The sequence below is a fragment of the Trachemys scripta genome, chromosome 2, assembly GCF_013100865.1.
Source record: "Trachemys scripta elegans isolate TJP31775 chromosome 2, CAS_Tse_1.0, whole genome shotgun sequence".
NCBI classification, from domain to species: Eukaryota; Metazoa; Chordata; order Testudines; family Emydidae; genus Trachemys; species Trachemys scripta.
Window position 1 is genome coordinate 13,254,095 of NC_048299.1, and position 122,429 is coordinate 13,376,523.

At 44.0% G+C, this 122,429-nt stretch overlaps 1 protein-coding gene across 1 annotated transcript; it reads left to right on the plus strand.

Annotated features, from left to right (window-relative positions):
* Positions 1 to 256: 256 nt before the first annotated feature.
* Positions 257 to 100,131, plus strand: LOC117872004 (sodium channel protein type 5 subunit alpha-like). The gene is made up of 26 exons (XM_034759935.1): positions 257 to 521; positions 3,079 to 3,197; positions 3,853 to 3,975; positions 6,753 to 6,881; positions 13,837 to 13,928; positions 14,841 to 15,062; positions 24,077 to 24,140; positions 26,838 to 26,979; positions 27,917 to 28,114; positions 29,480 to 29,662; positions 31,958 to 32,084; positions 39,172 to 39,401; positions 39,762 to 39,956; positions 42,496 to 42,849; positions 46,384 to 46,830; positions 56,337 to 56,483; positions 62,221 to 62,344; positions 70,471 to 70,625; positions 79,234 to 79,407; positions 79,939 to 80,061; positions 84,689 to 84,967; positions 85,749 to 85,802; positions 94,350 to 94,491; positions 95,147 to 95,247; positions 95,648 to 95,918; positions 97,355 to 100,131. Exons 1-26 carry the CDS (start codon positions 279 to 281, stop codon positions 98,578 to 98,580), a joined length of 5,664 nt encoding a protein of 1,887 aa, XP_034615826.1. The 5' UTR covers positions 257 to 278; the 3' UTR covers positions 98,581 to 100,131.
* Positions 100,132 to 122,429: the final 22,298 nt, after the last annotated feature.

Below are 122,429 nucleotides of genomic sequence, written 5' to 3' on the forward strand. Positions count from 1 at the left end.
CTATAATATATATCTAAATCCTATCAGTTACATGTAATCTAAAAATAAAACCCTGTAATTTATCAATCAGGAATATAGTGCAATTTACCCCCCCCCCCCATTTTTCTCTAAGGCTGACTGCTACAAAAGTGGAAATACTTACAAGACAATTGGAAAGCTAAATGAGGTTGTTTGTCGTTGACAGCTTTCCTTTTTGGTAGTCACTTATCTTGATTCTTCTTTTTAGTTATTTCCACTACTAGGAGTAAAATCTACTGCAGGAGGAAAAGGATGAAAAGATGGCTGACTTTTCACTACCGTGTTCTAACCATTTCCGCCAGTTCACTCGTGAATCTTTAGCTGCTATTGAGAAGCGAATTGCTGCCAACAAGAAATACAAAGACCGCCAACCTAAAGAGAAACCTCGTCCCCAACTTGACCTGCAGGTTTTCCAAAAGCTGCCTACTCTCTATGGGAATCCTCCTCATGAGCTTGTTGGGAAACCACTGGAGGATCTTGACCCTTATTACAATGATCACAAGGTTAGAGACAGCTTATGCCCAGGGATCTGATTTCATCCCGCCTTGATCATTTGTCAATAGGGAGCCTTTTCTGGTTTAGGAGTCAGAGAGCTAAATTTGGCAGTGCTTCCTTTGAATCATATATTAAGACAGTTGTATTCAATCAAGTTATAATAAAAAAAAGAGACATCATACTTTGATCACTATGTGATCATGTAATAAAACCTTAGTTTTAAACTCTACTAATCATAGAGAATGAAATTCATCAGCATGAGGCATGTGCACCATTTACATTAGGGGAGGGCAAATGTTTTGGGTTGAGGGCCACATCAGGATATGGAAATTGTGTGGCGGGCCATGAATGCTCACAAAATTGGGGGTAGGGGTGCAGAAGGGGGTGAGAGTTCCGGCTGGGGATGCGGGCTCTGGGATGAGGCCAGAAATGAGGAGTTCAGGGTATGGGAGGGGGCTCCGGGCTGCGGGGAGGATTGGGGTGTGTGTGTGGGGGGGGGTGAGGGCTTCAGCTGGAGGTCTGGGCTCTGGGGTAGGGGTGGGGATGAAGGGTTTGGGGTATAGGAGGGTGTTCCAGGCTGGAACTGACGGGTTCAGAGGGCGAGAGGGAGATCAGGGCAGGGGATTGGGTCACAGGGGGAGGGGGGATGGTCAGGCATACAGGCTCCAGGCAGCGCTTATCTCAAGCAGCTCCCGGAAGCATGTCCCCCCTCTGGTTCCTATGCGGAGGTACGCCCAGGCGGCTCTGCGCACTGCCCTATCCCGGCCAATGGGAGCTGTGGGGGTGGTGCCTGCGGACAGGGCACAGAGCTGCCTGGCCGTGCCTCCGTGTACTACGTAGGAGTCAGAGGGGGGTCATGCCGGCTGCTTCCCGGGAGCTATGCGGAGCGGGGCAAGCCCCCGATCCCACTCCCCAGCTGGAGCTGAGGGCTGGATTAAAAGGTCTGATGGGCCGGATGTGGCCAGCGGGCCGTAGTTTGCCCATTCCTGAATTACATCCTGCTTAAGCCCTCCAAATAGGGCTTAAGTGGGACTTAGGAGGTATATGTTAGCCCTCTACACAAGGATGAATGTCACTCACACTGAATATAACATAGGACAGAGAATATAAAAATCTGTTACTGCATGATGACTGAAAATGGAGTTACTTTAGATAAAAACCAATATCTTCAAGCCTACTAGACCTATATGTAGGCTGAATCAAAGCCACTACATTATATGCTGCTTCTCACTCTATAGGCTGCTAATAATCAGAACCACTGAATACAGTCTCTTTCCCTATGTTACAAATTTTAATAAGGAAATACACCTCTACCTTGATATAACGCTGTCCTCGGGAGCCAAAAAATCTTACCATGTCATAGATGAAACCGCGTTATATCAAACTTGCTTTGATCCACCGGAGTGCGCAGCCCCGCCCCCTCCAGAGCACTGCTTTACTGCGTTATACCCGAATTTGTGTTATATATCGGGTCGTGTTATATCGAGGTAGCAGTGAACTTGCCTGTAAGTATACATTTTTTCTTCAAACCACCAGTTCTTCCAAGTACAAAATGATTTTTAGAATATATTTTAGCTTTTAAAACATGAACCCAGATCTCTCATATCCTGGGCTATTGGCTAGGATGAGTTCCCTAACCCCCAGGCTATTGGCTATACTAGGATGGCTTGCTCTAATTCTCTTTGTTTAAATAATTAAATATCATTGGCACCGAGACTTGTGTCCACATCTCATGCATTCCAGGTGGGTGCCATGACCACTGGGCAATAAAGTCAGCCTCCCTCTAGCCCAACTACTATTTAATTATTTCTACAAAGTGGAACAGTTCCAACAGGAGGGAATGAGCAAGGACGACAAGCTAACTGTAGACGCATTGTTAGGACATTCTACTCAAAGCTAGAGAGGAGGAGGGGGAAATTCCACCCTGGACCGGAGACACTTTCCTAATTAAAGTTTTGTTGAAACCACTCTTTGCCTGGGAAAAGTTTCAGGTTTGACAAATCCACATTTTTCAATGAAAAAATTGTTTTGTTGAAAAATTCCTGACCAGCTCTGGTCAATATTAATGAATGAGTCAGTGGTTCAGCAAATAAAGACCCTGATCCTGCAAATGCTCTCACATTTTATACATATATAAACTTGACTCACATGAATAATCCCATTTACTTTAATGAGAATGCTGATATGAGTAAAATGACTTCTTCCTTTAGCCCTGATCCCACAAAATGTGCATAGAAGTTTCATAGTGAGAAATTCCAATTCAGTAGTTAATTGCCTAAATTTACCTTTAAAAAGGGACATGAAAAGTGTTCTCCAGAGTACACAATATTCTTTACTGAAACTTTAAAAATGTGTGGTACAAATATATAACGAATCAAAAAAGGTAACAAACAAGAATTACGAGGAATCTTTCAGTATAAACAAACAAACAAAAAGAAAGTCAACCATCAAATTTTTACACATAATTATTTGCAGTTCTGCCAAGAATACAAACCCTCGGTGTCCACAGTTCACTTTCTGGAGAAGTTTAATTAATTAAGATTATCTCTGTTTTTTTTCTTAAAGACATTTATGGTACTGAACAAAAGGAAAACAATCTTCCGATTTACTGCCACACGTGCCTTGTGTATACTTAGCCCTTTTAATCCGATCAGAAGAGCAGTGATTAAAATTTTGGTACATTCATATCCTTTCAGGTGGTTTTACTTATTCTAGTTTTTTTTATAATGGGTATGAAATAATATGGGTGTAATACTGACTGTGTCATATGTAGAACATATCCTGGATCTAGTCTGTTTCTAAAAGCAATAGTGCACCCGTTTCAGATAATTGTGAATTATTTTAGAAATGACTGTTATTGGTATCTGAAACAGGAAGTGTACAGGGATCCACCTACAGGGAGGAAGGATGGAAACCAGGTAACAGAGGGCCTAATTCTGATCTCACTTACACCTGTGATTAATGCCATTAAAGTCCATGGGCTTGGTTCACTGGGGTGTTTCACCAGTTTTATGCTGCAAAATTATGCTGGAGTAAAACTGGAATATCACAGTGGTGAATCAGACCCAAGGGTCTTGATCCAGCCACTGTGGAGATCTAAGTACCACCAGTCACTCAGAGCCCTGCAAGGGTGTCCTGCATATCTTGCAGAGGTGTGTGTGATCTTAAGCTCACTCTTGCTGCAGTAAACAGGCCTCGGTGAAGAGGTGGTGCACATGGCTCTGCAACAGTGCAGGGAGGGTGATTCTGTTGAAGATCATCATGGTTTAAACATTTTTTGTATTAGTGGAATGTTTTGTTTACACTGTAATGTTCTTTACCTTAACTCCTGTTACTTACATTGTTCACTATTTTTATTATGTGCACTATTTTAACCAATTGTGTCTTCATGGCTAAATTTGAGATTCCTAGGAAGTCTAATTCTAAGTCATCTTTACCTTCTTCATGGAACAAGTATGTCGAGTAAGTATTTCTGTAGGAATTTATTTTTCCTAATTCTCTAGTTCTAGTTAATTATTTAATTGGTCTAATCTTGTAGTCCCCACACAAGATAATGTCATGTTGGTGTCATTAGGAATTTTGTTTGTGTAAGAATTTCAGGATTACTGCTTTGTGTATATAGGGCCATCTTCTGCTTTCATTTGCTGTACTAAAATCCAGAGTAACTCTTTGGAGTCGCTCTGGATTTTCAGTGGGGTAAATGAAAGCAGAATCAGCCATTTAGTGCCAAAAAAGTGCTAAGTTCTTTTCATTATCTTTTGTCCACATTTAATTGTTCTAAATCCTAAAGTCCTTCCTTAATTTTTACACATTTTTTTTTACTGAGGCAAGTCTCCAGTCAATGTCATTGTTGACTAAGAGAGGATAAGATCTTGAAATCTTTACTGAATTTGTTTTTGTAATGTTGATTTGTGCACTATTTGCTTTAATAAAATAATCTGTCAGATGCTTCTTGCCTGTGGAACTTTGTTAATAAGGGGCCTTTTCTTCAGCATTGCCCAGATCTCGCAATTTTATCACAAATATCAAAATATTTAGTGTTTTTTTTCTTAAAGCCCCAACTCCTGATGTCATGTGAAAACCTGAGAATCTCAAACTTCATTTAAAGAAAAGTGTAAACTTCTATCCCTCCCAGTTTCAAAGTTTGAAAATGTGAACTCTAACAACCCTAACATTCATGGCAAAGAACCCACAACCTATTACTTTAAACATTTTTTTTAAGCCAATCGCATGACTTGTTGGGGCCTGACTCATGATTTTCAAACACGCTGTGTTGACAATACTGAGTACTCCAATGAGCTCTGTGCAGGAACACATGTTTTCAGGGGCCTGGGACAAAATCTGAAACTGAGCTTCCCTGCCCCCCCCAATCCTTCTAAACCAGTGGTTCCCAAACTGGGGTTTGTGAACCCCTGGGGGTTTAAGAAATGTTACAGGGGGTTCTCAGGAAAAAATTCCCTAATGGTGGACAGAGCTGTCCCTAGGGACCCCGGGCAGCATGGGGCCAGCAGCACGGAGCCCCTATCACACTTCAAGACTCCTTATAAGAAATGGAAAGGGAGGTGGATATTTTTTGCTGTTTTTAAAAAATGAAATAGGCAGCTAGTATTGTTTTTAAAATTATATGAAGAAGAAGTTTAAGCTTTGTTGTAATGTGTGTTGTTTGCCTGGGCTGCTCAAGACCTGAATGCTTGTGTACGAAGAACTCTGAGTTGGCTTCTTAAATCCCTTCCTGCTGTTTCACATCTGATACTCCTTGATGAAACATAGGAGCCTTGTCTTATAACAGGCTTATTCAAAGTGATACAAGCTATGAAAGTGAGATCTTGGAAGAGTGTTGCCATTTTCATAATGTAATAAAAATACTGTAATGATAAATAATAATAGTGTGTAATAAGCATGTCAAAAACAAATTTTATATTTCCAAGATCACTGCTTTTATAATTTATACTCAGGTAAAGGAGAAAATCCCTAGAAATATTCATTTTTAGGAGTGGGTTCGTGAGACTTGACATTTTCGTGAAAGGGGTTCACAGGTTGTTAAAGTTTGGGAACCACTGTTCTAAACAAATACCACTGAGGTGAGGCCCTGGGACATGTTGGAGAGTGAGCCTTCTCTGCAGTCACCCTGCAGCAGTGTCTCCTCTCCCTCTGGGCATTGCAACCTGGCATGCAGGGTCACAATGCCATGCACTCAAGTTTGGAGCACCAGTCAGTTTGGGTACCCTCTCAAACAGAGGGCTTGTGTCAAGCTAGCCCTTTTGCCCCTTTTTGGGCAGCCCTGGCTCTATGGGGTTGGTGCTCTTTGCCTGCATGAATCCCATTAACACCAGTGCATCTCCCTGTGGGTGCAGGGTTCTGCCTTTGTGGAACACGATGCAGGATCAGCATCTAAATTAGTAACTTCACTCTACCAGATCATCCACTTTGCTAACTGTAATATTTGAATAAAACTTTGTGATTTTAATATATATCCCATTTGAAAACTAGTGTACATCAATATGTTTATCTGCAAGGGGGTCAGAATTTAGACAAAGTAATATATGCTATGGTAATTCAAATATTTCCCCCTCCCCAGTAAAAAGGGCTACATTGCTGTCAAATAATTCCTGAAGATATTTTCTGAATACCAAATACCTTTAACATTATCTAAGGAGATCTCAATCTTGCTGAAATAAGTGCACTCAGAAAAGCCAGGAGAGCTTTTACTGCTGGTTTCCATTTTAAAGAAAATGCTGCCTTTAAAATTAAAGTCCTGTAAATTTGTATTTCTGTGAGCTTTTTTTCAACATTCTTTAAAGAAAGTGCTACAGATGCACAAAGTGAACAACATAAAATGCACTGAGCGGCCACTTTGGCATCTTGAACCAGTGAAGATATGGATTATTGTCAAAAAAAACTAAAAGTGGACAGTGATTTGGGGTGGCTAAAATTAGGGATGCCCAACCTGAGTCACTTTAAAATTGTAGCAAACAAAAAATGGTCACACGTAAGCAAGTATACCGCAAACACAGATATTGATAGCCACATGCAGACTGCTGGTAGCTAATATTTCAAGTTGCCTGTAGGAGTTAAGTCCTGATCCAGTACCTGTTGAAATCAATGGGAGCCTTTCCATTAACTTCATTTGGGGGCACTTGGGCAAAGAGACAGCTCAAAGTGAGTAAACTGCATGTGCCACATACCCTCCTCCATTAATTGCTAATGGTCTCACATTTCTTGGACACTTTACTCCCCAGGTACACTTTCACTGGCATTTACACTTTTGAAGTATTGATAAAAATATTGGCAAGAGGATTCTGTCTGAATGAATTCACTTTCCTTCGAGATCCGTGGAATTGGTTTGATATCAGTGTCATTGCTATGGCGTAAGTAAGAACATGTATATTTTAAAAGGCTATTATGAAGTTTAAATTATTTTTGCTTGTGTTTATTTTCTCTAGAACTTTTCACTAAGGTTTTGTACTGTGCCCTTAAGACACAACATTGTAAGGAGTGATAACTGTATCTAGTGCTCTTGTATTCCCTTTGTTGTATGGTATACGGGATATCAACAGCATGCCAATCCCACAAAAAGAGGGTAAGGGGATTGTACAGAGGGTAAAGATAAAAACATATATGATATATTCAGTGCCATCATTTAGCCATCAGTGGCCCCTATTTGTGAAATAGGAAAAGGGTCTGACCTGACAGGAAGTGAGATGTAATATCTATACTGTCATGAAGTATCTGTGTGCCACATATATGCAGACATCAGGGTAGTCAGTGGATTAAATCTGGGATCAGCATCACCAAAAACAGTGTGAGCTTGAACTTTCTGCAATTAGAAAGCAATAAAATCAAATTAATTAAGCCACTGTATTACAGGCTCCTCCTATCACACAAGCTTGCCAAGAAGGTCTGCAATCCACAGGAGTTCAAGACCCATATGGGATGTCAAATTTTTCTGTCACTTTCTTTTACAGCATAAGTAACAAGGGGGAGGCAGAAATTGTTACTCCAGGGTTTGATTACTCCCAACTTGCCTGAGTGATGAGAGTTCCAAAGAAAGTGGGCTAATCAGTCCCTTGTATCTTCATTTCATTTGGTCACAATAAGGCAATAATCAGACAATACTATCATCCATAGTATTTCCAGTTATTTCACTGTAGATAGTATGACGTGTACTCCATACCAACAGTGACAAGAGCTACTCCCTGCAGAGTTCCTCTGAGCTGTCTGCACAGACAGCTTCTCATTCACTGTGCTCCCAGTGACAACACACTGACTGCAGCTCAGTCAGCAGAGGTGAGAAGAGGAACTTCCTACCACACAATGAGACAGCCTCAGGACTTTATAGTTCCATTAAATCCATAGGTCCCTTTTACTAATTCCAGGACACTATTGACAACCATTCTCAGGGAAGTGTCACCAGCCAAGGCCATGGGTCCTGCCACAGTTTCCCCTGTTGGCTATGTAAGTCAGTCCCGAGTCAGACTTCACCTTCAATAACTCCTTGTTCAAGGAAGGACTTTATTCATTAATCACCATTAAATTAAAATACAGTTTTCCGCATCAGAGGATGATCTTTCTCACCGTCTCTAATTTGTCATCAGCCCCTCTTGCTTTCCAGACTTTGCTGCTCCACTCCCATCCACTCTGGAGTACAGTCTCGTGTTCTGCTATTTCTCAATGGAGAGTTAATGTCTTAGATACTTACTTCCTCTTCAGGGTGTCTCTGTCAGCACACTCTTTATCTTCCTGCATCCTTCCAAGGCTCAAAATGTAAACCTCTCTGGTCCAGAGGCAGATACCAACTCTGTGCCTGGACCTTGCTGATTGACTAGCTCCCCAGTGTCTCCCTTCTCCCGTGATTCTGACAGTTCTCTTTGGGCTCTTACTGTCTAAGCTGCCATTCAGGGCTTGTCTCTAAAGCAGCCTATTTCACCTCCTGTTGGTTCTTCCAGCCTGTTACAGTCACAGAGCTTCGCTAGAGAGCTTCCTCTTTTTACTGTTCTAGCAGTCTCTGCCAGTGAAGACGTGACTCATTGTAAAGTCTCCAACTCTACCTCCCACTTGGTTGAAAGAACAACAGGTGTGTGGGTGGGTAGGTGAACGTGTGTGTGTGTGTGTGTGTGTGTGTGTGTGTGTCAGACAGAGAGAGAGCTGAAAAGCAGAGGTAGCAATAGGCAGGGCTGAGAATCATAGAATATCGGGGTTGGAAGGGACCTCAGGAGGTCATCTAGTCCAACCCCCTGCTCAAAGCAGGACCAATCCCCTAAATTATCCCAGCCAGGGCTGCTTCAAGCCTGACCTTAAAAACCTCTAAGGAAGGAGATTCCACTACCTCCCTAGGTAACCCATTCCAATGCTTCACCACCCTCCTAGTGAAAAAGTTTTTCCTAATATCCAACCTAAACCTCCTCCACTGCAACTTGAAACCATTACTCCTTGTTCTGTCATCTGGTACCACTGAGAACAGTCTAGATCAGGGGTTGGCAACCTTTGAGAAGTGGCATGCCAAGTCTTCATTAATTTAAGCTTTTGCGTGCCAGTAATAAATTTTACATTTACAGGGGCCCCCAGATAGAACCCCAGGCTGGCAGTGGGCTGAGCGGGGCCAGCGGCCAGGACTTTGGCTGGCAGGGGGCCGGGTGGCTGGAACCCCAGACCATCAGAGGGGTGGCGGACAGAACCCCAGACCGGCAGCGGCTTACCCGCTGCTGGTCTGGGGTTCTGCCAGTTCCTGCCAGCTGGGGTCCCGTCCGCCGGCCCCGCTCAGTCCGCTGCTGGCCTGGGGTTCCGTTCACCCAGGCCAGCAATGGGCTGAGTGGGGCCAGTGGCCGGGACCCCGGCTGGCAGGAGCCAGCGGAACACCAGACTGGTAGCAGGTGAGCCACTGCCGGTCTGGGGTTCTGTCCGCCACCCCGCTCAGCCTGCCGCCGGTCGGGGGTTCTGTCCACTGGCTCCTGCCAGCCAGGGTGCCGACCGCTGGCCCTGCTCAGATCACGGCCGGCCTGGGGTTCCGTTCACTCAGGCTGGCAGCGCTCTGAGAGGGGCCGGCAGCCTGGACCCCGGCTGGCAGCAGCGTGCCAGTAAAAATCCGTTCGTGTGCCGCCTTTGGCACGCATGCAGCAGGTTGCCGACACCTGGTCTAAATCCATCCTCTTTGGAACCCTCTTTCAGATAGTTGAAAGCAGCTATCAACCCCCCCCCCCCCCCCCTTCTTCTCTAGACTAAACAATCCCAGTTCCCTCAGCCTCGCCTCATAAGTCGTGTGCTCTAGACCCCTAATTATTTTTGTTGTCCTCCACTGGACTCTTTCCAATTTTTCCACATCCTTCTTGTAGTGTGGGGTCCAAAACTGGACACAGTACCCCAGATGAGGCCTCACCAATGCCGAATAGAGGGGAATGATCATGTCCCTCGATCTGCTGGCAATGCCCCTACTTATACAGCCCAAAAATGTCGTTAGCCTTCTTGGCAACAAGGGGAACACTGTTGACTCATTTCCAGCTTCTCATCCACTGTAATCCCTAGGTCCTTTTCTGCAGAACTGCTGCCCAGCCACTCGGTCCCTAGTCTGTAGCAGTGCATGGGATTCTTCCATCCTAAGTGCAGGACTCTGCACTTGTCCTTGTTGAACCTCATCAGATTTCTTTTGGCCCAATCCTCTAATTTGTCCAGATCCCTCTGTATGCTATCCCTACCCTCTAGTGTATCTACCACTCCTCCCAGTTTAGTGTCATCGGCAAACTTGCTGAGGGTGCAGTCCACGCCATCCTCCAGATCATTAATGAAGATATTGAACAAAACCGGCCCCAGGACCGACCCTTAGAGCACTCCGCTTGATACCTACTGCCAACTAGAGATGGAGCCATTGATCACTAGAGATGGAGCCATTGAGCCAGACGATCTAGCCAGCTTTCTATCCACCTTATAGTTCATTCATCCAGCCCATACTTCTTTAACTTGCCAGCAAGAATACTGTTGGAGACTGTATCAAAAGCTTTGCTAAAGACATGGAATAACATGTCCACTGCTTTCCCCTCATCCACAGAGCCAGTTATCTCGTCATAGAAGGCAATTAGGTTAGTCAGGCATGATTATTCCTGATCACTTTCCTCTCCTCTAAGTGCATTAGAATTGATTCCTTGAGGACCTGCTCCATGATTTTTCCAGGGACTGGCCTGTAGTTCCCCAGATCCTCCTCCTTCCCTTTTTTAAAGATGGGCACTACATTAGCCTTTTTCCAGTCATCTGGGACCTCCCCCAATTGCCATGAGTTTTCAACAATAATGGCCAATGGCTCTGCAATCACATCCGCTAACTCCTTTAGCACCCTTGGATGCAGCGCATGCAGCCCCATGGACTTGTACTCATCCAGTTTTTCTAAATAGTTCTGAACCACTTCTTTCTCCACAGAGGGCTGGTCACCTCCTCCCCATGCTGTGCTGCCCAGTGCAGTAGTCTGGGAGCTGACCTTGTTCATGAAGTCAGAGGCAAAAAAAGCATTGAGTACATTAGCTTTTTCCACATCCTCTATCACTAGATTGCCTCCCTCATTCAGTAAGGGGCCCACACTTTCCTTGACTTTATTCTTGTTGCTAACATACCTGAAGAAACCCTTCTTGTTACTCTTAACATCTCTTGCTAGCTGCAACTCCATGTGTGATTTGGCCTTCCTGATTTCAGTCCTGCATGCCTGAGCAATATTTTTATACTCCTCCCTGGTCATTTGTCCAATCTTCCACTTCTTGTAAGCTTCTTTTTAGTGTTTAAGATCAGCAAGGATTTCACTGTTAAGTCAAGCTGGTCACCTGCCATATTTACTATTCTTTCTACACATCGGGATGGATTGTTCCTGCAACCTCAATAAGGATTCTTTAAAATACAGCCAGCTCTCCTGGACTCCTTTTCCCCTCATGTTATTCTCCCAGGGGATCCTGCCCATCAGTTTCCTGAGGGGAGTCAAAGTCTGCTTTTCTGAAGTCTAGGGTCCGAATTCTGCTGCTCTCCTTTCTTCCTTGTGTCAGGATCCTGAACTCGACCATCCCAGGTTCCCATCCACTTTTGCTTCCCCTACTAATTCTTCCCTGTTTGTGAGCAGTAGGTCAAGAAGAGCTCTGCCCGTAGTTGGTTCCTCCAGCACTTGCACCAGGAATTGTCCCCTACACTTTCCAAAAACTTCCTGGATTGTCTGCACCGCTGTATTGCTTTTCCAGCAGATATCAGGGTGATTGAAGTCCCCCATGAGAACCAGGGCCTGTGATCTAGTAACTTCTGTTAATTGCCAGAAGAAAGCCTCGTCCACCTCATCCCCCTGGTCTGGTGGTCTATAGCAGACTCCCACCATATCACCCTTGTTGCTCACACTTCTAAACTTAATCCAGAGGCTTTCAGGTTTTTCTGCAGTTTCATACTGGAGCTCTGAGCAGTCATACTGCTCTCTTACATACAATGCAACTCCTCCACCTTTTCTGCCCTGCCTGTCCTTCCTGAACAGTTTATATCCATCCATGACAGTACTCCAGTCATGTGATTTATCCCACCAGGTCTCTGTTATTCCAATCACATCATAATTCCTTGACTGTGCCAGGACTTCCAGTTCTCCCTGCTTGTTTCCCAGGCTTCTTGCATTTGTGTATAGGCACTTAAGATAACTCGCATTCCACTTCCACACTTACCTCAGGGCTTTGGTCTCCTTTCCCCGGTGAACCTAGTTTAAAGCCCTCCTCACTGGGTTAACCAGCCTGCTTGCGAAGATTCTCTTCCCTCTCTTTGTTAAGTGGAGCCCGTCTCTGCCTAGCACGCCTTCTTTTTGGAACACCATCCCATGGTCAAAGAATCCAAAGCCTTCTCTCCAACACCACCTGTGTAGCCATTCATTGACTTCCACGATTCGAGGTCTCTTCCCGGACCTTTTCCTCCACAGGGAGGATGGACGAGAACACCACTTGCGCCTCAAACTCCTTTATTTTTCTTCCCAGAGCCATGTAGTCTGCAGTGATCTGCTCAAGGTCATTCTTGGCAGTATCATTGGTGCCCACGTGGAGAAGCAGGAAGGGGTAGCAATCCGAGGGCTTGATGAGTCTTGGCAGTCTCTCCATCACATCGTGAATCCTAGCTCCTGGCAAGCAGCACACTTCTCAGTTTTCCCAGTTGGGACAGCAGATAGATGACTCAGTCCCCCTGAGGAGAGAGTCCCCGACCACCACCACCCACCTCCTTTTCTTGGGAGCAGTGGTCGGATATCTCCCATCCCTAGGACAGTGCATCTCATGCCTTCCAATCGGTGGAGTCTCCCTTCCCTCAGATGTATCATCTAGTCCACTCTCTGCATTAGTACCTTTGGAGAGAACATGAAAACGGTTGCTCACCTGTATCTGCATTGTTGGTACATGGACACTCCTCTTTCTTCTTCTGGAGGTCACATGCTTCCAAATTTCTTCACCGTCCTTCTGTCGCCGCTGTGCAGCCTGCTCTGATTCTTCAGAATGTTGTGCCCATAGAAGCATATCCTGACGTCCGTCCAGGAAATCTTCGTTTTCTCTTATGCAACACAGGATTGATACTTGTTTCTCCAGACCTTGAACCTTCTCTTCCAATATGGAGACCAGCTTGCACTTTGTACAGACAAAGTTGCTTCTGTCCTATGGAAGAAAGACAAACATGGCACATCCTGTGCAGGGCACAACAGCTGATCACTCACCATCCATATTACCTTCCTTCTAAGAAAGAAGACCCAAAGGCAGTAACTGAGAGGTACTAGGGACTGTGTGTGTGTGTGTGTGTGTGTGTAAGATTTGTTTTGTGGATTGGACTGTTTGAGCTGTACTCTGGGAATAGAAGAGACTATTACAGGGTGGAATTGATTCATTTTCTTATAGTGAGGAGAACTGAGGGATTTTTTTTGCAGGGAGGAACCGTGATGTAGGAGGAATTGATAGATTTATTGTGACCTAGGGAGGAGGCAAACTTTGAAGTATTACTTGGGAATTTGATCAAAGGTAATTATTTTCTCCTTCCTCTGGCCAAAATATTTTTAATAAATATTTTTAATAATTTCTGTGTTGCTGTTTTTGGCTAAATTTAGAAGTTCATGGTATTGTGGGATTTTGGCATCATTCATAACCAAGCCCTAATTTATAAGTATGTGCTATTTGAAGTAATCAGGAAATTGATCCTTGATACATAATACTCAGGATGAGCCCTTGACATTTGGTTTGTTAATGCTCAAGATATTGTATGCTCAGAAGGGTTAGCAATTAAGAAAAGTTGTATAAAATATTTCCACGGTTCATTCAATTCAGTAGCATATTTTGTCATGTCTTGATTTTACAGATATGCAGGGGAGTTTAGTAATATAGGCAATGTTTCGGTCCTTCGTACATTCAGGGTTCTGAGAGCTTTAAAAACTATTTCAATACTCCCAGGTAAGAAGCCCAGATTTTTGAATATTTTCTGCCAACTGGATTCTCTCCTCCAACCATTTCTTTGGTTTTGCAGGTCTTTTGTCTTTTCTTATCTGAGTGACTTTGTGTTACAGAAACAACTGAATTTGTGGATGTGGGTGGCGTCTCAGGATTGTTGCCCAGTCAGAATAATTTAAGCACTGGAAACAATCTGCCATTTTATTTATTTTGATTGTTCATGTCTTTAAGCATTTTGCTTGATTTTTATAATATCTGTTATACAGAAGGCTGTTCTGATTATTCTTGTTTATCATTGTTTTAACTGTGCAATGTCCTTAAAGACTCAGCAGACTTCTGCTTTATAATTAATATTTATTATTATTGAGTCAAATCCTGTTCAGTTTTTACTCGTTCCTTAATCAGGCAAATCAATTAGGCATTCGCTGGTTAACAGCTATAATCAAATTGAATATGATTGATGGATCTGGTCCATTGGTCTCTTTCTGGTCCCCTTGTATTATTTTTCTGTATGCGTCTAGTGTTTTACAAGTCCTCCCAAGGTAGCATCATTGCAAATTTAATTAGCAAGATATTTATTCCCTTTTCTAGATTATGAATGTCAGATTCTCCCTGGTCCTTGCATGGATGAGGGAACAATTCATGCAGGAAGGACAAAAGGAGCCTTTCCCCCTCCACACACTCCATACTCCCTACGAAAGTGCTAGGGACAATTGCTTAGACTAGATGAAAAACATCTTTTTTTACTTTCATTACTTTTGTTTCATCTGGACTATGTTTGTATTGAAAAGACACATGAACACTGGCCAAGTAACTATGAACTTGTGGCTGCTGTATGTTGTTTTGACTCTCAAAAAGAATGATACATGTGTTTCAGTTTTTTAGTCCTTATACTGCTGAATTTTATCTCTCTAGGACTGAAGGTCATCGTAGGTACACTTATTCAGTCTATTAAGAAACTTGCTGATGTGATGATCCTGACAGCTTTCTGCTTGAGTGTCTTTGCCCTCATAGGCCTCCAGCTCTTTAAAGGCAATTTGAGACATAAGTGTGTCAGAAATTTTAACTCCACCAATGGAACTATTTATTTGGATGACAAAAAATGGGGCTCCTTTGATGAGTTTATTAATGATTCAGGTATGTTGTCCTCTTGTTTCCTTTTAAGATGGTAGATTTTATATATCTTTTGACTCCTGCACTGCAAAATATATTGAAAATACAGATTAATTACTACCACACCGCAGTGTTAGTCTTTGAAATGCCAGAGTGGTTTGCAAAGATCCAGGGATGATTTCTGCTATTGGTGCTACAATTCCTTTCTTTTTTTTCCCCATCAACCCATTATTGGAAACAATAGTCATCTGTGTTTCCCAGTATGATACCATAGTAACTGAAATGCACATTAGCTCATTCTCTGACATAATTTACAGAAGTTCGGCCTTGTACAGTGTACAAAGCAGTTATATACATAGTTTGCTGTACATTTAAGAAGTCTACAGATTTATGTCTTTTGATATGGACTGTGAACAGTTTCAGCTGAACTAAATATTCAGCTAAAATGTGTGTTTTCCTTATAAATAAGTTGTATATCTCTTTATTCCATATGTGTTTCTTGACTACAATTAGTGCTGAAAATATGGATGAATAGAACAGATATCTGAAAACACAACAAAGCACCTTCAGAGGAAAGAAAAAATGTAGATGCATCAAGGGAAGAAAGCTTTCTGAGGAAAAAATCTATCTCAAAATACATGAGAGAAACAACATGAGAAAAATCATCTGCATGTACTGAATCTGGGGAAAGTTTCACCAGTGAGTGAAATCTCCAAATAGCCAGGAAATTTAGACGCAGGAGGAACTATCAATAAGCACTGTGTGTGGAGAAAACTGTACTTGTAAAGGAGAGGTTAAAATACACAAAAGAATCCACCCAGGAGGGATGCCATTTGCATGCACTGAGTGTGAAAGATTTACTGAGATGGGATCTCTCAAAACTCACCAAAGAATTCAGTCAGGAGAAAAATTATTTATATGTACCAGATGTAGGGAAAACATTAATGGTAAGGGAATTCTCAAAACCCACTGGAAAAATCCACACAGGAACCAAGTCATTTACAAGCATGGAATATAGGAAGAGTCTCAATCAGAAGGCAATCTCTAAAAATACTAATGAATTCACACAGGAGAGAGATCTTTTTCATGCAATGGATGTGTAAAAGCTTTGGCTACAAAGAGGAATTTCAAAATACACAAGAGGAATAACATGAAACAGAAACTATCGACCTAGCCCTCATTTTTTTCTTTTAATTTTTAAATGTTACTTTACAAACATTAACTTTGCTGTGTTGGACATAATTTATATTTCATTGTAGGATACACATTTGTGATTCATAGTGTTGCCCCTCTCCTGAGGTGTGGCTCAAGCCTCCCCGGGGATGCTTACTACTTAGAGTGGCTTCTCTCTTCTCCTTGCATGGGCTGGTCCTGGGCTCTTTATTGTGATGTCTGGTGCCTCCACCCAAGGTGACTCTTCACTGTGCCCAGGGCACAAGAGGTGCTGTCTTTTCGAAAAACGACTAATGCTGCTAATGGCAAAGGAGTATAAAATCCACTACATAATGGCAGAATAAAGCACATCTACACAAAGCAGAGCAAAGAAATGACACACCCAGAAATTATAATATAACAGAGGAGGTCTTTATTCAGGGCAGGAAAATGGCATCTGGGAAAGGAAAGCCTTAGGGTTAACTTATAAGTACTAACACATCAACAAATTTCCCACCTCCCAGAACTCACTACTCTTCTCAAACCACAGCTCCCTCCGTGGCATCTTCCCAGCCAGATGACATGCTAAGGTTGAGTCCAGAGACAAGTGCTGCAGTGCTGTGAACATTGGCCAGCATAAACAAACAAAAAAGGATCCTCTTAGAGTGTCTTCACCTCTGGATGGGGCAAGGTCATCTGCTGGCTCTTTAGTCTGGAGTTCTGGGGGGTCTTGGCTGGCCTTTGGTAGACAGTGCTGAGTTGGATCTCTCACACTGTACACACTGCTGTGGATAGGGGTGGAACTGCCTGAAACCATGCACTAGATCCCATGGCAGTTCAATTCCCTTTCCGGGGAGTGGGAGTTAGAGACTTCCTGAGCTGCTGTTCTACTTTTTCAGCTCCTTGTCCTCCCTCCACTGCTTCCCTCCTACTGTATGTTAAACTTGGTCATTTTATGTTATCTTAAAATAAATTGTAATTTTGGGGCGGCAGAGTAGCACAATTTTGGGGGCTAGAGCAGTGCAAAGCAACCAAAGTCTGTTCTAGGTCCAGTACTATTAAATATTTTCATTAACAACTTGGATATTGAAGTGGAGAGTACTTCAGATGACAGAATTAGAATTCAAAATGATCATAGTAAATTGGAGAATTGGTATGAAATCAGTAAGATGAAAGTCAATAAAGTTAAGTGAAAAGTATGACACTTAGGAAGAAAAAAAATGAACAAATACAAAATGGGAAATAACTGGTTAACCAGCAGTACTGCAGAAAAGTAGCTGGGGGGTTGCAGTAGATCACAATTGAATATAAGCCAACAGTGTGATGCTGTTCCAAAAAAGTCAAATGTCATTTGGCGATGTATTAACAAGTATATTGTATGTAAGACATGGGAGGTAATTGTCCCACTCTTCTTGGCACTGGTGAGGCCTGAGTTGGACTACTGTGTCTGATTTTGTACACCACACTTTAAGTAAGATGTGAACAAATTGGAGAGGGTCCAGAGGAGAGCAACAAAAATGATGATAGGTTTGGAAAACATGATCTATGAGGAAAGATCGAAAGAATTGGGTATCAATGGTTGTTAATCAGGATGGGCAGGAATGGTGTCCCTAGCCTCTGTTTGCCAGAAGCCTGGGAATGAGCGACAGGGGATGGATCACTTGATGATTACCTGTTCTTTCATTCCCTGTGGGGCACCTAGCACTGGCCACTGTCGGAAGACAAGATACTGGGCTAGATGGACCTTTGGTCTAACCCAGTAGGGCCCTTCTTATGTTCTTATGTTTTGTCTAGAGAAGAGAAGGCTGAGGGGGTATGTGTGCTAGCAGTCTTCAAATATGTAAAAGATTTTACAGTGAGGATGGTGATCAATTGTTCTCCATGTCCACTGAGCGTAGGACAAGAATTAATCGGATTAGTTTTCAACAATAGAAATTCAGGTTAGATATTATGAAAAGCTTTCTAACTATAAGGATAGTTAAGCAGTGCAGTAGGTTTCTTGAGAAGGTTGTGGAATCCCCATCCTTGGAAACTTATAAGAACAGGTTAGATCAGAGGTTCCCCAACTTTGGGGCATGCCCCCTTGGAGGGTGCAGAGGAATGTTCGGAGGGTGCAATGGGGCCTGGGCTAGCTCCCTCAGGGGGGTGGGGAAGGAGCACCAACTAGTCCCACCTGACCCCTAGCCATGACCTGGCTCCCAGCCCCGCCCCCAGCCTTGGCCCCCGGCCATGGCTCTGTTCCTGGCCTTGGCCCCAGACCCACTCCCAGCTCCAGCCTCAGCCCGCTTACCCCTATTCGTTTTCCTCCTCACCCCTCCCCCCCCGAGCCGTGGCCCTGCTGCTAGCCCCAGCTCCCTGGGATGACGTGACCCTGAAAAGTTTGGGGACCACTGGGTTAGACAAACACATGTCAGGGATAGTCTTGATATATTTTATCCTGCCTCAGCATGGGGAAATGGATTTGATGACCTCTTGAAGTCCCTTCCAGCCTTATATTTCTATGATTCTGTATTGGTGAATCTGTCCCTTAACTTGCAATTGACAAGAGGGCTATATTAGTGAGACTGGTACTGTATGAAGGGGATTAGAAATAGTCCAGTCTCCAAGTCTCAATATCTCTGCACTTTAAGGGCTTCTCCTGAGTTCCTGCCTCAGTTCTCCAGCACTTCTACCTCAAAGTGCCTTTCAAGCACTCATGCTCATGCCAACATCCAAACATAGAATCTTTAAGGAGCAGTGACAATTAAGCCATGTAATCTACCAGTGAGAACTGTTGTGTCCAGTCTCCTTCATATGACTGAGTCATTACAATCAATAGAATTGTTGCATGCAGATTAGCTGCAGATAAAGGGTGGTGATTGATTGAGTGCATCTTGCTACAGGAAAGTATATGGTACTGAAGGACATTCAACTGTTAGGGGAGCTGGAATCTCCTTTACTTTCTGTCGGGCTAAATATTCAGTCCTCAGTATGTTTTCTCAGTACTGAGCTCCTCCGTAGAACTCACTGCTAGACTTACATTAGAACCTATCATTCCACCTTCAGCAGCCCCTTCGTTAGAGGTGAAATGTTCATACTCATCCTGTGAGTCTCAGCACAGGGGGAAGGATTCAATACTGATTCCCCAAGAATCCCTTCTTATGAATTTTATGAATTTGAGAGGGAATCCAGGACTTCATGTAGACCTAGACATCATAAAGTTTGAAGATGCACATATTCTGGTACCTTTTCCCGTGGCCCCCAGTCCTTGTATGACTAATGTACCACCATGGTCATATTGGAACTATTGGGGTCCTTATCGTATAAGGCATAACTCCCATGCAGTAACCTCCAGGAAGATATCCTCCTTCCCTGTTCAGAGGCAAAACCCTATGATGCCTCAGATGACACCATTGACTCTTCAAACAACAGAGGAACTTTCTGAGGAGGAACAACCTCAGACTGAAGATCTACAAGTATCTGACTATTTTGTCCTTGTCTTCAAGTGAGGTAGTGATCCCCTTTATTTTATCTCATCTGAATGACTACAAGAGCTTCCAAGAACTGCTGAAGCAGATAGCTGAGTCCTCCCAGATTCCATTAGCAGAGATGCAGGAGTCCCACAGAAATTGCTGGACATTCTCCATGCCACAGTGCCAAAGTTTGTGGCACTCCCCATTAAGGAGGTTTCATTGGACCATGCCAGAAATATTTGGCAAACGCTTTTGTGTTGATCACTTTCACCTCAAAGAAAGCTGACAAAAGATTTCAGGTGCCATCTGTTGGAGCAAAATATCTTTTCACAAACCTAGTACTTGTCTCTTGGGTGATTGTGGCAGATAATGAGAAAAACAGACAATGCCAACCAAGAATGACTCCTAGTGAAAAGGAACCAAAATGGCTAGATTTCATTGGTCATAAATGTTACTCATCTGCCAGTTTAAAATTCAGAATTTCAAAGTATCAGAAATAGTTAGCATACACCTCTACCCCGCTATAAAGCGACCAGATATAACATGGGTTCGCATATAGCGCGGTAGCAGCGGCAGAGCTCCGGTGGTGCTTTAAAGGGTCCGGGGCTCTGGCTGCTGCGGGGAGCCCCGGGCCCTTTAAATCACCGCCGGAGCCCTGCTGCCGCTATCCCAGGGTTGCGGCAGTGGGGCTCAGCCAGCGATTTAAGGGGCCCAAGCTCCCCACAGCTGCCAGAGACTGGAAGTCTTTAAATCACCACCGGAGCTCTGCCGCTGCTACCCCGGGGTTGCTGCAGCGGGGCTTGCTGGCGATTTAAAGAGCCCGGGGCTCCGGCTGCTGTGGGGAGCCCTGGGCCCTTTAAATCACCGCTGCAGCCCTGCCACCACTACCCTTATATAATGGCATTTCACCTATAATGTGGTCGTGGCTCCCCACGACCACATTATATCGGGGTAGAGGTGTATTATGGTTTTCTCAACTACAACAAATGTATGGATTATGTTTATAAGCTTCCAAAATAAAATAGGGAGGAGTTTAAATCCTTAGTTTTGCAGGATAACTGATTGCTAGAATGTCCTTATAGGCAGCTCTGGAAACTGTTAAGTCTGCTTCATCAACTAGGCAACATCAGTAGTTATGAAGTGGATGTCTTGGCTCCAAAGTTCAGGCATTCCAACAGAGGTTCAATTAACTGTGGAAGATCTTCCCTTTGTGGTTCAGATCTTTTCAACCCTAAAACCAATGACACTCTCCACATGTTGAAAGGTCCCCAAGCCACACTTTGCTCTCTTATAGTGTATACATCTGTAACCAAAAGAAAACCAAGGAGACCTCATAGCTATTCTAAACAGAGAACATCATATGCATTTTCGTTTCCCAGAGAAAAACAACTCCATAAAAAGAAGAAGTGTTTCCAAAGAGAGGAGTTTCTGCATCAGCCACCTCTCAATTCTACCCTGAACCTACAAACATCATTTTGACAGGTTGGTCGAGATTCACACCACAACCATTTTAATAGATCTAGACCCTTCTTCCACTCCATTTGGGAACCATCTACACTTCTTCCCAAAATTATGGGACTCTCTAACAGACTGCAGGAGACTGAAGATTGTCTCAGTACATTAGTCCATACAGTCCAATTCTGCACTTGCCCCTCACCCCTTTCTGATGCCTTTTCAGGGACCCCTTTCATGAGAGACTATTACAGCAGGAACTAGAAACACTTCTGTCTCTCAGAGCAATAGAAGAGGATCTACAGGAATGCAAGAAGAAAAGTTTCTGCTCTAGTTAGTACCTTATAGTAAACAAGAAGGAGAGAATGGAATCCAATTTTGGATTTGAGAGGGCTCAGCATTTTCATACACCATTTTAAATGCAAACTGTCACATTAGTCTTCATAATTCCATCTCTAGATCCACAAGACTGGTTTGCAGCTTGTGACCTTCAGGTTGCCTTCTTCCATATTTCCATTCATCTGGCACACAGAAAATGCTTAAATTTCCAGATGGGACAGTACAATACACTACTGTATCAGCAGAGACCCATTGATCTCTCTTTATAACCAAAGATGCAGTATTCACCAAGGTCTTAACAGTAGTTGCTGCTCATATAAGAAATCAGTGTTAGACAGAGCCTGTCTTCCCCAAGACAAATTTCAAACCATGTCTAGTCTTATTACTCAACTTCAAACAAATCTACAGATAATAGTAAGGACTTGTGTAAGTCTACTCAGACACCTGGTTTCCAGAAGGTTCACTGTGCTGAATGCCAGAGTACACCTAGGCTGCATGCAGTGTTGGCTAAAATCAGTGTATGCGCCAAGTTGCGTCCTCAAGATGTTCTTTCCTCACTGAATTGATGGAAAAATCTTGTGACAGATGCATCACTTCTGGGATGGGGAATACATCTGGATCACATGGCAAGTGGACTCTTGAGAAGACTCTTTTACATATAAACTTATTGGAACTCAATGGTTTACAAGGCATGGAATTCTTACCTCTGATTAAGGATTGTCTACCCAAATTATGACCAACAACATGACTCATGTTTTATTAAAAGAGAGAGATTGGGGGGAAGGAAGCATGATCATCCTGCCTTATGCCAAGAGGTGGTTTGATTATGGATTGATGCATTTGACACCAGATATCTCTAACAGCAGTTCACCTTCCAGGTCTGCTAACACTCTGGCAGACAATTTGAGCAGGCATTTCTCCTCAGATCATGACTAGACAAAGTTCCTTCGATTCCCAGGGTACTCGGAAAGATCAAGCAAGGCACTGCCAGTGTCATCTAGATAGCTCCCACCTGGCTGAGGTAGTTTTGGTACCTGGAGCTGGTTCTATTACTGATCCTTTCTCTAAGACCTTTACTTCAAACAGCAGATGTGATATCCGAAGACAATAGGAACATCCGTCGTCCATCTCATTGCATGGCTAATGGATGTGTGTCAGATATAGAAAGATCTTTTTTTTTTCCAGATGTCCTGAACATTCTGATAAATAGTAGGAAAAATTCCACCAGAGAAATCTACACTCCTAAGCAGAAAAGATTTACAACAGGGTACATATAGTACCAGTTATGCCCTGTTAACACAAAGATACCTATCTTGGGCTATTTACTATCTCTAAGGAACTCTGGACTTTTGATTAGTTCTGATAAAGTACACGTGGCAGCCACCACTGCATATCACCCTCCTATTGAAGACAGTAAAGTCTCTTCCCACCCCTCTGTCTAAATTCCTCAGAGACCTAAGGTTTTTCTACCAGTAAAGAAACCTCCCCTATCTTCCCAGAACCTTAGTGAATTGCTTGTAAGTTTGGTGGACCCTCCATTCCAACCCCAAGCAACATGTAGCGATTACATCAGCTTGTAGAATTGGGGAGATACAGGGACTCATGGCAGGTTTTCCCTACTGATAAGGTGTCTCTTAAGCCAGATCCCAAATTCCTTCCCAAGGTAGTTTTCAGAATTGCATTTAAATCAAATGATTCATCTATCTGTATTCTTCCAAAACCACATTCTAACCAGAGAGAGTCCAGATTACATACCCTGGATGTTAGCAGGTCCCTAGCCTTTTATTTGCAAAGGACAAAATCCTTCAGAGCTTCCCCTAGACAGTTCATATCATTTCCTGACACAATGAAGGCCAACCAATTCCTACCCAGAGATTATATCAATGGGTTTTGGGGTGAATTTGACTTTATTATGTTTTAGGTAGTTTATGCTGCTTGGGCACTGGCAGCCTTTTCTGCATCCTTGCAAAGTATCCCCATTTTGGATCTGTCCAGCAGCTACTTGGGGTTTAGTACATACTTTTATCAAGCATCCTTCCATAGTGGAAGCATCCATGTTGTTCACTTCTTTTGGAAGACGTGCTGAAGTCTCTGTTTAGGTAGACTCTGAATACCCACCTACTCATATCATATCACTGCTGGGAATTGCCAAAAAAGTATATATATAGGGAGAAACACTTAATGAAGAAAGAAGTTTTACTTGTACAGTAACTGGAGTTCTTCAAGATGTGTTGTCCATATAGATATTCTATGACCTGCCGTCCTTTCCCACTACTACAGAATCCTATTACATGTGGATTCTGTGGTTGCAAAGGAACTGTCAGGTGGGCGTACACTGCCCTTGATGCCCCTCATACAGGATCACAAGAACATTCAGGGCACATGTGCAGACCTAATGGCCAAAAGACTCCAATCTCCAGTGCATGGGATGCATGCGAACCAAGAGTGGAAAAATACACACACACCCCTACCTACCTACCTACCATTTATTGTACAGGTAAGTAAACACATGTCAAATTTACCCTTTGTGTCTATGTGCCCTTGTCAATATTTATTTCACTGGATATTTATCATGTCATATTAATCTAGGAGGTACGTGTTAAAAAGTATTTTGAATGTATTATGCTTTCATTTTTCGTGTAGAAAATGTTTTCAAGAAGAATGGCACCAAGGATCCCTTATTGTGTGGCAACAGCTCAGATGCTGGGTAAGTGTAGTTAACTTTTCTTGGTTCTGAACTTTTTTCTTTGCTTCAGTACTTTTGGCTTAGCTCAACCCACCAGTGACTAATGTGAAGAGCACATTTCAAGTTCCTAAAGACAACAGTAATAGGAACAAGGATAATACAAATATAACAAATAATAAGACAGTATAATGAATGACAGGGGATAGAGTTTGAGCCCATGGTTTCTATACTCAAATCTAAATTCTTCCTAGGCCTTCTGGCAGATGTTCTTGCAATTACTTTAACTTTTTTCTCAGAAATGTATTTAATACACTTCCATTTAGTGAATTAAATTTCAAAAGAATGAGAGGTGGAGACGGAAGTAGGGTTCACTTCAGTGTTTTCTAGTAGGGATAGGTGCATCATTTCAGAAAAAAATAAAATTTAACCCAAATCTGTTTCTACCCTAAGGGTATAGAAGGAGAGGACCGACAAATAGGTTGGGGAGGCTCATCTGCACTTCCTCTCCTCTATCCAGGACATCAGACAGGATTTAAAGGGTCAGGGACAAGATTTAGAGATTTTTTTTGTCTCTTGATAATGCAAGAAACTCCAGCCCCCTCACAAATTTCAACCCTGCAGGAAGGAGGCAGAGTCTCTCCCCGTTCACTCACCATAAGAGGAGGAGGAGAAGTGAGGATGCCAGGTGGAAGGGAAGAGCTTGTGAGGGATGTGGGCAGATGTAGGGGCAGAATTGATGGGGTACAGCAGATGTGGGGTTGTGGGGGACACTGATCTAGGGTGTAGGTGTGGACTGTAGGGCTGATCTGATGTTGGCGCTGGGGGACAGGCAGAATTGATGTGTCAATGAGATGTGGGAACTCTGAGGACAGGATTAATTTAATACAGGCATAGAAATGTAAATCTGGACAGGCCTCCATCCCTCCACGCTGAGGCGGTACCAAGTAAACCTTGATTATCCCTGACAGGTGTTTGTCCAGCCTAGTCTTAAAAACCATCAATGACGGGGATTCCACAGCCTCCCTTGGTGTAACCTATTCCAGTACTTTACTATCCTTATAGTTTGAATTTTTTTTCTAATATCTAACCTAAATCTCCCTTGCTGTATTACCCCCAAAATCAGACTCCAGGCACCCTCACAATGGCCTGCCTATATCAGTAACCCACTTGTCAATTTGTCTGTTTTGGTAGGTGGAACGGGGTGGCCTGCCCTAGAGGAATTGCCGGGGTTTTACTAAGGGTTTCTCTCTGACCCTTAGAGAACTCCCCAGGGTAGACTAACTCTGTTGACCCTTGGGAGGACACGGATACAGCCTTCCGATTGAAGGATTGACACTCAGGCAGTAATTCTTCAAAAAACAAAATAATCTTAATTTAATATACCAATATTCCCTGATACAATAAACCTTAAAAGCATATTTCAAGAAACAAAATACAAATCCCATTAGCACATGTATGCATATCAAAGTACCCAATACTGCAATACAATACAGTTGGAAATAGCGTTTAAGTGGTTACATTCTACATGTGGTGATCAATTACATGTAGAATGCTGACAGCAAGTTCTTACCTAAAAAATTAAAATTGTATACATAGTAACAAACATACATACACAACATCCAACTTTATCATCTCTGGCATACACACTCATATGTCTTGGTTACTTAAACTATGGTCATCATGCTTACTTCTCTATAGTTTTTTTTCCCCTCGAATCTGACTACAGTCCTTTTGCTCTGTCATGACTTCTTAGCTGTCACTGCTGCTGCAGCTCTCCATTCTTCAGTGATTTCAGCTCTCTTCTGATCTTCTTTCTTCCTCTTCTGTTTCTCCAGAATCCCCAGTCGACAACACTCAGATGTTAGTAGGTTCTAGTCTCAAAATCAGGCCCAGTGTTGTTAGAATTACTGTTAAATTGGGAACCCTGACATGCATAGTTGCAACACTTACACTTAGAAAAACCTTGTATTTGCAATAGTTTCATTAGCACAGTTAGCAAAATCACAAACACTCCATGGAGCAAGATAGATAGAGAGAATACAGAATGAGATCTGAGCATCCATAAATTCACACCATCCCTCGCAAAAGCACCTGAAGTGTTAGTCATCCTCATCATGATTGTCGTCCTGTCATCTCTCAAGGCACATAGGCTCGGAAACAGCTTTTATAATATGTTACTCTGATGCAATTCTGCCGATTGCATATGCAGTCAGCCTCTGACTAGTTCAGAGTCTAAAGATAACCTTAGTTCACAGTGTAAAAGGCAGAAGGTAGGGATAGGTCCTCCAAACAGTTACTCCAGCATCAATTCTCCCAATGATTTCAATCAGACTATGCACATGTGTAACTCCGCAGAATTGGGGCTGTGTTTAAGACAAGATCCACTAAAAGAAGCAAAGGAAATGTTAACTTAAAATGGGAAATAATACTATCTATATACAAAATAATATTTAACATATTTTTGTGTACGTGTGTTTTTGTATTTCTCTCCCTGTCCTTCCACTCTATGGCCCTCTTTCCCAACAAAATATTGTAGGGGTGTGGAGGATATTTGCTTAGCTTGGGTTAGTGTTTGCAGGTCTCACGGAAGAAGTGAGTCCTTATATCTCAGTTGTAGTATAACTGAGTGTATAATCTGAGTTTTCACAGGAACTGAAGCTATTTGCCTTTAAATTTGGACATTTTAAGTTTTCATCACTTTTTATTATTCATCTGTAGCTCCTGTCCAGATAAATATGTATGTCTCAAAGTTGGGGAAAATCCTGATTTTAACTACACAAGTTTTGATACATTTGGCTGGGCCTTTCTTTCCTTGTTCCGCCTGATGACACAAGATTACTGGGAGCGTCTGTATCAACAGGTATCAGATTTACTTAATTCAAATATTAAATAAAGCAGTAATGTAGTTGGATAAATGTATAAAGTATTTAAAGTAAAAAGAGAGGAAAAGAAGTCTTAAAATGAAATGACGGGCGCAAGTCACAGAATAAGTGACTATACTCTGCACATCCATATGATGAGAGTACTACAGCTAACTCACGATACAAAGCTTCTGCTTTTTTCAATAAAGAATTTTTACAAGGAAATTAAACATCATGAAAAACACTTAATAGCTTGTTATATGATGGGTCAATAAGTACAAAGCAGAAGATTTTACTAGCCTGGAGGAAAGATTCAAAACATGCTACATCTCTATCCCCCAAAAGGGGGACCACAAGGGACTGTGAGCGGTAACATAATACAAAGCTTTGCACCTCTGAATCTGACTAAAACTCTTCCTATTTGATGGCTGATTGGCAAGAGCATAGCCTCTCTGTACTGCGGTGTTTGCCAGACTTCCTGCAAGGGGACAACAAAATGCTTTCACAGCCCTTTAAACCAACCCTAATGTGCTGCAGTCCCAGGGAGTGTAGTGCAGCAGAAAGGGACTGAGATGTCACCATGCACTGCTCCAGTAGCACAACAGAGCCTTCCCCTCAGAGGTGCAGCTCCCTTTCTGTTCACCCAAACTGAGCTCTACTGGCCACTATCAGGAAGGTCATTAGGGCTCATTGAGGGCGGTATAGGAAATGGGAAAGGAAGCCCAAATAGGCTGTGGGGTTTTAAAGGTTTTTTTAAAGCATTTATTCAGGAATATGGAAATGTGACCAAGGTTTTTAAAAATACCTTAAAATAATATTTACTACTTTCATATAGTGCTTTACATCTTCAATATGCTTTACGAGCATTAACTAATCTAATTACACTAGAAGTGTCGTGTCATACTCCTTACTGTAGTGTGTACTTTGTGCTTACAGACTCTCAGAGCTTCTGGGAAGATCTACATACTCTTTTTTGTGCTGGTCATCTTTTTGGGCTCATTTTATCTGATCAACTTGATCCTGGCTGTAGTGACTATGGCATATGAAGAGCAGAACAAAGCTACTATTGCTGAAACTGAGGCAAAGGAAAGGAAGTTTCAGGAAGCCATGGAACTGTTGAAAAAAGAGCAAGAGGTCCATAAACTATTCCCTTGTTAATGTTTGGCACTCTCCATTTACAATATACACCTCTATCCCGATATAACGCTGTCCTCGGGAGCCAAAAAATCTTACCGCGTTATAGATGAAACCGCGTTATATCGAACTTGCTTTGATCCTCTGGAGTGCGCAGCCCTGCCCCCCCCCCCCCCCGGAGCGCTGCTTTACTGCGTTATATCCAAATTCATGTTATATTGGGTCGCATTATATCGGGGTAGAGGTATTTGTAGCGGAATTTATCAGTCCCTCCTTATCTTTGAGTGTGTATAAACAATGACACTGTGATCACTGATGAGAACAGGTGCCAGCTACTATCTTATTCAAAGTTATCAGAGTGCTTTCTAGGGCAAATAGAAACAATTCCTCACGCATAAATAGTATGTGTGAATAGTGAACATAAAAATGCAACATTAGTTCATGGTACTGTAAGCAAAATAGTATTGTAAAGGCTGACGGGTCTAAAATTCCACCAACCTATAGTTTCCATAAGGACACATGAATGTTGTTTTTTATTCCATTGCTCAGCTGGCCCATTCTTGTGGGTAGGCAGGGTATTGAAACATCCAATAATTCTATTCTTTCACTGCTTTAGAGTTTGATCCTAAGCCAATTGGAGACAATGAAAAGACTGCAATTGACTTCAATGGATCAGGCTCCTAGAGAGCAGGATTCTTGTATATTTGAAATATCGCTGAAAACACAGATTGGAGTGATGACAGCAGACCACGGTGTGACACTGATCCTGAAGATTCCCAACAGAGAAGTATCAGAGGGGTAGCCGTGTTAATCTGGATCTGTAAAAGCAGCAGAGAGTCCTGTGGCACCTTATAGACTAACAGACATATTGGATCATGAGCTTTCGTGGGTGAATACCCACTTTGTTGGATGCATGTATCCGATGAAGTGGGTATTCACCCATGAAAACAGAGAAGTTGTGATTTTCAGTGTTTAAGTCCTCATTTTGGGAAGTGGATAGATGTGCTAATACTGATTCAAATTTTAAACTGATTCTGTACAATCTGTAATATGTACCCAGAAAAATAGGAGTTAAGTGGTATGAATGATCCAAAGTTTTATATTTTGCCTCTGACAGGGGGAGTATCTGTTTGCACACAAACACTGCATGTAACCAATTGTTCAATTCTCTATATGGAGTGGGAAATCCTTCCTAATACCTTCAGTGATCAGCTTGCACCAGAAACATTAAGTTAGTATTTTAACCATCTATATGAAATGATAATTGTTAACGAGAATTATAGAGCACAGCAGTACTTTTCCATTACTGATATCCTAACTATGTATCTAGAGTATCAGCTATGTTTTTTGTTTGTTTACTCTTAGGCATTGGCTGCTAAAGGAAATGATACAAAGTCACTTTGCTCCTTTGAAATGTCACCTTTACCCTCCAAAGAAGTCAAAGATAGAAGCAATAGGAGAAATAAAAATATGTCCTTAGGGAGAGAAGATTATGGGGAAGCTCAAAAGGTTCCCAAATCACAGTCCAGTAGCCGTCAACAAAACTTGGTAATTAATTATCTAAATCGTAAATCCTTATAGCTTTGTCAATTTTAGAACAGAAATTGCTCAAAAGCACAAACACAATCCCATTAAGAAATAGAATGCTGTATTTATAGATATAAGCTAGCATCTGCTTCTTTGGTCTTTAAAACTAAATCTCTTTTCAGCTGAGAAAGAAGCAGATAACATTTCAATGCAAAAGGAAAACTTTTGAGAAAGTCATGTGTGAATGAAAACAGAGATGATGTAATGAAAATGAGGCATCGACATGCACTGAAGCATTTTGCTATAACAAATATTTTCATGAACATTTAAAATATATGTAGATTAAAAATATGTTAACATTCTGTGTAATACTGGGAAATTAAAAAAAATACATTGGAACTGGAATTTAATTAACATTCCATAACAGACTTTTGCACTGATGCAGCTGCACCACTGTAGCGCGTCTGGTGAAGATGCTATATGCTGATGGGAGAGCGCTCTCCTGTCAGCATAATTACTCCACCTCCATGAGAGGTGGAAGCTATGTCGGCAGGAAAGCATCTCCCACTGACATAGTGCCGGTGTAGGAAGAGCTTAAATCGCTGTAACTTGCATCGCTCAAGGGGTTGTCTTCACACCCCAAGCAACGTAAGTTAGATTGACTTAAGCAGTAGTGTAGACCTGCCCTAAATTAAATCATTGTATGAGTAACTTTATTTAATGTTGGACTTACAAACCTTCCATGGTTGATTGAGGTACTAAAAATCTTTATCATTCTCAAGAAACATATTGCATGATGCATTTTTCCCTTTTTCGTTTTTTGGGATTTTAGGTTCTCCTTGCACTTACTTGTGGTCCCAGTGCAAACCAAATGAAATGCAGGCTCAGCCATGGAAGCATATTCAATTTCCAGTTAGCTGGCAGAGACATTGGCTCCAAAACTGATTTTGTTGATGATGAGATCTTCAGTGTTTTGGAAAATGAAATCCAGTGCAGGTCACTATTGATGACACCTATGTTGATGACAACCAAGTGTGCAAAGTTAAATGAGCCATAATTATGACTCTGCTACTCCAAATTAGAACTGGCAAAATTTCTAGTTTGTGTGAAATTAGAGATTTCAAAATTTGTTTAGATGTGGACCAAACCCAAATTTTTTGACATTTCCCATTAATTGGAAATTCTGTAAAACGTTTGTTTTGGAAATACCAACACTTGGTATTTCCAAAATGAGATATGTGCCCTGGGACTCTAGCAGCTGCTGACCGAAAATAACATGATTCATGTAAATTTCAGTCAGCAGCTGCCAGGGATCTCATGGTTCCTGGGAAGCCCCACCATGTGAACTGCTCTGGCCAGGGACCCTAAGGCTTCTAGACTCCCAGGCCAGCTGTCTCCCCAGACTGTCTGACTCTCAGGGAAGCTGGCTCACCAGGTTGTCGGATTTGTGCAGCTTGTGAGCTAGTTGGTATGGGAGTCTAGAAGCCCTGGGGTCCCTGCCCCCAGGGCAGTTCACATGGTGAGGCTTCCCAAGAGCTGCAGAATGTGGAAGTCCCGCATCTCTGGCCCTGGGACACTACACATAGTGGAGTTGCGCAGTGTAGATGGAGGAGGCACTGTTTGGGTAGAAAGGTACATACCTGGGTTCAGGCCGTATTTTACTCACCAGAATCCTGGGGTCCCCAGAAGTCCACTAGACGATCTGGCAGGAACCAGCTAGTCTGTGGTTCATTGAGCCTGACATGTTTCAAACTTATTTCTTGAGGAGTAAAAACTTTCTAGGTCTGGTCTCTGCCCCGAGGTGATTTTTTTTTAATATGAAAAATTTGAGAAAAAACAGAGCATCCATTTTTTGAGTATGAAAAAACAACACTACAGATTAGTTCAGGATAGGAAAGGCAAAATATTGTAATCAAAGAGAAGTTTTAGATGGGCAGAATCTCATTAACCAATCTGAAGTTTGTTCAAAATACTGGAAAGCAAATACCCAGGGTGACCAGACAGCAAGTGTGAAAAATCGGTACCGGGGTTGGGGGCTAATTGGAGCCTATATAAGAAAAAGACCCAAAAATCATGACTGTTCCTATAAAATCGGGACATCTGGTCACCCTACATATACCCTGGGAACTGTCATGGCCACAAGGGAGTCAGGCCTTTATTTTTTAACCCATTCTAAATGCTATTATTTCCTATAGAAGAGGCCCATTTATTTCACTGCATGTCATCATTCATATTAATGTCCATGGCTATCCCCGTCTAATTGTTTCCTCACTTTGTACTCTTTATGTTACTAACCATGTTTACTTCTTTAAACAGACTCCTGTATGTGATGAAGTGAGCAAGAAGCATTTGCCTCATCATCTGTCAGTGGACTATTTTAATGAGCCACTACAAAGTCAAAGGACAACTGGGGCAGTCAGTACCATTACCTGTGTCCTGGAGGGTAAGTTATTTCTCATCATTTTTTAATTGAAACCTAAGCATATGTTGATATAAAAGATCAAAATCTTTAAAAAACAAACAAAAAACAGACCGGGGGGGGGGGGGGGGGAAATAGAGCCTTTGCAAATGCTTCAGTTAGGAAATGCCAGAATAAATGTTCTGTGCATCCTTAATTTGGCTCCCTTGTGAATATATATAGTATCATGATTTTATACCTGTCTTTCTAGAGGGGACCTATCTTTAAAAAGGATAACAAAGAAGAGCCAGGGGATTGTAGTCCAGTCAGCCTAACTTGGATACCTGGAAAGATATTGACACAAATTATTAAACATTTTGTAAGCACCTAATGGATAATAAGGTTATAAGGAATAGCCAGCATGGATTTGTTAAGAATAAATCATCCCAAACCAGTCTAATTTCCTCCTTTGATGGGGTTACTGGCCTAGCGGATAGGGGAGAAGCAGAAGATGTGATATATCTTGATTTTTTAGTATGGTTTTTGGCACAGTCCCACATGACATTCTCATAAGCAAACTTGGGAAATGTGTACTAGATGAAATTAGAAGAACAGGAGTACTTGTGGCACCTTAGAGACTAACAAATTTATTAGAGCATAAGCTTTCGTGGACTACAGCCCACTTCTTCGGATGCATATAGATGAAATTACTATAAGGTGGGTGCAAAACTTGTTGAAAGATCATACTCAAAGGCTATGTCTACACTGCACATCACTGGTGGCAGTGTGTAGGGTATGTATAGCTACGCTCCACAGAGAAAAGCATGTTGCGATGTGAAAGGCTCTGGCAGGAGAGGCAGTGGGGAAAAGCTGTGGCAGAGGGGAGCTGCCAGAGTCTTTCTCCGCTGTCTCCTCACACCAGAGCTTTTTCCTGCTGCTGGAGCCTTTCCGTGCAGTTGGAAAAGACTCTGGTAGTGGGTAGGCCGCAGGACACTACACTGATAAAAATAGCAGTGTAGCTGGAGGAGTAGAAAGGTACATACCCGGGTACATACCTGGGTTCAGGCTGTATTTTACTCAAGGTATACTTATAAAGACTGCAATCTTTTGATGGGATATCTCCATTAATTTTTTTAATGGGAGGGGGAGGGATAGCTCAGTGGTTTGAGCATTGGCCTGCTAAACCCAGGGTTGTGAGTTCAATCCTTGTGGGGGCCACTTGGGGATCTGGGGCAAAATCAGTACTGGTCCTGCTAGTGAAGGCAGGGGGCTGGACTCAATGACCTTTCAAGGTCTCTTCCAGTTCTAGGAGATGGGATATCTCCATTAATTATTATGGAATCTCCATCATTGGAAATTTTAAAGAGCAGGTTAGACAAACACCTGTCAGGGATGGTTTAGATAATACTTAGTCCTGCCATGAGTGTAGGGGCCTGGACTATATGATGTCTTGAGGTCCCTTCCAGTCCTATAATTCTATGATTTACTTTTAATACTTCCCAGAAGGGTATAGTAAATAATATTTTTAAAATAATTGCCCCCAAAATGGATGATGGAGCCAAAAATGTTCATACTTAGGAGCCCTGGAAGTGGGAGAATAGGGGATATAGGGCTTCCAACACCATATGGCCAGTTCAATTGACAAAAAGTGGTCAGGACAAAAGGAGGGGTGGTGCAAGTGTTACACTGTTGATTCATATTTAGCTTGTGATCCACTATGACCCCCCAGATCCCTTTTTGCAGTACTCCTTCCTAGGCAATCATTTCCTATTTTGTATATGTGCAACTGGTTGTTCCTTCCTAAGTGGAGTAGTTTGCATTTGTCCTTATTGAATTTCATCTTATTTACTTCAGACCATTTCTCCAGTTTGTTCAGATCATTTGGAGTTTTAATCCTGTCTGCCAAAGCACTTGCAACCCCTCCCAGCTTGGTATCATCCACAAACTTGCTAAGTGTACTCTTATCTAAATAATTAATGAAGATATTGAACAGAACTGGACCGAGAACTGATCCCTGCAATTGATATGCCCTTACAGCTTGACTGTTTACCACTGATAACTATTCTATGGGAACGGTTTTCCAACCAGTTATGCACCCACCTTATGGTGACTCTATCTAGGTTTTATTTCCCTAGTTTGTTTATGAGAAGAGCATGCGAGACAGTATCAAAAGCCTTACTAAGTCACAATATACCACATTTACTGCTTCCCCCATCCACAAGGCTTGTTACCCTGTCGAAGAATGTATACATATAGATTTCACATAGATTACCCTCCTCCAACACACATACATGCTCAGAAAAATGCTGTGTAGCAAGTCCAATAGTGCTCCATGTATGCTATTAATTACCCTGTACTTGTGGATTTATGTTAGCTCTGGAACGATGTTTTCAGTAATGCACATCTTGGTAGCGCATTGTGTGATCATCATACATTCAGTAAGACAGTCAATTAACAGAAATCATATCCATAGCTATAACACGTACCTAATCTATACAGAGACAAATCTATTATCTGAACGGGACCCCATATGCCTGAACATCATGCAGTACATATCACAACGTCAGTATAATATCTGTATTACAACATATATTGCATTTAGTGCCAGGCCATCCTACAAAGTCGGTCAAGAAGCAGTGTTCCCACATTAGTACACCTCTTTCCCGATATAACACTGTCCTCGGGAGCCAAAAAATCTTACCGCATTATAGGTGAAACCGCATTATATCAAACTTGCTTTAATCCAATGGAGCACGCAGCCCCCCCGCCCGCCCCTCCCGGAGCGCTGCTTTACCGCGTTATAGCCGAATTTGTGTTATATCGGGTCACGTTATATCGGGATAGAGGTGTATTTGCTGATGCCAGCCCATGTGCAAATTGGAAAAGAGTTCCTATTCTGCTTTTGGAGGGGAGGACACACTATATCTATATATCTCCTGAAGTGTATGAGATTTAACTGTGGCCACTTTTCTTTTTAGAAAGACAATGTTCTTCTTTGAGTGATTGTTCATGTCCATTCCAAGCAGGTGTGTGCGCGCCGCGTGCACGCCAGCCGGAAGATTTTACTATAGCAGCGTCCATAGGGTCGCCTTCGGTGCTCCCTGGAGTGGCGCCGTCATGGTGCTGTATATAGGGGCCAGCCGACTCAGTTCCACCCCCTCAGTTCCTTCTTACCGCCGGTGACGGCTAGCTGGAACTTCGCTTGCTCTTCAGCAATCGTGGCAGTGTTCCGTCGTTGTTGTAAATAGTTAGTTAGCTTGTTGTTTAGCATTAGTTTAGTTAGATAGTAGTTGGGGGGGGGTTTCCCCAAGTTTTCGTCGCCCCGCTGGGGCATGCCCGGGTCCCCAGGGTTCAGACTCTGCAGGGACTGCGGGAAATTCATGCCGAAGAGTGACCGCACTCTTCGTGCTTAAGATGCCTAGGGGAGAGCCACTGCATCTATCTCTTTGGTATCTGCAGGGGTTTTCGCCCCAGGACTCTCAAAGATAGAGAGCAGAGACTTAAAGTCCTCCTAATGGAGGTGGCCCTGCATCCACAATCAGATCCCGGGCCTACCGAGCTGGCACCCAGCACTTCATCCTCGGTGCGCAGTGCCCCGGCACTGGCGCTAAGTCGTGAAGCCAAGGCCCCCAAACCCCGGCACCGGAGAGAATCGGCGCCCAAGAAATCAGCCTCAATGAGACACCGTTCCCCATCGTCAGTGCCGGTTAAAAAGAAGAGGCCGGTGAGGGAACATTCCCCCCACCGGAACTCTAAGGAGCCATCGCCATCCACGAGTGCTACGGGACAGTCTGCGCCGCAGACCCATTCAGCCATCCCGTTGACTCCCGCCCCGGAGAGGGTACGGACAAGTACGGACAGGCCAAGATCCCCGGATATTATGGAAGAAGTGTGCCTCCCATCGATGCCGGAGGTGTTCAAGGCCGCCTTAGACCTCTTGAGCCTCCCGGTGCTGGCGTCGCCGCACTGGTGCCGAGAACCTCTGGCTACCGTTCGACCCCAGTTTCAATCTAGGGGCAAACCGGCAATGCTCTCGCCGCGCTCCCCGCACCGTGCCACTCTAGCGGCACCGGTGCAAACAGCACCCTCTCCGCTCCGGTGGCACCGGTCCCCGGCGATAGTGGGTACCGTGCCTCCTATGTCCTCATACTCGGAGACCTCGGAGGTGGACTCATACCGCTCTAACAGATAAAGGAGCAAGCGATCGTCCTCACGTACAAGTACCCAACCGTACCTGCCGCAGTGGCAGCAGCAGTGGCAACCGCCCCCCCAGTGGCCATTCTGGACACCATGGGCCTACCACCAGTCAGTGGGTCAGGCGTATGGACCCCGCTCACGAGCCGCATCTGTCTCTTCGACGTTGGCGGCCCCGCCGCTAATGCCACCACCACCGGCACCGCCGTCTGACAGGAGTGTGCCACAAAGGGACACGGCACCGCCTAGCCAGACAACAGCACCGACGGGGACCTTGCTCCCAATGCCGCAGGCACTGTCCAGCACGCCTTGTCTCTCGGTGTCGACCCCGGTACTGGCCGCGGTGCCACATCCTGAGTCCGCACCGGCCGCGCAACCTGAGTATCGTGTGCCGCAGGCCCTTGTAGAGGGAGAGGGGGTAGATGAAGGCCCTCTTCAGGGGATCTCTTCCTTCTCATCTCCGGATGAGGCAGTTGTGGGAACTTCAGCGGCACCGGCCCTAGAGGACAATAGGATCCTCCAACAGCTGCTTACACGAGCAGCCCAGAGCCTCTCGATCCAGACTGAGAAGATTGAAGTGGATACAGATCTGGTGGTGGACATCCTGACCCCGTCTGGCCCATCCAGGATAGCCCTACCTCTCATAAAGATCATTACTGACACAACCCGCACCTTGTGGCAAACTCCAGCCTCAGTGGCCCCTACGGCTAAAAGGACTGAGAGGCGATATTTTGTTCCATCCAAGGGCTATGAACATCTTTATACACACCCTCCCCCGGACTCCCTAGTGGTAGATGCGGACAACCAGAGGGAGCGCCAGTGGTTCCAGGGAGCTACGTCCAAAAATAGAGATGCCAAAAAGTTGGACCTGTTCAGGCGCAAGGTATATTCGACGGGGGATCTGCAGTTGCGCATTGCCAATCTGCAAGCCATAGTGAACCAGTATGGACACAACACGTGCTCGGCTTTGTCTAGGTTTGCGGACCTCCTTCCACAGGAGTCGCGAACCAAGTTTTCAGCCCTGGTTGAAGAAGGAAGATTGATTACCCGGGCTTCCCTCCAGGCGGCCTTGGACGTGGCCGATTCAGCCTCACGCACATTGCCGACTGGTCTGGTCATGAGGCGCGGAGCCTGGCTTCAAGTTTCCGGCCTCCCACATGAGGTCCAACAAACGATCCAAGACCTCCCCTTCGAAGGACCCATGCTCTTCTCGGAGAAGACGGATAAGAGGCTTCATAGCCTAAAGGATTCACGGACCACGCTCCGTTCATTAGGCCTACACACCCCGGTCACCCAGCATAGGCAGTTCAGGCCACCACAGGCCCCACGGCCGTACCAGCCTCAAAATCGAGGGGATGCCTTGCGCAGAAGGGCAAGGACGGGCAGAAGGAGGCAACAACAGCAGCCCTTCGGCCAGTCATCTGCCCAACCAAGGCCTACACAGGGGCCTAGACCACCATTTTGATGGCTTGGTGGAGGACGACCTCCCAGTCAGAACCCTGGATCCATCCAACCTTACCTTCCCGTCACGTCGGTCCCCCTTCTATCGTGCGTGGGCCCGAATCACATCGGACACTTGGGTACTTCGCACGGTAGAGAGGAGATATTCTATCCAGTTCTCCTCCCTCCCGCCCCACCAGCCCCCCTCCCCGTTCCTCTTCAGGGACCCCTCTCACGAGCAACTTCTACTTCAAGAAGCTCAGTCCCTCCTCGCAGCAGGGGCAGTAGAGGAGGTTCCTCAGGAGCTATGTGGCAGGGTTTCTATTCTCGCTATTTCCTAATACCAAAAGCAAAAGGGGGCCTCAGACCTATTCTGGAGTTGCAGCATCTCAACAAGTTTGTAAAGAAGCTCAAGTTCCGCATGGTCTCCCTGTCCTCCATCATTCCTTCCAGGGATCCAGGAGACTGGTATGCTGCCCTCGACTTAAAGGACGCATACTTTCACATTGCGATAATCCCTCAGCAGAGGCATTACCTCAGGATTGTCGTGGGCAATGCTCATCTACAATTTATGGTTCTGCCCTTTGGTCTGTCAACAGCCCCAAGGGTCTTCACGAAGTGCATGGCAGTCGTGGAAGCCTTCCTGCACAGGCAGGAGATTCAGGTGTTTCCCTACCTGGATGATTGGCTCATCAAGGGCAGGACCAAGGCGCAGGTGAACGAGCCCCTCATGGTATGGCTGATGTGATTAGGTCCTATGATGAGACCTAATCACATCAGCCATACCATGAGGGGCTCGTTCACCTGCACATCTACCAATGTGATATATGCCATCATGTGCCAGCAATGCCCCTCTGCCATGTACATTGGCCAAACCGGACAGTCTCTACGCAAAAGAATTAATGGACACAAATCTGACATCAGGAATCATAATACTCAAAAACCAGTGGGAGAACACTTTAACCTGTCTGGTCATTCAATGTCAGACCTGTGGGTGGCTATCTTACAACAGAAAAACTTCAAAAACAGACTCCAACGAGAGACTGCTGAGCTGGAATTGATATGCAAACTAGACACAATCAACTCAGGATTGAATAAGGACTGGGAATGGCTGAGCCATTACAAACATTGAATCTATCTCCCCTTGTAAGTATTCTCACACTTCTTATCAAACTGTCTGTACTGGGCTATCTTGATTATCACTTCAAAAGTTTTTTTTCCTCTTACTTAATTGGCCTCTCATAGTTGATAAGACAACTCCCACCTGTTTATGCTCTCTGTATGTGTGTATATATATATCCTCAATATTTATTCCACTCTATATGCATCCGAAGAAGTGGGCTGAAGTCCACGAAAGCTTATGCTCTAATAAATTTGTTAGTCTCTAAGGTGCCACAAGTACTCCTGCTCTTTTTGCTGATACAGACTAACACGGCTGCTACTCTGAAACTAATTACCTGGTTATTGCTTTGTTTTCTTTGTCATTTGTAACTTGAAGAATCGCAACAGAAATGCCCTCCCTGCTTGAAGAACTTTGCCCTAAAATATCTTATTTGGGACTGTTGTCCTCTGTGGTTGAGAATCAAGAAAAAGGTGACAATTTTAGTAATGGATCCATTTACTGACCTCACTATCACTCTTTGCATCGTGATGAATACTATCTTCATGGCACTGGAGCACTATAAGATGACAAGAAGTTTAAAATTCATGCTTGACGTAGGCAACAAGGTAAGTGAATTCTGACATTCACTATCAAGAATGAATTTATGTATATTTCTACCCAGGATAAAAAGAATGGTAGTAAGAAAGATTCATTTATTCATTCTTTGTCTGTTAATTTCCGGGATATGGGATTCTCAAATGTTACTCTTGTTTCGCAGTTGTTCTAAACATCCTTTAAAATAAGAGCAGACCAGGCTAGGATTTTTGTTGACAATCCGTTATGATATACATGATACAAGTAGGGTTTGCTGTTCACTTCACTGATGTACCTATGTCTATACTACTATATTTGTGGGAGGGTGGTCTAGAGAGATGTGCTCACAGAACCATTTAGGCAAACATGACTTACTGTTTCTTTTGTCACAGGTCTTTACTGGAATTTTTACTGCAGAAGTGATCTTGAAAATCATTGCTCTAGATCCCTACTACTATTTTCAGCAGCGCTGGAATATTTTTGACAGCATAATTGTCACCGTAAGCTTAATTGACCTGAGTGTATACACCAAAGCTAAAGAAAGAAAAGAACGGGGAAACCTGTTAGTTTTACGTTCCTTCAAACTGGTAACGGCTCATATATATTCAGTCTCATAAAACTTTTTGCATGAATACAATAGAGAGGATTTCAGTTCCCCCATTCCGTGCAATTTCTGCACCCTCGTATTAGGAACTGGAAACTCATTTTGTCTAATTTCAAACCCATTTAAAAGTTTGACAAACATATATAGCATTTGTATTTCACTGTGAGATGATTTTAAAACATGGACTGAAAGGAGTAAAAGAAAAATCCAATGTTAAAATGTAGTTAATGTTGGAGCAGAGAATGAAAAACAAATTAAGAGAAACTGAGAAAGAAGAAATGGAGGAGAAAAAATGTAATAAAGACATATTTATACTGTATAATCACCATACACTTGTGCTATCCTGGATTTTAGGGAAGTGGTTGGTTTATCTATTCATACACTATATCACAGTCTTCTTTTTAGTTAGAAACACTTTCTAAAAAAACAAATAAAACAACCTTGGGGAAAGTGTGTTTTTTTTTTAATTTAATGTGAAAATGGTTTGCAAACTCAATTTTTTTTTTTTTTTTGGTAAATCCTACAAACCCCTGAAATAGTATTTCAGGTTCATGAAATCTTCAAAATGCATATTTCGCCATCCTTACCTCATTTCAGTTTGGAATGGAAAGTTGTTGTTCTTCGTATTAAGAGCAACAGCAACTGCTATATCATCTCCAGCAACAATATTTAGTATTGTCAACTAGTTCCTTCTCCTGTGATGTACTTTTGCAAGTTGTTCTTCTGCCTGTCCGAGACCATCACAGCAGGCAGCTTCTGAGGAGAAAATGTTGTCAAAATTAAAGGAATGGCTGAAAAGAAAAGCAAATCATGTGACAAATTCTACATAACTTTTGAAAAGAGAGGCATCTGACCCTGAGAGAGAGAAATGTGTGAGCCTTTCAAATAAATCAGTCTCAGGCTAAGATTATTATTTTATAGTGCCCACATGAAAGAATAAGGATATTTTTCAACACTCAAGCATGTAACTTTACACACATCAAGAGACTTGAAGTTACTCTTGTGTGTAACTATTCACAGGTTTGGGGCCTATGTGATGGATTGGATGGACAAAGGAGGATATAACATGCATTCTCATTTAAATGTTTTTGGGATGTCTCCTAAACACCAATTTAGGACAGGCATCCCTGTTCCAGAAAGCACTTGAGCATGTGTTTAACTGACAAACACATACTTAAGCGCTTTCTTGAATAGGGATGGATTTAAGTGTCAGCTCAAGTGTTTTCCTGAATTGGGATTTTAGCTGTTATTTGTGATTTGTTTGAAGGTATCTCACTTTCTCCCAGTGCACAAACAGAGATGTATTGTGCCTATATGTAAACTATATAGGCACGCATTTTCCCATTTATTTATTTCCCCCTTTGCTCTACCAGTCTACTAAATTAAATTAAATTAAAAATTTTAAAATAAAAAATTACTGTTGCCACTTTGTCAGTCATAGTCGTTACTGGTTCCTCTTTGTGGTAATTTTTTTCTTTTTGATTAATTAGGATTTCTGAGAAAGTTCCCATAAGAATTTTATTCTTCAAGATTGGAGATCTGTCATAACATTTCTCTTTGAAGAAAATTACTTACCTTTTATTATTTTCTGAATGCATTGTACTGTGGTTATAATAGATCCTCATTCACCAGCTCAGAATTATAAGATGTTATTGTTTTTACCATTTTATTTTCAAAATGGCAAGGAACTGACTCTTTAAAAGATTACAGGCTGTGGAACCTGACATTTGCCAGAGGCAGAGATCCCAAGAGTCATGAGATGTTATAACTTCTATAAATACAAAGAACAAGAATTACAGATAAGTAGTTACCTTTCTGCATCAGCACGTAGACCCTGATCGAGCAAAGTCCTTTAAGCACATGCTTAATTTTAAGCATGTAAGAAGAGCCATTGAAGTCACATGCTTAAAATTAAGCATGTACTTTATATGGTTTGCTTGTTTAGTGTCTGTGATACTGTGGTGATGGATGCTATACAAACTTAAGATAGATCCTTGGCCTGATTTACAGAGGTGCTGAACAGCTATGATTCCTATTTAAGTCAATGGGAACTGTGGGTGCTCAGCACCTCTAAAATTCAGGACAGTTGCATGTAAATATTTGGTTATTGAAAATGGAAATAAAGTACAGATTATGATGAATCAGAACTTAAATTCCTGTTTTAGAAGATGTGAAAATGCAGGAAGAAGGAAATGCAACAACTTGCTTGCCTGAGAAACTCACAATGGAAGGTGGTAATAAATTGCTACTGGTGGCATGGTAAACATTTATGTTATGGAATTGTGCAAAGACCACAACCAGGATTGTGGCATCATTGTGCTAAAAGATACAGAGATATAACATATATACAAATCAGTAGTCTGTATTACATTGATCATATACTGACTTAAAATACCCTCCATTTCATTGTGTTTGAGTAGTTTGAAATGTCTGCATAATGTTTTTAACCATTTTTAAACAGTGCAAAATGAAGACTATCTAATCTTCTGTTGTCTAATGCTATGTTTTTTGTTTATACACAGCTGAGGGTCTTCAAACTGGCAAAGTCCTGGACAACTTTGAATACACTTATTAAAATCATCGGTAACTCAGTGAGTGCCATGGGTAACCTTACCCTGGTTCTGGCAATCATAGTCTTTATTTTTGCTGTACTAGGAACGCAACTTTTTGGTAAAAGCTACAAAGAACATTGCTGTAAAATAAGTGACGATTGCAAGCCACGTTGGCATATGATGGATTTTTTCCACTCATTCCTTATTATATTCCGAATTCTGTGTGGAGAATGGCTTGAAACCATGTGGGATTGTATGGTGGTAGCTGGGCAACCGTTATGCCTTATTGTCTTCTTGCTGACCATGGTGATAGGAAACCTAGTGGTGAGTTTCCAGATATGTTTCTATTTTTATTGCCTGTACAGTATACAATATACTGACTTATAGAGATAAGGTAGGTGAGGTAATGTTTTTTTATTGGACCAACTTCTGTTGGGGAGAGAGACAAGCTTTGGATCGTATACAGAGCTCTTCCTCAGGTCTGGATTTAGCAGACCTGAAGAAGAGCTCTGTGAAAATTCAAAAGCTTGTCTCTCTCACCAACAGAAGTTGGTCCAGTAAAAGATATTACCTCACCCACCTTATCACTCTAATATCCTGGGACCAACATGGCTACAAAACTCTGCATAATCTACTGACTTGACTTTCTATGAATGGTAGGTTTCTAAGAGATGGTGGTAAAGGGGCCACCCCATGTCAATTGTGCTCTAGTAAATCCCCTGTTTGTCTTTCACCTGTGGAACTTGTGTTCATATTTAAAGTAAGACACTTTTTCAATATTGCATCACTGACCCTTTTCACAGACCAATATTCATTCCAATGAGGAACAATTTTCTAACAGAAAAAAATTACTAGCAACAATTTTCTTTTTCATCTCAAGACTTTGGTGGAAATAATCACTAAGGACTGAATGCTCAAAAGGAGTTAGGCTCCAAATGTCTACTTAGGCTCCTAACTTCTATTGAAATCTATTGAACTTGAAGTTATTGATTAATAGTTACCATTGATTTCAATAGGAGTTAGATGCCTAAATAGAAAGTAGGGACCTAACTCCTTTTGAGAACGCAGCCCTGTGTTTGCATATCACAACCTGTTTTTTGTTTAAGAATTTGTTTCTTTACTGAGTTCTTTGCAGGCAATCCCTGGGCCCATACATGAACCCACTGAAATCAGGATTCTGCCAGAACATAGCTCAATGCAGGGTCATAGTTCAGTTCTCTTTAGATGCAAGACATCGGATCAGCTTCTCCTCTTTCTTATAGTAGGCTAAATCAGAAGTAAATACACTAAAATCAGTGTTATTGCCCTACTGTAAAAGTAGAGTTGCTGAGAGAAAACTAACTCTCAGATGAAATTTTCATTTTGAATTACTTTTGTTGGCTTTCTGCGAATCAGTGGAATCTCTTGTTTGTTGGTTTGTTTGTTTAAACAAATATTAAGATGTGAACATTGTATTTTGTGTGGGAATAATAAAAACCTTAATCTGGAAGTGAGTTTGAAAGTACATATCAGTAACTTAAGAGCCCCAAACATTATAAGGATGTTTTAATTTATCCCCCAAACAAGCATTACAAACCCAGGATATTCAGGGATAATGAAAAACATCAGCCTAGCATGTTTACATGATATCCTCCCACATTTGCAAGCATAGTGCAAAATTAAATATATAAAAAAGACTCATAAGGGGATACAAAACCTGATTCTTCTTTTGCTTACATCAATGTCAGGAGTTACTCCATTGGAGGAAGGGTGAGGAGGATCATGACCAAAGATTCTCATTTTACGTTTTAAAATAGTAGATTGGAGCTGGCAGTGATCTCTTTTAAAGAGAAGCTTAATGCAATAAAGCCAGAAACGCACTGGAGACTGGAAATGAGAAAAGGGAAGGGGGAAGTGGACACGGTAATTTGGGTTCCACCAGTGGAATCTGGGTTGTGGAAGTCTCTCTGGTGGAAGTCTGCTTGGAAGATGCAAGGCTCATGGCTGACCCGCACAGCTCTAAATGTGGGCAGGAGAGAATCAGGATGGGTGACGGACATGTTAATCAGTGCATCTGCTTCCTACAGAGCTCCTAGGGAGTCCTGGATGGAACTTAAAGCTGTCAGAAATCTTTTGTGGCAGTAGGGTGAGGGGATGTATGATACCCACCTGGGGATGACTATCTCTCTGAAAGCAAAGCATCATAAATAATCAGGGGGCTCTGTTCAGCTAAAGAATGTCCAGCAGGGGACTTGATAATCAGCTGCCAGCACCCGAAGGGTTTAAACACCAAGGAAGGGGTAGAAGTATTTAGTGTGGGTTTTGGACCCAATGCAAATCCAAAGCAGTTCCACTCAGGTCTGGTGGCGTTTCACCTAAGAAAACCATCGTGAGACTAAAATCAGGCCCTCACTGTTCTTTACTATGCTGAATCTGTGCTATTAGCCTAATACAGGGGGTGATAGTTCTACTGTACAAATTATCTCCAGCTTCCTTTTGCCAATTCTGGCCAGCTAAAGGAACAGTGCCCCCATAATTATGTATATCAGTAACTTTTGTAATTGTCTCCCCCTCAAGGAATTGATGGAATGTTGTGATACACCAACTTTTTTTTCTTTTACACCACGTGGAAGTGCTCCTAGGAGACTGTGACTCTGAGGCAAACATTAAAGGTTCTTCAGTTGCAAGGCCTCATAAGCTGCAGAACCTGGTGGGTCCCAATATGCACTTGGTGAATTGCCTCCAAATGCCATACTCTTCCCAGTTCCCTCAGACACACTGTCTCCCAGATGCTCTTCTCACCAACATCTTTCCAGCTGCCATAAAATCTTCCCTACTTCAATTGACCTGATTTCTCGACTCATCCATCACAGTTGATACTACTAGAGTTTATTCCCAGGCAAAAAATGTTAAGCAGGAGGGTGCATAACAGTGATTTAAAGGTAATAAACACTGTAAGAATGTTGCAATCATCCCCCAAACAAACTTTATAAATAGAATGTTCAGAATTCAGGATAAACTTAAAGGAAATCTAAACATATTAAGATATGGAAATGCACAGTTAATGCACCCAAACAACCTAACTCTTTCCTATAGTGATGCCAGGCAATAACCATAAAAATCATTGATGCATTTTAATGCTTGTTGTTCCAGATTAGCTTAAAGTGATTTTAAAAGACGTGTTAGATTTGTTTAATCTTTTTTCCCCCCTCCACATATCACTACAGGGTCAAGGAAGGCTCTTTGTGTGCTGTACCTGGGCGTTCCATGTTTCAAGATTTATCTCTGCCAAGTTTTGCATAGATAGATAATACATGAATTGAAAACATTTAAGACAAAAAGGGCTGACTGAGAGTGCTAAATTTTTTTTGTAATTTTAACTCATGTTAATGGATTTACTTGTAAATGCTCAGACAATTCATTCAATACTCAAAGAGTAAATGCTGTAATTTTGGGGGAAGATGCAGAGTATTCTTTATACAAATACAAAAAGTTTAAATTCTTGTTTGAAGAGCAAAACTGCACTCAACATTAATTATATAGTCATGACCACAATTAATTATGAATTTACCATTACTACTACTAACATTTTAAAACATGTTGCAGTAAAATTGTGTGATTTTCATACACAGGCCTGTATTACAGAAAAGATCAGTTTTTATGCCACAAAAATCTGTTTTGGAGGATCATGAAAACATACCCTTATGAGAGCTAAATATGTTCCATGGAAAATTATTTTATGAACAATAATAATTTTGTTTTGTCTTAAGGTTGATGCATTAAGAACAAATTGTTTAGAAACTGACTAATCTTCAAGCGTCCTATTTAAATTTCAAAATTATATTGCCATGATTTTCTTTTCACTTCAATTATTTTCAGGTTCTCAACCTGTTCATTGCACTACTGCTGAACTCCTTCAGTGCTGACAACCTCCAGGCACCCGAAGAAGATGCAGAGATGAACAACCTTCAGATTGCATTTGCTCGGATCCACAAAGGACTTCGCTTGCTGAAACATGCAATATGGGATTACTGTTGTGGAAAGCTCTGGCAACCAAAGAAAATCACCAAAAAGAAAATGAAATTGGCTGCTCAGAACACATGTGTGGAGATTGGGAAAGAAGGGAAGAATTGTAAAGAAAATCACAGTGACAATGTGACAGAGAAGAATGGAGAGAAATGCTCAGTTAGCATTCTTGAAGATTTTATCACCAACCCCAACATGTTTGTCTGCGTCCCTCTTGCTGATGCAGAATCTGATAGTGAGGACTATGAAGATGATGATAATAAGTCAAGTAAATTCACAGAAATGGAATACAGTAAACAGGTAAGAAGCCTATTCAGAAGAAGATGTTTGAGACTACAGGCTCTTTAATGGAGCTGGCAAAGGCATAGCATGATCCAGCTGCAGGAAGATGCATTTAGAAAAATTCAAAAGAGAACTAAAGTGTAATTTTTCAAAAGTGAGGGTAATTACCCATTGGAAGAATTTACCAAGAAGTATGGTCAATTTTCCATCTCTTGGAGTCCCTGTGGGTCTTCCACTTCAGGTATCAGGGCATTACGGCGACATCGATCAGAGATTTACAGTAGCAGTGTCAGCGCGGGTCGCAGGGTGCCATTGGTGCCACGTCTAGCGTTTCTCAACTGTCCTCAGCTGAAGACAGAGCCCTGGGGCAGTGTCACTCTTCCAAACCTTTCAGAAAAAAATAATATAATTAATTAGTTAGTCATATAGAAAGTTATAGTTAATGTAGCGTTAGTTTTTATTAACCCCCCCCTTTTCCAAAAAAGTTTACTTTTTATGTTTATCCTCCCCACACTGAGGGGGAGGGGGTTAACCATTAAGATGCCTGGCTCCCCAGGCTTTAAGCAGTGCGGTTCCTGCCATGAAGCAATGCCCATTTCGGACTAACACTCTTTGTGTGTTCATGTTCTTGGGGAGGCACACATCCCACAAAAATGCGCCCACTGTAGCAATCTGAAAGTGAGAGCCCAGCATGACCAGGATCTCAGACTCAAAATGATCTTGTCGGAGAAAAACTGAGTTCTCGCTATTTGTTTAGGTATAGCAAGTCAGATGTTTATTAACTCTCACATGTGCAGAGGGAGAGAGCTAAACAGGTCTCTCAACAGGTAAACAATTACAGCAAGCATTTATACCTTTTGTTACAGACAATAATGAGCAACAGTTGCATTTTGTTTATACATAGGCCATCTTGATATCTCATTTCCTCAGTTGTTTTGACTCTTGCCAACATACAATTATTTTCTATTCCTTATCTACCCAAGGTCTTCTACACTTTATCTATGCTGAGGTCATCATAACTTCTTACACAGCTCTTTCTCACCCGCCTCACACAATCCTCGCTTCTACAAATCTCGCGTTATCAGGGTTACAGTTAGCCTGACTCTTGCTAACAAACGTCATGCATTACAGTTCCCTTCTGTCAGTTCTTTTCTCTGCTTCCACAATCTTGATGGAGAAATCTCTCCAAACTGAGCCAGACCAACGGACCTTCTCTCCGGGTACGCCCCCTACAGGAACAGGAGACATGCCTTCCTCTAAAAGACTAAGGCAAAGGGCGCAGAAATCTCTGAAGAGAGCACCGCAGAAACAATGGTGGTCTCCTGCCAGGTTGCTGTTTAAGTGGGTCGCCAAACCCTGGACATCCCGTTGAAGGAAGTGCAGACAAACCAACACAAGCTTATACAAATCTTACAAGCTGCATCTACTTCCAAAATCACCCTGCCCATCAATGATGCGTTTTTGGAACCAGCAGAGACAGTCTGGCAAACACTGGCCTCAATTTGGCTGACATGCAAAAGGGCAGATAGAAAGTATTACATCCCTGCCAAAGGGATGAACTTCCTGTTCTCACACTTGCCTCCCAGCTCCTTGGTGGTTGACACTGCTAATAAGCGTGGCAAACAACAACAGTTTAGATCGACCCCACAAGAGGCTTGACCTCTTTGGATGAAAAATTTATTCCTCAGTGACATTACAATTCTGGGTCGCCAACTGTTTGGCTTTGCTGGCCAAATACAATTATGATAATTATTGGAAACATAGGTTGTTCACAGTGGTGCTCCCCATGGAGAAACAATCACAATTTCAGGCCGTTGTAAGTGAGGGTCAACTCATAGCTAAAACAGCCCTCCTAGCATCTTTGGATGTCATGGACTCAGCAGCCAGAACCACGTCCATAGTCATTTGCCAGACATCCTGGTTACAATCCTCTGGCATACCTAAAGAACTCCAAACCTATCATTCAACCAAGAGAAGCTATTTTCAAACAAGACTGATGAGGTCCTCCACTCAATGAAAGATTCTCGAGCCACTCTTCACACTTTAGGGATCTACACTCCATCTGCTAAGAAAAGACGATACCAGCTTTATCGGAGGAACAGGGATTCCTCTTCCAACCGATGACAACAGCGTCAATACAAGAACCAACGATATCACCAAGGTTGCAGTGACAGAGAGCACCTCAAGCTCAACCATAGACTTCTCAATCGGCTCCGCCCAGGCCACAATTTTGCAGTTTTGGTCGAGGGTCTAGATGACCTCCCTCACCAAGCAGCACTTTCACCTGATTAGTCCCCATGCTTTGGTCACTGCCTTCACCCATTCTACCACATCTGGGCATCAATAACCACAGACCAATTGGTGTTAAAGATTGTACAATCAGGGTATACCATCCCCTTTACCTCCCGACTACCTCCCCTCTCCATCCCTCTTCAGGGACCCTTCTCACGAGCACCTGTTATGACAAGAAGTTGATCATCTTCTACAACTAGGTGCTGTGGAACGAGTGCCTTTACAATACAGGGGGAAAGGGTTCTACTCCCACTACTTCTTGACACAGAAGAAGAATGGGGGATGGAGACCTATCTTGGATCTCAGAAAACTCAACAAGGTTATACACACTCAAAAGTTCAAGATGGTGACACTGGGCACGATGCTTCCAGTACTGCAAAAGGGGGACTGGTTTTCAGCCCTCGACCTCCAAGATGCTTATTTTAATATTACCATATACCCTTCTCACAGGAAATTCCTGTGTTTCATAGTAGAACACAAACACTTCCAAGAGTTTTCTCCAAAAACCTAGCAGTAGTAGCGGCACATCTATGCAAACCGGGAATAATGATTTTCCCTTACCAGGACGATTGCCTTTTCAAAGGCCCAATTTAACAAGAAGCACTGGACTCAGTCCAGATGATGATTGCACAATTCAGGGATCTAGGGCTACAGATAAATGAATGAAAATCCACTCTAATCCCTGTCCAACAACTGGACTTCGTTGGGGCACATCTCGATGCCATAGAAGCCAAGGCATTTCTGCCCCTGAACAGATTCACAACTCTGACAAACCTTATCTCTGAGGTACAATTCAGCACCCAAATACCGGCTTGTACTGTCCAGCAATTGCTAGGACACATGGCAGCCATAACATTTGTGATACAACACGCAAGACTACATATGTGCTGCCTACAGGGCTGGTTGAGCTCAGTATACATACCCAGCAAGCACAGCCTACACAAGCGTCTGACAGTACCACCCCATATCTTGGACTCTACGCTGGTGGACAACACCAGAAAACGTTTGCATGGGCATCCCATTCTAACAGGAACCCCCATTAATAGTAATCATGATTGATGCTTCGCTGCTAGGCTGGGGCACCCACATGCATCAGCATATGGTTCAAGGCAAATGGTTTCTTGCCGAGACTCATCATATCAATCTACTAGAGCTATGCATGGTCCGCAATGCCTGCAGACTTTAGTGCTGTGGAGGCCATCAAGGTTACTGTAATTGATGGAATGTTGTGATACACCAACTTTTTTTATAGAAGTCGTTTTTTTAGAAATTGTTTTTATACAGTCGATTGTGTGTGTGCCCACACAAAATGCTCTAAGTGCATTAAGTCGGCGGACTGCGTCCACAGTATCAAGGCTAGCATCGACTTCTGGAGTGTCGCACTGTGGGTAGCTATCCCGCAGTCTCTGCCGCCCATTGGAATTCTGGGTTGAGATCCCAATGCCTGATGGGGCAAAAATAGTGTCGCAGGTGGTTCTGGGTACATGTCATCAGGCTCCCCCTCCCTCAGTGAAAGCAACGGCAGACAATCGTTTTGTGCCTTTTTTCCTGGGTTACCTGTGCAGATGCCATACCACGGCAAGCATGGAGGCCGCTCAGCTCACCATCACCATACGTCTCCTGGGTGCTGTCAGACGTGGGACTGCATTGCTACACAGCAGCAGCTCATTGCCTTTTGGCAGCAGATGGTGCATTACGACTGGTAGCCGTCGTCGTCATACTCCTGGGTGCTTGTAGAGGAGCGGACTCACCCAGCGGCACCTCCTGCTGGTCTCTTCTGGGAATTAGCTCTTCCAGCATCCTGGAGCGCTCTCTGCAGTGATCCACCTATCCTTTGGCCCCCGTGTCCCTCCCTGGACCCCAGTGCCCTTTTATCTGGGATGCTGCCCCCTAGCAGTAACCCCTCAGTCTTAGGGCCTCCCCTCCCCAGGGAACCCCCACCCACTATTCCCACCTAATCTCAGTATAAGGCTACTGCCAGTCATTGTCTAGCCCCACACCCTGGGGCAGTCTGCAGTATCAGCCTACTCACCACTGGCAAGGTTGGGTTTGGACCTGCTGCCTTGGCCTACCCCTGGGCTGCCCTCTGCAACCCCTAGTACCCCTTGGCCTTCTGCTAGGCTGCAGCCTGGGGCTTTCCAGGATGGGGCTTTCCAGGCTGGAGCTCCCCAGCTCCTCAGCCTGTCCCCAGCCCTGCTCCACTCAGGTACCCTGTCTCTAGCTCCCTGCAGCCAGGCCCTTCTCTCTCTGAATGCAGAGAGAGACCTCTGAGCTCCTGGCTCCCAGCCTTTATATACAGGCCAGCTGTGGCCTGGTTGGGGTGTGGCCCGGCTGCAGCCGCTTCCCCAATCAGCCCAGCTTTTAGAGCTGCAGCCCTCTTTCAGGGCTGGTTTCAAGCCCTTCAGGGCAGGAGCGGGTGTCCACCCCGCTACAGTGCTCTTTTAGCCGACCTCGGTGAGGTCAGTCAGGGGCGCCTGGGCAGACATGGGAGTGACTCAGCCAGGTCATTCCCTTTTTAAGTTTCATCTCCTGGAGACTTAGTCCTGCCAGCAGTCGTACTGCACCGTCTTCTGGCGAGCAGCCAGGAGATGACGATGGCTAGCAATCATAATGCAGCATCTTCTGCCGAGCACCCAGGAGATGACGAGGGCTAGCAGTCGTACTGCACCGTCTGCTGCCAGTGTAAGATGTAAAAGATAGATGGAGTGGATCAAAACATGAAATAGACCCGATTTGTTTTATATTCATTTGCTCCCTCCCTCCTTCCCTCCGTGAAATCAACGGCCTGCTAAACCCAGGGTTTTGAGTTCAATCCTTGAGGGGGCCATTCTGTGTGACAGTTGTTTGTGTTTCTTCTTGATGCAAAACCACCCTCTTTGTTGATTTTAATTCCCTGTAAGCCATGTCGTCAGTTGCCCCTCCCTCCGTCAGAGCAACGGCAAACAATCGTTTCGCACCTTTTTTCAGTGCAGACGCTATAGCACTGGGATCATGGAGCCCGCCGAGATCACCACAGCAATTATGAGCACTGTAAACACCATGCGCATTATCCTGCAGTATATGCAGAACCAGAACCTGCAAAAGCAAAACCAGGCGAGGAAGCGATGGTAGCGCAGTGACGAGAGTGATGAGGACATGGACATAGACTTCTCACAAAGTATGGGCCCCAGCAATGTGCACATCATGGTGTTAATGGAGCAGGTTCATGCCGTGGAACGCCGATTCTGGGCCCGGGAAACAAGCACAGACTGGTGGGACCGACCGCATGGTGCTGCAGGTCAGGGATGATTCCCAATGGCTGCGAAACTTTTACATGCGTAAGGGCACTTTCATGGAACTTTGTGACTTGCTTTCCCCTGCCCTGAAGCGCCAGAATACCAAGATGAGAGCAGCCCTCACAGTTGAGAAGCGAGTGGCGATAGCCCTGTGGAAGCTTGCAACGCCAGACAGCTACTAGTCAGTCGGGCATCAATTTGAAGTGGGCAAATCTACTGTGGGGACTGCTGTGATCCAAGTAGCCAACGCAATAAAAGAGCTGCTGATATCAAGGGTAGTGACTCTGGGAAATGTGCAGGCCATAGTGGATGGCTTTGCTACAATGGGATTCCCTAACTGTGGTGGGGCAATAGACGGAACCCATATCCCTATCTTGGCACCGGAGCACCAAGCCAGCGAGTACATAAACCGAAAGGAGTACTTTTCAATGGTGCTGCAAGCACTGGTGGATCACAAGGGATGTTTCACCAACAACAACGTGGGATGGCCGGGAAAGGTACATGACGCTCGCATCTTCAAGAACTCTGGTCTGTTTGAAAAGCTGCAGGAAGGGACTTTCTTTCCAGATCAGAAAATAACCGTTGGGTATGTTGAAATGCCTATAGTTATCCTTGGGGACCCAGCCTGTCCCTTAATGCCATGGCTCATGAAGCCATACACAGGCAGCCTGGATAGTAGTCAGGAGCTGTTCAACTATAGGCTGAGCAAATGCAGAATGGTGGTAGAACGTGCATTTGGACGTTTAAAAGTGGGGTGGCGCAGTTTACTGACTCGGATAGACCTCAGCAAAACCATTGGTATTACTGCTTGCTGTGCGCGCCACAATATCTGTGAGAGTAAGGGGGAGACATTTATGGCGGGGTGGGAGGTTGAGGCAAATCGCCTGGCTGCTGATTACACGCAGCCAGACACCAGGGCGGTTAGAAGAGTACAGGAGAGCGCAGTGCGCATTAGAGAAGCTTTGAAAACCAGTTTCATGACTGGCCGGGCTACGGTGTGAAAGTTATGTTTTGTTTCTCCTTGATGAACCCCACCCCCTTGGTTCACTCTACTTCCCTGTAAGCTAACCACCCTCCCCTCCCCCCTTCGATCACCGCTTGCAGAGGCAATAAAGTCATTGTTGCTTCACATTCATGCATTCTTTATTAATTCATCACACAAATAGGGGGATAACTGCCAAGGTAGCCTGGGAGGGGTGAGAGAGGAGGGAAGCACCAGGTGGGGTGGGGGAGGAGGGAAGGACAAGGCCACACTGCACTTTAAAACTTAAAAACTTTAAAAATTATTGAATGCCAGCCTTCTGTTGCTTGGGCAATCCTCTGGGGTGGAGTGGCTGGGTGGCCAGAGGCCCTCCCACCGCGTTCTTGGGCGTCTGGGTGAGGAGGCTATGGAACTTGGGGAGGAAGGCTGTTGGTTACACAGGGACTGTAGCGGCAGTCTGTGCTCCTGCTGCCTTTCCTGCAGCTCAACCATACACTGGAGCATATGAGTTTGATCCTCCAGCAGCCTGAGCATTGACTTCTGCCTTCTATCAGCAAGCTGACCCCAGCTATCATCTTCAGCCCACCACTTACTCTCTTCAGCCCGCCACCTCTCCTCACGTTCATATTGTGCTTTCCTGCACTCTGACATTGTCTGCCTCCACGCATTCTGCTGTGCTCTGTCAGTGTGGGAGGACAGCATGAGCTCAGAGAACATTTCATCCCGAGTGCGTTTTTTTCGCCTTCTAATCTTCACTAGCCTCTGGGAAGGAGAAACATATGCAGCTGGTGGAGGAAAAAAAAGGGAGAGGGGTAGTTAAAAAGAACAATGGGTTTATAGTTTATAGAACAATAGGTACACTCTTTCACGGTAAACCTTGCTGTTAACATTACATAGCACACGTGTTTTCATTACAAGGTCGCATTTTGCCTCTTACTGAGGGAGGGCCTGCCAGTTTGGTGTGAGAGATCACTCACGCAGGGCCGCGCAACTGAACTCGGCTTGCAGGCAGCCATGGTAAGCCACAGTCTTTTGGCTTCTTTAACCTTCATAACATGTGGGAATGGTTTCAAACAGCAGCGCCCTCATTTCCCATACCAAGCGGCCGTTGGGTTGGCCATTTAAAATGGGTTGGCAATTTAAAAGGAGGGGCTGCGGTTTCCGGGTTAACGTGCAGCACAAACCCAACTAACCTCACACACACACCCAATTCTCTGGGATGATGGCTTCACCCCTCCCCCCACCGCGGGGCTAACAGCGGGGAACATTTCTGTTCAGCCACAGGCAAACAGCCCAGCAGGAAGAGGCACCTCTGAATGTCGGCTTAATAAAACCACCCTATTTCAACATGAATGATATCACTCTCCTGAGGATAACACAGAGAGATAAACAACGGATGTTGTTTGAATGCCAGCAAACACTGGGACCATACGCTGCAATGCTTTGTTCTGCAATGATTCCGACTACATGCTACTGGCCTGGCGTGGTAAATTGTCCTACCATGGAGGACGGAATAAGGCTGCCCTCCCCAGAAACCTTTTGCAAAGGCTTTGGGAGTACATTCAGGAGAGCTTTATGGAGATGTCCCTGGAGGATTTCTGCTCCATCCCCAAACACGTTAACAGACTTTTCCAGTAGCTGTACTGGCCGCGAATGCCAGGGCAAATTAATCATTAAACATGCTTGCTTTTAAACCATGTCTAATATTTACAAAGGTACACTCACCCTTCGCCACCTTCAGGGTCCGGGAGCCCGCCTTGGGTGGGTTTGGGGGTTACTGGCTCCAGGTCCAGGGTAAGAAACAGATCCTGGCTGTTGGGGAAACCAGTTTCTCCGCTTCCTTGCTGTGAGCAATCTTCAACCTCCTCCTCATCATCTTCCTCATCCCCAAAACCCGCTTCCATGTTGCATCCTACTCCATTGATGGAGTCAAAGCACAGGGTTGGGGTACTGGTGGCTGAACCGCCTAGAATGGCATTCAGCTCATCATAGAAGCGGCATGTTTGGGGCTGTGACCCAGACCGGCCATTTGCTTCTCTGGTTTTTTGGTAGGCTTGCCTGAGCTCCTTAATTTTCACGCAGCGCTGCTGCAAGTCCCTGTTATAGCCTCTGTCCTTCATGCCCTTGGAGATTTTTTCAAATGTTTTGGCATTTCATTTACTGGAACGGAGTTCAGCTAGCACTGATTCATCTCCCCATACAACGATCAGATCCCATACCTCCCGTTCGGTCCATGCTGTAGCTCTTTTGCGATTCTGGGATTCCATGGTCACCTCTGCTGATGAGCTCTGCATGGTCATCTCTGCTGATCAGCTCGCCACACTGGCCAAACAGGAAATGAAATTCAAAAGTTCACGGGACTTTTCCTGTATACTTGGCCAGTGCATCTGAATTGAGAGCACTGTCCAGAGCGGTCACAATGGAGCACTCTGGGATAGCTCCCAGAGGCCAATACTGTCGAATTGCGTCCACACTACCCCAAATTCGATTTCAGCGCTAATCCTCTCGTCGGGGGTGGAGTAAAGAAATCGATTTTAAGAGCCCTTTAAGTCGAAAAAAAGGGCTTCTTCGTGTGGACGGGTGCAGGGTTAAATCGAGGTAACGCTGCTAAATTCGACCTAAACTCGTAGTGTAGACCAGGCCTAAGACTCTAAAATGTTCCCCTTCTGGTCCTGAAGGCTGCTACGTATTTATACTGAGTTCCTCACTAAGTCCAGATGCAAAGATTCCCATTGACATCAGTATGCTTTGGATCAGGCCTGGCTAAACTGTGGGTTCCATAATTTATTTTAGGTCACCGATGAAAACTTCCCCCCCCTTTGTTTCTTTCTGTAAAAATAGAGATACTGAAAATGAGCAGTTTAAGGTGCTTTGTGTTCCATTTGGAAAGTTCTACTTTAAAATTATGTGTGCCATCCTTCTGCCACCAAAAAGAAGAGAGAAAATAAAATAAACACATCTCAAATTATCTTCAGCAGGAAAACCACCTGAGACAGAGGGGAGAGCAATGTAAAAGACCGGGAGCTTGGTGTAAAGGATCTGAGATTTCCTCTAAAGACTTAAGTGAGTTTAACATAGATAAACAGTTGAAGGCTGGATCATCATCTCTACTACAAAAAGAGGTAACACTGTGTTCATATCTGACATGGAATCATCAACATTAGTTGATTTCTTTTATATCGGTTTCATTTTTTCAGAATCCTATAAAAATCATTAATCAAGAAATAAATTTGTACTTTAAATTTTGTATTTATTACCCTATTTTGTGTTAATGCACAAGAACTCTCTAATTTACTAGTCATAGAATCATAGAAGATTAGAGTTGGAAGAGACCTCAGGAGGTCATCTAGTCCAATCCCCTGCTCAAAGCAGGACCAACCCCAACTAAATCATCCCTGCCAGGGCTTTGTCAAGCCAGGCCTTAAAAACCTCTAAGGATGGAGATTCCACCACTTCCTTCCTAGTGAAATAGATTTTCCTACTATCCAACCTAGACCTCCCCCACTGCCACTTGAGACCATTGCTCCTTGTTCTGTCATCTGCCATCACTGAGAAGAAGCCTAGATCCATCCTCTTTGGAACCCCTCCCCCCTCTTCAGATAGTTGAAAGCTGCTATCAAATCCCCCCTCACTCTTCTTTTCTGCAGACTAAATAAGCCCAGGTCCTTCAGCCTCTCCTTATAAGTTATGTGCCCCAGTCTCCTAATCATTTTCGTTGCCCTCTGCTGGACTCTCTCCAATTTGTCCACATCCTTTCTGTAGTGGGGGGCCCAAAACTGGATGCAGTACTCCAGATTTGGGCTCACAAGTGCAGGACTCTGCAGTTGTCCTGGTTGAACCTCAGATTTTTTTTGGCACAGTCCTCCAATTTGTCTAGGTCACTCTGGACCCTATCCATATCCTCCAGCGTATCAACCTCTCCCTCCATCTTAGTGTCATCCACAAACTTGCTGAGGGTGCAATCCATTGTATCATCCAGATCATTAATGAAGATGTTGAACAAAATTGGCCCCAGAACCAACCCATGGGGCACTCCGCTTGATACCTGCTACCAACTAGACCAAGCCATTGATCACTACCTATTGAGCCCGAAGATCTAGCCAGCTTTCTATCCACTTTATAGTCCATTAACCCAATCCATACTTCTTTAAGTTGCTGGCAAGAATACTGTGGGAGACCATATCAAAAGCTTTGCTAAAGTCAAGGTATGTCATGTCCACTGCTTTCCCCATATCCACAGAGCCTTCTCATCATAGAAGGCAATCAGGTTTGTCAGGCATGACTTGCCCTTGGTGAATCCATGTTGACTGTTCCTGATCACCTTCCTCTCCTCCAAGTGCTTCAAAATGGATTTCTTGAGGATCTGTTCCATGATTTTTCTGGGGACTGAGGTGAGGCTGACCGGTCTGTAGTTCCCTGGATTCTCCTTCTTCCCTTTTTTAAAGATGGGCACTATATTTGCCTTTTTCCAATCGTCCAAGACCTCCCCCAATCACCACGAGTTTTCAGATATAATGGCCAATGGCTCTGCAATCACATCAGCCAACTCATCTGCACTCTCGGATGCATTGTATCTGGCCCCATGCACTTGTGCCTGTCCAGCTTTTCTGAATGGTCCTTAACCTGTTCTTTCACCATTGAGGGCTGCTCACCTCCTCCCCATACCATGCTGCCCAGTGCAGCAGTCTGGGAGCTGATGTTGTCTGTGAAGACCAAGGCAAAAAAAGCATTGAGTACTTCAGCTTTTTCCATATCATCTGTCACTAGGTTGCCTCCCTCATTTAGTAAAGGTCCCACACTTTCCCTGACCACCTTCTTGTTGCTAACATACCTGTAGAAACCCTTTGTTACCCTTCGCATCCCTTGCTAGCTGCAATTCCAGTTGTGTTATGAGAGTCCCCAGATATCTTAGCCACATAGGTGTTCACAATTGCATCATAACATCACTAATAAATTTAGCTGCATTCATTGTATTTAGCTTGAAGTATTCTGTCTCACTGGTGAAGGATAAAGTGGATTTCAGTGAATGGAAATGGCACAATGCTGTATTTCTAAATATTGATATAAAACATTAATAGGAAGAGAAATAGTCCTGAGTTACTGAAACAATGTGAAATCATTTTATTCAAAAAGATCACTATAAAATTAACATTGCCTACTGTATTTTTCTTGAAATCTGAATTATTGAAATAAAAAGGTGTTAAAAGATTATCCCAGAAAATTCTGGTGTGTCCAGTGTGTTCTTTCTATTTGAATTGGAAGAACTTCAAGTGAATGCTGTATATGTAATCATGAGTATTCTGCTTTGAAAATTGCTCCTTCGGTCAGAGAAAGGAAACATACCATGGCCTGTGAGACCAATCAAAACAGCTCAGATTTCAAACACAGAATATTTTAAATGAATTGCTCACAAATAAACTAAAGTCCAATGATTATTCACAGAAATATTTTGGAGAGTAATTTTGAACAATGAATATATACAATTTGGAAACAGTAAAAATAATTGAATAAATTATTAGTTATGAGTTATTCACACATCTCTAGTGGTGTGATATCCTAAATATACTGAAATAGGATGGAAGTCTATACCAGTTGTGATGGGGCAAGGCCAGATGGCCAGATGGCTACAGTAAAGTAGTGAGGAACAGGTATGCTACCACCAGACTAAACAAATCCCTGGTACCATGGCAGGCGACCAGCTTGGCTAAACAGTGAAATCCTTGCTGATCTTAAATGCAAAAAAGAGGCTTATAAGAAGTGGAAGATTGGACAAATGACCAGGGAGGAGTATAAAAATATTGCTCAGGCGTGCAGGAGTGAAATCAGGAAGGCCAAATCACACTTGGAGTTGCAGTTAGCAAGAGATGTTAAGAGTAACAAGAAAGGTTTCTTCAGGTATGTTAGCAACAAGAAGAAAATCAAGGAAAGTGTGGGCCCCTTACTGAATGAGGGAGGCAACCTAGTGACCGACGATGTGGAAAAAGCTAATGTACTCAATGATTTTTTTGCCTCTGTCTTCACGCACAAGGTCAGCTCCCAGATTGCTGCACTGGGCAGTACAGCATGGGGAGAAGGTGACCAGCCCTCTGTGGAGAAAGAAGTGGTTCGGGACTATTTAGAAAAACTGGACGTGCACAAGTCCATGGGGCCGGATGCGCTGCATCCGAGGGTGCTAAAGGAGTTGGCGGGTGAGATTGCAGAGCCATTAGCCATTATTTTTGAAAACTCATGGCGATCGGGGGAGGTCCCAGATGACTGGAAAAAGGCTAATGTAGTGCCCATCTTTAAAAAAGGGAAGAAGGAGGATCCGGGGAACTACAGGCCAGTCAGCCTCACCTCAGTCCCTGGAAAAATTATGGAGCAGGTCCTCAAGGAATCAATTATGAAACATTTAGAGGAGAGGAAAGTGATCAGGAACAGTCAGCATGGATTCACGAAGGGGAAGTCGTGCCTGACTAACCTAATTGCCTTCTATGATGAGATAACTGGCTCTGTGGATGAGGGGAAAGCAGTGGATGTGTTATTTCTTGACTTTAGCAAAGCTTTTGATACGGTCTCCCACAGTATTCTTGCCACCAAGTTAAAGAAGTATGGGCTGGATGAATGGACTGTAAGGTGGATAGAAAGCTGGCTAGATCGTCGGGCTCAACGGGTAGTGATCAATGGCTCCATGTCTAGTTGGCAGCCGGTTTCAAGTGGAGTGCCCCAAGGGTCGGTCCTGGGGCCGGTTTTGTTTAATATCTTTATTAATGATCTGGAGGATGGTGTGGACTGCACTCTCAGCAAGTTTGCAGATGACACTAAACTAGGAGGCGTGGTAGATACACTAGAGGGTAGGGATCGGATACAGAGGGACCTAGACAAATTAGAGGATTGGGCAGAAAAAAACCTGATGAGGTTCAACAAGGACAAGTGCAGAGTCCTGCACTTAGGACGGAAGAATCCCATGCACTGCTACAGACTAGGGACCGAATGGCTAGGTAGCAGTTCTGCTGAAAAGGACCTAGGGGTCACAGTGGACGAGAAGCTGGATATGAGTCAACAGTGTGCTCTTGTTGCCAAGAAGGCTAACGGCATTTTGGGCTGTATAAGTAGGGGCATTGCCAGCAGATCGAGGAACGTGATCGTTCCCCTTTATTCGACATTGGTGAGGCCTCATCTGGAATACTGTGTCCAGTTTTGGGCCCCACACTACAAGAAGGATGTGGAAAAATTGGAAAGAGTCCAGCGGAGGGCAACAAAAATGATTAGGGGTCTGGAGCACATGACTTATGAGGAGAGGCTGAGAGAACTGGGATTGTTTAGTCTCCAGAAGAGAAGAATGAGAGGGGATTTGATAGCAGCCTTCAACTACCTGAAGGGGGGTTCCAAAGAGGATGGAGCTCGGCTGTTCTCAGTGGTGGCAGATGACAGAACAAGGAGCAATGGTCTCAAGTTGCAGTGGGGGAGGTCCAGGTTGGATATCAGGAAAAACTATTTCACTAGGAGGGTGGTGAAACACTGGAATGCGTTACCTAGGGAGGTGGTGGAGTCTCCTTCCTTGGAGGTTTTTAAGGCCCGGCTTGACAAAGCCCTGGCTGGGATGATTTAGCTGGGAATTGGTCCTGCTTTGAGCAGGGGGTTGGACTAGATGACCTCTTGAGGTCCCTTCCAACTCTGATATTCTATGATTCTATGATTCTATGGTAACCAAATGGCAGTTGCTCCAGGTTAATCAAGACACTTGGGGCCAATTAAGATCCTTCTAGAAGGCAGTGGAGATAGCTAGATTGATTGGGACACCTGAAGCCAATCAAGGGCTGGCTGGAACTAGTTAAAAGCCTCCCAGTTAGTCAGTGTGGTGTGGGTGTCAGGAGCTATAGGAGGGAGCTGTGCTGTTGGAGGAATGAAGTAGTATGAATCCATATCAGGTGCAAGGAAGGAGACCCCGAAGTAATTGTGAAGAAGATATTGAGTGGGGGCTGCTGTGGGGAAGTAGCCCAGGGAATTGTACATGTCCTATTTCCAAAAAGTCAGCTTCCATAGCTGCTAATTTTAGGGTCTCTGGGCTTGAGCCCGGAGTAGAGGGCGGGCCCGGGCTCTCCCCTCCCGTCCCTGATTAATCACTGATACTGGGAGACAACAGAGACTGTGCCAGGGAGGGTTGTTTCTCTTCACCTCCCTTGCTGGCTACTGATGAAAATGGCTCAGTAGACTGTGACCCTTCTCTCTAGAGAGAGAGAGAAGGGCTATGTGGAGGGTCACAGTGAGCCTCTGAAGTTAGCAAAATCTGTCAGGAAACACAGGACCCACTGAGCCAAGGACAGAACTTTGTCACACAGTAAAGAATACATGATATGATTACATATTCTATTTCATGTAAACTGCCATGGGCATTTCATAGGTTCATTCTGAACAGAAAGTTTTAGAGCTCTACAAAGTAGTCCTTTGATGAAATTATATTTTCATGTTTTGCCTTCTCTATTTTTTTCATGTTTTGTCCTCTGTTTTAATTGTTTTCAGCCCTAGCTAGTAGAGTGTTTTAAAGCCTATCCATGTTTGAAAACCACATGTACTTAAATGCAGAAAAATTGGAATCATTCCCATTTGTGAGCTTTACTACAGTGATTAATCTGGTTCCTTTAAATATAACTTTGACTTCTGTTTGAATTGATGTGGAGATATTTCAGGGATCACATACACTGTAAAGCAGGAGGCCATTCCAGGACTGCCATGTTATTAATAAGTACTGTACCCAACTAAGTTTTATTTTTTTTAATATTTCCCTTAATTACAACTGTTCATCAATGTACTTATTCAGTTTATTTTAAAGCACAATGACTGCATTAAGGGATTGATGCATTGTCTTTTCTTGTGTAGCAGCTTGATGACATCAGCTGTTCTGAAGGCAGCACAGTGGATCTGACAAATCCTGAGGAGCTTCTGAAACAGATCCCTGAGCTGGCTGAATACTTAAAGAAACCTGATAACTGTTTTCCAGAAGGTAAGTATCTGCTGATTTCAGTATGACTAGGAAGTAAGGAGGACAGCCCACAGCAACCTGTTCTCCTAGCTAATGCTGAGACACTCATGCACCCAACACCAAGGCACTCTGTCTATTTGCAGAGTATTTAATGCTAAAAATACTTTAATAATACATAATTACGTAGTACTTGTGTAGCACTTTTCATCCATAGATCTTAGTAATAGTGAAAACATATGAGAAATAGGCAGAGAGAACTTGTTAGTGTTCGGTTGAATTTCTCTAGGATGGTAAGCCTGGAGGCCCACTTTAAATTGCTGTATAGCTTTTAGCTTTACAAGTTTATTTCATGCCAATATTTGTGCTCAATGCATTTTTAAATTTTCAAAGCTGGCTCCTTCTAGCAAAAACTATCCATAACAAGATTATTGTGGTTGTCGCTAGAGGAAAAGTTAAATTAAAGATTAGATGAGTAAAAAAAAAAAAAAAATCCAATACCCTCTTTGAAAATCTTTGGGTGGAGATAAGGGTTCCCCTCATCCAAGCTGTAAAGGAGATGAAAAGTCTAGGAAAAGGTCTAAAAGTTCTTCTTCGAGAGATGTCCCTGTGGGTGCTCCACTCTAGGTGTTGGTGCGTCCCTGCGCCTTCACTCGGAGACTTTTCGTAGCAGTACTCGTACTGGCCACACATGCGCAGAGGCTGCCCCCCCCGCAGTGAGTCTAGGATAATAGTGCGCATGCGTAGCCAATCTCCTCAGTTCCTTCTCTACCATCCCCGGCCTGAGACGGAGCTCAGCAGACTCGTTAGGAAATCCCTCACTTTGTTACTATTACCTGTTCTAGTAGTTAGTTTGTTGTCAGTTCTTGTTAGTGTAGCTCATTAGTTCTTTTATCTGTTAAAAAAAAAATAAATAAATAAATTTCTCTCAGCTGCAGCCGCTTCTACCATGCCTGGCTCCACAGGCTTTAAGCGCTGCTCTACGTGTAAGGACGCTATTCCGCTCTCTGATGGCCACTCTCATTGTATAAAATGCCTGGAGGAAACACACATTCCCCAAAAATGTGCCCACTGTACCAAACTCAGTTCCAGGGCACGAAAGGACAGGGAGCTTAAACTGAAACTGCTCCTCCTGCAGAAGTCTATCGGGTCAGTTTCAGACACAGGAGCGACTCCAGCTCTACTGCCCGCCACAGCCCCCCTGCTTCAAAAAAACTGAAGAAAGCTACAAAAAAGGGGCAGCCCTCTCCAGCAAAGAAGTTGGTGAGGCACAAAAGTGCCTCAGGCAGGTCAACAGTTTCCCTGCCTGTGTTTCCTCGCCTCAGCACTTTTGAAGAGCCGGGCTCCTCAGGCACCGCAGGAAAGCCGCCTCAGGCTGCGGCGGCGGCGCGAAGCTCCGGTGCCGAGGCTTCAGGCTTTCAGTTGCCTGCCTCGTTTATGGCACCGTTCGGCACCGAGACGAACACGGTGCCGACATTCCCAGCCTTGCCTGATCCTGTGCGGGCTGATGTTGTTCCCCCGGCACCTACCACGGCACCGGCAATCGCAGCACAGGCTGACAGGGAGATCAAAGGAAAAACCCCTGCTCAGAGGAATGTTCCCTCAGGGCAACTTCCTCCTCCGCAGCTTTCACCTCATGCAGGAGCCTCACCTTTTCAATTCACTCAGACAGCAGATCTATTGGTCTCACCTATTCTGCAGTCTCCCCTGATAAATGCCTGTTTTTCTCCAATGCTGGACTCAGGATCAGAACAACCTTCCTCCAGTGAGGAGGAAACTGATCCACAGGCAGTTTTTTCTCCTTCTCAAGACTCCCAGACCCAGATCAACAGGGGTTACAAAAAAACTACCTCAGCCTGTCCTCAGTATCCTGCCCCATGGGGAGTGAACCCTTGGATGGCAACACCTATGCCCTACCCACCACCTTGGCAATGTTGGGCACCATGGGCATCGTACCCCCGAGAACACATGCGCTATGGCACTTCGACCAGGCGCAACACCGGTTTAGCACTGCCTCGTGACGGACCTGCCAGTGACATAAGATACCAGGCAGCACCGTCACACTCCCAGGAGCAACTGAGTCCTGCTCCTATTCCAGCAGAGTCCGACGTAATGCTTGAGGAAGCCTTACTTTCCCCTTCCTCCAACCCCGTCGGATGACTATGCCAAATTCCAAGACCTCTTTAAAAGAGCTGCAGGTGACTTGAAAATTAACTTAGAGGAAGTCACTGAACAACGGCATGAACTAACAGACATTTTGCAGCCCTCTTCTTCCTCTAGAGTAGCATTACCAATCAACATAGCCCTTTTAGAACCCGCTAAATCCATCTGGCAGAATCCAGCCACTAGCCTACCTACCTGTAAACAAGCGGACAGGAAGTACTTCATTCCTTCAAAGGGCTCTGAATTCCTTTTTACCCATCCAGCGCCAAACTCATTGGTAGTGGACGCAGCAAACCAGAGGGCCAAACAACAGTACGCCCGCTCCACCCCAGCCAACAAGGACAGTAAACGCCTGGACCTCTTCGGCCGTAAAGTATATGCATCCTCGACGCTACAATTTCGCATAGCTAATTATGCCACAGTCCTTGCAAAATATGACCACAAAAACTATAATAAATTCATGGTTTTTATTGATGACATCCCAGAACAGAAGAAACAACAATTCACAGCTCTGGTTTCCGAGGGACAAACCATATCACGCACCGCTCTCCAAGCGGCCCTCGATGTAGCTAACACTGCAGCAAGGTCGACCGCCACAGCAGTGGTCATGCGACGAGGTTCATGGCTCTCTTCCTCCTTCTTCCCTCGAGAGGTCCAGAGCACCATTGAAGATCTTCCCTTCGATGGGGAAAAACTTTTTGCCTCCACCACAAACGACATGCTGCATTCGATGAAGGAGCAAGAGCAACCCTCCGGTCCCTAGGCCTCCAGCCACCTGCGACCAGAAGACGACAATATAGATATCAACCTTATCACCGACCACGCTACCCCACATTTTCACAACACTCCTATAGACCACAGGAACAACAACAGCAACAACGACGCCAAAGACCAAGATTCCAGCGTCGTCGTCCTAATTCTACAGGGGCGCTGCAACCCCCTCCAACTAATAGGCAGATTTGAAGCATTGGTCGAGGGTTTAGAAAACAGCGTTCCCACTTCAGCCAGCACACCTATCTTTGGACACCGCCTACGACCATTCTCTCATCAATGGCAGAAAATTACATCCGACAAATGGGTCATAGAGGTAGTTACAATTGGATACGCCATCCCCTTCCTCTCCCTCCCTCCCACCCACCCACCCTCCCCGTCCCTCTTCAGGGACCCATCTCACGAGCAACTACTCTTCCAAGAAGTGCAGCATCTCCTTCAACTGGGAGCAGTAGAAACTGTGCCAGAACGACACAGAGGGAAGGGTTTTTACTCCCATTATTTCTTAACAGAGAAGAAAAATGGGGGATGGCGACCAATCCTCGACCTCAGGCGGCTCAACAAATTTGTCAAAAAGCAAAAGTTCAAGATGGTCACTCTCACCACTATAATCCCAGCGCTGGAGCAGGGCGACTGGTTTTCAGCCCTCGACCTACAGGATGCCTATTTTCATGTGACTATACACCCGTCCCACAGACGATTCCTATGCTTTACTCTCGGCTCCACACATTTCCAATACAGGGTTCTCCCTTTCGGACTGTCCACGGCCCCCCGTGTTTTTTCCAAGATCCTAGCCGTAGTTACAGCCTACCTCAGAAAACAAGGGGTCGTAATATTTCCTTACCTAGATGATTGCCTCCTCAAAGCTTCAACGTTCGACGAAGCTCTCCGATCCATACGGCTTACCATTGATTGTTTCCTATCTTTAGGCCTGAAGTAAACAAAAACAAATCCACATTATACCCCACCCAACATCTGGAGTTCATAGGGGCATACCTCGACTCCCGGACGGGGTTGGCATCTCTCCCACCAGCTCGCTTCAATTCTATAAGTCAACTAGCCACAAGGATTCGCAACAGTCCCCAGGTGACTGTCTACAAATACTAGGTCACATGGCCTCGTGCACCTCCGTCGTTCAAAATGCACGTCTATATATGAGGTGCTTCCAAGCGTGGTTGGCCACGGTGTACAGACCGAATGTGCACCCTCTAAACAAGACTCTCTCCATACCTGCCCGAGTCACAGATTCTCTACAGTGGTGGACAATTCACTCCAACCTCTGCTCTGGAGTCCCCTTTCTTCAGCAGGCTCCATCCCTCATACTGACGACTGATGCATCTCTGACAGGATGGGGTGCACACATGTCTCACCACACAGCCCAGGGGCTTTGGTCTTCAACCGAGACCTCTCTCCATATAAATGTCCTAGAACTTCGAGCCATTCGCAATGCATGCCGTCAATTCCTACCACTGATCAAGAACCAACACGTACGCATAATGACAGACAATATTGCATGCATGTTCTACATGAACAGGCAGGGGGGAAGCTCGATCCCAGTCCCTGTGCACAGAGGCTATGAAACTCTGGAACTGGTGCATTGCGAACAACATCCGGGTATCAGCGGCCTACCTTCCTGGAGTGATGAATACCACAGCGGACGAACTAAGCAGACGTTTCCCGTGGGATCACGAATGGAAATTAAACGAGCACATCATTTGCGACATATTCCGCATTTGGGGCTACCCAGTAATAGACCTCTTTGCAACTGCAAAAAACAAGAAATGTCCCAATTTTTGCTCCAGAGCAGGGCTAGGCAAACATTCCCTGGGAGACGCATTCATGATCCCATGGCACCAAAACTTACTGTATGCGTTTCCCCCGATACCGGTTCTGAACAGGGTCCTGATAAAAATACGAACAGATGGAGCCAAAGTGATCCTAATTGCCCCATCATGGCCCAGACAGCCCTGGTTTCCGTTTCTCACCAAAATGTCCATTTGACCACCAATCCCCTTGCCTCTCATTCCGAACCTCCTATCACAACAACACGGCCGTTTTCTCCACCCCAACTTATCCATGCTCCACCTCAAAGCATGGTTCCTTGGTTCTCCCAAAATGAACTAGATTGTTCTGAACAAGTTCAAAGAGTGCTCCTGCATAGCAGAACACAATCTACTCGCACCACCTATCTATGTAAGTGGAAACGATTCACACACTGGTGTTCAACTAAACAACTTAGTCCCACGTCAGCACCTCTTCCGCTCATACTTGACTACCTATTGGACCTTAAGCAATCCGGCCTTTCTTCCAGTTCCATCAGGGTCCATTTAGCTGCTATTACAACTTTTCATGACAAAATTGAGGGTACTTCCGTATTTGCTCATCCTATCACCAAGCGCTTCCTCAAGGGACTCCAAACCCTATACCCAGACATAAAACCACCCACCACCCTGTGGGACCTTCATCTAGTTCTCTCTTGCCTAACCCAACAACCATTTGAACCCCTAGCCACGTGTTCCCTTTTACACCTTTCGATGAAAACAGCATTTTTAGTGGCAATTACCTCCGCCAGGCGGGCAGGAGAAATAGCAGCTCTTATGGCAGACCCACCATATACGATAATTTTCAAAGACAAGGTTACCCTCAGGTTACACCCCAATTTTCTTCCTAAAGTACACTCCTCGTTCCACATTAATGAGCCGATTCACTTACCAACCTTTTTCCCGAAGCCACATGCGAACTCGTTCGAAGCCTCAATGCATACACTAGATGTACGCAGGGCCTTGTCCTTCTATTTGGATAGAACCAAACCTTTTAGAAATTCTTCCAGACTTTTTGTTTCCATCGCGGAGCGTTCCAGAGGTACACCTATTTCTACCCAGAGACTTTCGAACTGGATTTCTCAGTGCATCCGGTTGTGCTATCAGATGAAGAAAGTTACACCTCCAGACGGCATCAGAACACACTCCACTAGATCTATGGCTGCCTCTGTAGCATTCTTACGCAAAGTTCCCCTGGCTGATATCTGTAAAGCAGCTACCTGGTCCTCTGAGCACACTTTTGTTAAACACTATGCCCTTACTCAAGGCCCTCTATCTGATATATGTTTGGGCAGGGCTGTACTATCAACGGCGTTCCTATCAGATCCGAAGTCCCTACCTCCTTAAGATACACGGCTTTTAAGTCACCTAGAGTGGAGCACCCACAGGGACATCTCTCGAAGAAGAAGAGGAGGTTACTCACCCTGTGCAGTAACTGACGTTCTTCGAGATGAGTGTCCCTGTGGGTGCTCCACTACCCACCCTCCTCCCCTCTACTTCGGAGTTGGGGTAGCCTCCGTTGTAGAGAAGGAACTGAGGAGATTGGCTACGCATGCGCACTATTATCCTAGACTCACTGCGGGGGGGCAGCCTCTGCGCATGTGTGGCCAGTACGAGTACTGCTACGAAAAGTCTCCGAGTGAAGGCGCAGGGACGCACCAACACCTAGAGTGGAGCACCCACAGGGACACTCATCTCGAAGAACGTCAGTTACTGCACAGGGTGAGTAACCTCCTCATTTTGTTCTTTCCAAGTGAAAGGCTAATGTCCTTCCAACATCCAGAGTATGTAAACTAACATCTGCCCTAGAAGTAGGGTAAAACACTGGAAACTGTAACGGTCTCTGGCTTTGACCCTTGCCTTGACTCCTTACCTTGTCTCTAGCTCCAGCCCCCGGCTCTCATTCTGGGCCCCTGACTCCAACCTCTAGGCCTGACTGGCCATGCCTCAGTCCTCACATAGTTTTTCCCCATCTCAGAACCTTCCCTGTTCTCCCCACTTGGAAGAAAGCCTATGCCCAGAGATCAGGGATTAAAAAACCATGTGTCCTGCCCTGCTCCTTCTCAGTCAGTAGTGATCCTGGGTGCAGCCTTTCCTGCCTTGGGGAAGCTTATATCTCCACCAACTGCAGCATCTGCTGCTCCTTCCCTCCCCAAACGTGAGAGGGACAAGAGCTTCAATTGAGGAAGTATCTCATGGAGAAAGCCATGAGATCCCACTAGGATCCAGGCTGGGAAGACTTAGTGCAGCACCTCTCTGAGCATGAGCTCCAGAACAGAGGTCAAATCTACTAAGTCAAAGGACCCATTGTGTTGGCCCTTTCATGAGAGAAGGGGTACACTTAAAACACAGGACCAGATACACTTCCAAATCTGTTTCCAAAAGAAGGGATCCCTCCCTGACTCCTTCCAAATCAGATGAAACCTTGTGCTCGAATCCTAAAGACTTAGGCCTGCCTAAACCTCCCAACCACAAGGGTAAGGCATGCAGAAGCAAGCATATAGAATGCATGTAGGGACCAGCACTCAAAGAAGAAATGGAAACTGCTTACCTGTAACTGGAGGTTCTTTGAGAGGTGTGGCCCCTATATGTATTCCACTACCTGCCCTCGTTCCATTCTGCTTTGGATCATGACTGGATTTGTAGTAGAGAAGGAACTGGAGAGGTGGTCAGTCTGCACCTCCCCTTACACTTTGGATACTGAGCACAAGAATCTCCAGGATGCAAGGGTTGACCAATAGACTCTGCTCACAAGATTTTCCAGTCTCAGGTGCACTGTGCTCATGAGTACCCACATGTGGAATACAGATAGGGACCACATATCTCAAAAAACCTCCAGTTACAGTTAAGTAACTTCCATATCTTCTTTCAAGGTGTATGGTGGAAACCCAGTTGCTTTGTACATTTGAATCTAGAATGAATAAATGACTAGAAGTTAGAATGTAGGGAACAATAATACACTGTTAAGAAGGTGGACTAGATGACCCAACAGCTCGTCTTTATCTTTAATTTTTATGGTGCAATAACTCCTTCTGCCAACTGCATTATCCTTCCATATTCCAGTGCTAACCGTGCTGTTGAAAATGCTGGCAAAGCTATGAAATTTGTCATGTTATGTTGCCTTTGTTTTGTCAATCTGAACATCATCACTCTGAGGGTGTTGCCAGTGTTCTCAGCAATATCTGTTGATCGGAAAGGTAGCTCACTAAACGGTGCAAGATATTCCTCATTGCTTAAAAATATTTTTGTAGTTTGTTTTCAAAGGAAAATGGACAGAGAGATGAAACAGCAGAGACACAAGTTTAAGGTGATCAAGGACTTTCCCCTGAACCCAGAAATTTCTTCAGCAGTCCTGGGTGTTCATGTACAGTTATTTACCATGTGTCCCTCTTTCAGGCTGTATTCGACATTCCCCTTGCTGTTCAGTGAATACCACAAAGTTTCCAGGCAAAACATGGTGGAACCTGAGGAAAACATGCTACAAAATTGTTGAACACGACTGGTTCGAAAGCTTTATCATATTCATGATTCTGCTAAGCAGTGGAAGTCTGGTAAATTTAACTTACTCTCATATCAGGTTGAATTATAAATGATTTTTTAGCACAGGAAAGAGGGTGTATTTTCAAAGCTGATGGGGGGGAGAAGAAGAAGAAAACTGGCCTAGTAAAGGGCTAACTTATTTTTTATAATAATGGGAAAATACAGCAAGTTGAATGACAGAATGAGCAACTCTAACAAGCTGTGATGATTTCTATTCTGGTTGTATATTGGTTTTTCTGAAGCTTTGTCTGGCAGTTATTTCACACACAAAGACTATCATTTTTATGTTCATCATTAAGACCAAAGAGTCTTTCCTGGTGCTAATTCTCTTGGAACATGAAGCTGAATCTACTTTTGAACTAGATTTTTGTATCCATCTGAAAAAATACTCCCCTAAAAATTACTGAAAATAAAACTCCTCAGGACAGAAGTGTAGTGTGTCTGTGTGTAAAAGTTACAAGTTAGTAAGTTAGTGTAAATTAAATAAGTCTAAAGGGAGCTAGGTTTGTGTAACTTACATATTGAAGGGCTGGAAGATTTAATTAACTTTGTCTTCCTCTTGACTTACACTTTCTTAGACTTGGGATGCCCTGCACCTTTAAAAGGTTTGGTCACACTGCATCAGTTGCAGAGCCTCACTTTTATGTTAGTTTCTGTTTTTCTGCCAAAACAATAAAGTGGTCAGCTGTATTTAAATTAGCAATCCCTAAGTCTATCTTCTTGTCTGCTGGTTCCAAATATAGCATGGGAGCTTCTAACCCATGGCTGTCCAGTGCTCTTGCTGCCTGCCCATGGAGAAAAAGTAACTAAATATTATTTTAAAAAGGAAAAAAATTAACTTTGAGGCACAAGGTAGCAGACTGAAGCTTTTGTCCCACGGGGACAGTGTCAGCCAGCCAGAAAAACAGGGAAAGTAGGCAAATAGGGCAGAACAAAGAAGGAAGCAGTTGCAGTTGCTGCTGAGCTGCCAGACACAGAGCAGTGAGGATGAAGCAGCCATCTTGGATGACCTCATGCAAGAAGACAGAGACAGCCTTAACCTGCACTGAGGGTATACAGTCAGAGGGAGCCCAAGTACTGTCAAAGGAATGATTCTGCTGTGTAAGCACACAGCCAGCAAAGGGAGATCAAGTACAGACAGCGCATGGTTAAAAAAAAAAAAAAAAAAAAAAAAAAAAAAATCAGTGGAAAAGCAGATATCCAGGAGGGTGTGTAGTTCAACAGGACAGAAGTAAAATGGCAACTCTTCTGGGCAATGTTAGTGAATTTGAAAAGAACCGTGAATCATGAGTTGTGTACTTCAAGCATTTTGAGCTATTTGTGACCTGCAATTCCATTCCAGATGTACAATGAGTTTCAACCTTGCTGACAGAGATGGGTCCTCAGGCATACAGACTGCTGCATGATCTACTATATCCAGCTATGCCTGGAACTGCCACATATGCTGCAGTTACTGCAGCAATGCAGGAATATTTCTCTCCTACCCATCAATAATAGCAGAATAACAGCGGGTCCATCAGAGACATCAGGAAAGAGGAGAGTCAGTGAAACAGTTTGTTGCTCCTCTAAAGACAGTGCTCAGAGCATTGTCAGTGTGGACAAACATTAAGTGATGCCTTGTGTCACCAGTTTGTCTCTGGATTACACGACTAGATCCAGAAGAAGTTACCGACTACCTGTATATCAGTGTTATATTCAAGAAGGCTATTGAGGTAGCTATTGCCATGGAAACCACAGAGGATTCTCTGGAATTTAGTGTGAACCAAGAGGTATATCTCATGAATTGGTGAGACAGAGGACCATGAGAATGCAAGTAATTTCTGTTTGGCCATTGTGCACAAACTGCACGTGCTAAAAAGGATTGCTGGGCATATCTGGTCATTTGGAGAAAGTGCCAGGAGAAAGGAAACATTGTGGTTACCTGTTGCACTGTTCAACATCCAACAACACAGAGTAACCATCCATCCAAGAGCACATGTATGAAGACTGAACCTAAGAAAGTATAGAAGTTGGGAATTCATAATGTGGAAAAAGTCAAGAGCTCTAGTGGCACTGACCAAACCATAGCACTTCATATGTTATTGGAAGCTGAAGAAAGAGATGTCATCTGGGTCACACCGTTGATTGAGGGAGTTCCTACAAGAATGGAGCTTGGCATCAGAGCTGCCGTCGCACTGATTTCTGCATCTGCCATCACCCGACTTTTTCAGAAGTTCCTCTGGAAGAAAACTCTCCAGTTTTGAAGACTTTTATACCAGGGAAAAGTTAAGAGATACTCCTTTTATGTGATTGAAGTAAAGTATCCATCACTATTTGGCAGGACTTGGCTTGAGAAGCTCAAGGTGAATTGGACCAAGATCAAGGTGATCATAAAAGCATCTCAAAATCTTCAAGAAATACTGGACAGACACTCCAAAGTTTTTGAAAAAGAATTTGGACAGATAAGCAACATGTCAGTGAAGTTCACTGGTAAGTCTAACAGCCAGATGAAATATTGCACACTCAGAGTTGCACTTTATGTTCTGACGCCTCTGGTGGAAGTTCATTTGGACCGTCTAGTGAACATCGGAGTCGTTTTACACACAGTGAGTGGGCTACCCATTGAATCAGTGATCAAGAACGATGGCTCCATTCGAATTTGCAGAGATTTCAAAGTGATAGTGAATCCAGTTTTATGTGCAGATCAGTATCTACTTCCTTGTGCCAAAGATTTGTTTGCTACTCTTAGTGGAAGACAGTGTTTCAGCAAATTGGATTTGTTTAATGCATACCTACAAATAGATTCATAGATGGATAGACTTTAAGGTCAGAAGGGACTGTCGTGATCATCTAGTCCGACCTCCTGCACATTGCAGGCCACTGACCCTCACCCACCCACTATCCTGTGGCTGAGTTACTGAAGTCCTCAAATTATGGTTTAAAAAATTCAAGTTACAGAGAATCCACCATTTACACAAGTTTAAACCTGCAGTTGACCTCTGCCTCATGCCTCAGAGGAAGGCAAAAAATACCCAGTCTTTGCCAATCTGACCTAGGGGAAAATTCCTTCCCAACCCCTCATATGGCAATCAGTTAGACCCTGAGCATGTGGGAAAGACTCACCAGGCATATACCTGGAAAAGAATTCTCTGTAGTAACTAAGAGCCCTCCCTATCTCGTGCCCCATCTCTGGCAATTGGGGATTTTTGCCACATGCCATTGTAGACAGTCCCATCATACCATACCATCCCTAAACTTACCAAGCTCAATCTTGAAGCCAGTTAGATTTTTTGCCTCCACACTGCTCCCCTTGGAAGGCTGTTCCTGAACTTCACTGCTCAATGGTTAGAAACTTTCATCTAATTTCAAGCCTAAACTTGTTGATGGCCAGTTTGTATCCATTTGTTTTTGTGTCTACATTGGTGCTTAACTTAAATAACTCCTCTCCATCTCTGATATGTATTTAGAGAGAGCAATCTTATCTCCCTTCAAGCCAAGCTCTTTGAGTGTCCTCTTATAGGGTAGGTTTTCCATTTCTTAGATCATCCTAGTAGCCCTTTTCTGCACCTGTTCCAGTTTGAATTAATCTTTCTTAAACATGGGAGACCAGAATTGCACACAGTATTCCAGATGTGGTCTCACCAGTGCCTTCTATAATGGTACTAACACTTCCCTGCCTCTACTGGAAATACCTCTCCTGATGCATCCTAGGACTGCATTAGCCTTTTTCACAGCCACATCACATTGACAGCTTATAGTCATCCTGTGATCAACTAATACACCCAGCTTATATCATAGCTTATTTTGCTATCAGTTGCCGTTAGGGAAGATGCTAATGTGATACCAGTTCTAGAAGGCCATGGATAAAATTCTGAAGGGACTGAATGGAAATCAGTGCTATTTGGACAACATCCTTGTTACAGGAAAGGAACAGCAAAGCAAGATCATCTTCAAAATTTGGATGCTGTCTTGCAACATTTGGAAGACAATGGAGTGAGAGTATGTCAAGACAAAGATGAGCTTTTTTTTCAAACCTTCAGTTGAATACCTTCGGCATGGAATTGATGTGATGGGCTAAAGGAAATTGCCAAAGAGAGAGAAGGCAATTCTTCAAGCACTACCGCCAGAGAACGTCACAGTTGCATTCATTCTTAGGACTGCTTAATAACTACTGTAAATTTCTGCCTAAACTGGTGACAGTATTTGCATCTTTGCAGGAACTGTTACAAACAACAAATGGAAATGGACTAAAGAATGTGTGTGTACATTTAAGGAGGCAAAGAAACTGTTGGGATCAGTTGAAGTTCTCACTTTGATGCCTCATTACCATTGCAATTGGCTTCTTATGCTTCACCATATGGAGTGAATGGTGTTCTTTTCCATATTTTTGCTGACAACAGAAAGAAACCAATTGCCTTTGTTTCACAAACACTCACCACCCTTAAGAACTTTGTACAAACAGAGCAAGAAGCTCTCAGCATTATCATCAGAATTTGGATGTTCCATACCTGTCTGTATGGTAGACATTTTACCTTGCTAACAGATGACCACCCATTATTTTCAATTTTTGGACTGAAAAGTGGCTCCATCATTAGCTGCTGTTCATCTGCAACAATGTGTGTTACTACTTGCAGCTGATTTCTATACTATTCAGTTATATAAAGGGACTTGGCATGGCAATGATGATGGGCTGTCATATCTGTCATGCCCAAGCTCCTGTCAATCCAAAGACACTTCAGACGGAGTGTTTTATCTCAAATGTGAGGGATAGATTGCCTGTCAGTAGCACAAAGAAACTGTTAAGGATGATGTGCTTTCTCTTGTGAAGAGAATGGTACTACAAGATACAGCGTTGGATCTTATGAATCCCCAGTTTACACAATTTGGGTCGTGTCAGCCTGAATTATCTGTGGATCAAGGTTGCATCTTATGGGGAATCTGAGTTATCCTTCCAGAATCAGTTCAGTCTCATGTTTTAGAAGCTCTTCATGATGGTCATTTTGGCACTGTATGGATGAAGGCTATAGTCTGGAGGTCTGTCTGGTGGCCAGGGGTAGATGAAGACATTGAGAGGAAGGTGAAGTGCTGTACTACATGTCACCAAATTCAGCATGATCCTGGCCCAGCATATTTACACCCTTGGTTCTGGCCTCAGATTCCTTGGAGGACACATGTTCATGTGGACTTTGCTGGACCATTAGAACATTATATATATATGGTCATAGTTGACACCCATTTGAAATGGCCAGTTTTCAGAATGACTTCTAACACAGTTATCAAGACCATTGGACATCTTCATGCCTTGTTTAGTCAATCTTGTCTACTGTTACAGTTGCTGAGTGACAATGGACTTCTATTCTGTTCAGAAGAATTTCAGAGGTTCCTAGCATCAAATGGAATTCAACACATACGTTCTGCTCCATACCACCTTGCTAAAAATGGACTAGTGGAACACTTTGTACGAACACTTAAGCAAGTTTATTTTGAGTCATCAGCAGAAATTGGACAATTTCTTGTTTGTCTGCAGGAGCACACCATGTGCTACTACCTTGCAGTCAGCTGCAACTGTTTTTTGAAGCAATCATTGGGTATCTTTTGGGACCTGCTATGTCCTGATGTTGCCTTATGTGTAATCAAATTCCATGCAAAGTGATTGATGACGTGAGGTTCGTCATTGATCTTTTCAAATAGGAAATGTAATGTGGACTTACAACTACAGTTGTTGAGTGAAATGGATACTTGGGGAACTTGTGAAATGCATGAGACCTTTTTCCTTCATGGTTAAACTATGTGATGGTACTTTGTGGAAATGACATCTGGACCTCTTGCAGCCTCAACAAGTACCAGAATCCATGACTATTCCAGCAGGACTCTCTGCTCCTCTGATCAAACCTCCTTCCATTCAACTCTTAATTTTCATGACTTGTTAGAACAAATTTTAGTACCGGACCCGGTTGATTCTGTACCACAGACTGTTCTTGTTGTACCAGACATTGCTTCCCCACCATCACCATGGTATCCCAAGAGAGTGCAAAAACCAGTGCTTGCACCTGAACTTATACATTGTTTAGTGTGACAAAGCTCTGTCCTTATCTCCGTGGGTCCCGCATTTCCTGGTGGATTTTGCTAGCCTCAGAGGCTCACTAAAACAACAAGGAGTCTGGTGGCACCTTAAAGGATAACAAATTTATTTGGGCATAAGTTTTCGTGGGTAAAAACCTCACTTCTTCAGATGCATAGAGTGAAAGTTACAGATGCAGGCATTATATACTGACACATGGAGAGCAGGGAGTTACTTCGCAAGTGGAGAACCAGTGTTGACAGGGCCAATTCAATCAGGGTGGATGTAGTCCACTCCCAATAATAGATGAGGAGGTGTCAATTCCAGGAGAGGAAAAGCTGCTTCTGTAATGAGCCAGCCACTCCCAGTCCCTATTCAAGCCCAGATTAATGGTGTTGAATTTGCAAATGAATCAGAGGCTCACTGTGACCCTTCACATAGCCCTTCTCTCTCTAGAGGCAAGGGTCACAGCCTATTGAGCCATTTTCATCATAAGCCAGCGAGGGAGGTGAGAAGCTATCCTCCCTTGCACAGTCTCTGTCTCCCAGTCTCAGTGATTAATCAGGAGGGGCAAGGGGGGAGCCCGAGCCTGCCTTCTACTCTGGGCTCCAGCCCAGGGACCCTAATAGTATCAGCTATGGTAGCTGATCTTTTAGAAACAGGACGCGTACAATTCCTTGAGCTATTTCCCCACAACAGCCCCCCACTTCCTCAAGATGCACTTCACCCTTACCTCAGGGCCTCTTTCCTTGTGCCTGATATGGTGTGTACTGCTCAGTCTCTCCCACAGCGCAACTTCCTCCTACAGCTCCTGACATGCACACCTCACTGACTACCTTGGGAGGCTTTTAACTAGTTCCAGCCAGCCCTTGATTGACTTCAGGTGTCCCAATCAACCTAGCTATCTCCACTGCTTTCTAGAAGGATCTTAATTGGCCCCAGGTGTCTTGATTAACCTGGAGCAACTGCCATTTGGTTACCATGGTACCAGGGATTTGTTTAGCCTGGGGCTAACATACCTGTTCCTCACTACTTTACTATAGCATCTGGCCTTGCCCTGTCACATTAACTAGAGATGCTATTCCAAGGTAGAATAATCCCTTGCAATTTAAGAGTCTGCAGTAGTCCACCCACAATTTTTAGTTAGGTTATATAGTGTTTTATGTTATCCACATAAATGGTAATGTATATATGTTTGGAAAGTATTTTAATGGAGGGTGGAGAAATGAGATATTCTGCACCTTTACATAGTTTGGTCACTCTGCACTCAGTTGCAGAGCCTCACTTTCATGTTAGCAAAAACGAGGAGATACAGACTAACACAGCTACTACTCTGAAACCTGTCACCATGCAAGTCTCTTTCATGTTAGTTTCTGTTTTATTAGCAGAACAGTAAAACCACTACAGCAGACAGCCCCTCCCAGTCCCTATTCAAAGTAGCCATCCTTCAACAAAAAACCTTCAAAAACAGACTTCAAAGAGAAACTGCAGAGCTACAATTCATTTGCACATTTAACACCATTAATTTGGGCTTGAATAGGGACCAGGAGTAGCTGGCTCATTACAAAAGTAATTTTCCCTCTCTTGGTATTGACACCTCCTCATCAATTATTGGGAGTGGACCACATCCACCCTGACTGAATTAGGACTTGTCATCACTGGTTCTCCACTTGTAAAGTAATTCTCTACTCTTCATGTGTCAATATATTTATGCCCGCATCTGTAATTTTCACTCCATGCATCTGAAGAAGTGGGGTTTTTTACCCACAAAAGCTTATGCCCAAATAAATCTGTTAGTCTTTAAGGTGCCACCGGACTCCTCGTTGTTTTTGTGATAGTTGGTCAGGTCTGTTTTTTGCTGAGTTTATACCTATTTACACTTGTATCAGGGTTCTCGTAGAGACGGGGGGTGCAACTCCCAAACTTCCACATGTAACATATTCAGTATCTGAGGGACATCACATCTACTGCTGCTCCCTCTCAAAATTCTCCTTCTAGGATTCTGATTTATCTGGGGGTCTTCTTTATCTGAAGAAATATGTCAACTTTCCACAGGGGGGTTGGCTAGAGCAGAAATGCACACACAGTTTTGATTAAGAACCTGCTCTTCGCTTGTTGAAATAATCAATTATGTGTGATTACGTCATCACTAAAAAAGTGACCACACACAATGTCCTTTCAGCTTTCATACCTGGAGGATTCATAGATGCTAATGTAATATATGGAGAAGCATAAAATATAGCAAAGTTGGCATTTCCGTCGCTCATCTTCACTGACTTTGTATCTTCTCTTTTCCCATATCACTGTTATCACACACATTTCTGCCAAAAATAGATTGCTGTGCCACAAAATACAAATTTACTACAGTTCAACTGTATAATGGAGCAAGGACTCACTTTTTTTTTTATGTATGGTAATATTTTGTAGCCCCTCCAAAATGTCGAACGTCCATTTCATCATGATTACCTTCAGAGTGACTACTTTTGTGTAAAGTTAAACTCTTGTGTAACCGTTCACAACATTACAATATTCCAATGAAAATCTGTAGAGTGGGTTATATCTAAGCATTATTATTTCAGGCATTTGAAGATATACATCTTGAGAAAAGAAAAAACATTAAAATTATGTTGGAATTTTTTGATAAAATCTTCACTTACATCTTTGTCCTGGAGATGTTTCTGAAATGGGTGGCTTATGGCTTCAAGAAATATTTCACCAATGCCTGGTGTTGGCTTGACTTCCTAATTGTAGGTGTAAGTATTGCATTTGATCAGTTTTGCGGACTGGATTACGTAGTATAGAACACCAGAATGTTCACTTTTTTTTTTTTTTTTTTGGATGTCCCAAATTGAGGCACCTTCATTTGAAGCAGAACTGATTTTTAGAAAGTACCGAGCACCTACCCTTTGAAAAACCAGACCTTTCAAAGTATCTCAATTTGGGCAATAAAAATAGTCATTTTGTTAAAATTTTGGCCTCAAAATTCCTACAGCTTTAATAATCTAAGGTAACATTAGTAACACAGGTCAAGTACATTTGTTTTGTTAAAATAGATTGGGTGAAATCTTGGCATCACTGAGTGTTTTATTATTAACTTCAATGTGGCCTGCATTTCACTTGTTATTTTATACCTCTTAGTGTCCCCTTAAGATGCATTTCTATTGTACTGTACAGGCTGCCATTTCATACTTTCACAGATAGGAGTTTGTAAGCATGAGAAAAAAGGGAAAAAAGAAAACCAGAAGGCAGGATTTTGCTAATATTTTTTGTCTCTCTCTGTTCAGGTCTCTTTAGCAAGCCTTATAGCCAGCTCACTTGGAAATACCGAAATGGGACCCATGAAATCCCTTAAAACCCTGAGAGCCTTGAGACCATTAAGGGCATTGTCACAATTTGAAGGGATGAGGGTAAGAGTAAATAAAGCAATCACTGAAGCCTCTCTGTGTGAACATCAAGCATGTAAAAGACCCCTATTTCATATGGGTTTGCTTTCATTATGGTGCTGCATAATAGTTAAGGTTACATTTGAGTTAAATGTTAAGAGGAGTTTTTAAAACTTTATTTTGTAAAAAAAAAAAAATCAAATCATGCTCAAAGTTTATATATTTTTGGATTTTTCATGGTGGTTTAATGAACAATGAATTGAAACACAGAGAACAATAAGATTTCAAAAATCATTTTTGGCTGATTTTCACTGGATTTTCTCTTTTCTTTCACTTGAATTCAGACATAGAAACAGTCACAAAGTGTTTGAGTATTTTTTTTTTTAAATAATGAAGAAAAGTAATCTTACACTTATAAATCTGGAAAATGTATAAGTAAATTTACACACACACAGAAAAAAATCCTCTAATATACTTCAGTTTAAATCTGGAATGCCATAATTAGCTTGTAACCATATGACTTGTGTTCATTGTTTGTCCAAACATTTTCTTGTTCACTTTTGCATTTTCTTGGTGAATTAATATTTCTCCAGGAGTTCTCGTATCTGTTTATTTTTGTTTGATGATCTTACTAAGTCCGCAAAACTCCCATTGACTTCAATTGGACCAGGATTTGACCTGTAGTGATCTGGATTTATTTTTTTATTTCCTTTTTATCATTACATGATTAGCAAATTATTACAATTGTATTCTATATCAGCAAGTGCACCACTAATACTGCAGATCACATGGCAACACACGATATGTAGGTTAGCAGTGTAATTAACATTTACAAATCCACCTAAGATTTCTGATGCAGACACACATAGCAAGGTACCATATAATTTTTTCAATAAATGAAAGCAAAAACTATATTCCAAAACACAAAATCCTTAATTGTGCTAAGGAAAGGTATAACTATGTATTAATTATGTAATAATTATATAAACTCAGGAGACTGGTATTAAGATAGGGAGCCTATTATATCTATATCAAATTCAGATTCAGTACATGTTTGTATGAACTAAAAGTCATTAATATCTATAGAATGTTCAATAAGTTGATGGCTCATTCCTGTTTCTAAAGTAAAATTGTCTGCATTAAGGTAACAAAACCACCAGAACAATTGGAACCCTTGTTGATACTACTTGCAGAAAGGTCAAGGATTCAGTGAATGTGGAAACTGGAGATAAGTCCAACTCACAATATTCAGATCTGAACTTTCCCAGAGTTTGGAGAAGTTTAGACCAGAGATTATGGTTCAACCCATAAGAGAAAGACGCACCAACAGTGAAGTTTGAAACTGGATTAAGATTTCCTTAAAACTTACCACAGGTTGTTTAAAGGTTTTGGTTTAGACCCATCTCTAATGCAAACTAGATAATCTCCCCTCTCCCTCCTTCTTCCCCCAACATCGTAATTGCACTTCAAGGTTGAGACATTAGTTGGATACTATGGGGAAATTTGTACTATCATTAATTAATCTACATACATGTTCTATGGATATAAGAATTCCATCTCGAGGCCTGCCAGTTCTGACCCTTTCACTAGCACTAAATTCACTAATTAATAATCATAATTAATAATGAAAATAATTTACCTTGGTCACTCACAATATGGTATTGTACACACTAGTGATAGAAAAAGCTGGGGATTCACTTGAGTGTCTAAAGTCATACTTTGCCCCCTGAATCTTATATGTTCACCTACCTACCATGACCCTTGCCTTCAGCATCTCTGGGTTACATTGCAAAAACTCACACTACCTGAAGCTAGTTGTGAAGGACACACTATACTGATTTACGATAACTGAGGATCTGATCCATACTGTGGCCTTCATGATTACCTGTTGTGAATGTGTAATGTCATTTTTCTGTGATATGTAGAGAAATGCAAAAGGGACAGAGAAATACTATATTAATAGTTTAGAAGAAAGTGAAATACTGTGATATGATGGAGAATAAGACCTGGCATTTTCATACTCAGTTTCAAAAATAGATAAAATTTCATTTTTGTGAATCAATATCACTTTGTCTTAGGCTCAGAAATGTCAGAGAAAAAGAGAAAAAAAGACTTGTGTCAGCAGAGAAGATCCTAATTTTGTTACAGGAGTGGGTGGGTGAGATTCTGTGGCCTGCGTTGTGCAGGGGGTCGGACTGGATGATCATAATGGTCCCTTCTGACCTTAAAGTCTATGATAGCATGAAAGAACTGAGCAGCAAACTCATTCAAATATAGACTGGAATTTATAGAAAGACTGTTAAATCATTATATATGAATGCTAATGTGAGTCATTGGCATACAGTAGTAACAAAAACTTAGTCATATAGTGGGAAAACAATTACATGTTGTGATAGAGGGTGTAAATGCATTTTTAGATGTCTTTTATGTTAAGTCAAAGGCTTTTATATTTTACATGGCAGGAAGGCTTTGAATCCTGGATAACTGGTCCACATCTGTCCTCAGTTAAAACTGTGCAACCTCTGTTGAATTCCACAGGAGTTGCACAGGGTAGCTGAAGGCAGTTTTGTAACTAACATATCTACTGCTTTTCATTGTTCTGCTAAGTATTTTCTCCAAATCATCACCTATATGTGGGAAGATCCTACATAAGGAATTTGCCACTGCTCTTCCTATGGAAGAGCCAGGAGATCAGTTCCAGATCTTGGTAGATCCAGTGAAGGTGATGTCTGTCAATGTGGGGGTCCTGTGTCTCTAGACAGGTTCCACAGCTGCTGCTTCCCCTCCCAGTCCTTTGGCCCCACAGTGTCAGTTGGAGAGCCTCTCTTGGGATAACGGGAAAGAAAGGAAAATGTGTTGTAGAAGTGGCATTCTATATACCCGTCTCTGGCAAGTTGTACTATCTGTATACTACAAGTCTGATGTGATATCTTTGTTGTCTGTTGTCCATAGAGGAAAGTTGATACGGGGGATGTCAATCATCTGAACTGTCTATGGACAGTAAGATGTTGATGTCTCTGATCTATAAAAGGGAAGTGAATCAAAAGATTATACACAATTGTCTGTAGGCCATTTGCGATTGGTGGTTCATGATGATTTGTAGTCCAGACTGGAAATTATATGAAACAGGACAGGTAGAGATGAGGGTTTTTGGTGTATCACTAAAGGCAGCATGAGGATATTGGGGTATAGTTAAGACAGCTTGTACAATCTTAACTACAGATTTGTCCTCTATTTATATAATCCCGGTGTTCTAAAAATGTTGTTCTGAATCAAGATATTTATTTATAACCTTAACATTATCATAAAGTTTTTTGTCTGGGAAATGCTATAGTTTCTGCACAAACCATATAGACCTTGAAGGCTTTTCTGGGCATGTCAAACCCAGCAAGCACAAACTTGACTAGTACAATATTTGAGGTTTCTTTCCTGCTCTCTCCTCTAATTTGAAAGTTGTATGAAACTTGTAAGGAAACAAGAAAAGCTTGCCTGGATTTGGGATTTGTTATGAATCTGAAATGTATTCACTGGCATATAGGGTGAGTGTCATGCTATACTTTCACTCAGTTTAGGACACTCCCACTCCACCCTCCCAATAAACCCAGGCTCCCACTTTAACTTTAGATATTTCTTAGAGGGGATTCCCAGTGGTCTGCTTGACTGCTCTTTTTCAAAGTGTTGCCTTTGGGAAGCTAGCTTGCCCCACTGGCTGTGACCTGTGTGAAGGTAAAGGATCACCCATATCCTACTTTTGGGGGGTACTGGGTTCTACTCTGCCCTTTACTGGGCCATGAACAGAAGTTCCTGTCCTAAGCGGGAAGTGACAGTTTTGACATCTGTTTACTCTATGAGATCATTAGTAGAGGTTACTCCTTGAAACACCTAGCCAGATGTAATGAGATCCACTTTGGAAGTTAGTCTCCATCATGCATGAGTCAGAATGTGTAATTTATGCAAGTTGGTCACAATTTCTGCTATTTCCCCAGGAGAGATTATGGTAGATCTTATTTTTTCATACCAGTGGAACTTGTAAGTGTGCTCAAAACTTACATGCTGAATTGGCACTTTCCAGGTTACTCTTGAATTGTGCAGAACTTCTCATGGAAGTTACAATATCTGCAGCAACCTTTACATATCTACCAGAGATTCATTATTGATCCTCTAATAACTAATTTTCCACACAACTTGAATAAATGTCATGCTGACATGAATAAAAACAGACCGCTGTATTAATCCTCATGAAGAAATAATGTGTATTTAGAATCTTGTTCAAAAGAAAAAAAGAAAAAAAAGGGAAGCTCCAAAAGTGAATATTCTACCATTACATTCAAATACTTTATTGTTATTTAATAGTGCGTCCAAGTGCACTAGGTGTTTCACAGAAAACAAAAAACAGGTTCCTGTCCGGAAGAATTGACAATCGAAGGGCCTGATCCTGCCAACACTATAGATGTAAGAATCTTTACTCAAAATAATTGCCACTTCAGTAGAAGTATTTGAGAGTAAAGTTACTCATGTGTGTAACTGTTTGCTGAAATGGCATGGGATTGCTTAGATTTTCAAAACAGTTGAATGTAGCAAATAGCTGTTTAAGGCTTTGCACATGTGAATAACTATAGTAACTGCATGTTTTCCTTTCATTTCTCCTAAGGTGGTGGTGAATGCCTTAGTAGGTGCCATCCCTTCCATCATGAATGTTGTGCTTGTCTGCCTCATTTTTTGGCTCGTTTTTAGTATCATGGGAGTGCACCTATTTGCAGGAAAATTTGGAAAATGCGTTAACTTGACTGAAGGAAAATCAGAATTAAATACAAGTATTAAGAACAAACAGAATTGCACAGCCTATAATGAGACACAAAAAATGTATTGGACAAATGGTAAAGTCAACTTTGATAATGTTGGTTCTGGTTATCTGGCTCTTCTTCAGGTGGTAAGTTCTATTTTGCTGACTGGCACATTGTGGGGTGGGATGGAATCAAGGTTTTTCCAGTTGCTTACCCACATCTGCAAGGAGTGGGAAGCAGTGGTCCTGCAGAGCCTGCTGTCCCATCCCCTCCCCATGTTGAGACTGGCAATATGGTTAGCCCATTCAGGGTCCCTTCCTCCAGTGTATGCACATATAGTGTCCAGTGGTGAGCTACGAACTTATGATGTAACCATTTGAAAATGTGCTCCTCTGATTTGCAGCTATCTCCTGGGAAGATGCTATGAAATGTTTGTTATAATTTCATTAAACTAAATGCAAAATTCTCTCCTGCACTGAGTAAAGCTCAGTGCAGAAATGGGAAGTGGGGAGAGAGCATCAGTGGGCTGGTTCCAATTCCCTGATTTGTTGTGATCAACCCCCACCCCAAAACAATTTAGAGCTGTTGTCAGGCAGCTTTGTTTTTTGTCGCTAGATTTGGATCCTTAATCAACTATAACTTATGGAGGACTGCTGTAGTGGAACGTCACTGCAACACATGTCCTCCTTGCCCCTGACATCCTTTCTACACTGGTACGGGTGAGGGGGGGTCGACACCTAGAGCCCAACTCTGTCACAAACATGTTAGTAAGGAGATAGCCTACACCAGAGGAATTCTGTGCGGGGCATTTGTGGACAGACTATAGTCCTTTTGCACCATCTCAGAAGCACAAAGATATTGTAAACAGGCTAAACAATCTCATCCTCAAAATTTAATATGATTTTAATAATTTTTCTGTTATTCTAGGCAACATTTAAAGGTTGGACAGACATTATGTATGCAGCAGTAGATTCACGAGGGGTAGGTCATGAAAATTAAAATGTTCTCTCTTGTAACCATCTCTCCAATTTTTACTTGTGTTTTGTAATTTTCGTGCTTATTAGTGTTAGTGAACACAATGTGTAGATATAGTCTGTTCATTGTTTTTTTTGGTGCTATCTACTTACTGAGCTAAAATGGATGAGCATCCATTTAAAATAAATGGTCAAGCATTATTTATTAATTATTATTATTATATTTAATGTTTGCATTACTGTGCCACCTAGAGACTCCAGTCAGGATTAAGGTTCCACTGCATTAGATGCTGTACAAAAAACAGAGGAAGATACAGTCCTGCATCCAAAGGACTTAAATTGAACAAAATTACCAGCATATCTTCTGAGGAAATGAATGAGCTCAAATGTAACCACATTCAAAAATAAATTTTCTCGGGTTTGTTTAAAACTTTGTTGCTTTTTTCCCAACAGTAATAGAATAACTTTTCAACCAAAGGTTTAAATTGGAAGAACACATCTAGGCCAAGATTCTCAAAAGCAGAAGCTTGAAGTTAGGCTCCTAAATAAGATTTTCAAATGTTGGGTGCTCAACAGTTCTTCTTCGAGTGATTGCTTATGTGTATTCCACAATAGGTGTGCCTGCTCACCACGTGCACTGGTGCCGGAAGTTTTTCCCCTAGCAGTACCCATGGGGGGGAGCGCTCCCTGCGACCCCTGGAGTGGCGCCTGCCTGGCGCAATATAAGGGGAGCTGCGCACTCCCCCCAACCTTAGTTCCTTCTTGTTGCCAGTGAAGGTGCGTTGGAACTTCTCTGCTCCAGCTTTGCTGTAGCTCGTACCCAGAACTGTTCGTTCGTTCAGCATTAGTACCTGTAGTTAGTTAGCTGTTTAGTTAGTTTAGTTAGTCAGTGAGCCTGGGCCGGGGCATGCCCCACGCTCTGGGGTTTAAGTTGTGTGGCTCTTGTAGGCGTTCTATGCCAAGAAGTGACCCGCGCGCAGACTTTTTGCGCTGCTTGGGAGAAACCCATATCAGCGAAAGGTACAAGATTTGCAAGTCGTTTAAGCCTCGGACCAAAAGAGAGAGGGAAATTAGGTTCCGGCCCATCCTGATGAAGTCGGCACTGACCCCGACCCCGGCACACTGCTCCGAACCAGTACCTGGCACCCCAGCGTCAGTACGCGGCGACCCTCCGGTGCCATCAACCAGCCAGCACCATTCCCTGTCCTTGGGTCACGCCAAGAGGGCCAGGAAGACTCCCTCTTTGCAGAGGCACCGAGGGAATTCTGGGGACATAGGCTAACCCCATGTCGGGCAGTCCTCGATCCCCACCAGGCCCCAGGCCTCCGACTCAAGTTGAACAGAATACCCCGGCCCCTTCGGGACAGGCCTCTCCAGATGTCCGGATGCTGTCCATGCCTGAAGCCCTCCAGGCAGCCCAGGACGTCATGTCCATGCCAGTGCCCGGAGCACCACCGATGTCGGCCCCACACTCCAGAGGCAAGCTGCCACTGGGATCTCCACAGTTGCCTCCAGTCCAGTACCGGTCTTGGTCAAGGGAATGTTCCTGATGCCAATCACCATCCAGTGACCGCTCGAGGCAGAGTCCAGGTGAATTGCCCTCGACACTGACTAGACTGTCTGGCTGGGTCCCATCCGGCTGGGACTCGCAGCACCACTCGTCCTCAAGGAGCGAATATCAAGGGGACCCCAGCGTCGCCGTCAGTCCTTATCTCGGAGAGGGTACCGCAGTCGGTCATGGCATAATCATCGATGCCGTTCCCGCTCGGACTCCCGCTCCAAGTCTCCGCCAAGACATTGCAGCCCCGGGGGTCGATCGCCGTCGTCTCGCCGTTGCGGGTCTGCCCTTCAAGGCCATTCGTGGAGCAGCTATTACCGTCGGTACAGTCCTCCATGTCGAGGTCACGGTCCTGTGGCCGTCGTAGATCCTGGCACTGCCACTTCTCCCAGTCCAGAGACATCAGCAGATATTACGCCAGCCTGGTCTCCATTTGTTGCAGTCCTTTGATGGACCAGGCCAGCCAACCCAGACAGTCAGACCCACCAGTGCCACAGCAGGTGCAGTGGCACCAAGCGTCATGGCAAGCCCAATGGTACCAGTGGGCACTGTGGCCTCCGGCGCAGCCCACAGTGGGAACTCGGTGGTCGGAGCTTTGGAAGCACTGTTGACCTCTCTCTCCAGACCTCCGAGAGAGGAGTTGGTGGGACGTACGTCTTCGGCACCGTGCCCAGAGTCTGACCAGGTGGCGGACCCTCCGGTGCCAGCCGACACCCAGAGCACCGCACCAACCTCTTCGCCCCACCTGGAGGATGTGATTGCAGCCCCGCCCCCCTCTGTCCCGCAGGAGGACTTCAGGGCCCACCAAGCACTCTTAAAGAGGGTGGCAGAAAGCCTACACCTCCAGGCAGAAGAGATGGAGGAGCCCTCAGACTCCCTGTTTAATGTATTGTCCCCATCGGCACCCCGCAGGGTGGCCTTGCCTCTCCATGAAGGGGTGGCTAAGATTTCAAATGCCCTGTGGCAAACACTAGCCTCATTGGTCCCCATCTCTAAAAAGGCGGAACTCAAGTACTTTGTACCCACTAAGGGGCATGAGTACTTATATACCCATGCAGCGCCCAACTCCCTGGTGGTCAAGTCAGTCAACCACAGGGAACGGCAGGGTCAGCCAGCCCCGACCCCAAAGAACGAAGACTCTCAGAGACTGGACTCTTTCGGAAGGAAAATTTATTCATCTTCGAGCTTCCAGTTACGAGTGGCAAATCATCAGGCTCTCTTGGGCCGGTACAAATTCAATCTGTGGGGCTCCCTGCCTAAGTTTGAGGACTCCCTCCAGAAGCGCAATAGGAAGGAGTTCAAGGTGCTAGTAGAGGAAGGGGCAGCGGCCGCTAGGGGGTACCTGCAGGCAGCCTCGGATGCTGCGGACACAGCTGCATGATCAATGGCCTCTGTGGTGTCCATGAGATGGGCATCATGGCTCCTGCTCTCTGGGCTGTCCAGCGAGGTGCAGTCTTCCATTCAGGCTCTCCCATTTGATGGGAAAGCTCTGTTTGTGAAGGAAACAGATACAAGGCTGCATGGCATGAAAGACTCCCACACAACCCTCCAGACTCTGGGCGTCTATGTCCTGGCTCTGGCAAAACCTAAGTTCAAGCCGCAGCAAACTCCCGCCCAGGCCGCTCTTGCGAAGTACGAGGCTGTCCATAAGAAGCAGCGGGACCATAAGAGATGGCCTCAGAGGCAGTTTCGGCCTACCCTCCCCGCCTGGGTCCTCCAAGGGCAAGCAGGTAGGGAAAAGACGTTTTTGACGGGACGCTCAGGGCCACCCCGCCAGTCCTCATCAGGGATCCACCCCCAATAAAGCTTCCTTTCTCCAACCAGCTGTGTGCTTTCCTCCCAGAATGGTCACAGCTAAGCTTATACCGATGGGTCCTCCACACCATCTCCCGGGGATACACCCTCCAGTGTGCTTCCTCCCTGCCCAACCCCCCCCATCCCTCTTGGGGACCCCTTGCATGAAGCTCTGCTTGAGCAGGAGGTGGGGCGGCTCCTAGGACTAGGAGCGATAGAGGCAGTGCCCGAGGAGTTCAGGGGCAAGGGGTATTACTCCCATTATTTCCTTATCCCGAAGGCCAAAGGCGGGCTCAGGCCCATCCTGGACCTCCAAGGTCTGAACCAGTACATGGTGAAGCTCAAGTTCCGCATGGTCTCCCTGGCCTCCATCATCCTCTTCCTGGATCCCGGGGACTGGTACGCTGCCCTCGATCTCCAGGATGCCTACTTCCAGATCCACATATTCAAGGGGCACAGGAGCTTCCTCTGTTTCGTGGTGGGACAGAATCATTACCAATTCACAGTCCTCCCATTTGGTTTGTCCACTGCCCCCAGGGTGTTTACAAAATGCATGTTGGTGGTAGCGGCCTACCTCAGACGACAGGGGGTCCAGATATTTCCCTATCTGGATAATTGGCTCTTCAAGGGCACCTTCCAGTCACAGATGCAGGATCACATGGCGCTCCTCCTGTCCACGTGCACCGTCTTGGGCCTGTTGGTAAACAACACCAAGTCCGTGTTAGTCCCGATCCAACGCATAGAGTTTATTGGGCTGCTCCTGGATGCAGTGTCGGCCAGGGCCTCTCTCCTGCCAGACAGATTCGAGATCCTGAAAGACCTCATCGACTTGGTTCCCTGTGACAACAGCCAGGGCTTGCCTGCAACTCTTGGATCACATGTCGGCGTGCATGTACGTGGTCTGTCACGACAGACTCAGGATGAGGCCTCTCCAGCTCTGGTTGGCCTCAAAGTTCTCCGAGGCCATGGACAGGATGGACAAAGTCTTCACCATGCCAGACTCTGTGATCGCCTCCCTACAGTGGTGGTCCACCCCAAACAACATGCTCCAAGGGGTCCCGTTCAGGAACAGGGCCCCGTTGTTGGAGCTGGTGTCCGATGCGTCGGACCTGGGTTGGGGGGCCCATATGGGGAACTTTCAGACCCAAGGCGTGTGGTCGGCTCAAGACCTGACTCTACATATAAACATCAAGGAGCTCAGGGCGGTGCAGCTGGCATGTATGGCCTTCCACTCTCACCTGGAGGGCAAGGTAGTCAGGGTCCTCACAGACAACACGGCCTCGATGTTCTGTATCAACAGGCAAGGCAGAGCCTGACCCTCTGCCGCGAAGCCCTAAGGCTGTGGGACTTTTGTATAGCCCACGACATCCATCTGAAGCCCTTCCATCTACCTAGGGCCAGGAACAAGAGGGCAGATCGCTTGAGCAGGGACTTTTCCTTGCAACACGAGTGGTCCCTCCACCCGGAAATAACCCACCGGCTCTTCCGAAGGTGGGGAACTCCCCAGGTGGACCTATTCGCGAACCGGCAATGCCCCCCAGTTCTGCTCCGGGGGGGGGGGGGGGGGGTGTGGCCTGGAGAGGAGCGCTATCTCCAAAGCCTTTCTCCTGTCCTGGTCATGCCGGCTTCTCTACGACTTTCCCCTGTTCCCTCTAATCAGCAGGGTCCTGGAGAAGATAAAGTCAGACAAGGCCCGGGTCCTCCTAATTGCCCCGGTGTGACCCAGGAAGCATTGGGATGGGACCCTCATGGGCCTGGTGGTAGCTCCGCCGTTGCCACTCCGCCCGGACCTGCTCTCTCAGGACCAGGGCCGCCTCCTCCATCCCAACCTAATGGCTCTTTATCTCACAGCATGGCTGCTCGGTGGTTAGGTGGAGAGGAAAGGACGTGCTCAGAGCAGGTTCAGCGCATCCTCCTCGAAAGTAGACAGCCCTCCACTCGCCGCGCTTAATTGGCGAAGTGGTCCCAGTTTTCTATGTGGGCGGCTGACTGGGGTGTCTCCCCCAGTGACCGCCCTGATACAGCTTATCCTTGATTACCTCCTCCACCTGAGGGCCCAGGGCCTGGCACCCTCGTCAGTCAAGGTGCACTAGGCAGCCATATCGGCCTTCCATCCATCGGTGCAAGGGCACATGGTATTTTCCCGTGCTATGACTGGCCAGTTCTTTAAGGGTTTGGACCACCTTTTTCCGTATTCTAGACCCCCGGTCCTGTAGTGGGACCTAAACCTGGTGTTGGCTCGTCTCACGGGGCCCCCGCTTGAACCACTGGCCACATGCTCCTGGTCTCACCTCTCATGGAAGGTGGCCTTCCTGGTTGCAATCACGTTGGCCAGGCGAGTCTTGGAGCTCAGGGCCCTGACCTCCGAGCCGCCGTACATGGTCTTTCATAAGGACACAGTCCAGCTCCACCCACACCGTTCATTCTTCCCGAAGGTGGTCTCCGTCTACCACATGGGTCAGGACGTTTTTCTACCGGTCCTCTCCCCCAAGCCTCACGTGTCCAGCGAGGAGCACCGTCTCCCCACGCTCAATGTGCGGCAGGCTCTGGCTTTCTATCTCAAGTGGAATAAGCCGTTCAGAAAGTCCTCACAAGTTATCGTTGCCTCGGCTGAGTGCGCGAGGGGCCAGCCAATTTCCACTCAGCGGCTTTCCAATTGGATCACTTCGTGCATCCGTTCCTGTTATAAGCTGGTGGGTGCCCCCCCCCCCCCCCCCCTCATTGTGAGGGCACACTCGACTTGGGCGCAGGCCTCCTTGGCTGCCTTCGTGGCCCACGTCCCCATCCAGGACATTTGTAGGGCCGCCACATGGTCTTCAGTTCACACGTTCATCTCAAACTGTGCGATCGTCCCCCAGACCAGGGATGAAGCTGGGTTCGGCAGGGATGTCCTCCGTCCTGGGAACTTGTGAACTCCTACCCACTTCCAACAAATATAGCTTGGAATCACCTATTGTGGAATACACATGAGCAATCACTTGAAGAAGAAAAGACAGTCACCTTTTCTGTAACTGGTGTTCTTCGAGATGTGTTGCTCATGTCTATTCCACATCCCACCCTCCTTCCCCTCTGTCGGAGTTGTCTGGCAAGAAGGAACTGAGGGTGGGGGGAGCGTGCAGCTTCCCTTATACCACGCCAGGCAGGCGCCACTACAGGGGTCACAGCCGCCCCCCCCCCGAGTACTGCTAGGGGGAAAACTTCTGGCACTGGTGCATGTGGCACACATGCACACCTATTGTGGAATAGACATGAGCAACATATCTTGAAGAACAGCAGTTACGGAAAAGGTAACTGTCTTTTCCCACCAACCTCAATCAAAGCTGTTGGTTGCTCCTCGATACCTTTGAAAATCATGCCTGTAAGATGTGATTCAACTCTCATTGAAGTCAATAAAGACTCCCGTTGACTAAGTCATGATATATATTTTAAACAGAAGGTTAAAAAGAGAAACATTTTCCTATGTGTCCTTGCATGAAGACAGAAGTGCAACTCCTCTCACTCTCCTTAAAATAATTCATTCTTCAAGCTTTTAATTTCTTTGTCAGCAGCATAAATGGAATGGGAGATATTGTCCTACAAGTTTCTTAGCACAAGTATAATCAACATCAGTGTCAGTTGCAGTGATCTCCTCCATATGTTGACAGAGAAGACCTTAAAGATTGCAGAGAAATCAAAACAATAATACCATTAAAATACATTGGGCCGAATTCACTGCCCATTTACTTCATTGACAACAGAAAATTTGGCATATTATTTTTAGAAGATATTTTCAGGTCACCAAGAAGGATAGTCAAGTGTTAGGAGAAACATTGCTCTCAGTAAAATTGTCATCCACGTCTTCTGTGGTGTCCTTAGATTTAACGTTATCCAACAGTGTCACTGCAGATTTCTCTCCCTCTCCTCAAATGCATCCATGAAATGCAAGACTTATTTATTCCTGGGGGGATTCTGTGCCAAAAAATTCAAAATTCTGCATATTTTATTTGTCATAATAATACAATATAATCACCCCAGTTTCAATTGTTTTGGTAATTTATTTAAACTACAATACAGAAAAAAGTCACAATAACTAGTCAGCATTTCCTAAACACATGAAAGCTAAGTTACAAACACTTGGTAGCATACCCAGCATTCCAGTTATAATCCTGGATTTTCATTTAAATTACATTACAGAACACCAAACAGCAAAAAAAAAAAAAAAAAGGGCAGACTGTTATTTTAAATTGCTCAGACTTACATACATGAAAGTCATACAGTTTTGCTAATCATTGTCCTGGACCTGGCTGGGTACTTTCAGAAGTGCTTGGTTCTGATTGTCCGGACATTTTATTGACTGGTTGGTAAATGTTTTATTTGCCCTCAAAGTCTTTTTTTTTTTTTAAATGGGTAAGTAAAATAAATCCTGAGCTGTAATCTAACCCCATTGTGCCACTTTGGCACAAGAAAAAAGTGAAAAAGCACATAGATCTTTCTAGCTGAAGATTTCCTTACTGTCATTTATAAGAAGGCTCCTTTACATCACATTGGCAATGTAACAGCCTTAAAACTTTTACAGGTTTTATGCTCCTGGGGGAATTGACTGAGAATGGGAACAGTTAACTAACAATAGGAACATTAACAATGTTACTACAGAGGCACGCTTCTACATTTGTGCCTCCAGGATATAGCCAGCCTCCTGCATAATAAGCTCTACCCTTCCATGCCACAAGCTGCAGTCGCAAGAGAGAGGGGCAGATTCTCTCTCTCTCTCTCTCTCTTTCTCATTGGCACGCACATACGCCTAGCCTCTCTCCCCCACACCTCGCCAGTGATCAACCACACAGGCATGCACACCCAGCCACCACCCAGCCCCTCTCCCCCATCTCTGAGGCTGCTCCAAGCACACTGGAATAGATGCACTGAATGAGCTACCAGAGAAGATGCGAGTCGCCCGGCAGATTTTGCATTTTTCTACACAGAAATATGTGGGCCATATGAATTCTGCACTCCTGCAAGGGCGCAGAATTCTGTCAGGAGTACTTATTGTTGCCGACTAGAGTTTTTAACTAGACAACTTTTTTTTACGATTTGTAGTGATGTAGTAAATTTGATATCCTGCAATGAAGTCTGCACGGGGGAATCGAGGCACTGATTTCGAACTCATTCTAGGAACAGAGGCATATTGTTTTCAGTCATTTTTCATCTTGGTTATCATTTTTGCAGAAAGAAAAACAGCCAAAGAAGGAAAATAATCCGTACATGTACCTCTATTTTGTGGTTTTCATCATCTTTGGATCTTTCTTCACACTGAATCTCTTTGTTGGTGTCATTATTGACAATTTTAACCAACAAAAGAAAAAGATAAGTATATTGGATATGTTTCCAGACCCCTGATATATCCCTTACATGCTGTCTTCAGTGTATAGGATGCCTGCTGTACACTGAATCTCTAAAACATTTATTTACATTTATTACGTGGAACAGCATCAGTATTGAATTTAATTGAGGAAGCATTACAAGTGTAAGTGCTATGAAGTGCTTCCCCTTCGCCATTCCTTGTTTCCCTCCATGTAGCTGTTAGCTCCAGAGGCAGCACTGATTCAAGAGGCTGAGAAGTCAGCTACACAGTCCCTTGAATGCTACTTCCCCTACCTTGGAGCTAAGCACTGTGGGACAGGGTCTGAGGAGCAGCTCTGGGATTGGGCAGTGTGCCAGAGCTGGTAAGGGCAGCAACAACAGGAGGTCAAGGGGCAGGAACAAGTTGATCCTTCCCTCATGTGCCTAGTCATTTTCCTGTTTTCTGAGCCAGTGGAGTGCCACCTCAGAACTTTTTAAAATGCATTTGGTCCCAATTAGGTACTGTGAGAAGGGTTAGTAACAGCAAGAGATAAAAGGGCAGAAAAAGAAAGAAATGTTAGCTTCCAATATTTTAGACTTGCACAGCAGGGATGTTTTTTTATAAATTTAAAATTAAAAATTTCTCATCAATAGTAACAGTATCATTATCTCCATATACTTAGGTAGACAAGACATCTTTATGACAGAAGAACAGAGAAAATATTATAACGCAATGAAAAAACTGGGATCCAAGAAACCCCAAAAACCCATCCCAAGGCCATTGGTGAGACCACTTGAGTTCTTCCAACTAAAATATTTCTAATCAGTGAAAATCCATAGTGAAATTAACTTAATCCACCCAAAAATGTATTCATTAATTATATATATGTATTTGTTTCCACTGATGTTCAGAGAATGTTCATAGAAATTGCCAATGAAGGATTATAAAGAATACATATTTATGAAGTTCTTTGCAGAAATATTTACCATGGAATTGATTATCCTTCAGAATGGGAAGGGAATTATGCTATCATCTTTTATACTCTACCTTTCTCTAATATATCTATTGATAATGAAATTAAATAACATTGAAACATATAAAGACTGCTAGTAAGGAAATATGCATGCCTAAGCATGGCCACATTTTCATAATTAATACTAAATACTCTTTTTTCCCCCTGCAGAACAAATACCAAGGGGTTTTATTTGACATTGTAACAAGCGAAGCCTTTGATATTATCATCATGATACTCATCTGCCTTAACATGATCACTATGATGGTGGAAACTGATGATCAAAGTATAAGGAAGACTGACATTCTTAACAAAATCAACATGTTCTTTGTTGCCATCTTTACTGTAGAATGCATCGTGAAATTGTTGGCTCTGAGACACTACTATTTCACCAATGGCTGGAACATATTTGATTTAAGTGTGGTCATTATGTCTGTTGTTGGTAGGTAAAAATATACCAACAAGCTCAGTAATAGCCCTTTATATTTCATTACCATATATTATTTTATATGTTTCCATGCCCCCCCGTCCCTCCTGCTACCATTTTGTTCCTCCCCCTTTCTGCTCTAGGAGTTGGCCGTATGGTTTTTGGAAATCCACTCCGACGCTTTCTGGGTTCCCTAGGTATCACGTTTGGACCCATGTGCATTTTTGGCACCATTAGCCATTTTGAAAAAAAAAAATAATTTAACTTAACTGGAAACCATCAAAAAATGAATGAATAAATATAGATTTCATGCCTTTTCCTCATGTAAGAGGAATATATGCTTTTTTTATGCACTTAATACATTTCTAAATAAAGTCTATTAATCATTCGACAAAGGATGCACAAAAAATGGACCTTCTCCATTAGTTTAGTGGCATTATCAGACTAATAAAGAGGTCAAATCACAAGAGAGGGGCCAAAAGCCACACTGTTAGCATGATGTCAAGTATCAAAGGGGTAGCCGTGTTAGTCTGGATCTGTAAAAGCAGCAAAGAGTCCTGTGGCACCTTATAGACTAACAGACGTATAGGAGCATGAGCTTTCGTGGGTGAATACCCACTTCTTCGGATGCATGTAATGGAAATTTCCAGGGGCAGGTATAAATATGCAAGCAAGATTGAGTAAGGCTAGAGATAACGAGGTTAGTTCAATCAGGGAGGATGAGGCCCTCTTCTAGCAGTTGAGGTGTGAACACCAAGGGAGGAGAAACTGCTTTTGTAGAATGGCTAGCCAACTAACCTCGCTTATCTCTAGCCTTTCTCACTCTTGCTTGCATATTTATACCTGCCCCTGGAAATTTCCACTACATGCATCCAAAGAAATGGGTATTCACCCACGAAAGCTCATGCTCCTATACGTCTTAGTCTAAAAGGTGCCACAGGACTCTTTGCCGCTGTTAACATGGATTACACTTATATTTACTTTATCTGTTTCTGTCTATCTTGCTTACATAGTTCTCATCTAGGCATCTGAGTGCCTATGATTCTGGTGTCATGTTTTGGTTTGTTATTTGAACTTTGATTTTTTTCAACCTTTAGGACCAAATGTTAAAACAGTCACATAACCTACACACCCAGTGGCTGTGCAAAATGCTGTACGTAAAACACCTACTTATGTATACATGTGTGTTTTCCTTGTGCAGCAGCTCACAGATTTTGTGGGCACAATAATTCCATAAAGGTGTGTTATTTTTTTAACTTCTAAAGTTTTACAGATAAGACATTAATCTTTTTTTAAAATGTGTAAGTTTTCCTGTAAGAGTTGTCAATGCTAGATCATCAATGCATTAATGTCAGGGAGATATCAGTTTTACGAATAATATTATTTCTTTCAGTTACTAATTCAGAAGGAATTAGAAATTCTAACTGATTGATCCTTTTTTTTTTCTTTAGGCACTCTGCTTTCTCACATTGTTAATGCATTTGAAAATTACTTCTCACCTACACTCTTCAGAGTCATTCGATTGGCTCAGATTGGACGAATACTAAGACTTGTCCAAGCTGCCAAAGGAATTAGAACTCTCCTTTTTGCCTTAATGATGTCCCTTCCTGCTTTGTTCAACATTGGCCTCTTACTTTTTCTGGTCATGTTTATTTACGCCATTTTTGGCATGGCTAACTTTGCTTATGTTCAGTGGGAGAGTGGGATTGATGACATGTTCAACTTCCAAACCTTTGCTAATAGCATGCTCTGTCTCTTCCAAATGACAACATCTGCTGGCTGGGATGGTCTTCTCAGTCCTATTTTAAACACTGAACCTCCCTTTTGTGATCCAAACATACGAGATGTTGTGGGAGAATGTGGTAAACCTGTTGTGGGTATTATTTTCTTTGTAAGTTACATCATTATATCATTTCTCATTGTTGTAAACATGTATATAGCTGTTATTTTAGAGAACTTCAATGTTGCCACTGAGGAAAGTACAGTTCCTGTGGGTGAAGATGACTTTGATATGTTTTATAAAATCTGGGAGAAGTTTGATCCTGAAGCAACTCAATTTATTGAGTATTCTGTACTTTCAGATTTTGCAGATGCTTTGGCAGAACCTTTACGCATAGCAAAACCAAACAAAATTAAACTCATAGCCATGGACCTTCCCTTGGCCAGCGGAGATAGGATCCACTGTTTGGATATTTTGTTTGCTTTTACCAAACGGGTGCTAGGAGAATCTGGGGAAATGGACAAACTAAAAGAGCAGACAGAGGAAAAGTTTATGGCTGCCAATCCATCCAGGTTTTTTCATGAACCAATCACAACCACGCTCAGACACAAAGAAGAGGAGGTTTCTGCCATTATTATCCAGAGGGCCTATAGGAGTCATTTGATTCAACGGTCCATGAAGCAGGCCTCTCTTTTATATCACAGAACTTGTGATGGTGACATCCTTGAAGATGCTTCACAGAAGGAAGGTCTCATTGCATTCATGATGAATGAAAATTATGGTAGGAATCTAGACAAGTCCGAGACTGTGTCCTCAACATCTTTCCCTCCATCCTATAACAGTGTCACTGGGGATACTAATGACAACCTCCAGGTAAAGACGGCAGACTCTTCCAAATGTGATGTACCTATAGGTTGTCAGCTATCTCCAGACAAAGATAAAGAATCCATTGTTTAATAATTTGTTAATAATGCTTTAAAATATTCACAGAATATAATGATGTAAATATATAGCAACTGAAACAGCCTTCTTTTTAAACATTAGTTGCAAAAGAAACAAGGGTTCTACCCTTAACTATGGGAGTTCATAAGCTGTCACCTTTGACCCTGCTACATTCAACTTTACTCAATGTTTATATTTAGATATACCTAGGAAGTATCTGTGTAGAGTCATAACTGTTATATTGGTGGCAGTTGTGAGTTAAGGCAGAATCCTTGGAATCTTGTTACTATGGCCCAGACACAGAGCTGATTAGAACTGCACTTTGCTTACTTCTGCTAACCAAACACCCACCCACTTAGATTGGTTTGCCTCATTATGGACCAAGTTCAAGAAGTGGAAAATAAGTTTCAAGATGTCTGGGAAAGGGGTGGGAGAAAATGTAATGGTTTGTGAGGGTTTTGAAGTAGGGAGGGGGGTAAAATATAGCGTAATTAACACTTTGATAATAAACCTGGTAGATTAATGACTCCCAATCTTTTCAGTTCTGTGACCCACATACCATAAACATAGCTATTGCATGACCCATTGATATGTCAAACTGTACTGGAACTCCTCCAATATGATGAATTTAAACAATAGCCATGGTATGTATACTATTGTAGTCAAGTTACTGCAGTATAATGACATAATGAATGTAATACTTAACATTCCAGAAACAGTAATGAATTACATTAGAATTTTTTTTTTTTTTTTTTACACAAAACTGAACTGCTTTTCCTCTGGAATTATGAAGTTGGTATCTTTATCCTCATCATGTTTTCTTTCTAAAGATCTTTGTGACTCTTATGACATCATGATATAATTAGCCGCAACTTCTCCACAAAGAACTCTACACCTTGGCCTGCCTTCAGTCTCTTCTACCATGTTTGTAAATATTTATTTGAGATGCATGGGTTCATACTTTCTGTATGAACCATTTTGCTTTTCATTTACTGATTTGTCTTCCTTTCTGTTGCATTGTCAGGTATTCAGAGCCACAAGACCACTCAAGTCTCTCTTGACACTTATATTCCATATTTAAAACTGTTAATTGTATATGTAAATCACTTTTCAAGATAAGATTAAAAAAAAGTGGCAAGATTTATGTGACTATCATGGGTGACTGGTCCAGGGGAGGCACAGCTTTCCTTTCTTCCCCGCAGTGTTTTCAAACAGAAAAGAAGCTTGGCTTTGTGCCTGAGGCACTAGATTGGGACTCTGATCTGGGTTCAGTTCCTTGCTTGGCTACAGACTTTCCATGTGACCATAGGAAAATCACGTCTGACTGCAGTGCAGATGTACCTTAATCTCTCTTTCACTCAGTTCCCCCTCTATAAAATGGGAATAATAATACTTCCTTTAATAAATCTCCCTTTCTCCCACTTTTGTCTGTCTATCTATTTAGATTGTGAGCTCTTTGGGCAGGGACTGCCTCTTACTATGCATATGTACAGTGCCTTGCACAGTGTGGTCCCAGTCTTAACTGGGGCTTCGAGGTACTATTTGAATACAAAAAATAATAAATAATATTTGTAAACCCCTTTTATCTTTCTCTCTGTTTTATTCCCCCTGCTTCTCCTGGTGTAAATAAATGGTCTTTCACTATGGAATTTTGGGCCCATGCTGTTACTTTCTCCTTGTACTTTGAAGCTAGACACCATGGTCAGTATCCTTTATTGGTGTGAATCTGCATAGTTTCATTGAAGTCTGTGACTCCGTACTATTGAAATCAGTGGAACTATGCTGCTGACCACCGTTCGCTACCCCAGCTCCGAACTCTGCTCCAGCCCCGGACCCGGCCGCTGCTTTGGCCTCAGACCCAGCCCAACCACTACTCCAACCCCAGCGGCTGACCACTGTTCGCTGCCCCAGCCCCTGACTGCTGCTCTAAAAGCAGTCAAATTTAAATTCCTGCACACGTCTTTGTAGGAGGTAGGTACCTGCCCCATCTTGTGCACTGCACACACACAGTATTTAGCATTCTGCACACCAGCGATCTTGCACTTCTCAAAGCTTTGAATTATGTGTAAGTGTATGAAGCCCCCATCCTCATCCCACCTCATGAAAATGTACAATTACAAGCATTTCCTTTTCATTTGTAACCCTGGCTGGGAGACTAGCCAGCCTTCATCTTTACTCTTCTGTTAAACAAGCAGGAGACTCTGGGACACCAAAAGAACATAGATTCATGTTTGTATGTTAAGGGCAGAAGGGACCATTATGCTTACCTCCTCTGATCTCCTGCATAACACAGGCCATAGGACTTCTCTGAATTAATTCCTGCTTCACAGCCAATTGTTGTGATTGAACTAGAGCTTATCTAACCAATCTTGATTTAAAAATTTACAGTGATGGGGAACTCACTACAACCCTTAAAAAAATTGCACCTTATTCCTAGTCTGAATTTGTCTGGCTTTAATATTCAGACATTGGATTTTATTATCCCTTTGTCTGCAAGCCCTCTATTAAATATATTCCCTATGTAGGTACTTATGATCAAGTCACCTCTTAGCGTTCTCTTTGATAAACTAAACAGATCGAACTCCTTCAGTCTCTCATATAAGGCATGTTTTCCAATCCTTTAATCATTCCTGTTACTCTTTTATTAATTCTCTTCAATTTTTCAACATCCTTTTTAAAGTGTGGATACCAAAAGTGGACATAGTATTCCAGCAGCAGTTACACCAATGCTAAATACAGAGGTAACATACCGTCCCTACTCGATAATCCCCTATTATCCAAGGATTGCATTGGTCCTTTTTGCCACAATATCACATTGGGAGCTCATGTTCTTGTGCTTATCTACCATTATTGCCAAGTCTTTTTCAGAGTTGCTGCTTCCCAGGATCCTGTAAGTATGGCCAGTTCTTTTATGCATTAAGCTATATTGAACTACACATTGTTTGCTTATGCCCAGCTTACCAGGTGATCCAGATCACTCTGTATCAGCGGCCTCTTCGTTATTTACCACTCCCCCAATCTTTGTCATCTGCAAACTTGATCCGTAATAATTTTATGTTTTCTTCCAAGTCATTAGTAAAAATTATTAAATAGCAAAAGACCAAGAACTGATTCCGGCACAACTTCACTAGAAACACACTTGCTTGATAACATTTTGTGTTTTCATTTAACCTCTGACTGTAAGGGAGTACCAGTAAATATCTCCATAGTAAAGAGAAGTGAAAGCCCCCACAACCAGCAATACTGCAGCTCTCCTCTGTATGCCTCATCCCACTAGCTTAAGTGCACACACCTTTGACAGAAAATTATAGTAATCACCATGCCAATTTCCTTTCACATGCACACCCTGATCAGAACATGAATTAATGGAAAGATTTTTGGACCACTTAGCAATAACCAGTAAAACACCCACTTCTGTTAGTTATATCAGCAGTTATACCATGGGATAGACTTGAAACTGGAAAGCTCTGTTAAGATTATCATTATTAAAAGGAACCATTCTGATTATCTAGTCCATTGGTTCTCAATCAATGGATTGCAACCACCAGGGAGGCCATGAAAGGCAATCAGGGGGTTAGAAGGTGTTAGAAATTTTATTACAATCTAAAACAAAGAAAATCTCACTCCCTTACTTCCTGCACAAGCTTGCCTTTGAAGTTAAAGTTTTATCTGTCCACTTTTCAAAGCACACAAATTATATAGGCTTACCGTTGTTACCACTGATATATTTTTACTCTTACTTTTATAGCAAATGTAAGGGGGTTATGAAAATTCTTGTCTTCAAATAAGGGGTCAGCAACCTGAAAAAACTGAGCAATGCTTAGCTATCTGACCTCCTGCATAACACAGGTCAATTATTCCTCCAGTGAGCCCAGTAACTTATAATTGAACTAGACGGAGCATACCTGTTAGAAATACTCTCAATCTTGATCTAAATTTGACTAAAATTACAAGGCAATTAGTTCTGGAGTAATTTAGAATCTGAGAATATTAGCAGCAGGTGGCATGAAACTAGAAATGCAGGCTAGATAAATGTTAAATTTGCTGAACACTTCCACCTAGTGGTCTTGGTTAAAATGACATATAAAGAGAAACTTTCTTAACCTTACATTCATTAATATGGAGCAAGGATTTATATTGTATGCTTGAAGTTCTTGTTAATAAGATACTATGCTGAAGTAGGTATTAAACTGGGTGAAGCCAAATGATGTGGTTATATGATGTACTTTTTACAGTTCAGAACTCAGTGGGGAGATAGGAGTCTGAGTCCTATTTACTTATCTAAGTCATTTTTGAAAATGGGACAGAAGCTCCTAAGACACACAGGTGCTTTTCAAAATTTTATCCAAAGTTTTAAAGGCCTCCTGATAGAAAAGGGATTTTTTTTAGGGTAGTCCAAGTCTACAATCAAGGTTACAGAGTAACCATTACCAGTCCTTATTCAAACCGGAGTTGATTGTGTCCAGTTTGCATATCAATTCTAGCTCAGCAGTCTCTCGTTGGAGTCTGTTTTTGAAGTTTTTCTGTTGTAATATAGCCACCCGCAAGTCTGTCACTGAATGACCAGACAGGTTAAAGTGTTCTCCCACTGGTTTTTGAGTATTTTGATTCCTGATGTCAGATTTGTGTCCATTAATTCTTTTGCGGAGAGACTGTCCAGTTTGGCCAATGTACATGGCAGAGGGGCATTGCTGGCACATGATGGCATATATCACATTGGTAGATGTGCAGGTGAACGAGCCCCTGATGGTATGGCTGATGTGATTAGGTCCTCCGGTTTGAATAAGGACTGGGAATGGCTGAGCCATTACAAACATTGAATATATCTCCCCTTGTAAGTATTCTCACACTTCTTATCAAACTGTCTGTACTGGGCTAGCTTGATTATCACTTCAAAAGTTTTTTTTCTCTTAATTAATTGGCCTCTCAGAGTTGGTAAGACAACTCCCACCTGTTTATGCTCTCTGTATGTGTGTATATATATCTCCTCAATATATGTTCCAGTCTATATGCATCCGAAGAAGTGGGCTGTAGTCCACGAAAGCTTATGCTCTAATAAATTTGTTAGTCTCTAAGGTGCCACAAGTACTCCTGTTCTTCTTTTTGCGGATACAGACTAACACGGCTGCTACTCTGAAAATTACTAAAGATAGTTAAGACCCAGGCAGACTGTGAAAAGCTACAAAAGGTTCTCTCAAAACTGAGTGACTGGGCAACAAAATGGCAGATGAAACTTAATGTTGATAAATGCAAAGTAATGCACATTGGAAAGCATCATCCCAACTATACATATAAAATGATGGGGTCTAAATTAGCTATTACCACTCAAGAAAGATCTTGGAGTCATTATGGATAGTTCTCTGAAAACATCCACTCAATGTGCAGTGGCAGTCAAAAAAGCAAACAGAATGCTGGGAATAATTAAGAAGGGGTTAGAAAATAGGACAGAAAATATCATGTTGCCTCTATATAAATTCATGTATCTTGAATACTGTGTGCAGATGTGGTAGCCCCATCTTAAAAAAAGATATATTAGAATTGGAAAAGCTTCAGAAAAGGGCAACAAAAATGATTAGGGGTATGGAATGGCTTCCGTATAAGGAGAGATTAATAAGATTGGGACTTTTCTTCTTGAAAAAAAGACAAGGAAGGGGGATATGATAGAGGTCTATAAAATCATAGAGAAAGTGTAGAGAAAGTGGATAAGGAAGTGTTGTTTATTACTTCTGATAACACAAGAACTAGGGGTCATCAAATTAAATTAATAGGCAGCAGGTTTAAAATAAACAAATGGAAGTATTTCTTCACACAACACACTGTCAACCTGTGGAACTCCTTACCAGAGGATGTTGTGAAGGCCAAGACCATAACAGGGTTCAAAAAAGACCTAGATAAATTCATGGAGGATAGCTCCATCAATGGCTATTAGCCAGGATGGGCAGGAATGCACAGCCGTCTTGCAGTGCAGCCAAGGAGCCCATAGCATAAATGGCTTTGTTACAGAAGTATGATTTTTGGCAACTCAGGCAGCTGGCCTTGCTGGACCCAGAGATCTAAGCAATTCTAGGTGGCTTCTGGTTTAACAGCGAGAACACAAGAATATCAGGTAAACATCCTGATATTTGCCCTGGGTGCTGCTGCTGCGGACATCCTCTGTGCTCTACTCCTTGTTGATGAGGAAAAGAGAGAATACACCAAAGTGAGCTTTTGGTGCCCTTTTCATATGCAAACAGAATATTGTATACAAGAGAGTTAAATTTAACAGGCGGTTGTGACGCTAAGAGCCCCTCAGTGCCTACTAGCGGAGGGCCCACTATAACGTAATTCATATCAGGCCTGACAAAGGCACTACCCCCAACACAGTGTTGTCATAAGCCATATCTAAAAGGTGTCACAGAAGGTATCCTTTGTAAACTGTTGACATGCCGAACACAAAAATCCCTGTGTGGGTTGTGTATAAAGAGTTATATTTGTGTAGTGGAAATGTGTTCTTAAAGTGTGTCTGGGAGGCAGCTGAGCCCAGCTTAGAGAAGGGAATGTGGATTCCCCTGTCTGACTATCTTGATTACAGGCAGAAGACAATGAAAGTATGTTTACATACAGTAAAACTCGGTTTAGACAACCTGCCATTATCCAGCTCTATGTTAATCAGACAACCGGCACACACAGGTCCAGAAGGGGGCGATCTCTCCTGTGGCCGCTAGATGGTGCTGCAGCCTTGCACGTTCCTATTCTCCAATTTATCTGGATTTTTGATGATCTGATCCGGCACCAGTCCCCGTTCGATCGTATAAACGGGGTAAGCAAAGCTATCAAGCTAATACGCAGAAGCTTAGTGAGCATGCTAGAGGATAGAATCTGCACCACTGGAATCCTTCCTGGCTCTTGAGGCCGAGCAATGGAGTTTGAGTAATATAAGGGAAGCAAAAAGACATTTTAGTTATCCATCACTTAGAGGACATAAAAAACAAAGGAGTCCACTTTCATACCACATTGACAGGACTGAAATGACCTTCACAGGGCTGATGGCCTGCTTGTGAAAGGACAGCAAATTTTTATCCCCATGGTACTTCAGAAAGAGAGGATCTGGGTCCTACAGATACTCTCTCAGGAAGTGAGGACCCTCCACAGGAAACTCCACATGCAAGATGTGAGAACATCAGTCTGGAAGCCTGATCAGACCCTCTCAAAGACTTGATCTTCAGAATAATGCTCAGGGCTATTTAAATGGAATTGATAAGGGCACATCATAGTGTAAGTAGTTTTTAAAGAATTTCAAGATAATTTAGAATTTTTGTGGTAAGCACATCAGTTTATAATTTAATTTTATAAATTTGTAATTTAATATTATTGTCAAGAAAGGGAGATGTGGAGCAATCATATAGTTTTTCATCTTCAACGGTTACCAGAGAGGCCCATAAGAACGGCCATACTGGGTCAGATGAAATGTCCATCTTGCCCAGTATCCTGCCTTCTGACACTGGCTAGGGTTACCATACGTCCGGTTTTTCCCGGACATGTCCGGCTTTTTGGTAATCAAACCCCCGTCCGGGGGGATCGCCAAAAAGCCGAACATGTCTGGGGAAAAATACCGCCGGCCGGGCACTTCCCCTCCCACAGCTGCTGTGCTCCTCCCCTGACTCTTCAGCTCTGTTTAAAGCCGAGCTGCCCGAGCGCTACCGGCTTCAGGCAGTCCCCTTGCCTCCGGACCCTGAGCCGCTGGCCGGGCACTTCCCCTCCCAGGCTCCGGGGGCGCAGGGTCCGGAGGCAAGGGGGCTGCCCGAAGCTGGTAGCGCTCGGGCAGCTTGGCTCTTAAACAGAGCCGAAGAGTCAGGGGAGGAGCACAGCCGCCGGAGCCCGGGAGGGGAAGTGCCTGGCCAGGGGCGAAGGGTCCGGAGGCAAGGGGGCTGTCCGAAGCCCGAGCGCTACCGGCTTCACGGTTTGCTGGGCAGCCTCCAGACCCTGCACCCCTGGCTGGGCGCTTCCCCTCCCAGGCTTCAGCTGCGCTGGGGAAGCGCCGGCCAGGGGCGCAGGGTCTGGGGGCTGCCCGGCAAACCATCAAGCCGGTAGCGCTCGGGCAGCCCTTTTCGCGTGGCTGGCAGGGAGGAGGGGAAGTTAGGGTGGGGACTTTGGAAAAGGGGCGGAGTTGGGGCGGGGCCGGGGGTGGGAAAGGGGCGGGGCCAGGGCCCTGTGGAGTGTCCTCTTTTTTTATTTTTTAAATATGGTAACCCTAACAGTGGCCAATGCCAGGTGCCCCAGAGGGAATGAACAGAACAGGTAATCATCAAGTGATTCATCCCCTGTCGCTCATTCCCAGCTTCTGGCAAACAGAGGCTGAGACATCATTCCTGCCCATCCTGGCTAATAGCCATTGATGGACCTATCCTCCATGAATTTATCTAGTTCTTTTTTGAACCCTGTTATAGTCTTGGCCTTCATAATATCCTCTGGCAAAGAGTTCCACAGGTTGACCATGTGTTGTGTGAAGAAATACTTCCTTTTGTTTGTTTTAAACCTGCTGCCTATTAATTTCATTTGGTGGCCCCTAGTTCCTGTATTATAAGAAGGAGTAAATAACACTTCCTTATTTACTTTCTCCACACCAGTCATGATTTTATAGACCTCTATCATATTCCGCCCCTTACTCGTCTTTTTTCCAAGCTGAAAAGTCCCAGTCTTATTAATCTCTCCTCGTACGGCAGCTGTTCCATGCCTCTAATCATTTTGGTTGCCCTTTTCTAAACCTTTTCCAAGTCCAATAGATCTTTTTTGAGATGGGGCGACCACATCTGCATGCAGTTGTCAAGATGTCGGCATATCATGGATTTATATAGCGGCGATATGATATTTTCTGTCTTCTTAGCTATCCATTTCTTAACGATTCCGAACATTCTGTTCGCTTTTTTTGACTGCCACTGCACGTTGAGTGAATGTTTTCAGCGAACTCTCCACAATGACTCAGAGATCCCTTTCTTGAGTGGTAACAGCTCATTTAGACCCCATCATTGTATATGTATAGTTGGGATTATGTTTTCCAACGCATTGCAGCAGCGAGCTTAATAGCCATAGGAACTTCCTGGTCAGGGAGATCTCTAGTTGATGCTTAAAGCATGGCTCTTTGTTTTTGTGTGTTCACATTGCAGTAGGGATGGTGTCTTTCTGTTGGTTCTATGAAGTGTTCGGCTTCCTATTTCAAGAAGTGAGATCATTCAGTGAAATCATGCTTTATAATGTGCTGCTGAGTTGGACTCCAATTGCCCTCACAGCCATACCAGCAAGGGTTACCCCAGGAAAGATGCTGGAGCACATTCAGGGACAGCTGGGAAAGCAACAACTGGAAAAGGAGAACTGACCTGAGGAGAGAAGGCACATTGGAGATCATTGTAGGGGGAAGAAAAATAAAGTAACTATGGCCCTGATTCTACTGTCAGATCTGATTTCAACATCTGGGTCCCTTTTTGAACAGCACCCTGCATCCATCTGACACTTGATAATAGTAACAATGCCTAAGTATATGAGAAGGAGAGTAGAGAACAATGCAGGTGTGAAGTGCCAGGGCAAAGAGTAAATATGCTATAGAAATCAGATAGGAAAGGGGGCAGGAGTGATTTTTTTTATTTAATTTCCTGTAGATGTTTAAAGCACCAATCTTAGGCCCCAGTGGAGCCAAGCTCGTCATCATATTTTGCCTGATCCTATTCCCATTGAAGTCAATAAGCATTACAATTAATTAAGGATTAAAACCCAAGAAGAAAAAAGGCTGATGATTCACATTAAAATTAAAGTAAATGTACTGGAATGAAGTTAGTTTTTAATTATTTTTAAGATGCTGGAAGGAAGGGCATGTTAGAGTGTAATGAAAATTGTAGGAATGAGAGTGCGGAATAAATGAAAATTATTTCATTATCTTCTGTTTGCCTCCATTCTTGGTGGTGTTCTTCTCATTAGCTGGGCCTCAAAGGCATCACCATATTTGACTATTTCTGCAAAAAGCAAATTTTCCCATTGTGATGGAGAATCTGCTATTTTTATATGATAAAAGGCAAAGGAAGGTCTATTTTAATTTTTTTTCTGCAAAGTACACAGCAGGGAAGGAACCAGAAAACTTTTATTGAGCCCGCTGCATTATGCACAGGAAGTGACCTCAGGGACAGAAGTGAGGCAAAAATTCTCAGGCTGAGAGCACAGAACTTAAAGCCATGGGGAAGTGGACTAAGGCAGCGATTCTCAACCGGGGGTCCATGGCCCCTTGGGGGTATGTGAAGCCATTCAGGGGGGCCACGGAGCCCCATGGCTGAAATCTGGTGCCCCGAGCCCCAGTGCTGAAGCCGAGAGCGGCGTGGGGCTGAAGCCGGTGCCCCGAGCCTGAGTGCTGAAGTGGTGCGGGGCTGAAACTGGTGGCTCCTCTGCCCCAGCCAGAAGTAGCGTGGGGCTGGAGTCGGTGGCCCCCCTGCTAAGGTGACAAGGTGTCTGGTTTTTGACCAGAACACCCGCTCAAAAAGGGACCCTGGCGGCTCTGGTCAGCACCGCCAACCGGGCTGTTAAAAGTCCAGTTGACAGTGCTGTGGGGCTAAGGCAGGCTTGTTCCCTACCTGTCCTGGGGCACCACGCTGGGCCCCAGAAGTGGCCATCAGGGCCAGCTCCTAAGCGGGGAGGCCATAGGGCTCCACGTGCTGCCTGAGCACCGGTTCCGCACTCCCATTGGCTGGTTCCCGGCCAATGGGAGCTGGAGGGCAGTGCCTGCGGGCGATAGCAGTGTGCACTGCGGAGCCTCCTCTCCTAGGAGCCGGACCTGCTGGCTGCTTCCGGGGTGTAGCACGGAGCCAGGACAGGCAGGCAGCCTGCCTTAGCTCCCCTGCTGTGCCGTTGACTGGGAGCTGCCCGAGGTAACCCTGTACCCCAACCCTGAGCCCCTGCGCCAGCCCTGAGCCCTCCCAAACCTGGAGCCCCTGCATGCACCCCCAAACCCCTCATCCCTGGGCCCACCCCAGAGCCTGCACCCCCAGCCCAAAGCCCGTACCCCCTCCTGAACCCCAAGCCCAAGCCCTGAGCCCCCCTAAACCCAGAGCCCCCTTCTGCAACCCAACCTCCTGCCCCATCACTGAGCCCCCTCCCACACCCTGAACCCATCATTCCCAGCCTCACACCAGAGCCCTCACCCCCACCTTCACCCCAATCCCCTGCCTCAACCCGCAGCCCCCTCCTGCACTCAGAATCCCTTGTCCCCCCCAGCCTGGAGCCCTCTCCTGCACCCCAACTGCCTGCCCCAGCTCAGAGCCCACACCCCAATTTAGAGCCCATACCTCCTCCCACACCCCAACCCCCTGCCCCAGCTCAGTTAAAATGAGTGAGGGTGGGGGAGATTGAGCCACCAAGGGTGAGGAAATGTAGTGAGCAAGGGGCAGGGCCTCGGGGAACGGGCAGGAATAGGGTGTTTGGTTTTGTGCAATTAGAAAGTTGGCAACCGTACCCCAACCAGGAGTGGTGCAGGGCTGAAACCGGCACCCCGCCCCAAGCCCCTGAAGCCGGGAGCGATGTGGGGCTGAAGTCGGCAAACCTCCCCCTCCCAAGCCAGGAGCCACAGTGTCCCCCCCCCCCCCTGAAGGTGGGAGTCGCACTGGGAGCCCTCCAATCCGTAAATAGCCCCTAGCTGCCCCCTGCCCACACACAGCCCCAGCTACCCCCTCCCTGCACCCTGAACTACTCCTCTCCCTGCACACAGCCCCTAGCTACCCCCTCCCTGCACCCTGAGCTACTCCCCTCCCTGCACACAGCCCCTAGTTACCCCCTCCCTGCACCCTGAGCTATTCCCCTCCCTGCACACAGCCCCTAGCTACTCCCTCCCTGTACCCTGAGCTATTCCCCTCCCTGCACCCTGAGCTACTCCCCTCCCTGCACACAGCCCCTAGCTATCCCCTTNCCCCTCCCTGCACCCTGAGCTACTCCCCTCCCTGCACCCTGAGCAGTTTTCAAACTTTTTGAACTGAGTCCCCGCTTTGAGTTATATTTTTTTGGTTGCGGCCCCACAGGCGAGACAGGCTGGGTGGCCTCCTGAGTGAGTCAGGGGTTGGAGGTGCCGCTTCCTCCCTGGACCCTGCTGTGGGGAGCCTGCTCGAACCCTGCCAGCTCTTGCTCCCCCCAAAATAGAAGTAAAACTTTGCCTATGACCCCTCACCCGCCAGGCCCTGGTGTTTTTATAGCATGTTGGCGGGGGATGGGGGTCAGCAAGAAAAAGGTAGAGAACCCCTGGACTAAGGTAGCTTTAAAATCACCTTTGCACCCTCCCAATCCTGGGCGGCTTCAGTGGTGGGAGTGGCCCCCAATGTAATTTTAGACAACTTTGTGTTCTGATCTAAGGTACAACTGCTTCCCTGGGCTGCCATGCAGGCTGCATTACCACTTGGAATCCTTGTCGTGCTGTGCCCCCATCCCTAATATACCATTTTCATCTCCAGGCCTGCTCCCCAGCATGCCCCCTACAGCATGGCTTGCAAGGGGATCCTCGTAGGACAGCATATGGTTATCTTCCACAGTGTCTGCACCAGGGGACCATTCCTTGGGTGTTTTAGGACCCCTCTACATTGCTCCAGACCTTTTACCCAGTGTGCAGAGGCTGGAATAAGGGGATCTTTGTTCTACCAGCTGCTCTGGGTAAGTATGTAGGGGTTCTTTATTTGGAGGAAGGGGCAGAGGTTATACAGAAGGTTCTGGGTGTTGTCAGGTGCTACCGGTGTGGTGCTCTGCTTTCTCCTATGTTGATATCACTCAGCTGCGTGCGTGTGTTCCCTCTGTGTGCTGCCCCAGCTCTGCGCAGACAGCTGACACAGCAGACCCAAAGAGAACCCCCAATAACCACAGAGTCTAGTAAGATGCAAAGTCACGTCGACTAGGTTTATTGCGACCTTGGACACAATTGCAGTTCCCCATAGATTACTTAGTCTACCGGGCATACTACTAATAGATGCCTCTTGGTAATGGACCCGGCTCAGTCAGTGGTGGGACTTTCCACTGCCCCCTCGGCTGGACAAAGACACCACCCCAGGGATACATTCTTATACACAGGTACAAACAAGTTACACATCACTCCTGACGTATTGAGGTGCAATCCCGCTACGTAGCAAGGTGCCGCCTCTCACCTTGTACAGATTGGTTCGATCAAAACAACTCTATCCATCATTTTACCCTTTTGCCCCTGTCATTGGGATGGGTTGGTCTGTTCCATGTTATCTGTGGAGTGTTCCAGTATAGTGTGTTTTGGTACCATGTTTGTACTTTAACTTTGCTAGGTGAATATATATTTCTGCAACATCAGCCCTTTCCTTGCCAGCTTCTGTGAGCAGGGCCTGCCCCTTGCTCACAGCTTAACTTTGCTTTATGTTAGCAAAGTCTTGACCATTACTTTAGTTCAGGCCTTAGGCCTCATACCAGGCCTCTGATACCAAGGTTTATATCTCAAGGCCTCCTCTTACTACACTGGGTAGCAGGGCCGGCTCCAGGGTTTTGGCCGCCCCAAGCAGCCAAAACAAAAAACAAAAAAAATAGCCGCGATCGTGATCTGCGGCGGCAATTTGGCGGGAGGTCTTTCACTCCCAGGCGGAGTGAGGGACCATCCGCCGAATTGCTGCCGAATACCTGGACGTGCCGCCCCTCTCCGGAGCGGCCGCCCCAAGCACCTGCTTGAGAAGCTGGTGCCTGGAGCCAGCCCTGCTGGGTAGGGGAGGGCTGTGTAAAGAGGTAGGAAGTAGCAGTGTCTCGGCGTGTGTGTGTGTGTGTGTGTGTGTGTGTGTGTGTGAAGGGTGCATCTCGGCTTGTGTGTGTGTGTGTGTGAAGGGTGCACACCATTCTAAACCTACTGCTCACTGATTTGGAGTGAAATCAACTAGGATTGGCCCCAAACTGAATAATTTAAAATTATCACTAAACTTTTACTTTTAAGGTAAGTGCTATTATAGATTATGTGCAAATCTCTGTGGGTGCGTGTATATGCAGTACTGCCAAGACCAAGCATTAAAAAATCATGTGTCAGGCCTTGAAAAATGATTAATAGATTCTAAGGCCAGAAGAGAACATTGTGATTATCTAGTCTGACCTTCTGTATAACACAGGCTATAGAACTTCCCAAAATAATTACTAGAGCATATCTATTTAAAAAAATTAATCTTGATTTAAAAATTGTCAGTGATGAAGAATCTGCCACAATCCTTGGTAAATTGTTATTTATGAGATTTTAAAAAAATATTGAGTTCTTTTATTTCCCTTCTGGTTTTGAAGCCTTTAGGGTTCACGTTTTCAATGTCCACAATTATGAGGACTATAAACTTTTTTCAAATGAAAGCTGAGACTCACATATAATCACATGAATTCAGGAACTGTGGCTTTAAGTAAAGTATTACATATTATGAACATATGAGGGACATAAAAGTCGATAAGAAGAGGTTCTATAAATACATTAGGAGAAAGCCAAAGCCAAAGAAAAGTGTAGGCTCACTGCTAAGCAGAGAAGGAGAGCTAATAATGGATTTCACCCAGAAGACTGATGTTTAATACCTCTTTTGCTTCAGTCTTTACTAAAAAAGGTTAATTGTGCCCAAATGCTTAACACATTTAATATTAACAACAATGGGAAAACACCATAAGCCAGAAGGGGGTGGGTGGGGGTGGGGGGAGGTTGATTACCACTAGGAGGCACTGTATGAGGAATACTGGAGCATACTTTTAGCGAGTGCTGGAGACAGTGTACATCAGCGATACTCAGACCCAGGGCCGGCTCCAGGCAGCAGCCTGGCAAGCAGGTGCTTGGGGCAGCCGCTCCGGAGAGGGACGGCACGTCCAGGTATTCGGTGGCAATTCGGCGGACGGTCCCTCACTCCCGCTGGGAGCAAAGGACCTCCCACCGAATTGCCATCGCGATCGCTGCTTTCATTTTTGTTTTTGTTTTTTTTGGCTGCTTGGGGCGGCCAAAACCCTGGAACCGGCCCTGCTCAGACCTCAGTGGTTTAGGAGTCAAACAAGCAATCAGCATTATCCAAAAGAGCCACAGAAGTGTGAATTCATTGTTTCATTTACTATAGTATTATATATTCATATTTAAACAGTATGACATGGGAAATATTGTGTGTGTGTGTGTGTGTGTGTGTGTGTGTGTGTAACTTGATGACCATATTTGTGTCAAAGTGGATGGAGGAAGAGGATGGAGAACTCCAGCTGTTCTAAAGAAATGACTGTATCGCCCAGATCACACACTACTGACACAGACTTTGGGGAATTTAACAGAAACTGTCGGCCTGAAATTGATGAATGAAATGGAAACTCCACAACATGAAGAAAAAGGAAGCGAAATTTAAGTTCTCTAAGGGACTACTCTAATTCTTGCATGCTCCAAACTCCCAGTGAAGTGTGTTCAGTGAATGCAGGGCAATTGCATAGAACTCACTTCTAGACATTCAGAGTAGTGAATTCTTGAACACACTAGTTGGGCGTGCCGTTTAGCACCAGCTAGCACACTTTGTCACTTGACGCTATTTGGTATCTAAACACTTTAAAAGCACCTAAGAAAAGTATTTTTAAAAGGGTCCATCCCTTCAAATTGAAATGCTGACACTGGCATAGTGCTTCACGGTTTGAAAACAGCCAGTATGCACCCTCATGCGGTAGTGGCATCTCTCTCAAGCTACTATGTTGTTTTTCTGAATTTCATTTTTAATTTTTATAATAGTAGGTCTCTACTGTTAGGGTTCTGAAGAAAGTCTCAAAAATGTGAGCTAAGTGAAGCTGATGCAAAGATGAGTCCGCAGAGGGTCTGGAACAATGGCTCTGAGGATTGTGAACTGCCACAGGAATCTCAGTGAAGGGTTCACTCGGCTGTCCAGTGATGACAATTTCACTGTCAGCATTGTTAACTATTTCATCCCTCGTGTAGGAAAGGGAGAATCACAGACGTATACAATTTGCTGTGGTGACATCTCCTTTTGGTGCCACATATGGGTGCCATTTGAGAGATACTATCAATTATTTATTTTTTCCCAATTAAGAAGGAGCCAGTCCCAAGGAGCCTAGCAGAACCCATGGGCATATGGAAGCCACTAAGGGTAGCCAAACTTGTGAAACCAAGTAGCACAGGTGATCATATATTGAACATCTGCAGAATCTGTGAGTGGTGTCTCATTTTGGTATTTCACATGGGCAGAGTTTACTTTGTGGGGATGGCCTGGAAGAGTACCTCCATCTTTTTCTCACTCCGTTTTGACCCTTGGGTTGAAATAACATGGGTAGGAGCGGAAAGATTTCTTCATTCCCTCCCTCAGCATGTTCTCCTCAGTCTTCTTATTTTTGCTACAATGTGTCCATTATTTGCCTTACTCCTTCTCTCTCAGAGAAATCAATACTATCGTTATTTTGTTACTCCGTCAACGGCCAAGGCAACTTTCTATCCCCTAGTTGGTTATCTCCTTCTAGTCTTGCTCTGGGGCTGTTGGAATCATAGAGTCATAGAAGATTAGGGTTGGAAGAGACCTCAGGAGGTCATCTAGTCCAACTCCCTGCTCAAAGCAGAACCAACCCAATTAAATCATCCCAGCCAAGGCTTTGTCAAGCCAGGCCTTAAAAACCACTAAAGAAGAAGATTCCACCACCTCTCTAGGTAACCCATTCCAGTGCTTCACCACCCTCCTAGTGAAATAGTTTTTCCTAATATCCAACCTAGACCTCCCCCATTGCAACTTGAGACCATTGCTTCTTGTTCTGTCATCTGCCACCACTGAGAACACCCTAGCTCCATCCTCTTTGGAACCCCTCTTCAGGCAGTTGAAGCTGCTATCAAATCCCCCTTCACTCTTCTCTTCTGCAGACTAAATAAGCCCAGTTCCCTTGGCCTCTTCTCATAAATCATGTGCCCCAGCCCCTAATCATTTTCATTGCCCTCTGCTGGATTCCAGTTTGTCCACATCCTTTCTGTAGTGGGGGCCCCAAAACTGGATGCAGTGCTCCAGATGTGGCCTCACCAGTGCAGAATAGAGGGGAATAATCACTTTCCTCGATCTGCTGGCAACTCTCCTACTAATCCAATATGCCATTAGCCTTCTTGGCAACAAGGGCACACTGTTGGCTCATATCCAGCTTCTCATCCACTGAATCCCCAGGTCTTTTTCTGCAGAACTGACGCTTAGCCAGTCAGTCCCTAGCCTGTAGCAGTGCATGGGATTCTTCTATCCTAAGTGCAGGATTCTGCACTTGTCCTTGTTGAACCTCATCAGATTTCTTTTGGCCCAGTCCTCCAATTTGTCTAGGTCACTCTGGACTCTATCCCTACCCTCCAGAGTATCTACCTCTCCCCCCAGCTTAGTGTCATCCACAAACTTGCAGAGGGTGCAATCCATACCATCAGCCAGATCATTAATGAAGATGTTGAACAAAACCAGTCCCAGGACCAACCTCTGGGGCACTCCGCTTGATACCAGCTGCCAACTAGACATTGAGCCATTGATCACTACCCATAGAGCCTGACGATCTAGCCAGATTTCTATCCACCTTATAGTCCATTCATCCAATCCATATTTGCTGGCAAGAATACTGTGGGAGACCGTATCAAAAGCTTTGCTAAAGTCAAGGTATATCACATCCACCGCTTTCCCCATATCCACGGAGCCAGTTGTCTCATCATAGAAGGCAATCAGGTTGGTCAAGCATGCCTTGCCCTTGGTGAAGGGCAAATAAGAGGGAGCTAACAAAGAAGAACCAAGGAAGAAGGGGAAATTTATTTAAGTGTGGGTTTTATATTGACTTTGAAACAGGTCTTTGACATGTAAAGCATCATCAGCCATTTTCAATCCAAGGCCCAGAGGGTGAAACCACATGTGAATAAGAAGACAGCAAGTTATGAAGGAATCTCAGATGGTGAAAAGTTAAGATGGAGAGATCTGAGACACAGAGTTGCCGGAAAACCATATGTGACAACTACATAGACATTAATGAATTTATCCTCACAGCACCCCTTTGCGGTAGGAAAATCCTATTATTCCCATTCTACAGTGGGAACTGAGCCACCAAGTGATTAAGTGACTTGCTCAAGGTCATCCACAGAGAATATGGCAAAGCCAGGTATTGAATCTATATTTCCTGAGTCCCAGCCTAAAGGCTTAATAAGAACATAAGAACAGCCATACTGGGTCAGGCCAAAGATCCATCTAGCCCAGTATACTGTCTTCCAACAGTGGCCAATGCCAGGTGCCCCAAAAGCAATGAACAGAACAGGTAATCATCAAGTGAGCCATCCCCTGTCGCCCATTTCCAGCTTCTGGCAAACAGAGGCTAGGGACACTATCCCTGCCCAACCTTGCTAATAGCCATTGATGGACCTATCCTCCATGAATGTATCTAGTTCTTTTTTGAGCCCTGTTATAGTCTTGGCCTTTATAATATCCTCTGGCAAAGAGTTCCACAGGTTGACTGTGTGTTGTGTGAAGAAATACTTCCTTTTGTTTGTTTTAAACCTGCTGCCTATTAATTTCATTTAGTGACCCCTAGTTCTTGTGTTATGAGAATATTTGTGCCATTCAGGTGCTTCAAACTGATTGGGTGCATGAACACAGAATTACCTAATTAAAGTAAGTTATCAAAGTACTTTTTTCATAGCCTTTTTGAGGGAGAAAACATAATAACCGAACCAATCTGAGGTAAATTTTGACCCACAGTAAGAGGAGCTGAAACTGAAACAAGCCTGAGGAAAGGATCTCAATTTTTCTCTCCTGTCTCTTTGACAGTCCTGAAGTGGTACAGGGAACATGGGAGAAATATGGACAATCTGTTATATTTTAACCCTTCCATTATGGCATTGTTTCCATTCACCCTAGTAATTACGGTTTTCATCACAAACTAGTAGCAATTTCCAATTACTCCGCAAAACATGCCTTGTTTTTTGAGAACCATCTAGTTATCAGGTATCCATCTTGTCAGCAGCCAGTAAGATATTGTTTGTGGAGGTAGGACATCTCTCAGTGTAGCACAGCATGACACACTATGTCCTTTTAAAATACAGCCATGTATTGTCAATCCAAACTGGACTTGCTTAGATGATGGTGACTTTTTGATTCTTCTAGTGTAATAGCATCTCCTTTCACCCAATGCTTGGGTGCAAGGTTGAAAATCATCTTCCTTTCCAGTTGATGGAATGTTGTTGGAGGCAAGCTATTTTGTGGGGTCTTTGAGGAAGGAGGTTAAACACATCCTGCTTTAATAATGTGAGCTTTACTGTACGTTTCAGGACACTGAACATTTTCTTCACACTTGGGCACATTAGTTCACTCAGGCACTCCCTGCCCATCAATCCTTGCCTTAAATTAGATTAGTCCATTTTAATATTATATCTCAGGGTTTGATTGAACAAATAAATCCAGGCATTAAAGTATTTCCCCACAGATCTTTGAGAGATTCTGCATTAGTATGGCATACCTAATTAAAAAAGAGAATCTGAAAACTGATACAGATGCATCCTGACATATCAGCTAAGTTTATGTCAGGATTCCATTGCACATGGAAATCAAACAGGCAGATGAATGGAGAAATAGAACCCTAGTTGTCCATGGGGCAAGGAATTGAATTTCCAAAGGAATTTGATGCAGCTTTTTATGCAATCTAGCCCTATAGTTGTAGTTGCCATTTTGTTGCATTCTCACATCATTAACAAATTAGTAGCATGATAGTGATATGATAGATCTGATATCCTTTATCCGTCCCATACAACCTTCTGTTTCCTGCTCCTTTTTTGTTAGTGCCCAGCTGAAGATGTCATAAGAACATAAGAACGGCCGTACTGGGTCAGACCAAAGGTCCATCCAGCCCAGTATCCTGTCTGCCGACAGTGGCCAATGCCAGGTGCCCCAGAGGGAGTGAATCTAACAGGCAATGATCAAGTGATCTCTCTCCTGCCATCCATCTCCACCCTCAGACAAACAGAGGCTTGGGACACCATTCCTTACCCATCCTGGCTAATAGCCATGAATGGACTTAACCTCCATGAATTTATCTACTTCTCTTTTAAACCTTGTTATAGTCCTAGCCTTCACAACCTTCTCAGGCAAGGAGTTCCACAGGTTGACTGTGCGCTGTATGAAGAAGAACTTCCTTTTATTTGTTTTAAACCTGCTGCCCATTAATTTCATTTGGTGGCCCCTAGTTCTTATATTATGGGAACAAGTAAATAACTTTTTCTTATTCACTTTCTCCACATCACTCGTGATTTTATATACCTCTATCATACTGCCCCTTAGTCTCCTCTTTTCCAAGCTGAAAAGTCCTGGCCTCTTTAATCTCTCCTCATATGGGACCCGTTCCAAACCCCTAATCATTTTAGTTGCCCTTCTCTGAACCTTTTCTAATGCCAGCATATCTTTTTTGAGATGAGGAAACCACATCTGTACGCAGTATTCAAGATGTGGGCGTACCATGGATTTATATAAGGGCAATAAGATATTCTCCATCTTATTCTCTATCCCTTTTTAATGATGCCTAACATCCTGTTTGCTTTCTTTGACTGCTGCTGCACACTGTGTGGACGTCTTTACAGAAGTATCCACAGTGATTCCAAGATCTCTTTCCTGATTAGTTGTAGCTAAATTAGCCCCCATCATATTGTATGTATAGTTGGGGTTATGTTTTCCAATGTGCATTACTTTACATTTATCCACATTAAATTTCATTTGCCATTTTGTTGCCCAAGCACTTAGTTTTGTGAGATCTTTTTGAAGTTCCTCACAGTCTGCTTTGGTCTTAACTATCTTGAGCAGTTTAGTATCGTCTGCAAACTTTACCACCTCACTGTTTACCCCTTTCTCCAGATCATTTATGAATAAGTTGAATAGGATTGGTCCTCGGACTGACCCTTGGGGAACACCACTAGTTACCCCTCTCCATTCTGAAAATTTACCATTTATTCCTACCCTTTGTTCCCTGTCTTTTAACCAGTTCTCAATCCATGAAAGGATCTTCTCTCTTATCCCATGGCAACTTAATTTATGTAAGAGCCTTTGGTGAGGGACCTTGTCAAAGGCTTTCTGGAAATCTTAGTACACTATGTCCACTGAATCCCCCTTGTCCACATGCTTGTTGGCCCCTTCAAAGAACGCTAATAGATTAGTAAGACATGATTTCCCTTAACAGAAACCATGTTGACTTTTGCCCAACAATTTCTTCTATGTGTCTGACAATTTTATTCTTTACTATTGTTTCAACTAATTTGCCCGGTACTGACATTAGGCTTACCGGTCTGTAATTGCCGAGATCACCTCTAGAGCCCTTTTTAAATATTGGTGTTACATTAGCTATGTTCCAGTCATTGGATACAGAAGCTGATTTAAAGGACAGGTTACAAACCATAGTTAATAGTTACGCAATTTCACATTTAAGTTCTTTCAAAACTCTTCGATGAATGCCATCTGGTCCCAGTGACTTGTTACTGTTAAGTTTATCAATTAATTCCAAAACCACCTCTAATGACACTTCAATCTGTGACAATTCCTCATATTTGTCACCTACAAAGGACGGCTCAGGTTTGGGAATCTCCCTAACATCCTCAGCAGTGAAGACTGAAGCAAGGAATTCATTTAGTTTCTCTGCAATGACTTTATCGTCTTTAAGTACTCCTTTTGTATCTCGATCGTCCAGGGATCCCACTGGTTGTTTAGCAGGCTTCCTGCTTCTCATGTACTTAAAAACATTTTGTTATTACCTTTTGAGTTTTTGGCTAGCTGGTCTTCAAACTCCTTTTTGGCTTTTCTTATTACATTTTTACACTTAATTTGGCAGTGTTTATGCTCCTTTCTATTTACCTCACTAGGATTTGACTTCCACTTTTTTAAAAGATGCCTTTTTATCTCTCACTGCTTCTTTTATATGGTTGTTAAGCCACGGTGGCTCTTTTTTAGTTCTTTTACTGTGTTATTTAATTTGGGGTATACATTTAAGTTGGGCCTCTATTATGGTGTCTTTGAAAAGTGTCCATGCAGCTTGCAGGGATTTCACTCTAGTCACTGTACCTTTTAATTTCTGTTTAACTAACCTCCTCATTTTTGCATAGTTCCCCTTTCTGAAATTAAATGCCACAGTGTTGGGCTGCTGAGGTGTTCTTCCCACCACAGGAATGTTAAATGTTATTATATTATGGTCACTATTTCCAAGCGGTCCTGTTATAATTACCTCTTGGACCAGATCCTGCACTCCACTTAGGACTAAACTGAGACTTGCCTCTCCCTTTGTGGGTTCCTGTACCAGCTGCTCCAAGAAGCAATCATTTAAAGTATCGAGAAATTTTGTCTCTGCATTTCGTCCTGAGGTGACATGTACCCAGTCAATATGGAGATAATTGAAATCCCCCACTATTATTGAGTTCTTTATTTTGATAGCCTCTCTAATCTCCCTTAGCATTTCATAGTCACTATCACTGTCCTGGTCAGGTGGTCAATAATAGATCCCTACTGTTATATTCTTATTAGAGCATGAATTACTATCCACAGAGATTCCATGGAACATGTGGATTCATTTAAGATTTTTACTTCGTTTGATTCTACATTTTCTTTCACATATAGTGCCACTCTCCCCCTCCCCCTTAGCCCCACACGACCTGTTCTGTCCTTCCGATATATTTTGTACCCCAGAATGATTGTGTCCCATTGATTGTCCTCACTCCACCAGGTTTCTGTGATTCCTATTATATCAATATCCTCCTTTAACACGAGGCACTCTAGTTCACCCATCTTATTATTTAATCTTCTAGCATTTGTGTACAAGCATTTTAAAAACTTGTCACTGTTTATTTGTCTGCCCTTTTTTGATGTGTCAGATTCATTTTTATGTTTCTCATCTGGTCTGGCCCATACTTTATCCTCTTCCATCCTCTCCTTCTGACTGAAACCTAGAGAATCTCTATCAATAGACTCTCCTCTAAGAGAAGTCTCTGTCCGATCCATGTGCTTCTCTGCAGCAATTGGCTTTTCCCCATTTCTTAGTTTAAAAACTGCTCTGCAACCTTTTTAATGTTAAGTGCCAGCAGTCTGGATCCACTTTGGTTTAGGTGGAGCCCATCCTTCCTGTATAGGCTCCCCCATCCCAAAAGTCCTAAGCTGAGCAGTCCCACTGGGTTTAGGAGCCTCTATTGACATTTAATTCTATTGACCCAGCAAACTTAAGGAACCAAGCAATTCTCTAGAGCAGTGATACTCAGCATCTTTTGGTCAGTGACCAAAAACAGGGCCACAAAATCATCCCATGAATCCTCCATCTTTCACAATCATTTGTGGCCACATCAAAAGAAGAAACAATGGGAAAGTTTTGGCAGGGCCACCCGGGGCGGGGGGGGCAAGTGGGGGAATTTGCCCCGGGCCCCGCAGGGGCCCCCACAAGAATGTTGGAGGCTCCCCCCGCCTCTGCCTTCGCCTTCCCCCATGCCCTGGCGCCTCAGCATGCCGCGACCAGTAATGGCCCCGGAGAGCACTGCAGCGGCGTGACTCGGGCGGGGCCCGAGGTCCTCCCACTTGGAGCCACGTGGTAAGGGGGCGGGGCGGTGAGCTCTGGTGGGCCAAGTGGCAGGAGCTCCTGGACATGGCTCTCTGAGGCTCTGGGAGGCAGGGGTAAGCGGCATGGTAAGCCCCTCTGAGCTGGGCACCCCCCAACCCCATCCCCCCCCAGTCCTGACCCCCAGCCCCTCTGAGCCAGGCACCCCCTGACCCCATCCCCCCACAGCCCTGAACCCCAGCTCCAAGCCCAGCCCCTCTGAACCGGACACTCCCCCCCGACCCCATCCCCCCACAGCCCTGACCCCCACTTCCGAGCCCAGCCTCTCTGAGCAGAGCACCCCCCCCCCCCCCCCCCCCCCC

Bases quoted from the DNA above. Each gene is read 5' to 3' on its own strand.
- LOC117872004 (XM_034759935.1), top strand. From the start codon at position 279: ATGGCTGACTTTTCACTACCGTGTTCTAACCATTTCCGCCAGTTCACT. The intron at 13,929-14,840 runs GTAAGAAGCCCA...TTATCTCTCTAG, and splicing joins AACTATTTCAATACTCCCAG to GACTGAAGGTCATCGTAGGT. The intron at 39,957-42,495 runs GTAACGGCTCAT...GTTTATACACAG, and splicing joins TTTTACGTTCCTTCAAACTG to CTGAGGGTCTTCAAACTGGC.